The sequence below is a fragment of the Solanum stenotomum genome, chromosome 6 (genome assembly GCF_019186545.1).
Source record: "Solanum stenotomum isolate F172 chromosome 6, ASM1918654v1, whole genome shotgun sequence".
NCBI lineage: Eukaryota > Viridiplantae > Streptophyta > Magnoliopsida > Solanales > Solanaceae > Solanum > Solanum stenotomum.
In genome coordinates, this window is record NC_064287.1 from 55,916,545 (window position 1) to 56,054,558 (window position 138,014).

At 33.6% G+C, this 138,014-nt stretch overlaps 17 protein-coding genes across 19 annotated transcripts; 10 read left to right on the forward strand and 7 right to left on the reverse strand.

Moving 5' to 3' along the window:
* The first annotated feature begins 13,045 nt into the window (after window positions 1–13,045).
* LOC125866821 (50S ribosomal protein L13, chloroplastic-like) lies at window positions 13,046–14,646 on the forward strand. The gene is made up of 4 exons (XM_049547184.1): window positions 13,046–13,316; window positions 13,411–13,596; window positions 13,732–13,902; window positions 14,335–14,646. The coding sequence occupies exons 1-4, from the start codon at window positions 13,101–13,103 to the stop codon at window positions 14,449–14,451; spliced, it is 690 nt and encodes a 229-aa protein (XP_049403141.1). The 5' UTR covers window positions 13,046–13,100; the 3' UTR covers window positions 14,452–14,646.
* Window positions 14,647–14,877: 231 nt separating this feature from the next.
* LOC125866820 (glucose-6-phosphate isomerase, cytosolic 2B) lies at window positions 14,878–27,853 on the reverse strand. The gene is made up of 23 exons (XM_049547183.1): window positions 27,691–27,853; window positions 27,534–27,610; window positions 27,378–27,459; window positions 27,262–27,309; window positions 26,464–26,619; window positions 26,292–26,388; window positions 26,138–26,180; window positions 25,852–25,919; window positions 25,672–25,756; window positions 23,960–24,008; window positions 22,763–22,835; window positions 22,560–22,620; window positions 21,931–21,997; window positions 20,942–20,998; window positions 20,806–20,859; window positions 20,595–20,723; window positions 19,609–19,672; window positions 17,890–17,963; window positions 17,721–17,774; window positions 17,574–17,642; window positions 16,381–16,470; window positions 16,179–16,286; window positions 14,878–15,153 (listed from the first exon to the last, which is right to left on the reverse strand). Exons 1-23 carry the CDS (start codon window positions 27,739–27,741, stop codon window positions 15,103–15,105), a joined length of 1,707 nt encoding a protein of 568 aa, XP_049403140.1. The 5' UTR covers window positions 27,742–27,853; the 3' UTR covers window positions 14,878–15,102.
* Window positions 27,854–31,458: 3,605 nt separating this feature from the next.
* LOC125867726 (protein trichome birefringence-like 41) lies at window positions 31,459–34,006 on the reverse strand. 2 transcript variants are annotated; one of them, XM_049548293.1, is made up of 5 exons: window positions 33,642–34,006; window positions 32,395–32,566; window positions 32,134–32,309; window positions 31,882–32,040; window positions 31,459–31,814 (listed from the first exon to the last, which is right to left on the reverse strand). In XM_049548293.1, exons 1-5 carry the CDS (start codon window positions 33,875–33,877, stop codon window positions 31,520–31,522), a joined length of 1,038 nt encoding a protein of 345 aa, XP_049404250.1. In that variant the 5' UTR covers window positions 33,878–34,006; the 3' UTR covers window positions 31,459–31,519. The 2 variants fall into 2 exon arrangements, with proteins under 2 accessions (XP_049404250.1, XP_049404251.1); XM_049548294.1 differs by having other exon boundaries at window positions 31,674–31,791.
* Window positions 34,007–47,785: 13,779 nt separating this feature from the next.
* Window positions 47,786–58,229, forward strand: LOC125867157 (probable LRR receptor-like serine/threonine-protein kinase At1g53430). Its single transcript, XM_049547586.1, has 25 exons — window positions 47,786–47,888; window positions 47,984–48,130; window positions 50,436–50,613; window positions 51,468–51,539; window positions 51,774–51,842; window positions 51,924–51,995; window positions 52,088–52,159; window positions 52,472–52,543; window positions 52,616–52,687; window positions 52,819–52,890; window positions 53,065–53,136; window positions 53,235–53,303; window positions 53,998–54,066; window positions 54,176–54,241; window positions 54,442–54,501; window positions 54,616–54,663; window positions 54,766–54,815; window positions 55,014–55,381; window positions 55,535–55,730; window positions 55,811–55,954; window positions 56,256–56,374; window positions 56,552–56,762; window positions 56,848–57,085; window positions 57,223–57,373; window positions 57,624–58,229. Exons 2-25 carry the CDS (start codon window positions 48,031–48,033, stop codon window positions 58,044–58,046), a joined length of 3,063 nt encoding a protein of 1,020 aa, XP_049403543.1. The 5' UTR covers window positions 47,786–47,888; window positions 47,984–48,030; the 3' UTR covers window positions 58,047–58,229.
* A 920-nt stretch (window positions 58,230–59,149) lies between these two features.
* On the forward strand, window positions 59,150–61,037 carry LOC125868000 (protein GRAVITROPIC IN THE LIGHT 1-like). Its single transcript, XM_049548594.1, has one exon. It carries the CDS (start codon window positions 59,463–59,465, stop codon window positions 60,699–60,701), a length of 1,239 nt encoding a protein of 412 aa, XP_049404551.1. The 5' UTR covers window positions 59,150–59,462; the 3' UTR covers window positions 60,702–61,037.
* A 3,641-nt stretch (window positions 61,038–64,678) lies between these two features.
* LOC125869241 (putative pentatricopeptide repeat-containing protein At1g53330) lies at window positions 64,679–66,634 on the reverse strand. The gene has a single exon (XM_049549808.1). It carries the CDS (start codon window positions 66,562–66,564, stop codon window positions 65,152–65,154), a length of 1,413 nt encoding a protein of 470 aa, XP_049405765.1. The 5' UTR covers window positions 66,565–66,634; the 3' UTR covers window positions 64,679–65,151.
* A 551-nt stretch (window positions 66,635–67,185) lies between these two features.
* On the forward strand, window positions 67,186–78,746 carry LOC125868244 (anaphase-promoting complex subunit 6). Its single transcript, XM_049548873.1, has 16 exons — window positions 67,186–67,571; window positions 69,680–69,814; window positions 69,920–69,993; window positions 71,030–71,069; window positions 71,367–71,412; window positions 72,340–72,419; window positions 72,681–72,862; window positions 73,026–73,151; window positions 74,571–74,645; window positions 75,328–75,453; window positions 76,769–76,838; window positions 77,021–77,103; window positions 77,383–77,496; window positions 78,156–78,255; window positions 78,351–78,386; window positions 78,484–78,746. Exons 1-16 carry the CDS (start codon window positions 67,326–67,328, stop codon window positions 78,604–78,606), a joined length of 1,656 nt encoding a protein of 551 aa, XP_049404830.1. The 5' UTR covers window positions 67,186–67,325; the 3' UTR covers window positions 78,607–78,746.
* Window positions 78,747–82,242: 3,496 nt separating this feature from the next.
* Window positions 82,243–85,198, forward strand: LOC125867555 (pathogen-related protein). Its single transcript, XM_049548099.1, has 4 exons — window positions 82,243–82,451; window positions 82,728–82,860; window positions 84,226–84,524; window positions 84,990–85,198. Exons 1-4 carry the CDS (start codon window positions 82,293–82,295, stop codon window positions 85,101–85,103), a joined length of 705 nt encoding a protein of 234 aa, XP_049404056.1. The 5' UTR covers window positions 82,243–82,292; the 3' UTR covers window positions 85,104–85,198.
* An 8,917-nt stretch (window positions 85,199–94,115) lies between these two features.
* LOC125868954 (protein DOG1-like 1) lies at window positions 94,116–95,658 on the reverse strand. The gene is made up of 2 exons (XM_049549509.1): window positions 95,203–95,658; window positions 94,116–94,343 (listed from the first exon to the last, which is right to left on the reverse strand). Exons 1-2 carry the CDS (start codon window positions 95,656–95,658, stop codon window positions 94,116–94,118), a joined length of 684 nt encoding a protein of 227 aa, XP_049405466.1.
* A 1,582-nt stretch (window positions 95,659–97,240) lies between these two features.
* LOC125869199 (multiprotein-bridging factor 1b-like) lies at window positions 97,241–99,943 on the reverse strand. Its single transcript, XM_049549762.1, has 4 exons — window positions 99,710–99,943; window positions 98,197–98,280; window positions 97,796–97,878; window positions 97,241–97,664 (listed from the first exon to the last, which is right to left on the reverse strand). Exons 1-4 carry the CDS (start codon window positions 99,840–99,842, stop codon window positions 97,545–97,547), a joined length of 420 nt encoding a protein of 139 aa, XP_049405719.1. The 5' UTR covers window positions 99,843–99,943; the 3' UTR covers window positions 97,241–97,544.
* A 1,943-nt stretch (window positions 99,944–101,886) lies between these two features.
* Window positions 101,887–105,937, reverse strand: LOC125868955 (uncharacterized CRM domain-containing protein At3g25440, chloroplastic-like; the record flags this gene model as incomplete). The annotated part of the gene is made up of 4 exons (XM_049549510.1): window positions 101,887–101,902; window positions 102,358–102,718; window positions 104,241–104,642; window positions 105,569–105,937. Coding segments are annotated over 3 exons (1,131 nt in total), but the record flags the coding sequence as incomplete, so codon positions are not given.
* A 129-nt stretch (window positions 105,938–106,066) lies between these two features.
* Window positions 106,067–108,965, forward strand: LOC125868956 (peptide-N4-(N-acetyl-beta-glucosaminyl)asparagine amidase A-like). The gene is made up of 2 exons (XM_049549511.1): window positions 106,067–106,084; window positions 106,661–108,965. The coding sequence occupies exons 1-2, from the start codon at window positions 106,067–106,069 to the stop codon at window positions 108,605–108,607; spliced, it is 1,965 nt and encodes a 654-aa protein (XP_049405468.1). The 3' UTR covers window positions 108,608–108,965.
* Window positions 108,966–112,204: 3,239 nt separating this feature from the next.
* LOC125867685 (protein LIGHT-DEPENDENT SHORT HYPOCOTYLS 10-like) lies at window positions 112,205–113,337 on the forward strand. Its single transcript, XM_049548248.1, has one exon. The coding sequence runs from the start codon at window positions 112,393–112,395 to the stop codon at window positions 113,008–113,010; it is 618 nt and encodes a 205-aa protein (XP_049404205.1). The 5' UTR covers window positions 112,205–112,392; the 3' UTR covers window positions 113,011–113,337.
* A 5,660-nt stretch (window positions 113,338–118,997) lies between these two features.
* LOC125866682 (phosphoenolpyruvate carboxylase) lies at window positions 118,998–125,328 on the forward strand. Of its 2 annotated transcripts, XM_049546989.1 has the most exons (11): window positions 118,998–119,116; window positions 119,400–119,589; window positions 120,588–120,982; window positions 121,163–121,247; window positions 121,684–121,906; window positions 122,105–122,208; window positions 122,313–122,400; window positions 122,768–122,922; window positions 123,209–124,207; window positions 124,307–124,693; window positions 124,809–125,328. In XM_049546989.1, the coding sequence occupies exons 2-11, from the start codon at window positions 119,422–119,424 to the stop codon at window positions 125,100–125,102; spliced, it is 2,898 nt and encodes a 965-aa protein (XP_049402946.1). In that variant the 5' UTR covers window positions 118,998–119,116; window positions 119,400–119,421; the 3' UTR covers window positions 125,103–125,328. The 2 variants fall into 2 exon arrangements, with proteins under 2 accessions (XP_049402946.1, XP_049402945.1); XM_049546988.1 differs by lacking the exon at window positions 118,998–119,116 and having other exon boundaries at window positions 119,355–119,589.
* A 597-nt stretch (window positions 125,329–125,925) lies between these two features.
* LOC125867722 (anther-specific protein LAT52-like) lies at window positions 125,926–127,232 on the forward strand. The gene is made up of 2 exons (XM_049548290.1): window positions 125,926–126,129; window positions 126,743–127,232. The coding sequence occupies exons 1-2, from the start codon at window positions 125,976–125,978 to the stop codon at window positions 127,072–127,074; spliced, it is 486 nt and encodes a 161-aa protein (XP_049404247.1). The 5' UTR covers window positions 125,926–125,975; the 3' UTR covers window positions 127,075–127,232.
* Window positions 127,233–128,070: 838 nt separating this feature from the next.
* LOC125868014 (multiple organellar RNA editing factor 8, chloroplastic/mitochondrial-like) lies at window positions 128,071–130,260 on the forward strand. Its single transcript, XM_049548607.1, has 4 exons — window positions 128,071–128,466; window positions 128,943–129,040; window positions 129,146–129,211; window positions 129,368–130,260. The coding sequence occupies exons 1-4, from the start codon at window positions 128,108–128,110 to the stop codon at window positions 130,099–130,101; spliced, it is 1,257 nt and encodes a 418-aa protein (XP_049404564.1). The 5' UTR covers window positions 128,071–128,107; the 3' UTR covers window positions 130,102–130,260.
* A 420-nt stretch (window positions 130,261–130,680) lies between these two features.
* LOC125868031 (uncharacterized) lies at window positions 130,681–136,308 on the reverse strand. Its single transcript, XM_049548630.1, has 6 exons — window positions 136,218–136,308; window positions 134,300–134,739; window positions 134,169–134,221; window positions 133,802–133,839; window positions 131,784–132,213; window positions 130,681–131,356 (listed from the first exon to the last, which is right to left on the reverse strand). The coding sequence occupies exons 1-6, from the start codon at window positions 136,241–136,243 to the stop codon at window positions 131,111–131,113; spliced, it is 1,233 nt and encodes a 410-aa protein (XP_049404587.1). The 5' UTR covers window positions 136,244–136,308; the 3' UTR covers window positions 130,681–131,110.
* Window positions 136,309–138,014: the final 1,706 nt, after the last annotated feature.

Consider the following 138,014-nt stretch of genomic DNA (forward strand, 5'->3'; position numbering starts at 1 on the left):
CAAAATTTTACATGGACGTCCGTTAAGACCTTATCTATGGAGCCAGTTGGCTCTCACGGCCAAAATGACTCATTTTCAAGGTCAACCGAGCCCTAAAGTAGGTAAACCCCCCATTTTACTGATTTTCGTGTGCTATAGTCCACAGATTTTTTGGTGAACCAAAATGCCGACCTCATTTTTGCCAAAATTTTACCTGGACGTCCGTTAAGACGTTATTTACGCTGCCAGTTTTCCTTCTCGTCCAAAATGGCCCATTTTCAAGATCAAATGATCACTAGAGTAGGTAAACCCCCCATTTTACCGATTTTGGTGTGCTATAGTCCACAGATTTTTTGGCGATCCAGAATTCCGACTTCATTTTTACCAAAATTATACCTGTACATCTGTTACGACCTTATCTATGGAGCCAGTTGGTCCTCATGACCAAAATGGCCCATTTTCAAGGACAAACGAGCCCTAGAGCAGGTAAACCCACCATTTTGCCGATTTTCGTGTGCTATAGGTCACCATCTTTTTTGGTGATCTAAAATTTCCAACCTCATTTTTTCTAAAATATAACCTGGACGTTTGTTTAGACCTTACCTATGGAGCCAGTTGGGCCTCACGGCCTGAATGGCCTATTTTCAAGGTCAAACGAGCCCTAGAGAAGGTAAACCCCCCATTTTACCTATTTTCGTGTGCTATAGTCCACGGACTGTTCGGTGATCCTGAATTCTGATCTAATTTTTGCTAAAATATATCTGGAGTCTGTTAAGACCTTAACTATGGAACCAGTTGGCCCTCACGGCCAAAATGGCCCATTTTCAAGGTCAAATGAGCCATAGAGCAGGTAAACCCCCGTTTTACCGATTTTCATGTGTTATAGTCCACAGATATTTTGGTGATCCAAAATTCCGACCTCATTTTTGCCAAAATTTTACTTGGACGTCTGTTAAGACGTTAACTATGTGGCCAGTTTGTTCTCACGTCCAAAATAGCCCATTTTCAAGGTCAAATGAACCTAGAGTAGGTAACCCCCGTTTCGCCAATTTTCGTGTGCTATAGTTCACCATCTTTTTTGGTGATCCAGAATTTCAACCTCATTTTTGCCAAAATTTTACCTGGACATCCGTTAAGACCTTACCTATGTAGCTAGTTGGCCCTCACGGCCAGAATGGCCCATTTTCAAGATCAAACGAGCCCTAGAGTAGGTGAACCTCCATTTTACCAATTTTTGTGTACTATAGTCCACAGATTTTTTGGTGATCCAGAATTTCGTCCTCATTTTTAACAAAATTCTACCTAGACGTTTGTTTAGACGTTATCTATGGGGACAGTTTGCCCTCACGTCCAAAATGGCGCAATTTCAAGGCCAAATAATCCCTAGAGCAGGTAAACCCCCCCATTTTACCAATTTTGGTGTGCTTAGTCCACATATTTTTTGGTGATCCGGAATTCTGACCTCATTTTAGCCAAAATTAGACCTGGACGTCTGTTTAGACCTTATCTATGGAGCCAGTTGTCACTCACGACCAAAATGGCCCACTTTTAAGGTCAAACGAGCCCTAGAGTATTTTAACCCCCCAATTTTACCGATTTTCGTGTGCTATAAGTCACCATCTTTTTTGGTGATCCAGAATTCCGACCTCATTTTTGCCAAAATTTTACCTGGACGTCCGTTAAGACTTTACCTATGGAGCCAGTTGGTCCCCACAGCCAGAATGGCCTTTTTTCAAGGTCAAATGAGCCCTAGAGCAGGTAAACCCCCATTTGCCCGATTTTCGTGTGCTATAGTTCACCATCTTTTTTGGTGATCCAGAATTCTGACCTCATTTTTGCCAAAATTTTACCTGGACGTCCGTTAAGACCTTACCTATGAAGCCAGTTGGTCCTCACGGCCAGAATGGCCCATTTTCAAAGTCAAACGAGCCCTACAGTAGGTGAACACCCATTTTACCAATTTTTGTATGTTATAGTCCAAAGATTTTTTGGTGATCTAGAATTTTGAGCTCATTTTTGCCAAAATCGTACCTCGACGTCAGTGAAGACCTTACCTATGGAGCCAGTTGGCCCCCACGGCCAAAATGGCCTATTTTCAAGGTCAAACGACCCCTAGAGAAGGTGAACCCCCATTTTACTAATTTTTGTATGCTATAGTCCACAGATTTTTTGATGATCCGAAATTCCGACCTCATTTATGCTAAAATTATACCTGGAGGTCCGTTAAGACCTTATCTATGGAGCCAGTTGGCCCTCACGACCAAAATGGCCCATTTTCAAGTTCAAACGAGCCCTAGAGCAGGTAAACCCCTAATTTTGCCGATTGTCGTGTGCTATAGTTCACCATCTTTTTGGGTGATCCAGAATTACGACCTCATTTTTGCCAAAATTTAACCTGGACATCGTTAAGACCTTACCTATGGAGCCAGTTGGCCCTCACGGCAATAATGGCCTATTTTCATGGTCAAACGAGCCCTATAGCAGGTAAACCCCCCATTTTACAAATTTTTATGTGCAATAGTCCACAAATTTTTTGGTGATCCGCAATTCCGACCTCATTTTAGCCAAAATTATTGTTGGACGTCTGTTAAGACCTTATCTATGGAGCTAGTTGACCCTCACGACCAAAATGTCCCATTTTCAAGGTCAAACGAGCCCTAGACTAGGTAAACCCCCCATTTTGTCAATTTTCGTGTGCTATAAGTCACTATCTTTTTTGGTGATCCATAATTTCGACCTCATTTTTGCCAAAATTTTACCTGGACGTCCATTAAGACATTATCTATGGAGCCAATTGGCCCTCACGGCCAAAATGGCCCATTTTCAAGGTCATACGAGACCTAAAGGAGGTAAACCCCCCAATATACCGATTTTCGTGTGTGCTATAATCCATACTTTTTCTGGTGATCCAAAATTGTAACCTCATTTTTGCCAAAATTATACCTGGACGTTCGTTGTGACCTTATCTGTGAAGCCAGTTGGCCCTCACGGCCGGAATGGCCCAATTTCAAGCTTAAACGAAACCTAGAGCAGGTAAACCCCCCAATTTAACTATTTTCGTATGCTATAGTCCATGAATTTTTTAGTGATCCAGAAATCCGACCAAATTTTTGCCAAAATTATACCTGGACGTCCGTTAAGACCTTATTTATGGAGCCAGTTGGCCCTCACGACCAAAATGGCACACTTTCGAGGTCAAATGAGCCTTTGAGCCGGTAAACCCCCCCATTTTGCCGATTTTCTTGTGCTATAGTTCACCATATTTTTTGGTGATCCAGAATTCCAACCTCATTTTTGCAAAAATTTTACCTGGACGTCCGTAAAGACATTACCTATGGAGCCAGTTGACCCTCACGGCCAGAATGCACCATTTTCAAGGTCAAACGAGCCCTAGAGTAGGTAAACCCCCATTTTACCGATTTTTGTGTGCTAAGTCCATGGATTTTTTGGTGATCCAGAATTTCGACCTCAATTTTTCCAAGATTTTACATGGACGTCCGTTAAGACCTTATCTATAGAGCCAATTGGCCCTCACGGCTAAAATGGCCCATTTTCAAGGTCCAATGAGTCCTAGAGCACATAAATCCCCATTTGCCTGATTTTCGTGTGCTATAGTTCACCATCTTTTTTGGTGATCCAGAATTCCGACTTCATTTGTTCCAAAATTTTCCCTAGACGTCCGTTATGACCTTATCTATCGAGTCAGTTGGCCCTCACGGCCAAAATGGCCCATTTTCAAAGTCAAACGAGCCCTGGAGCAGGTAAACCCCCCATGTTACCGATTTCAGTGTGCTATATAGTCCACAGATTTTTTGGTGATCCGGAATTCCGACCTCATTTTTACCAAAATTATACATAGACGTCCGTTAAGACCTTATCTATGGAGCCAGTTGGCCCTCACGGCTAAAATGGCCCATTTTCATGGTAAAATGAACCCTAGAGAAGGTAAACCCCTTATTTTACCAATTTTGGTATGCTATAGTCCACGGATTTTTCGGTGATCTAGAATTTCGACCTCATTTTTACCAAAATATTACCTGACCGTCCGTTAAGACCTTACCTATGGAGCCAGATTGCCCTCACGGCCACAATGGCCTATTTTCAAGGTCAAACGAGCCATAGAGATGGTAAACCCCCTATTTTACCAATTTTCGTGTGCTATAGTCCACGGATTTTTTGTTGATCAAGAATTTCGACCTAATTTTTGCTAAAGTTATACCTTGACATCCGTTAAGACCTTATCTATGGAGCCAGTTGGCCCTCACGGTCTAAATGGCCCATTTTCATGGTCAAATGAGCCCTAGAGCAGGCAAACCCCCATTTTACCAATTTTCATATGCTATATTCCACATACTTTTTGGTGATCCAAAATTTAGACCTCATTTTTGCAAAAATTCTACCTGGACATCTGTTAAGACGTTATTTATGGGACCAGTTTGCCCTCACGTCCAAAATGTCCCATTTTCAAGGCCAAATGAGCCCTAGAGCAGGTAAACCCCCCATTTTACCAATTTTTGTGTGCTATAGTCCACGGATTTTTTGGTGATTCGGAATTCCGACCTCATTTTAGCAAAAATTATACCTGGACGTCTGTTAAGACCACATCTATGGACCCAGTTGTCCCTCACGACCAAAATGGCCCATTTTCAAGGTCAAACGAGCCCTAGAGCAGGTAAACCCCCATTTTATCGATTTTCATGTGCTATAGTCCACAAATATTTTGGTGATCCGAAATTCCGACCTCATTTTTGTCAAAATTTTTCTTGGACGTCCGTTAAGACGTTATCTATGGGCCAGTTTGCCCTTACGTCCAAAATGGCCCATTTTCAAGGTCAAACGTGCCCTAAAGTAGGTAAACCCCCATTTTACCAATTTCTTTGGGCTATATTCCATGGATTTTTTGGTGATCCAGAATTCGGACCTAATTTTTGCTAAAATTATACCTCGACATTCGTTAAGACCTTATTTGTGGGGCCAGTTGGCCCTCACGGCCTAAATGGCCCATTTTCAAGGTCAAATAAGCCCTAAAGCCGGTAAACCCCCATTTTACCGATTTTCATGTGCTATATTCCACATATTTTTTGGTGATCCGAAATTTTGACCATATTTTTATAAAAATTCTGCCTGGACGTCTGTTAAGACGTTATCTATGGGGCCAGTTTGCCCTCACGTCCAAAATGTCTCATTTTCAAGGCCAAATGATCCCTAAAGCAGGCAAACCCCCCATTTTACCAATTTTTGTGTGCTATAGTCCACAAATTTTTTGGTGATCCGGAATCCCGACCTCATTTTAGCAAAAATTATACCTGGACGTTTGTTAAGACCTTATCTATGGAGCCAGTGGTCCCTCACGACCAAAATGGCCCATTTTCAAGGTCAAACGAGCCTTAGATCAGGTAAAGCCCCCATTTTGCCGATTTTCATGTGCTATGGGTCACCATCTTTTTTGGTGATAAAGAATTCCGACCTCATTTTTGCCAAAATTATACCTGAACGTCCGTTAAGACCTTACCTATGGAGCCAATTGGCCCTCACTGCCAGAATGGCCTATTTTCAACGTCAAACAAGCCCTAGGGATGGTAAACCCCCCATTTTACCAATTTTCGTGTGCTATAGTCCACAGATTTTTTGGTAATCCGGAATTACGACCTCATTTTTGCTAAAATTATAACTGGACGTCCATTAAGACCTTATCTATGGAGCAAGTTGGCCCTCACGGCCAAAATGGAGCATTTTCAAGGTCAAATGAGCCCTAGAGCAGGTAAACTACCATTTTACCAATTTTCATGTGCTATAGTCCACAGATTTTTTGGTGATCCGAAATTCCAACCTCATTTTTGCTAAAATTTTACTTGGACGTCTGTTAAGACGTTATCAATGGGGCCAGTTTGCTCTCACGTCCAAAATGGCCCACTTTCAAGGTCAAATGAACCCTAGAGTACGTAAACCCCCGTTTCGCCAATTTTCGTGTGCTATAGTTCACCATCTTTTTAGGTGATCCAGAATTTCGACCTCAATTTTGCCAAAATTTTACCTGGACATCCGTTAAGACCTTGCCTATGTAGCTAGTTGGCCATCACGGCCAGAATGATCCATTTTCAACGTCAAACGAGCCCTAGAGTAGGTGAACCCCCATTTTACCAATTTTTGTGTGCTATAGTCCACAGATTTTTTGGTGATCCAGAATTTCGACCTCATTTTTGCCAAAGTTTTTCCTGGACATCCGTTATGACCTTATCTATGGAGCCAGTTGGCTCTCACGGCCAAAATGGCCCATTTTCAAGGTCAAACGAGCCCTTGAGAAGGTGAACCCTTATTTTCCCAATTTTTGTGTGCTATAGTCCACAGATTTTTTGGTGATCCAGAATTTCGACCTCATTTTTGCCAGAATTCTACCTGGACGTTTGTTAAGACGTTATCTATGGGGACAGTTTACCCTCACGTCCAAAATGGCCCATTTTCAAGGCCAAATAATCCCTAGAGCAGGTAAACCCCCATTTTACTGATTTTTGTGTGGTATATTCCACGAATTTTTTGGTGATTCGGAATTCCGACCTCATTTTTGCCAAAATTATACCTGAACGTCCGTTAAGACCTTACCTATGGACCCAGTTGGCCCTCACGGCCAGAATGGCCTATTTTCAAGGTCAAACGAGCCCTAGAGATGGTAAACCCCCCATTTTACCAATTTTCGTGTGCTATAGTCCACGGATTTTTTGGTGATCCAGAATTCCTACCTCATTTATGCCAAAATATTACCTAGCGTCCGTTAAGACCTTATCTATGGGGTCAGTTTGCCCTCACGTCCAAAACGGCCCATTTTCAAGGCCAAATAATCCCTAGAGCAGGTAAACCCCCCATTTTACCGATTTTTGTGTGCTATAGTCGACGGATTTTTTGGTGATCCGGAATTCCGACCCCATTTTTGCCAAAATTTTACCTGGACATCCGTTAAGACCTTACCTATGGAGCCAGTTGGCCCTCACGGCCAGAATGGCCTATTTTCAAGGTCAAACGACCCCTAGAGAAGGTAAACCCTTATTTTACTGATTTTTGTATGCTATAGTCCACGGATTTTTTGGTGATCCGGAATTCCGACCTCATTTATGCTAAAATTATACCTGGACGTCCGTTAAGACCTTATCTATGGAGCCAGTTGGCCCTCACGACCAAAATGGCCCATTTTCAAGGTCAAACGAGCCCTAGAGCAGGTAAACCCCCCATTTTGCCGATTTTCGTGTTCTATAGGTCACCATCTTTTTTGATGATCCAGAATTACGACCTCATTTTTGCCAAAATTTAACCTGGACGTCCGTTAAGACCTTACCTATGGAGCCAGTTGGCCCTCATAGCCATAATGGCCTATTTTCAAGGTCAAACGAGCCCTAGAGAAGTTAAACCCCCCCCCCCCATTTTACCCATTTTTGAGTGCTATAGTCCATAGATTTTTTGGTGATTCTGAATTCCAACCTCATTAATGCCAAAATTTTACCTGGACGTCCGTTAAGACCTTATCTATGGAGCCAGTTGGGCCTTACGACCAAAATGACCCATTTTTAAGGTCAAACGACCCCTAGAGAAGGTAAACCCCCATTTTACTGATTTTTGTATGCTATCGTCCCAAATTTTTTGGTGATCCAGAATTCTGACCTCATTTATGCCAAAATTTTACCTGGACGTCCGTTAAGACCTTATATATGGAGCCAGTTGGCCCTCACGGCCATCAAACGAACCCTAGAGCAGGTAAACCCCCCATTTTACCAATTTTTGTGTGCTATATTCCACAGATTTTTTGGTGATCCGAAATTCCGACCTCATTTTTGCCATAATTATACCTGGACGTCCGTTAAGACCTTATCTAAGGACCCAGTTGCCCCTGACGGCTAAAACGTCCCATTTTCAAGCTCAAACGATCCCCAAAGCAGGTAAACCCCCTCTTTTACCAATTTTCGTAGGCTATAGTTCACCATCAATTTTGGTGAACCAGAATTCCGACCTCATTTTCTCCTAAACTTAACCTGGACGTCCGTTAAGACCTTACCTATGGAGCCAGATGGCCCTCGCGGCCAAAATGGCCCATTTTCAAGGTCAAACGATCCCTAGAGCAGGTGAACCCCCTATTTTACCCATTTTCGTGTGTTATAGTCCACGGATTTTTTGGTGATCTAGAATTTCGGCTTCATTTTTGCCAAAATTTTACCTGGACGTCAGTTAAACCCTTACCTATGGAACCAGTTGGCCCTGACGGCCAAAACGGCCCATTTTCAAGGTCAAACGAGCCAGAGCAGTTAAACCCCCACTTTTACCGATTTTCATATGCTATATTTGACCATCTTTTTTGGTGATTCAGAATTTCGACCTCATTTTTGCCAAAATTTTACCTAGACGTCCGTTCAGACCTTATCTATAGAGCCAGTTGGTCCACACGGCTAAAATGTCGCATTTTTAAGATCAAACGAGCCCTAGAGCAGATAAACCCCCATTTTATTGATTTTCGTGTACTATAATCTGAGAATTTTTTGGTGATCCAAAATTTCGACCTCATTTTTGCCAAAATTTTACCTCGACGTCCATTAAAACCTTATCTATGGAGCCAGTTGGCCCTCACGGCCAAAATGGCCCATTTCCAATATCAAACGAGCCCTAGAGCAGGTAAACCCCCCATTTTAGTGATTTTCCTATGCTACAGTCCACGGATTTTTTGGTGATCCAGAATTTTGACCTCATTTTTGCCAAAATTTTACCTGGACGTACGTTAAGACCTTATCTATAGAGCCAGTTGGTCCTCACGGCCAAAATGTCCCATTTTCATGGTCAAACGAGTCCTAGAGCAGGTAAACCCCCATTTTACCGATTTTCGTGTGTTATTGTCCACAGACTTTTTGGTGATCTGGAATTCCAACCTCATTTTTGCCAAAATTTTACCTGGACATTGGTTAAGACCTTATCTATTGAGCCAGTTGGCCCTAATGGCCAAAACGGTCCATTTTCAAGGTCAAACGAGCCCTAAAGGAGGTAAACCCCCCATTTTGCCGATTTTCATGTGTTATAGTTCACCATCATTTTTGGTGATCCAGAATTCCGACCTCATTTTTACCAAAATTTTACCTAGACGTGCGTTAAGACCTTACCTATAGAGCCAGTTGACCCTCACGGCCAAAATGGCACATTTTCAAGGTCAAACGAGCCCTAGAGCAGGTAAACCCCCCATTATACTAATTTTTGTGTGATATAGTCCACGAATTTTTTGATGATCTGGAATTCCGACCTCTTTTTTGCCAAAATTTTACCTGGAAGTCCGTTTAGACCTTACCTATGGAGCCAGTTCTCCATGAATGCCAAAACGGCCCATTTTAAGGTCAAACGATCTCTAGAGCATGTAAACCCCCGATTTTACTGATTTTCGTGTGCTATAGTCCACAAATTTTTTGGTGATCCTGAATTTCGACCTCCTTTTTGCCAAAATTTTATATGGACGTCTGTTAAGACCTTATCTATGGAGCCAGTAGGCCGTGACGGCCAAAACGGCCCATTTTCAAGGTCAAACGAGCCTAGAGTAGGTAAACCCCATCTTTTACCATTTTCATATGCTATAGTTCACCATCTTTTTTGGTGATTCGAAATTCCAACCTCATTTTTGCCAAAATTTTAGCTGGACGTCCGTTAAGACCTTACTTATGGAGCCAGTTGGCCCTCACAGCCAAAACGGCCCATTTTCAAGGTCAAACGAGCCCTAGAGAATGTAAAACCCCCATTTTGCCAAATTTCGTATGTTATAATTCACCATCATTTTTTATGATCTAGAATTTTGACTTCATTTTTACCAAAATTTTACATGGACGTCCGTTAAGACATTACCTATGGAGCCAGTTGGCCCTCACGGCCAAAATGGCCCATTTTCAAGGTCAAACGAGCCCTAAAGCAGGTAAACCCCCCCTCCCTCATTTTGATGATTTTTGTGTGCTATAGTCAATGGATTTTTGGTGATCTGGAAATTCTGATGTCATTTTTGCCGATTTTCGTGTGCTATAGTTCATCATCTTTTTTGGTAATCCGAAATTCCAACGTCATTTTTGCTAAAAAATTTCATGGACGTCCGTTAAGACGTTAGATATGGAGCCAGTTGGCCCTGACGGCAAAAACAACCCATTTTCAAGGTCAAACGATCCTTGGAGCAGGTAAGCCCCCCATTTTGCCTATTTTCTTGTGCTATAGTCAATGAATTTTTGGTGATTTCAACGTCATTTTGCCGAAATTTTTTATGGATGCCCGTTAAGACCTTAGCTATGGAGCCAGTTTGCCCTGACGGTAAAAATGGTCCATTTTCAAGGTCAAGCGATCCCCGTAGCAGGTAAACCCCCCATTATGCCAATTTTCGTGTGTTATAGTTCGCCATCTTTTTTGGTGATCCGGAATTCCGAGGTCAATTTTGCCGAAATCTTTCATCGACGTCCGTTAAGAACTTAGCTATGGAGCCAGTTGGCACTGACGGCCAAAAAGGCCCATTTTCAACATCAAATAAGCCCCGGAGAAGGTAAACCCTCCATTTTGTCGATTTTCGTGTGCTATAGTCCATGTATTTTTGGTGATCCAAAATTTCGACATTATTTTTGCCAAAAAATTTCATGGACGTTTGTTAAGACCTTGGCTATGGAGCCAGTTGACCCTGACGGCCAAAACAACCCCTTTTCAAGGTCAAATGAGTCTGATGCAGGTAAACCCCCCATTTTACTGATTTTCGTGTGCTATAGTCCATGGTTTTTTGGTGATACATAATTCCAACGTCATTTTTGCCAAAAAATTTCATGGACATCCGTTAAGACCTTAGCTATGGAGCTAGTTGGCCCTAACGGCCAAAACGGCCCATTTTCAAGTGCAAACGATCCCCGGAGCAGGTAAACCCCCCATTTTGCCGATTTTTGTGAACTATTGTCCATGGATTTTCGGTGATCCAAAATACCGACGTCATTTTTGTTGAAATTTTTCATGGACGTCCGTTAAGACCTTAGATATGGAGTCAGTTGGCCCTGACGGCCAAAACGGCCCATTTTCAAGGTTAAACGATCCCCGAAGCAGGTAAACCCCCCATTTTGCCTATTTTCGTGTGCTATAATTCACCATTTTTTTTTGTGATCCAAAATTTCGACGTCATTTTTGCTGAAATTTTTCATGGACGTCCGTTAAGACCTTAGTTTTGGAGCCAGTGGGCCTTGACGGCAAAAAGGGCCCATTTTCAAGGTCAAACGAGCCTCGGAGCAGGTAAACTCCCCATTTTGCTAATTTTGGTGTGCTATAACTCACCATCTTTTTTGATGATCCGGAATTTCGACGTCATTTTCGCCGAAATTTTTCATGGACGTCCATTAAGACCTTAGATGTGGAGCCAGTTGGCTCTGACAGCCAAAACCACCCATTTTCAAGGTCAAACGAGCCCCGGAGCAGGTAAACCCCTATTTTGCCAATTTTCGTGTGCTATATATAGTCCATGGATTTTTTGATGATCCAAAATTTTGACGTCTTTTTTGCCGAAATTTTTCATGGACGTCCGTTAAGACCTTAGCTATTGCACCAGTGTACCCTCACGGCTAAAACAGACTCATTTTCAAGGTCAAACGGGCCTCGAAGCAGGTAAACCCAAATTCAAAAAAAAATCTCTTGAAAAGGACATCCGAGGTTAAAGTTATGACCGTTTGAAGTTTCACCAATTTACAACAACTTTTTCAAGTTTGAATCTCTAATTTGGTGAAACTTCAAACGATCATAACTTTTGCCTCGGATATCCGTTTGACGCAAAAAAAATTGATCATGGGTGTTTTTTCGAGATCTATTCGGTCAACTCCTTAATTTGTTTTGCTTTTTTATCTTATTATATTTTTATTTGTATAGAATAATTGTCACACAAGGTATTTAGGTAATTTTTTGTTCTAATATTATATATAGTGTCACTACAGAAAAAATCGTGAAAAGCGACAAATTATATTCGGTCGCTATTTAACGTGAAAATATTATACTTATTTTCTTCCCAATGCAAAAGATTATTAATAATTGTATTTGCAAATTAGTTATTGCATCAATAACGTAAAATGTTCTTTGATACATGTTTTAAACTATCAACATTTTTGCAACACCTCTTAATATTCTCTCTCAACAGAGCTACTCAGTGAATAAGTATCACAAAAAACCAGGAGTCATTTACATTATGATGATGCTAAGACAAACCAAGCTTCAAGGACTTGTTGCATGCTTTTGTATACACTTCATAGTTTATTGTAGTTTCGAATTTTAAATGTAGCACTTTTTGCAAGTATCATCTCTATTATTTATTAGTGGGGAGTGTAATAGTCTAGATTCGTAGAGTTTTTATCAGAATCACGTTGTTTTGATGTTGCTATTTGGAGACTTAGCTTATTGACAAGTTTGCTTGAAATTATATGCCCCTCTGTAATGTTTTAAATCATTTTCTCCAATAATATGTGGTGGAATTAAAGTTTGAATGACTATGCTACTGAGGATGGATCTATAGTGTTGGTTGCAGGTTGTGAATGAACTCCTAATCTTTTAACTCTTACATTTGCATATGTCAAATCACAATTTACAAGAATTAGGCGATTTTTTCAATTTTTTCGTGTGTCCATGAATATTTTGATGATATGGCTTTTGGATGAATTTTTTGCGAAACCTTTATGGAACCCTCCATAGGGAATTGAGGGATCCATATGGGCGGATAGGATGGGCGGAGGGTCAATGAAAAATTATGTTTTCTATACATGATTAAAATTACAACAATGTTTATGTGTGATACTAGTTGAAGGTTCATGTAAATTTCTATAGGGATTTGTCACAATTGAAAGTAGGCATAGCTAGGTAAGGAATTAGTTCAAGAAACTCTTTAGAAATTGAGATTTACTACTTTTAACTATGAGAAATAGTGTAGATTTGGAATATTTTTTAAATAAATTAAAAAATAGATAGATAATTACAGCTCTATTTTTATTAATATTGTCTGCATTTAAATATACTTTTATTATTATTTATTTGTATAAATAAATAGATATTAGAGTTTGTTCCCCTTATCTACTTAGATAGAGCTTAATAGAGAGAAGAAGATAGAGCTAAGAAGAATGGCTGTTCACTACTGTTGTTCATTAATGTTGACTTGTCCTTCACCAAAATCCTTGTCTAACAAAACCCCATTTCTGGGTTTGTCCATGGTAGCGCCCTCGTCCCTACCCCTTTCCAGGAACAATCGGACAAGTCGAATTGGCTACCAAGACAAAGCTGCGTATATTCCTCTTGACCAGCGATGGATGTTCGAAGAATCTGAAATCGATGGCCCTGTAAACTTCTTCTTTTTTCTGGAATTTTGGGGGAAAAAACATTGTCTTGATTGAATGGAGAATTAAATAACTGAATTCTTGTTTCTTCGTCTAGGACATTTGGAACGAGACATGGTATCCCAAGGCTGCTGACCATGTGAACACTGACAAACCTTGGTATATCATTGATGCCAGTGACAAAATTCTTGGAAGAATGGCATCAACTATAGCCATACATATGAGAGGGAAGAATCTGGCCACATACACTCCAAGTGTTGACATGGGCGCATTTGTCATAGTGGTAACTACTCCGTCTGTTTTTCTCTAACCATCTTTTGTCAATTATAGGTTCCATATCCTCAATACTAGATCTCTTTTATTTGCTAGTCTGCAATTTTATATCTGAGCAATTCTGTTTTTACTTGAACACCAAAAGATTAATGCTGAGAAGGTTGCTGTATCCGGGAAGAAGAGGAGCCAAAAACTTTATAGGAGGCACTCCGGCAGACCAGGTGGGATGACAGTAGAGACTTTTGATCAACTGCAACAGAGAATTCCTGAAAGAATCATTGAGCATGCTGTCCGTGGCATGCTTCCCAAAGGGAGGGTCAGTACGCATGCTTTACTATTCTGTTGTTTCATTCCATATATGAAGATGTTTGGCAATTTACATAAAATTTATTAGGGACTCCATTAATGCATCCATGGAACTTACAATATACTTGTGTGTGTGTCTCTCTCTCTCTGTAGTATTTATCTCTACACACACATATAAACCAAATGATTGTACGCCTGTGCATAAAAGAGTATATATGTATTACCCCTAATCTGTATGGCTATTGTATACACTAGGCAGATGTGAATTATGCAACAGTGTCTTCTGGTAGAAATTGACAAGGTCATTTATTGGATCGTGGTGATTGCACTTGCTTTGCCTTGAATCACTGATTACAATCAGTAGAAAAAAGATAGATTTCATTTCTGCATTTTATACACTCCACTCCACATTCTAAAATGATTCAATTTTCTGTTTATGCAGCTTGGTAGACAACTATTTACACATCTTAAGGTGTATAAAGGTCCTGAACATCCTCATGAGGCACAGAAACCTGTTGAATTGCCCATTAGAGACAAGAGGATACAGAAGCAACGGTGAACTCCAAGTGATTCCAGCTCTCATTTTTGGCTGTTGATACTCCTTTAAGTTGTCTGTTTAACTTCATATTTGAAATTGTACCTGGGCTCCTGCTTTTCTTTTCTTCTGTAGAGGTTTTCCATTACAAATTTATTTGCCTACACCTCATTGATGTCCTTTAGGTTTCAGTTCTAATGAATATTTCTTCACTCCCCTCGTTCCGTGAGGTTTTATAAGTTATTCAATTTGGCATTCTAAGTTCCATGCTGGTGAGAGCTAGCATTTGAATTGTGTTTTTTAGAAAATAAGTAAAGTTTAACATTTGCGATGGAACGTTGAAGATTCAAAAAGAGACTTGAAATTCACTTTCGCACCTGTTTTCAATAGAAAATTATTTTTTTCACAATCAGGCTAATACTTTGTTCACTTTCACAAACTGACACCGACTTGCAAGTTAAAAGACCATTATTTTTACAAATGAAACCACAAATAAATGCTTTGAATTTTATTGATACAACTGCAGCGATATGTTTGCCAAGATGAGTGACCATACAACACCAAAACTTTTATGGAAACTTCAAAACTGATTGATTAAAATTTGTTCATTTTGCTTGGTAGTGAAGTTGAGGCCTCCGTTAAACCGTGGTCATCAAACCCCATTCTTAACATTCCTCATATGTTTGGTAGAAGAGTTGAAGGATCAGAAGGAACATCAGCACTTGCCTGCCAAAAAAAATAAATAAATAACTCCAGTGAACCTCCAATGAATATAGTCTCCAAGTGTTAAGGATGCAATAGCACATCAAAATTGTGAAATGAACTACTTATCATAAAAACGCAATGAACCCTCTGGTGGGTTGTCAAGGCTTAGGCACTAATGGGTCTTTTGGTCCTAGTCCCAGTATAAAATTTAGAATTACATTTATCCCGTGTTTGGTCAGTGTTCTTGGCTGATACGATATAAATCTATCCCATATGTGATGTGGAATTATGATCCCAGGGGGACATCCTTGGTCCATACCAAGCGACCCCTAAGAATAGCGAACTTCTATTCTGAGACTAAGTCTTGCAAGTGATGTGAACCACTATCCAATATGCTTGTACCACCATATTGTTGCTAACTTACATGGAACTCTTGCACTTGCCCCATGGCACCAGAAGCACCACCATATTGTTGCTAACTTACATGGAACTCTTACACTTGCCCCATGGCACCAGAAGCCAGGGAAAATAGAGAGAGTTATGTTTTACAAACTCACGATTAATCAGGGGTCAATGCCCATGAAAGCAGTCTAGAATACATAGAAATAATCTTCTTGGAATTAATGTCCAGAAAAAGATATCTTAAAAATTTACCTTAAGCATAAAAGAGTTAACCAAAAGAGGCCAGAGGAAGTTTTAATGGGAAATCAATGCAGTGTCCCATGAAGGAATTAAATGACTTCAATCTGAAGATTCTTTGGATGAAAATTGTTTTGTGTTGCCTAAGAACTGAAACACGTTAACATGTCTGAATGTTGCCTGTTTAACTTCAAAAATAAAAAAGTTTAACTTTTCTTTTCTTTTCTTTTCCAGATAAGCTTGGAAATGTCAAATCTCATTTTCTAAAGTAGCATATTTCCAAAAGTGAAAGAAGAACTTCCATGCAACAATCTGGGTGATTTGCTAGGAAACCATAAGCAACCTTGTTACCCAGGATTTGAGAACTCAAGTTTTTCCACTTTTGGTCTAACGAAATCATGTCATACCTCGAGATATCTTGTTATCAACGTTTTGGTGCTGAAATTGAAGCCTTCAACTGATTCTCCTTTCTTACGAGATGCATGAAGTTGCTTTCTAACTTGAGTCGCTAGAGACTGCAGAGGACATTAATAAACAAGGTAACTCAGTATTGTATTAGTATCATAGAATGTTCAATTACTCAATTTTAAAGCATTCTCTTAGAAGTACCTTTCCTAGCTCCACACCCCACTGATCAAAAGAATTGATACACCATACAAACCCTTGGACTGCAACTCTGTGCTCGTAGATGGCCAGTAACTGAAAGAAAGGGAAGATGATAGCGTTAAGATGAGATTAGGGATCACAAGAAGAGGCATGAGTCTTTACACGAGGATAATTGTCGCTACTTGCAGCATGCCACAGAAATGAAGACAAAGGTCAAGAAGAAAGATATTATCTTGAGAAAACACCATAATCAAACAGGAATCTCCTTTAATCAAGCATGACAAAGAAATGTCTGAGAAAATATAATGAGCATTCTCTCACCATCCTACAGGCAATACTACTACTTGCAAACACTGTGTCAAGTTCATCAACTGTCAAATTATAATTAAAGGTCGTCTAAAATATAGCTCTTCTCTCACAGGCTAATTTGGTTAGTACTAGTATACCTATTCCACCCTTTTAGCCTCTTCTCCAACTGCAAAGAAATACGGCAGAGATCTCGGGATAAAGGAGATGCATAATTCCAGTATCGGGGATCGTGAGTTAGTTTTCTAACAGAAATGTGGCTCTGACTTTGACTTGAAACAAGCTATCTCTCCCTCTGCATCTTTATTTATATCTATTTCTATAGGAGCAAATTAGAAAGGCTTGTGTCCTAACGTGGGACTTTATACCAGCTAAGGGACATGTACTATCAAGTCATTTATTGACTGTAAAGAAGCACGAGAAGAGATTGGAGGAATGTACATCGACTAGCTTCACATGGAGCTTTTAAAGGGATTAAGATCACTGAGTACAAGATTCAATTGGTCATTGCAAGTAGCAAGTTATTAGCTTTTCAGTTAATTAATTTTATATGGTAATTTCATTGAAGAAATTTATTTGGCAAAGTGTAATATCAATTGACCTAAAAGGAATCACCTCATTGTCTCTTTCAAATGCAGTAAGCTATTCCTTCTCACGCTTTCCCCCTAAGCTCTACTACTCAAAAATAAATAAATGGGCAGCCCATTGCACGAAGCTTGCATTAGTGACAAACAAAATTCATATGAAAATCATTGATGCAGTTCAAGAAAGGTAGCACTAAGTTTCACACGGTCACTTATACAATTGTACAAACTCAACTCATAGGACATACTGTGTCACTCAAAACTCAGAATCACTTGTAAAATACTTTAATGTCCAATATCTCATACCTGTCCGATGTTGTAAGCATTCAATGATGGAAGTAGTATACTTAGAGAAGGTCGATTTCCAGAAAATGTCTGCAAGATATTGGAGGAGTTTAAGAATAGACCTCTAAGTATAGCACAATATCATCAAGTAAGGAATGTACGAAATACCTTATGAGAAACAAGATGCTCAGGAATATTCTCCTTTTGCAACTGCTCTGGTGTCTGCGGAGAAAGTTGATACTGATAATCAATTGAATGAGATATATTTCCTAATTGTAACTATACAGGTATGTGGTGGCCAGTGGGTATATTGTAAAAAAGAGAAAAAGTGTCTCGCCTTCCCATAAGCAAGGGCATCTGGCTGCGCAAAGAAGTTCGACATGAGCTCATCATGGTTATTCACCACTTCATCTGAAAATGAGTTGCCCAAAATTAGATAAAGGGAAGCAAATGGAATAAGCAGCAGACTGTACCTAGGTGTCAATGTTTTATTTTGTCTTCCTCTGTAAAATGGGAATGAGAGACCATGAAATTAGGCTAGAAAAGTAGCTTGTTAGCTACCTTTCGCCTTATAATTGAATACTTTAATTGTGTTTGAGCTAGAATCTAAGCATTACATAATTAATATGTGTGTTTCATTGTGTAGGACTTGTTCTCCAGTAGAACTAATTTGCAGCGAAAACAGATGAAATGAAGCTTCCAAGTCTGAATAGAAGTTCAAGGAAATTAACCAAAGTCAAGCTCATTGGTCGGGAACAAAGTGTGCATGAGAAAAATTGACAAGAAAAAATAAAAGACCCAAAATTACCCTAGCACCGTATGGCACGAGGTGCCAGGGCAATTTTGGATCAGAACTGCAAAAATTATGGTCTTGGGAAATCCCTCTTGGCACCGCATGCCAAGCATTGTGTGGCACGCTGTGCAAGGTCAATTTGGGCTATCTGTTGTTGAAATCAGAGTCTCGGGATTTTACTCTTAGCACGACGTGCTAGGCTAATTTGGGCATGTGTGATCCTGCTTAGGTTCATTAAGGGTATTTTTGTACAAGGTCATTTCTACACAGTATAAATACATGGAAAGCACCACTTGGAAGGACTTTTGACCTACGAAGATGTAGAGGAAGGCTCCTCGCTTGGAGACATGAGGATTCGAAGAGTTCCCATCAATGATCAATTAAATGCAATAGTTTGTATTGAGAAGTTGGTTGTAATGTTTTCTAGGTTTTTATTCTTATTTCCAATGTACTTCTTTTCTACGGAGTAATTTTCTCATAGGACATAGACGGATATGCTTAATGTCACCCATATTGTATCAAGGGAGTGATGTATGAAGATGTTCAACGGTTGTAGCCAGTGTTGTGTATGGCAGCCTTGTCGGCCCAGATTTCCTGTGGTTTTGAGTCTTGAAGTTGTGTGGTTTCAGTCGGTTCGCTCAGTCAAGTGAGCCACCTGGTGCCAATCGCACCTCCCCGGGTTTGGGGTGTGACATCTTCACATCGTATGGTTCGGTTCATATTTAGTAATTCTTCTAAGTAATTGGAAGCACTTATAAATTATTAATCTGAACTGAAGTTAGAAAACATCTGCATGGAGTTTTCCTTGAACAAATCTCATCACCTTGCACAAGTTTGTTATGGTTTCATTATTTTATCTAGTGAAAACTGAGTTAATTCTAAAGAAGAATCTCTGTTAGCAGCGATGATCTAATTAATTATTGAATTCGCAAGATTCAATAATACCAAGAAGCGAACCTTGAATAAGAGTATATCCTTAGAGATTAACCTATCTCGTTGATTGCCCTAGTTCGTCTCATTGTAAATTATCATCCACTGCCCGTTTCACAAATATCTCATGAGTCTTTAACTTGTTTAATTTCCATTGCAATGCTCGTGGTTTATAACCCACCTCAGCTACAAGAATAGTTATTTGTGCCAATCCTTGTGGAAATGATAAACTCTATACTATCTTTCATAACCACAAGGATTACATTTTATATATCGCTCATCAGACCACATGGAAAAGAAGAACAAGAATATAAAAGTAAAAGGAATTGATACCTTTCAGGTAAATAGGTTGCTGACTCTTAACAACACCAATAAAATCACAAGGAATAACACGACCCTGAAAATTCCAGGAAGATGGTGTTCAATATTCAAGTGAGATTTTGTAAAAAACTAAACATACCAAGAGTAGATACATGAGCACTTGTTTTACTAATAACAATCAGAGCAAAAAATAATTCAAGAAAAAAGCATGGCATTCCAAGCAACATTTGATCTGTACCTTTTATGATATCTTAAAAGAGTATAAAGCTGAAATATATAAAGTTAAGGAGACTAATAAAACGAGGTAACATCATCAAATAGAAAATAAATAACTAATTCCACTCAAATAACACCCCTGGAACCCCTTTCTTCTTTCAGCTTGCCTTTTGGGGTGGTTGTTTGAGGGGGAGGTGGTTACTCTTCTTGCAGAGATGGAGATGTAAGTAAGAGTTTTGGACCGTCATCGCTAACCAACCCTAGAACCTCCAAATTGACATCCTTCCAGAGCCACATCCCCAAAAAAAAAAAATGAAGAACCAAAGCACCACCTAATAACAACAAGACTCACAAAATTCCTAAATTAATTCACGTGATATATTACATAGCATGTCGAAACTATAGTTTGTGGGACAGGAAGGCAAATGGAATTTTCTAATAACCTTGTAGGTCTTCTTCAGATTATATCATTAATATGCTCGAAGATTCTTAATTCAAGCAAAAGAGTAATACGCTTTTCTTACAGCCGCTTTTCGCACGAGATATTTTAATGACATAATCCCTACACCTACAACAACAAAATAACAACATAAAGCTTCTACAATTACATTTTAATTAAGTTGAACAGTATATTAAGATAAAAATGTGGTCAACAAACTGTAAGTGTTAATACAATCTTGAACAAGAAGAAGTTGACACATGTTACCTGCCTAAATCAAGTACAGAATGGGTATAATTTCAGGAAAAAAACATGAAGTGTTGAAACTGGAAATTTATGCTACCTGGTGAATTAATTGGTAAAAGCTGTGTTGGCCATTCGTCCCTGGTTCACCAAAGTCAATTTCACCAGTCTGGTAAGGAAGAGGGACACCATCAATAGACACCCCTTTCCCATTACTCTCCATACTGACCTGAATTCAATCAAATTTTTGTAAAGGACGTAAGTATGGCATCTAGAATAACATACAAGCAAGAAAGTTAAGAGTAACATGCCTGTTGAATATGAGGTGCCAACTTCTCCAGTGCTTGAGAATAGGGTAATATTGCCTGAAATATCAAATGTTTAGTAGTATGGTAATGATGAGTCAACCAGACACCCCAGAGGGAAGCAGAATGATAATATACTCACTCTTGCTGGATATCCAAGGAATGAAACATTCCACACACTCAGCAAGCCTAAAAGCACCTGAAACAACGATGTGATATTAAGAATCAAGCAATTGAGTTTAGTGATGTGATATAAGCAAATCAAGCATCTGACTAGAAAAGCAGAATATAAAGTTGCTATTAGCAGATAATGCTTGGGATTGAGGCGTAGAATTTGTTATATTGGCAGAATAATCCAATAACCAAAGGTGCAAGTAATTGCAAAAGAATCTTCAAGAGTTCGATGTATGAAGAGAATGAGGGAAAATAGAAAAATAAAGCTAAATACAATTTATTGCAGAGAAATAAAGAGGCAACAAAGTGTATATATAAAATGTGTAACAGAGCCCGGAGCTAGGAAAGCTTTGATCCTTATGAAACAAACAGGTAACAGAGAAAGAGGCCTAACCACAGAAGGGAAAACTTAAGATTCACTAGCTTGGTAAGAATAATCAGAATGCAAACATGCCAGACGGGACCAGGCTAGAAGACACTGAACCGTCCCAATCATCATAACAGCTGATCATGCAATTAAAGCTACAAACCGTTTGATTGCTCTGGGAAAATTGTATCCGACAACGAATCAAGGGTACAGGCTTGGCTCAATATCTGGGTAGAGATGCAAACTTAATCAACATAGCACCTCATTGGCTAGGAGTAGAATGAAGCTACCAGTCTAAGATATGGAGGAAACACAAGGAGACATGCTATACATCAGTATAAGCACACACGTACATTTGCATCAAACAATCTGACAAAGTATTTATTGTTTGTGAAGTGTGAATTTTCACTTAGCCCCTCAGTTTGGACTTCTGAACTCTCTAAGGCAGAACGCGCCGCTCACCGATGTAATTACATCACAGGGTATACCAAGTGAACATTACAGAAATATTACAGCACTATGCATAAGAGAACAGAACAATTAAGTATAAGAGAGAACATAAACATAAGTTTCTATGAGCTGGGACATACAGGTATATTTTTCTCAAATGGTGCTGAGAGGAAATGCTGATCAACACTCGAAGCTCCCTTCAGAAATCTTAACACGTAGAGAACATGTCAGAAAAAATTATTAAAGCAGTACAAACAGAAGCAAAAGAAAAAAAGGTAGCAAAACGAAACACCTATAACATGCAACATAACAATTAAGGAAGCTCCTACCCTATGACAACCAATTCTTCGGAAGACAAAACCCTGGGGGCTTCAGATATATAGTGTTCTCTTGATGTAGAAAGTTAATCCGCCAAACCAATAAAGTTGGCACCAACATCCTAATAATTAAGCTAAGAGATGGAGACACCAAACTATGCAATAGAAGAAGTACAGCCTGCCATCGCTAAGGGGAAAAAGGTGGCAATTTGTTTCCAGTCTAGCTTTTCACCATAAACTCGAGGTAATGATTATGAAATAAAAAAGACCAGATCTTATGGATAGAACTAATCAGCAGATTTGGTTTATACTTGACCTGTCAATAGATCATGAGAAAAGTACACAATTAAAAAACCTATAACGTTTAGGCGTGTACGGTCAATGTCAAGGGTGCATGAGATATTAAAATAACATGAAGGGTCAATGTGCAAAGGTAGCTGCAAATTACTTACTTCTCAACAATGGAAAATCCATATTGCAGAGAAAGAGGCAATACTCCAACTGCGCTGCAGACTGCAAAAAAGGATTGCAATAAATATATTTGATAAATTTCTTTTTTTTTTTAGTTAAGTAATCCTTTAATATATATTTAGAACACCAAAATTTGATAGCAAAATCTGTGTGCATCTGCCGAGATACTCTTAAAAAGACTTACCACTATATCGACCTCCTACCCAGTCCCAGAAAGCGAATGCATTATTTGGATCGATGCCAAATTGTTCTACGAGCTGTTACAAATTGATACATTTAGTAAAGAATATAGTGGTCTAATATATAATGTATCTTCAGTGATGAAATGTAAGATCTAGTAAAACCAGAAATCTCTAATATCCTTTATTATGAACAACAAAAAATGTACTCTTCAATCCATACAACAGATGAATTCAACAGAATAAAGTTGCCCAGTCGTTCTGCTTATAACAGATGACATGGAAAATTAAAAATAAAAACGGTAAAAGGGATGTGTTGTATACACAATCCAGGTATAATAGTAACACTTGAATATGCATGATCATACTAGCCAAAGCACCACCTAAACAAAATTACACTGTCCTCCCCGGATACAAAGCCCCAACATCCAGGAAGAAGCATATTGTTTAAATTTGTAGGAGGAACAATAGATTAACAATTACTCACTAGATGAGGGAAATTGTAAGACAAACTAGAAGAAGATGCACTATACTTCCTACAAAATGCAACCGATCAAAAAAAAAAAAGACATTCTACAAAATGCACTAATTAGGGGAAAACCTTTTAGGACTATAATTCTAATAGTCATTACTGTTGACCTGGCGATGAAACAGGATCCATTTACATTTCGGGATAAAAATAGAACTAAGCCATTCTCCAGTACTTCATCATGATTTATCTAGAGGAAAATTGGATGTACTCTGATACCCCCTCCAATTGATGGGACTCTTGGAATAGTTAATATTTGTTTGATAGAATTCCACTTCTACAAAACTTTCAGAACTTTCAATAATTCAAAATCATTAGAATATCAAAATTTTGAAGTTGATGGGATGTGATGTGATATTTTCTCTATCAAGCTAACCTTTTGATCATCCCATAAAATTTTCCTTCTACTACTACTAATATAATATATATGTCAAGTTAACATCTAAAACTCTATGTCATGTCAAGGTTGTGCAAGCTGCAAGTCAGAAATCTTGTGATCCTTTGTCTTAAACAAAGATACACTATCAAAATCAAGCTAAACTCAAAGATACAATATCCCACAAAGGCGAAAGAACAAAAACATGTTTGCTAGAAATAATTTGAATAAGTATGATTTTACTGCAAAAAGTGGTTCAAATGACACACAAAAAGATGAGCAAAGGAGATGACTCACCTTAAGATTGGTACTAACTGCAACCATATGCTTTGCAACTGCCAGGGGTCTACAAAAGTAAGAATCCCCAGAAAAGGGAGGTTCGAGTCAAACAAAGATTTGTGACAACAAAACCGACACTAAACATCATAAAGAAACAAGCACCGATCTAACATCATAAATAAATAAATAAGCACTGGTCAATACACTTCAGTGCTCTATCCCCCCTGCCCGAGTTGTTTCCTCTAGTTTCATATCATCAATGAATTCAACAAATTCAGTGCTTCTGCTGCAGGTCCTATTTTCCTCTCTAATGGGTATCTAACCACATTAAAATCTCCCGCCAATACCCAAAGATCAATAAACAGACCCCTAACAGCTCCCATGCCTCTTGCCTCATCCTGCCCCCACCCCTGACCACTTGCCTCCAACTAGGCATATCTAACACTCCTCATCCCCCATAATTGCTCAACCTTATCTTCAATATTTCCTTCTAACTTCGTCTCCTGAAACACAAAATCAGCCTTCCATGTGTGAATGAGACTGCTAATCACTCCTTCCATTTGCTTAACGCTCATGTTTAATCCCCTAACATTCCATGAAATCACTTTTAACGTCATTGATTCATGTTAGTATCTCCCTTCCCCTTGCTTCTACCACCATTGCTTTTGAAATTCATATCAAACATCAGCCCTTTTAATTTATTCATGCCTTTCTTCTCAATTGTGGATTGTTGTGCCTTTTCTGCCTCGTCTGATTGCTTGCCTACTGTTATCAATATTTTTTAAAAGAGGTGACACACACCTTTAAGCAAATACCAAATTGTTTGCTCAGCTTAATTATATTTTGATGCACCCAGAGAGTGGTGTCCATGTCTCTGTCGCTCTACTCCTGAATCTCCAGTGAGTTTAGAGGTTCTATTTCCTCCACACAATCAGCATCTGGCTCAATTATTATCATTGTATGCATGTCCCTCCCCCCACCCCCTCCCCTCCCCTGTTTCCGATAATTTTGCATCATCCACCCTCAATGACCATCACGGCACCCTCATAATTATCTCCATGGTCATCACTTTCTTCACTGTCTATTGTCTCCTTCGAATCCTGATATTGTAGTTCTTCTGCTTGTTGCGACACCAATTTGTCCAATTTAATAGGGCTGCAGTCATCATTCAGAATTACCAGGCTTTCTTTACCAAATTAAGATTTGTCCAGCAACGGAAATGTCAACAAAGAATGGACTAAAGATATATATGTCACTAAAAGGTTAAATTAATGTGCCTTCTAGAAAAAGGTTAAATTAATGTGTGCACCATAACTGATGAACCTGGGTTTCTCTTTGCGTAGCTTGATATCACCTTGACAAATGTTATGGTAAAACTTAGTTTGAAACGATGTGGTAGAAAGCAACATGCCAAAACTGAATTTCTCTTAATATCTTTCGAGATGGAAGAGGCAAGACCTACATTCTCTTTAACCAGGTGGGTGCTGTGGGTTTTGTTAGAACCAGGACAGTAAAGCAGGTTAATCTAACTTCATGCACAATTGATCCAAGGTAACCACCTCAGGCTAGATAGTCAGTTTCAGACAGAGATACAGACTAAGGTCCCATCAGTTGTACTGTCAATACTTCCCATTAATGAGGCACAGAATAAAAATCAATTGTCCAAAAGTATAACATTAAATATTAATAAATTTCTCTATTTGTAGGAAAATAAACACTGTCATACTTACCCTAATGCAGAGGAGATCCATTCCCTCATTGTACGGGCATTTAGCATTGTCTCGGCAGTAGTAAAAGTCTTCGAGACCACCACAACTTCAAGCAAGACAAGAAGAAATTATCAAGGATAAGTCTGATATATTTACATTTCTCTATTTGTAGGAAAATAACATCAATAAATATTCATTCACCTAGAGTTGTTTCAGGATTCAAGCCTGTTATATTTCGGGCTACATCAATGGGATCAACATTTGCGAGACTGCAACCACAAAGAAATGTAAATGTAATTTTTCTAACAATTCAGAATGAGAGCATTTTCTTTGCTCTAAACTAGAAATATTGGAGTTTTTAAAGCGGGACACAACATGTATGGCAATAGATGCAGGGCAGTGAAAAGGTTACTATCAGCCAAATGAGTTTAGAACAAAACTACTTGCTCAAACATAGAATTGGTTTAAATAATCCCTTCACACTTACAATCGCAACTGGCGCCCTCTTGCACACTCACTAGCCTCCGCTTCTGTAATATGCCAGGTTTAAAATTTCAACATTTGGCTAGTTAAAAACTAGACAGCAAAGAAAGCAAAACAAATGAATAGCTTTTGTTTCGATGAGAGGGTCATATACGTACCTGTTTGAAGTGCTGTGTGTACGAACAAAGGGCCTAAGAAACTGCCACCTATACCAACAGCTACAACATCTTTCAGTGTTTTTCCTGTGGCTCCAACCTATCAAGAATTGCCTCTTGATTAGAGACTTAGCAGTATTGCTTAAATGAATATCTCTTTGATGATCGATATTACCCAGGCACCACTGCGAACCCTCTCAGAGAAGTCTCGAATCTTATCAAGTACGTGCCAAACCTCAGGGACAACATTCTTCCCGTCACTATTTATGACAGCATCTCTTGGAGCACGCAGTGCAACATGAAGAACGGATCTGTTTTCTGTGCTGTTTATCTACAAGAAAGATTAAATAATAATGATGGCAAACCACTCACTAGTTGACAGGATAAACATAATAACTAAAAAAAAATCTAAATACTGTAAGAACTAGTAACTTCTCCATTGTTAAGTGAGATTTGAGTTGCTAATATCAGATTAACTAACGATCCTTTGTCAGTGTCCCCTAGTCATTAGAGCACACTGATATTGATGGTCAATATTTGAATTAACAAATTCCTATTATTTGAAGGAGAAAAACTGTTTGTACTTAGTAGACAGGAGACAACAAGTAAATCCTTTAAACAGTTTAGTAACATAGAGGACATGCAAATTTATACTACTAATACAAAGTTCTTAATGATTTTTCTGATGAAAAGTTTGGCTTCTCATAGGACCAAACGTACTGACAAAAAAAAATGCCTTTGTGAGTTAGAAGATATCCTAGTTCCTCAATTATATCTAATATGTTGACAAATTATTCTAGTTCCTCAATTAACATTTAAGATGTTGATGATTCCATTTGGCAACAAGACAAAATAAGCATACTGCATTCCCAAATTCGAGTTTAATCCAGTGTATTGAAGAAGAAAGTTATCTTATCCTACTGAAACTATCATAAACTATTCTTCAATATAAATATGATTGCACTAGGCTTACATGCTCTCCATTGAACATCCGAATGATCTTCTCCTTAACGCGAGCTGCCTGCATCAGAATGCGAGGTTAACTTTCTAAATGAGCTGAAAGTGATTCATATAAGGAAACAAACAAACCTCAGCTAAACTGAAGAGCTTATTCAATGTATCAAGGGTGGCTCTTTGTCTCGAGTAATCGATCAGAATCCCATCAAACTCCCTGCACATTGATTAGGTATAAAATCATCAAAATGTTTCGAAAAATCTAGGAATTAAAGCAAATAAGTATCATACACCATCATTGATTGGCATCGATTATTGTTATTCATCAAATCACGCAAATGAGTTTTGTTAATTTCTTCAACATGAGCCTGCGATACAAGAGAAATTTCACATTAATTACAACATATATAAGAGTAATTCATATTCATAAAATTGTGAAATTGCTTACTCGCAAATCCTTCCAGGACTCAGTATCGCTAATTAAAGCAGACGAAGCCATCTCTGAATAAATTTCACTCTTTCGAGACGAGACGAGACGATTAGGAGAAGAATATGAATTGGAGCTGTGTTGAATTGAACAGATAGATGTACTGATTTAAGGCCAAAAAGGGAAAAAGTATTGGACTCAAAATTAAATAAAAATGTTCCTATTTATATCACTACTAGGTAATATGTTGTCCGTGCTATGCACGGGCACGGGCCTAATAATATAAATGGTATGTTTTGGGGCTAATAACGGAGATTTTGAAGCGATTGTTTGCGTGGATAAAGGAATAAGTTTTTTTATCACAAACTTGTACTTTATTTGACGCTATTCAAGGCACAATAAGACTATCCACATACAATATTTTTGAAATATTTTATGTTGTCAATTATCATGATTTATAGTATTTTTACGATAGATTCACTTAAAGAATGAGTGGAATTTTTTGTATTTTTTTTCAAAACATATTTTATGTTGTCAATTATCATGATTTATAATATTTTTACGCATTTTTTAAATATAAAAAACCAAAAAAAAAATAAGACAAATAAATTAAAATGGACCCAATATATGTTATTTTTGTTGTCTCAATTTATGTCACACAAATAAAATTTGGAAAGTCATCTAAATTTTAATTTTTTAAAAAAAAATTTTAAGTTATTAATTATTGTGATTTATAATATTTTGATGTAACTTTCAAATAACCAACATTACTGGTCACTTTGTCCTAATTTATGTGATATAGATAAAAATACAAAATTAACCCTTTTAAAATGTATTTCAGATATTTTAAGTTGTTAATTATTATTATTTATAATACTTTTTTGATAATTTTAAAATGATATGTGTTATTTTTTCTGTCCTAATATATGTGAGCCTGAAAGAATTCTGAGAGTGAACCTATTTTATTATATAGCTTTTAAATATTTTAAATTGGTAATTATTCTAATTTTTAATGCTTTTTAAGTCATTTGTAAATGATATATGTTGCTTCCTTTGTCCCATTTTATATAGTATAAATAAAATTCCCGAAACCAACTAAATTTTTAATATATTTTTTAAAATATTTTAAATTATTAATTATTGCGATTTATAATATTAAAAAAAAGTACAAAACTTGTATCAGCCTAAAAAATGACCACGATAATTCGAAGCCTACAGAAAGCAATATGGTTGTACGTAATTTTTAAATACTTAATATATATTACTCCACTTGTCTCAATGTATGTAGCATTGATAAAATTTCAAGATTCAATCAAATGTTGTTAATTGTTAACATTTATAATACATTTTACGTAGTTTTCAATAATTTGACATTAAACAATACATATTACTACTTTTGTCTCATTTTATGTGACATTGATAGATTAATTTTAAGAATCAGTCAATTTATTTTTTCTGTTTTTTTAATAAATATTTTAAGTGGTCAAAATCACGATTTATTGTATTTTATACATAATTTTTAACGATAGATTAATTTCAAGAATTAATCGAATTTTTTTATATGTATTTATTTTTGAAATATTTTATGTTGTCAATTATCATGATTTATAGTATTTTTACGCAATTTTTAAATATAAAAAAAAATTAAGACAAATAAATTAAAATGGACGCAATATATGTTATTTTTGTTGTCTCAATTTATGTGACACAAATGAAATTTGAAGAGTCATCCAAATTTGCATTTTAAAAAAAAATGTTCTAAGTTATTAATTATTGTGATTTATAATATTTTTATGTAACTTTCAAATAACTTACATTGCTGGTCACTTTGTCCTAATTTATGTGATATGGATAAACTTACAAAATTAACCCTTTTAAAATGTCTTTCAGATATTTTAAGTTGTTAATTATTATTATTTATAATACTTTTTTGGTAATTTTGAAATGATATATGTTATTTTTTCTGTCCCAATATATGTGACCCGGATAGAATTTTGAGAATGAACCTATTTTATTATATATCCTTTAAATATGAAATATTTTAAGTCATTTGTAAATGATTTATTATATTATATTATTATATATTATATAAACTCCCTTATAGTAGAAAAATAAATATATATTATATAGTAGAAAAATGATTTATTATATTATATATTATATATTATATAGGGAGTTTATGATTGGACATTACAATGTCCCATCATAAACTCCCTCTTATATAATAAGAGAATATATATATGTTATCCTTATTAAAAATAAATATTTCATTATAAAATTAATGTATATATTATATTATTTTTCCTATTTTATTTGAGAGTTATTATTCTCGAAAATATGAAAAGTTAAATGATTAATTGATATTATTGATCAATTTAATTAATCAAAATAAATTAATTTATATTTATTTATTGAAAAACATGACTTCAAGATATCACTAAATAAAGGTAGAGAAAAGGGTCTAATATACCGCTTTCATACCCTCGTTATGAAAGTGGTCCTATTGTTATGCAAATGGTTCACATATACCATTTTTTTCTAACGGAAGCGAAAAAATTAATTTTAATTTATTTTTAAAATAAATATAATCGATATGAGTATATTTGATCCTTATCAGATGTATCTATTTTTTTAATTTATTGTTTCAACGACTAATTTAAATTTATTATTTTGATGGTGAAAAAAAATTATGTTTTGACTAATTTTTTTGTAAAATTTATTATAGATGCACCATTTTTTGTTACAAATACAAAAATTAAATTACAATGTAGCCGAAAAAAATATTTTAAATTATAATATAGCCACAAAAACATAGTTTTAAATTTTTTTCTTTACTTAAAAGAATGAAAGAAACAAATAAGAATAAAAACTCAAATAATGATAATCAAGAAGTCAAAAAATAATATATGTATGAAAAAAAATTAAATTAAAATATACCTTGAACTTTACTAGAAGGATCATATATACATATATGAATTTTTTTTTAAAAATTTAAAATTAATATTTTTTTCACTTCCATTAGATGAACGGTATATGTGAGCTCCTTTTGTAACAGTAGGGGTATATGTGAGTCATTTGTATAAAAGTAAGGATATATATGAGTCACTTTCAAAACGAGAGGTATATCAACTCTAAATGACAAAATTGAGGGGTATATCGGGCTCTTATATAATAAATTTATTTAGTTTCTTAAAAGATGTAAAATCTAAAACTGTGACATATAAATATGAAAAGAGAATGAATTTATTGTCGGTACTAATTGAAATTTTCCCAATAGTAGTAGGTTAGCAATCTTTTACCGATTATTATGTGCATATTTTTGAATTTTTCTTGTTTGCTTAAAAAAAAACAGAATTGATGAAAATATAATTAAAAGTAATTGTTATTACTAATTGAAACTTTCTTAATAGTTTATTACCAATCTCTTATTGATTATTATGTGCATATTTTTGAATTTTTACTATTTGCTAAAAAAAATATATGATTAATGTAATTATAATTAAAAGTAACAAGCAATTAAATTTGTAGTTATTTCTACTTTTTTAAAATTTTCTAATTCACTTCAATTTGAATCAATCATATTTTAATATTGACTTTTGTAAAATTGTTTTTCATTCTTTGAGTGTCTAAAATATATGAGTTTGAAATCCACTAATTTATAAATAAAATTGTTTTATTTAATATTTTATTACTAAACGTGATACACACATGTAAAGCAAAAGTGATTATATTATTGAAGATTAATGAAATAGAAATAAATATTCAATTAAGTCTAATGATCCGTGCAGTACTAGGAAAAGATTGGATCACAAAGATGGAGTCACAGCATATATAAAAATAAGTTTACGAGTTACGTTGTTACTATAAAGTTATATAGTATTTGGTTCCAAATATCAGGAACTCCAGGTAGACACCAGTGACTACAGTCCATTCCAGTTAGGCCATAAATAGAAGGATGTCCATCTTTACGCAATAGGCAAAGATTTGTTACATCAAGCAATGTTACTGGCTTCTCAATTAATGTGTACAATACTTTCTTCAAAACTGTCAGTGCTGGGGGCAACCCTCCTGGATATGTTGAACCACTTATTGGTTGCCTCTGCCCTAAGCAAGTTTTCACCCCTGGTTCATTCCAATTTGTACCACTGTAATTGGGTAAACAAAATTAAATTGTACCAAATAAAGACTACATTGTGAAATATATTAACTTACTTGTAATGAGATGGGGAAATTCCTTGAAAGAAGAGTAAAGTTTTTGCAGGATTAATGTTGGTGTCAATCCACTTAGCCCATGTAAATAAAGCTTTCTCAAAAGCAGCCACACGATCCATGTCTTTATAATATTGACCTCCTATTTCAATGAAATCCCATCTACAAATTAAAATGAATGGAATATAATATGATTACGTTACGTTATATATAGGTTAGGTTGAAAAGTAATATATAGAGAGAGAGCTAACGTACGGTTGAGTGGTTCCTCTGCGGTTCCACCAATGCCAAGTGTTGAAAATGAGCATGTCAATTCCTTTCCACAACTTGCCACCTTCAATTGAGTCTAGTTTTAATACTCTTCCCTTTTCTTCCCTCACAACGTCCACTAAATACACACTTCGATCCAACATCACGTCAACTTCATAATCCTGAAATACAAAATTTTTAACATGAATATACGACAAATGTGTATATATCAAAGGAATTAAAATGATAAAGCAACTAGGTACGTACCAAGAAGGTGAATATAGAGACATCGCCAACTCTGGTTGCGTTGTATTTGGTGTTAGGGAGTGATGTATAAAGAAGGCATACAAGTGATTGCCACTGATTTCGGCTTAAAGAATCTCCCACAAACATGATGCTTTTTCCTTTAAATTTCTCCAACAATGCCCCTCCATCAAATCTGCAGTTGGATTTTGAAATGATTATTTTACAACTGGAAATCTAATAAAAAGATGTGAGAGGGACCTACCTACACCTTGTAAAAGCATGTGTTAAAACACACATCCCTACAGTGTGGCTGGCCCCTTCACATAAAAACATTTTTATTTTTAATTTGTAGTATTTTCTTATTAGCACATGAAGAGGGGGGGACCTATGTTCAGATATATTACTTTTGTGGTAATCTCCAATATAATTGACGACTAAAATATGCCAAGTCTAATTAGATTTTAAACAGATCATGTCTAGATATTGATCTTCATCAAGTGGTCAAGATCTTAATTGGTTTCTTCTTTCTTAAAAAAAATGTTTTTCTTTTGATCGACAACTCTAATATAACATGTTTCAATTCAGCATCTAAACATAATAATTAATGTGTTTATATTAGACACTTTTGACTTGTGTATTCACAAGCGTTCATTACATAAATGTATGTATTATGGTATTATCGAGATACTCCATTGAGAAATCATTATTAAAGCTGCCACTTTAATTTTCTGGGGGGTGGTCACGGATCACCATACTATTATAAGCATTCAAGCTCATTTGTTAGCTTTTTGTAGTGTTAGTAATATCATCTCGTATAAAATAGTACATTGATTTTTTCATGATTTATGTATGTATAAATTTATAACATTGCAAATCAAATATCATATTGATTTTTATGTGAATAATTTATTTCTTAATTAGCTATCAAACATATTCAGTACTACTACTACGTATTTTGGATTTAATACTTGAATAACTCACTTTCAAATCAACTACCAAACAACCTTTATTTCAAGGCTCACGGGCAGTACTCCTTCATCAATCTAACCTCTGGCCTCCATCACTTTCATAAATCATTGCACATTTCAACATAGATTGTAATTAAACAATTTTAGAATTAGAAAGATATTCAAAACCAAGAATCAAATAACATTATTTACAAGTTTCATTTCAAAACTCATACACTAGTAAAAAAAAACACAGAAATTCACAGCACAAGATTATGTTAGCTACGAGCAATTCAGCGACCAGTGAGTTATTAGAGTTACCTTTGTAAGGAGCATCCATGTGGTTGCCATCTATACTTGAGATAATCTTGGTCAGGACGGCCATTCCTTTGACAATTGAATTCATGTTCAATGAATGGACATTGAGTTGAATTGTAAAGAGGATAAGTTTCATCTTCAATCCAACTTCCTTCGAAAAAGTTACAACTCTGCTTTGCATTTGCATTTGAGTGATGAAAAAGTAGCACAATGAAGATAGTAAAGAAATTCCAACCCATGGCTCTGCTCTACTAATCAAAAATGCCTCTTTACTATGAGTGTTGTGTGTGTGTCATATAGAGTTAGATTGTGTTGAGATCTAGAAATAGGGGAAAGATTGTTTACATATCACAACTTTTCTGAAAAGAAAAAAGATGTATGTATTGTACATACATACATACATACTTCCTCCGTCCCATTTTATGTGACACTTTTCGGATTTCGAGATTCAAACAAGTCTATCTTTGACCGTAAATTTTTCATAGATCTTTTAAACATTTTGAATTATCAATTATTGTGAATTATAATACTTTTTACGTAGTTTATAAATATATAAACTTCATTTCAAAAAAATTAAAGATTTCATGCGCAAATTTTCGGTCAAACTTAAACTGTTTGACTCTTGAAATTCGAAAAGTGTCACATAAATTGGGACAGAGGGAGTATGATTTATGAATTACTTAAAAATTGTCAGAAAGAAAAAAAATTCACGTTTCTTCACTTACCATTTATTTATACCACACTAGATGCCGCAAGGGATGAAGGTAGGGGTGGGCATGGGACGGTTATTTGGTACAATTTACATTTAGTCACGGTAATTGATAATTTAAGATATTTTAAAGATATATGAAATAGTTTTTATATATTAAATGAATTTTCTTAAGACAAATACAAAATAATGGCAGACGATGTGCCCCTAAAAACTTAGTAATGTTGACTCAAACTTGTAATTGTATTAAAAAATTGTTTAATATCTATAAATATTTAATTCAAAATCTAATACATAAAATAAGTATAATTCAAGACCCACAAAATAAACATTATGAATCCAATATAAATTATCTGTTTTTTCAGGCATTTAACCAGAATAGTACTAAATACTTACTAACTGTCCACTTGAAGAGGTTACAATTTTACACTCCATTAAATTATATAGTTAATGACTGTGTTTAGGTCGTTTAAAACTTCTTAAATTTGCATTATGTTTCTTCCCAACTGTACAGGTTAATTTGATTGCCATTTGCCAATACTTCTTAACAACACGAACAACTTATTTGGATGGTTGTTACATGTATTCTCTTGTTAGTTAAAATATTGTGATTGTTAAGATTGTTACTTAAGTTTTATTGTATTGTATTGTTAAATTAATTGTTATATAATAGTGAAAAACTGTATTTTATATAACTATTGATTTGGTGTAATCGTTTAGTGTCAGCTAGTTAGACCTTTTCATATTAGACCTATGAGAAAAAAAGATCAGCGAATGAGAAAAATTTCCTAATACTTTTGTTTTTGTTGGGATTTAAACATGCATGAAAGGCCTCATGGTTGTTCACTTTTACTTGTCAACTATTCTAAAAATAGTTTTTCATTTTTACTTGTCACTTTTAACATTTCAAGAAACGACAATTTTTTTTTCATGTTTTACTCTTAGCATTAATTATTTATTCCTCAAATCATTTTTCAAGACCTAATATCAAATATCATTTAATAGGGACATGAGTATAGTAAAATAATCATATTAATCAATGTTTTCTTAATAGATGTGTCAAATTCAAACGTAACAAGCACAAGGGAACGAAAGGAGTATAATGTAGTTTACAAGTATTTAATTTGTTTAACTTATTCATAATTTATGTTTCTTAACATATTTTATTTCAGATTTGAACTAATAAAATTTGGATGGTTCAATATTAACCCCACTCTATTTTTCCACAGACTAAAATTTTGTTGGACTATACTCTCTATTTGCTCTCTTTCTTTTGGCGTGTATAAAATGAGAGCCAAAACTTTCCTTATATAGGTGTACAACATTGACAACTTCACTATCGACTATTTTTTAAATTCATTTTTTTAGTCCCACATTGGATGCACGATATATCCAGAGTGTATACTGTATACACTCAATAAACACTCAGGTACAATCAGTGAGTATAGATTAAGTATACACTTGGGAATAGACTAATATACTCATGTGTAAAACATATATAACTAGTGTATAGTACATACACAATATGTATAACTATATACATTTGAGTATACGTTATATGCTCAGGTTCCCTTCAAACGAGAGTGTTGGATGTCCAAAATGAAAAACAATAAAGCGGTGGTGAAATTAAAAATGTGTTAGGATCAAGTGCTTATCATCATATCAAAGCTATAGCAAAGGAGAAATTTTATTTTTTTAACTAAGTCTATCAAGCAAGCATCGTGTTCGATCATGACTCTAACTTGGGTCACACCAGTCCCTCGTGGGCCTTTCCATAGGCACCCAACACTTGCCTCATGCAACATGTTTGCTTTTGGGAATCAAACACATGACATTGACTCTGATACCACTTGTTAGAATTAAGTGCTTACATCATGACATTGACTCTGATACCACTTGCTAGAATTAAGTGCTTACATCATGTTAGAAGCTATAGCCGATAGCAAATGGACTATTTTATTTCTTAACTAAGTCCATCAATCAAGGATCATGTTTGATCATGACTCAACCCAGGGCACATCAGCCCCTCGTGCACCTTGCCATAGACACAATGTTGGGCTGTTTGCACTACCCAACAAAATGTAAGAGAGTAAAACTGAAAGGCATAATACATAAAGATGACCTTTAACTTGGCATCAATTCATAACTATGACCCTAAACTTTGTCAGTGCACAAGTAGACACTTTAACTATCACAAATTTAAACAATTAAACACTCGTATATCCCAGGCAAAGTGCGTGATAAACAAATACTTCTACGTGGCTGCCAACTAATTAAAATAAATACACGTGGATTTTTCAATTAAAAAACTGAAAATAAAAACAAAATAAATATCAATTAACAACTCTGACCATATGCTTAGAACAGAGAACAACGCTTTCCTCTCTCTTCTCTACAAAACCCTACCCCTAAGTTCCTACATTTCATCCTTCGAATCAAAGGTAAAATTGTTCAAGAAATTGTGAAGAAAAAGAGGAAAATGGCAAAAAGTTGCTGAAGAAATTAGAAAGAAGAGAGTAAAGTGAGATTTTGATTTAAAAAAGGGAAATATATATATATATATATATATGAAAGAGATTCTTTAAGGGTAGAAGTGTCATTTAAGCATTTTTTTTACCGTTGGGGGCCTTTATTTTTAGCACTGACGTGCCTAATTAAGTGTGTTTCACGCACTTTGTCATGTAGGATTAGAGTGTTTAATTGTTAAATTTTTGGATAGTTGAAGTGCCTAATTGTGTACTGGCAAAGTTTAAGGTCATAGTTGTGAATTGATGTCAAGTTAAAAGTCCTCTTTATGTATTATGCCAAATTGAAATGATATCAACTTTCATTGTTCTGAATTTGCCTAGTTTAACACTTGAATTGCATATTCTAAATCAAATTTATTTACTTAGAATGTTAAATGAATGACCTTCAATGAAACAATATTTATTCTATCATTTAAACAAATATTGTAATTTTTTAATGTTAAATTATTATTTTCAATAAATTTAAATATTTATTGCTTGACATGATACATACGTACGCTGAAATAGTAAAAATAAAATTGCTTGAAATTAAATAAAAGTTTAAAATCACACGGTCCTAACTTGTGTTTGACATCAATTCAAGGATAATTAGGAGATTAAATCTGCATATTTTAAATTGAAAGAAAAAATAAAAAGAGTATTACAATTTTTTTACTAGATCACTGTTATTTGTTTGACTATTAAATTCCCAAAATTATATATACAGTCCTATTATTTTCTGTCAATTGTTTATTTTATATTACCTTGTTAATTTTTTATTGCATATATTTGTAATTTATTAACTTCAAAGTTTACCTTGTAAATTTATTTTGCATCACAGATTGTTCTTGACAATAAAACTTGTAATTTAATTTGTATGAAATCTTTATTTGAATTTGTAAATATATCCTATAGCTAACATCCAATTTTTGTTTGAATATTCTAAACTAATCGCATATTCAAGTTCTCTAATAGATTATTTAAAGCTAATATACAGTTTTTTTTATTATTTTGAAAATTAGAATCGAAATAAAGACTAAACACAGAGTTGAAAGTCATGCAAGATTTTTGTGTTATCTCATTCTTAACGTCAAAGAGAAGTTTGATTTGTATTAGCATATTGTTAATTAAAAATTAATAAAACATTTATAGTAGAATAAATATGCCATGATAAAAGTAGTTGACCATGCGAAAAGAGTCGTCGGTCAAAATTACTGTGTACGGAAAAGTTTCATCTCACGCTCATTGGATTTTCAAAAAATAAAATAAAGATAATTTCAATATTCTCTTATTTCTACAATTTTCTAAAAAACGAATCTATAGTAATTTCATAAATGGAATTTGGGAAAAGGGGTATGTGCAGATAGAAAACTATTTTCCAACGATAAAGCATAACAAAATTAGTATGAGAAGAAAACACAATAGTGAAAAAGTCATGTTAAAAATAACGTAGAAAAAGAATAATAATAAGAAAAACAACAACTAATAATAAAATCAGAGACGACTACTATTACTATTGCTGATAATAATAAAAAATAATAATAATAATAATAATAAAAAGGGAAATAAAACAATATTCGATCGACTACCTATTAACTTTCTATTCTAATCATCGACCTCTATATCATTCTATGAAAAAAAAGTGAACTTGATGAATTACATCTTTCTTTTATGAAGTATTTCCTTACCAAATAGGTTTCTTGAAGTTTTGATTTGAGCATCGAATTGGACAGATAATTAAATGGTATAAGTAGATATTAGAACTAAATGATTTTCATAATGTACATTGGAATGACAATGATATGTTGGGACTGTTGGGTTCTGAAGGGGATTAGGGCGTCATGCGGAAGCTTATAATTTGCATATCATATGACTGATAAATCAGATAACAAAAACTTATACTAAAAATCAAAATATTACTATATCAAAACTAATCTAAAGAAAAACATTGAAACTTTAGAGAGAATAAATCTCCCCATAAACAAGACTCTTAAACGACTACATTGTGGATTCTATTATTATGTATTAGAAGAAAACAAACCTATATTTATAGAGTCCTAAAACCTTTCCTTACTAGAAAAGGAGTCCTAAAACCTTTCCTACTAGAAAAAGAGTCCTAAAAGGAGAGAATAAACCAAATATAAAATAATATTATATTTTCCTTTCAAGAAAAATAAAAACATTTATGGTAATGTTTTGTTTTTTCTTTAAGGAAAAATAAACCTTAAATTATGGTAAGAAAATCAGGGCAAAACCCTAACAGGGACTATGTTGCATTGCTATTTGTTTTGTCTATTTTTTTAAAGAGACTTATAGCGAAAAAAATTAAGTCGCATTGCTATTTTCTTTTGTCTTTTTTTAAAGAGTAATATTACAAAAAAGACTAATTAAAGTTGACGTACCCATATATTAATTTAAATTTTATTAACTCTTCGAGTTTTAATTTATTTGTTTTTTTATTAGTTTTAAAAAATATTTATTTTTGACACTTATTTATTTTTAATTCTTCGCTTACATGTTTATAATCACAAGATTAAAAAATATATTGCTATATTCTGCATTTCTCAAGTTTAAGGTCATAAGATTCATTTTTTTTTCTTACTTTGTTAACTTGGTGTCAAGTCAAAAACAGACAAACAAATTACAAAGAGGCGCAACAACATCAACACCAACAATAAATTCAATATAATCCCATTAGTTGAATATATGAAGAATAGAGTATGCAGATCTTATTCTTACTTTTGTGGAGATAGATAGATTATAATTGATAGACCCGTAGGTCAATTTTAAAAAGAAAAAAGAAAGCAATTCGAAGTAGTTTTTCTTTAATCTGAATTTTTAAAAATATCCTGAATTATTAATATCCGAGGCATTAATTTTGATAATTCCTTTGCCAACTGTTTTATTGTTAATGACAGGTTGTGACTTGTGAGGCTGATGGCTCTACTGCCTGCACAATATTCTGCACATTTTTGGATCCTTATTGGAGTGTCATTTAACAATTAATATATAATTATCATTTTTATTTGTCTACTATTTTAAATATATATTTTTATTTTTATTTGTCATTTTTAACGTATTAAGAAAAAATAATTTTTTTTCATATTTTACTTTTAACATTAATTATTTATATTTATTTTCAAATCGTTTTCAGTACCTAATACTAGACAGGAAGAAAAAAAAAGAGAGGTACCCATGCATAAGTCTTGTTGTTTATCCAATTAGCCTTAAATAATACTCACTCTGTTTAAAAAAGACAGACCTCCTTCCATTTTTAGTCTGTTTAAAAAAGAATGATCTCTTTCTTTTTTTTGGTAATATTTTAATTTCAGCTTTCCACGTGGCATGTTTAAGACCACAAGATTAAAGGGCAATTTTGTACATTTGACATAACTTTAATTTAGGACCATAAGATTTAAAAATCTTATTTATTTTCTTAAACTCCGTGTCAAATCAAACTAGACCATTCTTTATGAAACGAGGGAGTATTGTGTAGGCTCCTCCTATATATGTTTTCTAGCTGAATGTTTTTGACCGAGTCTTTCTTCATCTGCATGCATGTATGTGTGCAATTATTTGTTTTTTCAAATTAATTAAGTCTAGACATGTAGGTCTTTAATATCTCAATAAATTACAACTTACATTAATAAAAAATAAAAAAATCTAACAGTTTTCACACATGGAGATTGAACTTTCTTCCTTCCCTCCCAAGTCCCAACCAAATAGGCTATCAATATTCACACAGAAAAAAAAAATAAGTTTCTTGTTATTTACCTTCTTTCCTTGGTATGTTAGGTACTATTGATCTTCATATTATTTCGTTACTGTTATTGTTCTTGTATTTCTTTATTCAAATTATTTGAAAATTTAAATATTTTATTTTAAAACGAGGAGACAAGATATGACACGGTTTGTATACACTCTATTCGCTTTTAAACTCTACTTATGAAATTACATTAAACATGTTATTATTGTCAAAGGATAAAAAGGAAAAAGTTAGAAGAGAAATGATAAATTCAAATACTTGCATATATAATTTGGTCATAATTCATACCTCATAATTCTCTATCACAATTCTTGTGGAGGAAATTGGAGTACAAGATTAACACACTTAATGTTAAGAGAAACAAATATGCAAACTCATGAATTTCCCTAATTTGTTTCCACAACCTTAAAATCATCTTTAGGAAGAATGGAAGATGCACTTTTTCCCCATTAATGTAAACCCTAACCATCAGATTAATATGAAAATGATAAAATCTGCACTTAGGCCACCATTGATGAGCTTTACAGAAGGAAAAGAAGAAACTAATAGAGAGTAATTGTGTTGTGATGATATGATTTTATTTCAATAATGGATCCACTTATATACAGTACATTTACAAAGTTAGTTACTAACTAACTTATCCACCTGTCAACTTCTTATTGGAAACTTAATAACAACTTAACAACCTTCTTAACTAACTAATCTATACACAATTATCAACTAACTATTCCTTTATTTCTACACTCCCTCTCAAGTTGAGAATGGAACATGTTTTTCATTCCTAACTTGACCAATAATGTAGCATGTTGTTGACGACCCAAAGTTTTGGTAAACACATCTGCTGGTTGTTCCTTACTTGCAACGTAGTTAGTTCTTACCAACCCTTCCTGCAATTTTTCCCTTCTAAAATGGCAGTCAATCTCAATGTGTTTTGTTCTTTCATGATACATGGGATTAGCTGCTATTTGTAATGCAGCTTTATTATCATAATATAGATTAATTGGCAACTGCACCTTCACCTGCAACTCTTGTAACAACCCTTTTAACCAAGTCAATTCAGCTACTGTTTGAGCCATACACCTATATTCTGCCTCAACAGAACTTCTAGAGACAGTGTTTTGTTTCTTAGCTTTCCATGAGATGAGAGATGTTCCCAATTTGATACAAAAACCAGAGACAGACTTTCTAGACATAGGACAAAAATCCCAGTCAGAGTCACAATATGCTTCTATTTTCTCATCCCCTTTACTAGACATTAAAAGACCAAACCCAGGTTGACTCTTGATATACTTTACCACATGCAAAGCAGCTTCATAATGAGACTGTTTAGGAGCATGTATAAACTGACTTAAGGACTAAACAACATATGATATATCAAGCCTTGTGATTGTAAGATACAAGAGTTTTTCCACCAATCTCTGATAGACACTTCTGTCCTCCAAAAGAACATCCTCAGATTTTTCAGAGAATTTAAGATCATACTCACTGCTAGTTAGTTTCATGTTCTGCTCCATTGGTGTCCACTTAAGCTTTGAACCACTCAATCCAGTCTCTGAGATCATTTCCAGAGCATACGTCCTTTGTGATAGGAGGATTCCCTCACTTGACCTTACAATTTCAATTCCCAGAAAATACCTCAGTTCTCCTAGGTCCTTCATCTTGAAGTTTTTATGCAGCTCAAGCTTAGCTCTATTGATTTCTTGTAGATCAGACCCTGTGACAAGCAAGTCATCTACATAAACAAGAACCAACACTAGCTTGTTATTAGCTATTTTTGTGAAAAGAGAATAATCATTCTTGCTCTGTGTGAAACCAGAATTTGTTAGAGCTTGTGTCAATTTCAGGTTCCACTGTCTAGAAGCCTGTTTCAGACCATATAAGGATTTGAGTAGCCTGCATACCTTTGACTCCCCCTGGCTACTAAAACCTTGTGGCAAAGCCATGTACACCTCCTCAGAAAGATCACCATTAAGGAATGCATTGTGGACATCCATTTGGAAAATAGGCCAATGCCTAAGGGCAGCCAATGCAATCACAGTCCTAACTGTGGTCATTTTTGCTACAAGGGAGAAAGTATCATGAAAGTCAATGCCTTCCTTCTGAGTATACCCCTTAGCTACTAACCTTGCTTTAAACTTTTCTACAGTCCCATCAGCATGATACTTTACCTTGTAAACCCATCTAGAACCAATAGAAACCTTCCCAGATGGCAAATCCACCACCTCCCAAGTATGATTATGATCTAAAGCCTCAAGTTCAAGCTTCATAGCTTGAATCCACCTAGGATCTTTAACAACTTGGGAATAAAAAGTAGGCTCAGAAATAGAAGAAAATGAGGCAAGAAAAGCCTGAAATGGATAAGAGAAAGATGAGAATATGAAAGATATGATTGAATAGGATAAAGAGAACAAGAATTAGCAGAAGTAGAAGAAGTAGTAGAGGGCAAAGAATGATGAACATAATATGTGAGCCATATAGGAGGCTTAGTAAGTCTATTTGATTTTCTTAAAGGAGCAGGAGATGCATCATCATATGAAGAAACAACAAGTGAGGAGGAAGAAAGATTAGGACAATCAGGATGCTCATCAGGAAGATCTAATGAAGATACATGAGGAGAATCTGGCATAGCAATAGTAGAAGAGTCCTTAGAACCAGGAAGAAACTGTGACTTAGGATGAGAGAAAGGAAACATATTCTCATGAAATGTAACATCTCTACTGGTTATAAACTTTTCTGCAGCAATTTCATATACCCTGTAACCTTTCTGAGCAACAGAATACCCCATAAAGACTCTTGTAATAACCTTGGAAGAAAATTTGTCATGAAAAACAGGAATAGTAGCATAACAAAGACACCCAAAAGTTCTCAAATGAGACAGAATAGGTGGTGTACCATGAAAAACTTCATAAGGTGAAATGCTATTCAGGACAGTACTAGGAAGCCTATTGATAATATAAGTGGCTGTAAGTATACAGTCACCCCAGAACTTGATAGGCATACTAGCCTGAAACCTAATAGCCCTTGCTACTTCTAGGAGATGCCTATGTTTCCTCTCCACAACTCCATTTTGTTGTGGAGTATGAACATAACTACTTTGGTGAATAATCCCTTTGGTCTTTAAGAAATTAGTGGATAAAGTGTTAAAAAACTCAGAACCATTGTCTGATCTCAAGATTTTTACTTTGGTAGAAACCTGGTTCTCAACAAGAAGAATAAAATCTTTAAGCAGCACAAACACATCACTCTTAAGCCTTAGTAAAAAAGTCCAAGTCATTCTTGAAAAATCATCTACAAGAGTAAGAAAATACTTGAATTCATTATAAGTGGGAACCCTGTAAGGTCCCCAAATGTCAGCATGAACAAGATCAAACACAACTGAAGTTTTAGAAATACTAACAGGAAAAGGCAACCTAGTCTGCCTAGCTAAGGGACAAACAGAACAATGACAATAGCCAACATCATCTAGCAATCTAGTTATTACAAGTATCCTTTTCAAAACAGAAATGGGAGCATGGCCTAGCCTTTGATGCCATAAATGTGACACAGAAGCAGATACTGCAGTAGTCATGCATTTGAAAGGAAAATTTTTAGCAGGTGTTGAAGGACTAAGGATGTATAAGCCACCCTCTTGTCTACCAATCCCCTTCACCTTGCCACTTGAGAGGTCCTGAAAGAGACAAAAATCAGGGTAAAAATGTATTGAACTATTAAGCTCTCTTGTATACCTAGCTACAGACAGTAAATTGGTGTTAAACTTAGGTATACACAGAACATTATGAAGAGTTTTAAAGGGCAACAAACTACAGGATCTTGTATGTGTAATCTCAGTGCTCTGACCAGTAGGAAAATGAACACAAGTAGGTTTAGATGAAGGGATTGGATTTATCAGTGAACTCAAAGAAGAAGTCATGTGATTTGAGGCTCCAGAATCAATAATCCAACAGTCTGATTTAGTGGAACCCATACCTGCCATATTGGCTATATCTACTGGTGAATCTTCCTTGTTCTCTCCTTTATTCTTCTTCTTTAAATCTTCCATCATTTGCACAAGCTGCAAGTATTGATCATTATTGAGACCTTGGAAGACAGAACCCATACTACCATTCCTTGAAATATGCTCTTCCTGACTCATCACATTATGTGCTGATGATTGATCATAAGAGGTCTTCCTTCTATTATTGTTAAACTTGAACCCTGGAGGGTATCCAATCAACTTGTAACATGTTTCTCTAGTATGACCCTTTAACTTGCAGTAATCATATTGTAATTCTGTGTTTGAATTCCTTCTAGGTCTCATATTAGAGACATTTGCAACAATCAAGGAGCTGTGAGTCCCTTCTACTGGTGAAATGCCCAAGATTCCATTACTTCCTCTTTGGATCTCTTCTTGAATCATCATAGAATACGCTTGATCCAAAGTAGGAGTAGGTGTCATCATAAGAATTTGACTTCTTTGTGGAGCATAAGTCTCATTTAGGCCCATCAAGAATTTCATAAACTTCTGCTGATGCAAATAAGCTGTGAAATTCTTAGATTTATCACAATCACATGCTGGAAAGGAAATTATAGACTCAAGCTCATCCCACAAATCATTCAACTTGGAGAAGTAAACAGAGATGTTTTGAATCCCTTGATCAATCATACAGATCTCCTTGTAAAGCTGGAAAATCTTGGTTGCATTCACTTTATCAAATCTTTCCTTAAATGCCTTCCAAACCTTATGAGCGCTCTCAGAATATACAATGCCTTTTCTCAATTCTTGAGTCACAGAACTCATGATCCATGACTGTACAATCGCATTACACCTATCCCACTGATGTAACTTGAACTCATCCTCTAGATACGTTTCTCTCTTGCAAGATCCATCAATGAAACCTACTTTATTCTTTACTAGCAGAGACAACAACATCGATCTACTCCATTATGAGTAATTACCAGTTCCTGTCAACAATTGAGGAACAAGAGAGATACCTAGTGTATCTGAATGTTGCATATACAGTGGGTCATTGCGATCCAATTGAGGAATTGTTCTTGGACCTGTTACTCCAGTACCAACAGATTCCAAATTGTCTCCCATTGTTGAAAAAAAAAAAAACTTTGAATCAGATAATCAGTAAGTAAGAACAAGAATTTCAAGGGAGAACAAAAAAGGGGGAAAATCAGGAAATCAAGAAGAGGAAATCAGGAAGACGATGAAGAAGCTCATCAACTATGGAACGCCGCACTGTCACCTAGTGCTCTGATACCATGATAAAATCTGCACTTAGGCCACCATTGATGAGCTTTACAGAAGGAAAAGAAGAAACTGATAGAGAGTAATTATGTTGTGATGATATGATTTTATTTCAATAATGGATCCACTTATATACAGTACATTTACAAAGTTAGTTACTAACTAACTTATCCACCTGTCAACTTCTTATTGGAAACTTAATAACAGCTTAACAACCTTCTTAACTAACTAATCTATACACAATTATCACTAACTATTCCTTTATTTCTACAGAAAAAACATATGATGTATTTATAGACATTATAATATAAATATACAAGATTTATATAAAGGAAAAAATAATGAGTTAGCGGATTAATTAGTACACTTCTTATGTATGGACCCAACTTAATATAACTATTTTCAACCGACTACGATTTATCTATGGATCCAATCTAATACGTAACTATTTTCAACTGACTTTTAAGAATTTTAAAATAAAATTTATATATTTAAAAATTACAATAAGTCAACGAATGATATTAAAAATTGTAAACATTATAAGCAAATTAAAAGATTTGACAAATATAGCAAAGAGAATATCTTTTTTATTTTCCTCTTCTAGAGAGGTTTGGAGATTGGATACATCATTGCTGCAAAGTATCTAAAGAAAATTTATGGATAGTACATATTATTTAATATGCATATGGAGGTCAAAATCAAGGTGCCCCCAACCCCCAAACCACCCACCCTACCAACACAATTTCTTTTACTAATATATTGTTTTTGAGGGAGAAAAGCGTGTTTCCAAAATGTACAACAAGTGAATAGAAAACTAAAATCAAGAGTAAACTAAACCAACTACTCCATGCAGACCTTGATCTATTTGGTTGTCTTTAATTGATAAAAAAAGGGGATGGTTGCACTTTTAGCTCTTCACTTGTTAATAGATTAGTATATTTTTGGTCCTCATAATATTTAGCTATACCATTACTTAGATATGAAATCTAATTTGAAGGAAATAGTACATTTCGATTAACTCTTCATCATTTTTATTTGTTTGAGCGATATATATTTTGATGATATTCATTTTTAGATTAAGAGATCCGACTCACATCGAACCTAATGCATATATCAACTAGTTAAAGATTAAATATGTTTAACAAGAATTTAAAGATATTTGAGGGACTAAATTTTTTAAATTCTCTTGAAAAGATATATATAAATAAAAGAAAGCTTATCAATAAAATATTTAGACTTTGACTTGTAAATAAAAATGTACGCTAGCAATAGTTGAAAGGGTCCGAAAAGGGTCCTTTGTCAGAGAAGTCGACGTCAAAAACATTTTATTTATTTATAGAAAGACCATTTTGTAGAGAAATTGACAAAATGGTGAAAAGTATATTTGACGGTAGATTTAAAATAGTTTCTTAAGAATTAATTGAGTAATTTTAATATTTTAAATAATTAAACGTGAATTTTTTTAATTTCTGTCTAATTTTAATTGAAACTATAAATATTTAAAAAAACTAGAAACACACACACAAAAAATAAACATCAAAATTCGCAATATCAAATGGTATATTAAACATAAACATAGACAAAACATCTATCTCAAAAAGTTACATCAGACTCTTGAAATATATTAAAAATAATACAATAAACTACTTCCTAAATGAGCTTTCGTTTCTATTTTTGTTATTTTAATTAAATTAATTAACAACATAATATACCTAGTGTGATTTCATAAAAAGAATATGGAGATGACAACATGCACTCAACCTTCAGTTGTGCAAGATAAAAAAGTTATTTCCAATATGATTTGATAAATGGGAATCAAAGAGGTCACTTTTAAAGTCAAATGATAATTAAGGAACTATTTTAAAATTACTATAAAAAATAAGGGATCATTTTTGTAATAATTTTCTCCCTAAAAACTCATTCCTAACTCTCTCAATTATTATTATACTATCCAACACTTATCTCCTCCCTTTTCTCCATTCCCGCCTTTCATTTCAAGGGCTTCAACAACAACTTAACTCATTCTTCATTAATGGTTAGTAATATCTACCATCTTTCATATCTTGTTTTTCATTTTCCTGTTTTATAAATTAACTAACAATATTGTTTGGCCCTTTTTATTTTATACAGTATTCGGGATTAACAACTTGAAATTGAATTTCTTCGTCTGAGCAATAATGGATACTACTTGTATCAGATTTTGTGTTTTATTGTTCTTTCTATATTTGCTTTCTACATTGAGATCTGTTGACGCTCAACTTTTGCCAGAAGATGAAGGTAGTTATCATTTCCTCTTCTTTTTACAGTTTCTACTAATTAGTGATTTTTTTCTCTTTCTTCCTCTTTTTATTTCATCCCTTGGTACTATTCGAATTCAATTTTCTTCAAATAAACAATAATTACTGTTAGTTGACTGATCGATATTGATGTGCAATTTTATTTGTGAAATCTGATTTTCTTCTTGGGTTTGCATAGTTTTTCTAATTTTGGCTTTACTTTTTGGGATCTGAAAGGTAAAACTGTTCTTCATATTTTCCTGTTGCAGATTGCTTCGTAGTATCCCTGTCAGCTTTTTTTTTTTTGGTTTCGTCTGCTTTTGCTACTGTTGTGGTCAGCATATTGAGGCGGACACTTGAATTGGTATTGATCTGTATAATTGTGGCGTTTAGATTTACGAATTGACTAATCCAATCATTTTTACATGATGTAAAAACTATGGATTATAATATTGGCTGAAGTTTATATTTGAATTTTGACAAGTGAAACAGGATAAATATAAATAAATGGAGGGGGTAATACTTCTTATCTCAAAAAGTTTTTTTTTTAAGAAAAGTTAAATAAAAAACTACGCTTTCTGTTTTGTAGTAATTGTATTTAATTATATCTTTATATTAAATATTATTTCTTCTTCTATCTTATATTTTTTTTAATGGACTTAAAATAAACTAAAAAATACCTAATAATTATAATTAATTGAACGACTATACGAAATATTAACTTTGTGTATATGTTTGTTTGTGTTCGTTGATTTTTCAACATTACTAAATGGTTAACATCAATATAGTATTACATAAAGTAGTCTTGCGTCATGAAAAGAAATTCCTTTCTAAACTTTTTCTTTCAATTATTGATCTTTATATGTTTGTATGTTCTGTGTGCAATGAAAGTGAATTTATTTTTGACAACTTTCTGTAGGGGTCATTTGGTAGAGTGTATTAATAAAAATAATATTTATATTAGCTTTTTTTATTTGATACATTTTCTTATGTAATGTATAACTATTAATATATTAAGGAGTGAGTTACTAATACAATAAATTTTTATTAATTTTTTAAAAATTAAAGTGATGGCTGCGTTGAATGTCTACTTTGAGAAGCCAATCACATGTTGCATTTTTTTTATTAATTTGTTGTGGACTGCTTTGACTATTCACCAATCAATAAGATGCCAATCACATGCTTCTTTTAGCAAGTTGTTTGCTGATTTTGTTCAATCAGTTAATGCAATTCCCTTTTCTCTCTCCCCTCCAACCAACCAACAAAATTTACTGCTATGAGTACATCTATAAGAAAAAAAAAGGCTTATAAAGGGTGAAAATCATTTACCAACTCCCATCTTAATTTTGGACAATAGGCATTTTTTTTTATACTATTCTAATTGGTGAAGTTATTAATTCCTTTATTTCTTTTTATTTGTCGTAATTTTCTTTTTTGAGAGTGAGATATATCAATTTTGATAAACATTTTAAAGTGTATTTTTTCATCATATTGATATGAGAAAAAATGCAATTTATAATACTTTTCGTTTAATAATTTTTTGAATATTTAAATTTTAATTCAAAAATATTGAATTAATCTAATCTAATTTAACTTTGAAAATGAGTCAATTGACTCTTGAAAAGTAAATCATGACAATTATTTTAGAATGGAGGAAATATTAATAATTAAGATAGGTTTAAAGAGCGATAGAAGTTGTTGTTAATAAGGCTTAAAAGACGTATAACATTAACGTGAGGTAATGCAAATCATTAGAGGTTGTTGTATTCGTGATTGTGTACTCTTTTTATGTGTTTGTGTTGAAATGTGGATCTAGGATATAAGGCAATCCATATGTTATATGTATGTAAAAAATTAAAAATTCAGAAGAAAAATAAAAAACATGTACAGTAACATATACCCCTTCAAATCATGGGTTCAACTATGTTTTATAGGCTTGGATTTTTTAATTTAATAAGTAACAACTACTGATCACCCTATCCTTCACCTTTTATAATACCAATGAGGTCTTAGTGCTTACCATTTCTAATTTTCTTAAATTTAGTTTTTGAAAATGATCTCTAGATGAAATTAGAAGAAAAAGAAGTGAAACTTCACACTTATTGTCTAATCAAGTTTTATATATGAAATTTGTCCATTGCTAAATTTTGTGTTTTCTTAAGAGTGGAAGATTGATGGATTGGGAAGTTTTATATAGCTCAAGTATCACAGTATGCAAGAGTTTGATTTGCTCTTGGAGACTAACAACAGTTTATTCTATCTGGATATTGTAAAGATTGTGAATTAATTTAACTTTGATGTGACAGTACAAGTTCTGGAAACAATATCATCGACACTTGGGAACAGATATTGGAATGTTAGCCGATCCTCTTGCTCACAGAGTAGTGGTTTTAACATGACGGATCCTACTTATGATAAAATTATCAGCAACATAACATGTGATTGTTCATTCAATAGCAGCTCAGTTTGCCATGTTGTAACAATGTAAGCTCTGCTTTGATCTTTAAAACGTCACAATTTACTCAATGTTTTATAGCTAAACAAATGCTATGATATATTATTAACTACTATAAACTTCAAAAGTTTTGTAGCTATACCGTATATTAATTATGATCACTTCCTTTATTTCTTAAATTGCATACACATTTAAACTTTACCACATGAATTAATTAGAATGGAGGGAGTAATCATGAATAGGTTCTTAGTGCATCACTGATTACCCTATGACTGTCATAATCCCCAAGTCTATGCCCAAAGCTATCACCACCATAGCCTAAGAAGTGCAAACTTTAGACTTCACATGTAACGTAGATCTCTAATTAGTATTCTACCTGGGGAGCCATCCTGAGTGAATGCTATATATCCAGAGTTCCGTCTCTCTTCCCTCGTGCTATCGCCAAATTACCCTTGGCAATCCTCCATGAATCTGCATTAGAAGTGACAACACAACCAATATCTGATAATTAACTAACATAAACTAAATTTCGTGCTAGTTTTTAGTACATGTCGAACTTTCTTCAGTTTTAGCTTTCCACGTTCATTAAACTATTTTTTATCACTTTATCATGGTTAATTAGTACACATTTTTATTTCATTAAATCACTTAACTATGATAAGTTATTAATTTGATATAAATACCTGGTGCGTGTAAGTATTTACATGTAAAGAGAGTCCAAGAACAATGCCCTCTTGTGATTTATATTCCATTGAGTCTTAGATCTTCAAAATGATTGCATAGTTTAAGCCCTCTTACATTTTTTTTATTTTCTAACTGATCTCCTTTACCAATAGGTGTTAAGAAATTCTTTTGATTTCTTCTGCATTTTTTGTTGATACAGCCAATTGAAGGGTCTTAATATGACGGGAATTCTGCCTCCAGAATTTGCAAATCTTACTCATCTGCGAGAATTGTGAGTATAAGTTAATAGAGACATCCATAGGATTTCTCTCCTTTCTGTTACAGAAACTTGTATGAGTTTTATTCAATTTTTTCTTATAAAGTCATAACAGTAACAAGTTATTGTTTGTTGCTTTATATGAAACAAAGTCTATTGAATTGTGTAAACCATATCCTTAAAAAGTGAAAGTTTAATGTGGATCATAATATGCAAAACTGGAGGCTCAATCATTTTTTTCATTTCCAGAGATCTGTCTCGTAATTACTTAAATGGATCAATTCCCTCAAGTTACGGCCAGCTTCGCCTCACTATTTTGTAAGTTCTTTTCTGTTTAATCTTTTAAAAGATTTCCAGTAAAGAGGTTTTTTTTTTTTTTTTTCAAACTCATATGTATAGGTCACTCTTGGGTAACCGTATCAGTGGGCCGATTCCCGAGGAGTTAGGTGACATTTCCACACTGGAAGAACTGTAAGTTGAAGATATTGCATACTTCCTTTAACTTTCTGAATACTTTTGGTGTATCTAATTGGATGTCACATTGATGAATTGGATATTTTCAGAAATTTGGAAAATAATCTACTTGAAGGACCTCTTCCTCCAAACCTTGGTAGTTTGAGCCGCCTGAGAGAACTGTAAGACATAGTAACCATATATTCAACGTCTACTATTTACTTATTGTTACTTCTGTTCCAAATATTTGGCACTTTTCGCTTCCCTATAGTCAAACTAAATGCATTTTCTCACCATTTTGATTTGAAAAGAACTGTAACATATAGTTGTATAGTTTCTGGAGATTTTTAACATAAAGAAAGAGTTAATCGAGTCTAATTTAGCTCCAAAAGTTGGTCAAATTGTATCAAACATAAGCAAAAAAGTGCCAATCAAATCAGGACGAGTTGTGTGATTTTTCCGTTATCATGGTTAATTGATGGATCATTTTGCAGGTTTCTTTCTGCCAATAATCTCAATGGAACTATACCTGAGAACTTCAGCAATCTTAAGAACATGACAGACTTGTAAGCAAGAAAATGTTAGAAGTAACATTTGACTTTTGTGCTTCATTCTCTTAACTCTTCGTCTGTTTGCAGTAGGATAGATGGGAATAGCATATCTGGAACCATACCAGATTATATTGGCAACTGGACCAAAATGGATAGATTGTAAGTATGCATCTGATAGTTGTAAACATTGATGCAATTTTCTTCTCCTTGAAGGATTCTAAACTTTAAAAAGCAAAAACAAAGTAGCATACATAGTTTGTAATTGCAATTATCATGAAACTTTTTTGCAGAGACATTCAGGGAACGTCAATGGAGGGACCAATTCCTGCTACATTATCCCAGTTGGAAAATATGACCGAGTTGTAAGTACACACTTCTCTCGTGTTACCTGCTTTTAAAGTCAAATAACTGTTAATTCACTTTCAAGTTCCCCTTTCTTCTATTATAATAGAAAGAATAAATTAAAAGAGAAAATCTCTTGAGAAATGAAAATTGAAGGCTATAGCAGAGGTTCTCATGTGCATTTTTGTTTTCAGGAGAATATCTGATTTGAGAGGAGAACAAATGCAATTCCCAAATCTTCAAGGCTTGACAAATATGAGAAGGCTGTGAGTAGTATATGCTTGTAGTTGGAAATTTAGCTATTACATCTATTCATCATAATGTCGTATGCTCATGGTTCTTTAATTTGATTGTAATGATGCAGGACTTTGAGAAATTGCTCAATTTTCGGTCCTATTCCGAGATATGTAGGTGCCATGCCTTTGAAACTTTTGTAAGTTTGTCATCTTTTTATTGTTTTAATCATTCTTCTTTTATTGGAAACTTTTTTTCCAGCAAATTCTGTGTTTTGGCTCTTCTATATTTTATTTTATCAAGAGTACTAGAACATAGAAGTCTCGGTGAGATGTATTCAGAGATGGCATAGCTATTGCATTGGAATATAAATATTCTTGTGCTGACTACCTTTTCTTCAGAAGTTGGAGCTTATAAGATATTTGTTTTACTATTCTATCTAATTGTGAATAGGACTGTCAAGTGTAATATTAGACTTAGAGGTTGTTATACCTGATTTATTGATTTATCTAGTCACAACAAATAAGATGCTTTCTATATTAATAATAAGAAGGATTCAATTGAAAATGTGAAGTCCCATTTAAGGTAATAGCAACAATTTAGCAACTGGTGCTAACGAAAGTTTGAGTTAACAGGATGCAGTTTTTCTAGTTTGTCATCTCTTCTTTCTGCAACAAAGTATATATATTCATCGAAATTCGTAAAATTTTAACTCAAGCCTGGAATCACCCTTCATTGTATAGAAGGAAATTCTTCTACATACCATTGCATTCCTCGTAGTTGCATGATGGAGCAAAGATTTTTACTTATTGTCTGGATACCAAAGTGGTTTGCTTTGCTGTCTGCTTTGATGCTAATCCTGCCTACTTCTGATAAGAGTTATTCATATTCAGGGACCTGAGCAACAACATGCTGAATGGTACAATCCCAGGTGAATTTGAGCAGTTGGATTTTGATAACATGTAGGTACCTTGCAGTGAAACCTTTACAAGTTGAAGCATAAATCTTGTACATTCTTTTCTCAAAGTGTTCGTTCGGTTATAACAAGCAAAAGTTTTATCTGCGATGTAGGTTTCTTGGTAACAATGCATTAAGCGGAGCAATTCCCAGCTGGATGTTTAGTAAAAGAGAGAACATGTTGGTATTTGCTCAATTTGTTCCGATTTCCTCGTCTGAGTAGTAAAATTTGGTTATTATCACAGTTAGCTCCCGAACAAAAATGCCACACTTCAAAGTTTAACAGTTTTTCCCCCGAAACTTTTTGTTTGCTGCAAGGATGCATTTACAAGAATTTGGTGTCTTCTAAGTGCATGACAGCTATAATCTTTTTTATGCAGGGATATATCATACAACAATTTCACACAAATATCTACTTCAGTATGCGATTCCTCTACCTTGTGAGCATTGTTCCTCTTCATTTGGAACCTACATTCATATACTATTTCTTTTTTTTATAAGTGAAAATTTTGGTCCTTTAACTACATTACTTACAAACCTTCCCTCTTTAACAGAAACTTAGCTGCCAGCTATTCAAATACAATAAACACGCTCAACAACTCGTAAGTCCTCCTAAATGTTGTCTTATGCATCAACTGCTAGTTTGTTTGATGCTTTCTGTCTATTGTCTATAATTATGTGGATTAATCTATTTGAAATTGCAGGGATGCCTGGTGTTCTATGAAACCCCTCATTTGTCCCACAGAAACGAAATGTAAGAGTTACAGCCTATAAACCTTTTTTTAATACTCGGAAATTCTTAACTTGACCCTTGAGAGGGCCTGAAGTAGCAGTTTGTCAAAGGACCTCAGTGGTGGCAGCCTGTGCACTTTTAAGTACAAAAGCATAGCCTTGGAGTTGAGAGATAATTTCACAACTCTTCCTCATGTTATGCTCTTTATGTCAATTGCAGATACTTCGCTATTCATAAACTGTGGAGGACCTAGAACTTCATTTGAGGGAAATGATTATGAGGGGGACACGACCGATAGAGGTCCATCATATTTTTCTTCGCCCTCCGACAGATGGGCTTTCAGCAGTTCAGGAGTGTACGTGGGTCTTCAAGCAGCCAGTTATGTTGCAACAAATACATTTTCACTGAATGTGTCCGGTCCTGACTTTTACAATACAGCACGCCTTGCCCCTAATTCTCTCAAATATTATGGGCTTTGCCTACAAGGAGGTAGCTACAGTGTGCGCCTTCACTTTGCTGAAATAATGTTTTCTAATGACTCAACATATAGCAGCCTTGGAAGGCGGATATTTGATGTAGCAATACAAGTAAGTTTGAGGCCTAACTTCTTTTGTAAATAAGGAGTATGTAATCTAAAATGTTGATTTATTTAGTTCTGATATGATTGGCAACTTTCTGATTTAATATTGAAGGTACCAATTTGTTGGAGATAATGTGGTATATTTTGATTTCTTACACAGGGGAGAGTAGTTTTGAGGGATTTCAACATTATGGAGGAAGCTAATGGTGTTGGAAAAGTCATTACCAAGGACTTTGCTGATGTTACTGTTAGTAGCACTCTGGAGATTCACTTGTATTGGACCGGGAAGGGGACTAACGCTATTCCAGACAGAGGTGTATATGGACCACTGATTTCAGCTATCACAGTGACACCAAGTCCGTATATCTCTGCCTATAGACTTTACACTTATCTTCCCACAATATTATCTTAATAAAATCCCATTTTCTTCTTGCAGACTTTGATGTTGATACAGGCAGCGGGTTACCTGTCGGAGCTGTTATTGGCATTGTACTCGCTTCAATTGTGGTGGTTCTGCTAGTTTTATTTGCTCTGTGGAAGAAAGGCATTTTTGGAGGGAAAAATAATCAAGAAGAATTAGGTAATACATACTTAAAAAGAATTTTTTCACTCTTTCCATTTGATAAAATGGGGATGCTTCAGTTGTGATAAATAGAATTATTTACTAGATTTCTAGCTGCGACAGACAAATAATTATCTCCCCGTAATTGACCAGCATTGAGATGATTGTTCTGTTGGTGGATCGACATCATGACATATCATAGATAGTTAAACTGTCTTCGTCATACAGATGTTCATTCTTTTAAAAATTGTTGTTCATCATACAGACGTTTTAGAAGATCTATATATACTGACGTTTGCAATATTCTTCTCATTTACAGAACTCAGAGCCCTTGATTTACAAACTGGTCATTTTAGACTTAGACAAATTAAAGCTGCTACAAATAACTTCGATCCTGCCAACAAAATTGGTGAAGGAGGGTTTGGACCAGTTTACAAGGTATCAATTCTCTATCCATACTGATTTTGCACAAGGACAGCGGGTCTTTGGTGATATTTCCTTCTGGTTATCCTCGATGCCACGTTTATAGGAAAATAGAGTAGTAATAGTTGAAGTAACCCATATCCTTCTTCTGTCTGTAATATGATCGTTGTGAATTAATCTTGCTATCTGTAGGGAGTACTCGCCGATGGTGCCATCATAGCTGTTAAGCAGCTGTCTTCCAAGTCGAAGCAAGGAAATCGTGAATTTGTCAATGAGATAGGCATGATTTCAGCTCTACAACACCCAAACCTTGTCAAGCTTTACGGTTGTTGCATAGAAGGGAACCAGTTATTAGTGATATACGAATACATGGAAAATAACTGTCTTGCTCGAGCTCTCTTTGGTAATGCTTTGCAACAACATTTTAAGAATCATTAATTAGGCAGTGATAGTTTATGCTTTACATTCCTCTAATTCTCGTTTCTCAGGCCGTGACGACCAGAGGTTGAACATAGACTGGGCAACCAGAAAAAGGATATGCTCAGGAATAGCAAAAGGGTTAGCTTACCTTCATGAAGAATCAAGGTTGAAAATCGTACACCGAGATATAAAGTGTACCAATGTGCTTCTTGATAAGGATCTGAACGCTAAGATTTCAGATTTTGGATTGGCTAAATTAGATGAAGAAGAGAATACTCATATTAGCACCCGAATTGCTGGAACAGTGTATGCCTTCTTATCATAACTGTCACTGTACTATCATGTGATGAGAGAGTTACAGTTCTGTGCGTTTAAATTTGTTCATCATCAACATTACTATCGTTACTTTGAAGTATCTTACGTTTTGTTTTCTTTTTTTGAAGAGGTTATATGGCTCCGGAGTATGCAATGAGAGGCTACTTGACAGATAAAGCTGATGTTTATAGCTTTGGAGTTGTTTTATTAGAGATTGTCAGTGGGAAAAGCAACACAAACTACAGGCCAAAAGAGGAATTTGTTTACCTTCTTGACTGGGTAAACTATCTTTTTACTGTACTGGCATTCCCAAATACTAATATCTGCAACATCATATCTTTAGTTTAAGACCACAAGACAAACAAATTGAAACGAAGGGAGTATTTGCTTTGATACCTCCAAAGAAAATATTAGAATCAGAGTTGTTTCATTAGTTCTGTTCACATTGTTAAGGCTTTTTTAGTTTTTCTTTTCTCCAATTTCATCCTGATACGTGGATGTCAATGTTTGTTTTCTCTTTGTCATGCAGGCTTACGTCCTACAAGAACAGGGAAATCTGTTAGAACTAGTGGATCCACGTCTCGGTACCAATTACTCCAAAAAAGAGGCAATGCGGATGATAAATATTTCTCTTTTGTGCACAAATCCCTCTCCTACTCTCCGACCATCCATGTCTTCAGTAGTGAGTATGCTCGAAGGAAAACTCCCCGTGCAAGCACCAATAATCAAGCGCACTACATCAGATGATGAAATGAGATTTAAATCGTTTGAGAAACTTTCACATGACAGTCAAACAACACAAGTATCAACATACTCTCAGGACAGTCAAGGACAAAGTATGAATGCACCTTGGAGTGATTCCTCAGTCTCAGTGTCTGTCCCTGGTAAAGATGGAAATGTTACTTCCACAAGTAGGCTTCTTCCAGATCTTTATAATGTAAACTTGGATTGATTCATTTAACAACTACATTTTGATTTCCATCATGTAATTATCTAACTCTATCTTCACACAGGTCCCAGATAATTTCTTTTTGTGTATACTCCAATTTGTTCAATTGTGGTCCATGATGTTTTTGTAAAATGTATGTTACAATTCTTATTAATTAGTTCAATTGAAATATAATTTACTTAATAATTATGTATCAATTATTTTTATAATATCAGGTTTAAATCTATATTTAGAAAAAAAAAAAGATTTCTCTTATGTTGTTGGGTACCTGTATTGGAGTCCGACTAATCTAGATTTATGCCTCATAGGGCTCCATTTAGAGAGAATAGCTCCTTACCAAGGATTATTTTCATACCCATAACTCAAACGAGACCTTTGATTGGTTTAATCTATATTTATTGGACACTATATTTTTAAAAATTAATATGTAACTTGAATACCAAATTACAAATAAAATTTAGTCATATTTCTTTTAGACATATATTTGTCGAATATTAATGTTATGTTTTTGTTGAATATTAACTTTGTAATTTTATTTGTGCAACTAAATTATACATTTGTAATTATGTTATGAAAAACAAACATATTGTTGTAATTACCAGCTATACAGTTACTATTCTGATAGTAATTACACCAAATCCAGTTATGGGATGACTTTTCATTAATCTCCTCATGGAAATCATCTTTCATGTTATTAAAAATGTTTGTGGTGAAAATCACACACACCTTACAATTCTATGCTTTTGGATATGAGTATAGTTAATAATAAGAGTAAATTAGGACGGAAGGAGTAATATATTTTCAACAGTCATCAAATGTTAGGTAGTATTTGGTTTTAATTAGTCTGGCTTTTTGCACAATACTTGGACTTTTCGAAATTGGCAAGAAACTACTACTATATATTTTCATTAAAAATTAAATAGTAAGTACTATTCTTATGTTAGACAATGTGTCTTTCGTCAAATCTTACCTTTCTCAATATTATATATATATATATATATATATTTAGTTAGTAGGAAATTTCTTAATTCATAAGTCATATTTAATATAAGATACAAAGAATTTGTGATTTGTTATTGTTATTTCAAAGGTTGTGTATTGACCCATTGGTTTTTAGTTGAGATACTCTTTAACTTTCTTCTGTTTTTCTAAAGCATCAAAACGGCTGGTTATTATTGATTAATACGTCTTTTATAGTAATACTACCTGCTATTATTGTCTGATTTGAAATCCGTTGAATTCAGACCATAAAGCATAGTTTTTTCTTCCTGTTAGCTCTACAACCACATTTCCGACCTCTTGTTTGGAATCAATTTTCTTTTATAAGTTCTCTGTAAAATATTCGTTTCTTTTACTGCCTTTTTAGGCACTACTACAACCGGAAATTAAAAAGGATCATATTTGCTCCAGCACTCATAGATGGATCGACATGCTGTGACACCGACGAGTAAGAGCAAATTGGCTCGCGCTTTTGCTAATGTTTTGCATATTCAAGGAAGAAATCGAAGGCCAAAATCTCTCAATAATGAAGATCAAAAAGTAAAGAATTACATACAAAATGAAGAAGCTTTACTAGGCCAGCTATTCGCGAACATTTCAGCTATTAAAGCTGCATATGCCCTGTTGCAATACGCTCAATCGCCATATGATCCTGATTTTATTCTATCTGCTGATGAAATGATCGTGTCCGAGCTGAAATCTTTGTCTGAATTAAAACAATGCTACTTGAAGGATCAATTTGATGATCGTTCCCCAGAGATCACTCGTGTTATAGCAGAAATTAAGGAGCAAAAGAACATTTTAACAACATACGAAATCATGGGAAATAAGTTGGATTCTCAGCTTAAACTCAAAGACTCTGAAATTATATTTCTCAGAGAGAAATTGGATGAAGCTAATAAAGAGAACAAATTGCTTGAAATGAAGTTGAGTTTAATTGACAACTTTCATTTGTCTAAATTAAGTATCAACAATTTTACTCTCTTCTTTCGAAAAACAATTAAATCGATTTGGAGTTTTGTTTCATTGTTCTGTAAAGAGATGGAATATGCAGAATGGGATTTAGATGCTGCAGCTTCATCTATTCAACCTGATGCAATTTTCTCAAAACCAAATGACAAATATTACGCGTTTGAATCATTTGTTTGTCAGGAGATGTTTGATGATTTCAATGATCCGTCCATGACAAAACAACCAGATATATTTTTCAATAGATTCATGGAATTGAGATCTGTTATACCAGCAGATTACTTAGCCAGGAAGCCAAAATCAACATTTGCGAGATTTTGTGGTGCAAAGTACTTGAAACTCATCAATCCCAAATTGGAAAAATCCCTTTTTGGGAATTTGGATCATAGGAATTTACTGATGAATTCTAATGAGTACCCAAAGACACATTTCTTTTACACATTCTGTGAAATGGCAAAGCATATTTGGTTACTTCATTGTCTTGCCTTTTCTTTAAGCCCTGAAGCTTCTGTATTTCAAGTGAGGAAAGGTTGTAGATATTCAGACGTTTACATGGAAAGTGTGAACGGAGAAGAACCATTCTTAATGTCCAACGGATCATCAGAAACTGAACTTCGTGTGGGATTCACAGTGATTCCAGGGTTCAGGGTTGGTAAAAGTGTTGTTCAGTGTCAAGTATATCTCTGTTGATGAATTTTATTTTAGATATACAAAACATATACACTCATATCTATATAATATGTACATTTAAATGGACAATAATATTTATCCATTATTTTTTTGAAAAGTCTAGAGCCGGTGAACTTGGAATAATTAGCGTGGACCTTACTATATTTATTTGTGTATACATCTCAAAGATTTTTTGCATATATTTATATACATATTTTAAATCTAAAATCTTAATTGTTCTGAATGTATACCTCGTAAACTTCAGAAAAAATCTTGTATATGTATACCTTGAAAATGATTATATAATTAACTTGACACCCTGAACACTAATAGCCTTTAGAGGGTACTCATTTAGCAACTAGTGTGTATTAAAATCTTGAATCCGCCTCTGTGATTGGTCAATTGCCAATACCAGGGCTAGGAACCGACTCCATATTGTGATCAACATTAAAATGCTTGACGTTAACAAGCTGCGCGTGGCCTTTATTACTAGGAGAAGAAGGCGGAACATCGCCTTTTTGAAGGGAATTCATTAGTATACTAGCATCAATATGAGAAGGAACAATCTTCTTCTCCTCCATATTCTTCAACAACTTTGTTCTTGCTTCAAAGCTAGGAGCATAAGAAATTACTAGTAGAAGAAGGGAAATAATTATTATGTTGCAATGAGACATTAGTTGGGAGGAAAATTTGAAACACAACTAATGGAATATTGAAGGTTAATGGAGAGGAATTTTCTATATTAGTAATTGTTTTACTTATGTTTGTACTTGTAATTTGTGTCTATATATGGAATTGCCTCGTCTGATTAGTTGGGTAGGTATGAATGAACTAACCAAGCAGCCCGCTTTTGTTGTTTTTGGCACTACATTCACTTAACTTGACTCATGATTAGTGGCGGAGCTAGAAGGTTAGGTACGGGTTCAGCTGAATCCAGTAACGTCTTTTATTCAAATAGTATATTTGTATTAAGAAGTTTATTAAATATGTATATATATTAAGTTTAGAACCCAATTAACAACATTTGAAATCGTCGTTATAAATTTAGAATCTATAAAATTAAAATTGTAGCTTTGCCTTTGATAATTGATAGTAGAGAGAGGGTCCAGGAAATATACATCTGCAGTGACTTCTAGTGTGCACGCAACGTCCAGGTGCAGTTTGGGCCTTTTTGGTGGATGTAGCTTTACTGAATTTCCATGCACTAATACACAATAACAACATACCTAACGTAATCCTATAAAGTTGAGTATGAGGAAGACAGAGTGTATATAGACCTTATATCTACCTAAGAGATATGAACACAAGTAGAAGAAATAAGAAATAGTAACAAAAATATGAAATAGTAGCAGAACAATAACTACAACAAGAATAATTTTGAATCGAATCTCTTTAAAATAATACAATAATCAAAATAATATAAGAAACCGGACATAATAACAAAAATTAAAGGACAATAAACTACAAAAAGTATATGACAAGTCAATTATATGATGAGAGTGCTAGTTGACATTCTTTCAAGGAAACTCAATACTGTTGATTCTGCCTTAATCAATTAAATATACACCTTAATTTCTAACATCTGGATCAGTTAGGTACTAAATTAACTGAACACTCAACTCAGATAATATGACTTTTTATTTTCTTAATACCATCGGATGAACACTCTGGCAATCCTCTAGATCCTTATATGGATATTCATATGTATTTTTCTGGATTAAAAATACACCGAAACTCATATTTACCCCATTAAAATACAAGTAATCCAACTCATAAATATATAATAGTTGAGCTGATTTATAAATATGAACTGAAATTGTCAGTTCTAGTACTCTAGGATGGAGGGAGAGTGCCCGTTGTGGGTTCAGTTGCACCTTATAGCTTTGATTTCAAAACTATATACTTTAAATTTTGATTTTGCCTCTGATAATACTCCTAATGTTCGAGTCAAGTGAATACGACAATTGAATGATCAGAGTTAGTTTAAAGTCAATGTTATCAATGGAAAACAAATGTGTATACAATTAAGTCGATCGAGTTCAAATTTGAAAGACCTTTCTTTATTTTCAGACCAATAACAAGGAAGAGTGAATTCAGAAAAAAGAAACTACCTTTGTAAAATTACATGTAAACTTGTATTATAAACATTAATTAATTGGGGCAATTTGATAAAAATAATAATTTAACACACTGGCTATAATAAACTAAACTATACTAATCGTGTAACAAATTAAAGTTTTACAGTGTCATTGTATATAACTTAAATCTTTTAATGAAACCCCCAAAATGTGGCAAGTTAGACTAAAACCCTTATGTAATCTTTCTATACATTGATAAACTATTAGTTATACATACAAATTACATTATTTCAATGAGCCTATATCTAGGAATAAGGATATGATTTCAAAATTGTGGGATATATATATATGGGGTACATAATGCTAATTGCCAATCCCAGGGCTTGGAACTGATTGATCAACATTGACACCACCAAACTCATGTTGTTGCCCTGCATGAACAACCTTGGCATGACCTTTTTTACTTGGGGAAGAAGACAGGATGACGGTGCCTTTATTCAACAACCTTCTTGCTTCGAAATTCGATGGATAACAGACCAGCAGGATAATTAAAGTAACGAAAATTATCATATTGCGACGAGCCATTTAGCAATACAATGAGAGAAATTGGGAGGAAAATGGACACTTTGTTGAATGAATGAAAGTAGAGGAATTTATAGGAAGAGAAGAATAGTACAAGTGTCAAAGTTAGTTGACATGATAAAAGGATTTTTTAATCGTTTTTCATATGCCTAAGTTAGAAATAATGCCTCGTGGAACTTGGGTAGGTATGGATGAACTAAGCTGCCGGCTTTTCTTCTTGTTTTTTATAACGTCGGCAAGTTCAAATCAGGTCCGAAACGGGTTCCGTGTGTTATAGTCTATAGATTTTGAGTGATATCTAGGTTGTGGACAAAGAAAGGTTTTTCGCAATGTGATTATTGCAGATATCCCCACTACAAAGAAACATGTAACGATTCAATTAATAGTACTACAGTAGAAAATTACAAATGTCATATATTATCTAGAGTGACTTGTTGTGTGCACGCAAACATCGTGCTTCATTTTGGCTTTTTAGTGATAATCAACTTTATCTTTTCCACTATTAGAGGCTAAAATAATTTGAGTTCATGCTGCTTTGACAGAGATTGACTCTGACTGATTACCAACAAAGTACATTCATCAAGAGGAAGTAGAAATTTACCTAATTTACATTTGAACTTACACATTAATAGTTAAAATACTGTTTTGATATGCACTTGAGTCGGGGGTCTTTTGAAAATAGTCTCTCTACCTCCACGAGGTGATAATAAGGTCTATGCACATTCAATCCTCCCTAGATCCAACTTAGTCAAATTTCACTGAATATGTTGTTGTTGAGGTGTTTGGTCAAACTTTTAGAGAAAAACTAAGTTGTTTTGAACAGTACAATTTGGAAGAGAAGACAAATGAAAAGGGACAGAAGTAGGCAAAGGTCGAGTTATAATAACCAAACAAAGTCAATAACGTACTAATAGTCTAATACTTACATGCACAGTGTAAATTCGGCATTAATAAGCACCTCCCCTAATAAGTCAAGATAATATTCACAAATTGCCATTTTTTAGTTCCTACATCAATAACATATTCATTGTGATCATACAGGTGGGATATGGGTTGAGTGTACTCATTTCTATATTGTATGAGGTAGAAGGTTGTTTCCGACAAACCCTCGGCTAAAGAAAAGCGTTTTAAAAACTAAAGAGTGTAATCAATTGAAGTCACTCTGTTCCCATCTCATTGCATCTTTGCTTCACAAGAATCAGAGTTACAGCTTTCACAACATTTGGCATTACTGATTTATACTCTGAGTAATTCGCCTACAAATTGAATCAAAACGTAAAAGAGTTACAAGAACCTTAATCTAGAACATCTGGACCAAGTTTTATTGTCCTTCCTGTGCAACAACAGCACAAAGGGGACAAAATTATGTATACCACAGTTGGTAACAGATCACAAATAATGAACTTTACATTGCATAGGGCAACATGGTTAAGACGGATAGAGACCAGAAAAGCTTATTTAACAGAGACCATTACAGCATTCTCTATCGAGATATGGGCTAAAAATATAGAAACAAGAACCGCAGCCTGTGAGAGTACATTCTAAAAATACCTTACAGACATGATACAAATTTATGGAGAGAAGGAAGGCAGACAACATGTTTATGAGAGAAAAAAGAAGCTTAAGCATTGTTATAAGTCAGAGATGTTTGGACCCTGAGTACCTTAGGGGTGTCACTCATAGATCAGCAAATCCGCACATTTGAAGTCCTGTCAAGGATTTTTTCTGCAAGAAATCCGTGATTTGAACCAGACTGACCAATGAACTTGGGAGTTAAGTATGTGAGCACATCTAGAAGGTGTGTTTAACCATTACAAGGAGAATTTGTTTACTCCATCCTTCGTTAGCATTCCCACAAGAGCAGATGCACTAGACAAGTTATCTTGTTGGCACATCATGGAAATGACCGTTTCCCACACTTCTTTACTAATACAATTTACAGAGGCCATGTTATCCAGAGCTCTCAGTAATGATTCTCTATCTCCTTCTTGAATTAGCCCGTCGAATAACTTACACAAACTTGTATCACGAGGAATATATCCTTTGAAAACCATCTCATGTAAAATAACTGCAGCTTCCTTAAACTGCTTCGCTTTACAGAGCCCGTCAAGATATATCCTATAACTAACCACATCGGGTTTACACCTTCGTCTTGGCATATCATCCAAGAGTTCACTAGCTTCTCTTAATTTCCCGTCATCACAAAGGCCCCGAATTATCACATTGCAACTAATTACATCAGGTTTACACCCCTTCCCTTCCATCTCATCCAGAACCTTAAATGCAGAATCAAAGTCTTTCGCCTGACAATAACCATGCATTAATGCATTGAAAGTAACTGTATCACATTTGCATCCATTCTTTTCCATCTCCATCAACAAACCATAAACTTCATCCCTTCGACCAACCTTAAAATACGCACTAATCAAAGTAGAATACACAGCTGAATCCAATTCCACTTTCTTTCTCAACATCTCCTCCTCCATCTTAACTGCCGCATCCAAATCATCAACCTTACAAAGTCCTTTAATCAACGCAACATACACGAAAGCATTAGGCTTCAACTTAAAATCTCTCTCCATAATCTTTTTCATCCTAAACGCCTCGTCTAACTCTCGATTCATGCAAAGCCCATTAATCAACGTCCCGAAAGTCACCACATTTGGCTGAATTCCTCTCTTACGCATTTCATCAAACACCTCCCGTGCACTATCCAAATCACCACACAAACAACTCGCATTCATCAGTATATTAAACGTACAAACATCTGGGGTTGCGTAATTTTCAAAGTTGTTTAACATTTCACGAATCTTGCCGTATTCTTTACAAGCTAAAAGTGCATTTAACAAGCTATTGACAGATTTTATACTTCTATAGCAGCGAAAAGAGGGTATTTCATTATACATATGAAGAGCCTTTTCAGGTAAATGTGCTCTTCCATAGAAAGAGATAACATTGCAGAAAACAACTTCGTTGAGAGAAACTCGAGTGTCGTGTCTTAATTTATCGATGATTTTTTCCATTTCTTGAAAGAGTTTGGCTCTGCCGAGCTTGCAGATGATGAGATCATAGCAGAGTGGAGAATAACGAAAGGGTTTAGTAGTTTTGTTGCTTCCATGGCTGGGATTAGGATTAAGGAAGAGCTGAAGGGCGATTTTAGCATCTTTTTGCTGGCGAAGCAGAGAGGAGAGACTGAAAGATGATACCTTTTTCACTTTCTCCATTTTCGTATTCCCAAACTGTTGGAAGCTCGGTTTGTGCTCAAATGAACCAATTCGCCTTGCATATATGCCACAATCTTCTATTACGAGTAGATTGAGTGTCGAGTCGACTTTGTTAGTGAATACTTTTATCTCTATATGGTGTGAAACTTGTTTATATGAATTTAAATTTAGTTGAGCTCGTTATAAGCATCGGATAACTTTTTTGTAGGTTTACTTTTTATATTTCTAATCCTATTAGCGAAAATTATGATTCCGTCATTGAATTTGCATAAATATGATTTTTAAAAAAGAATAGATGTAATAGATTAAGTACATTAATTTGCTTCAACTATACCTTATTGATTAGCCGATTAAACAACCACTAACGAAATATTAAATCTATATCGAATTAACGGATATTTCATTAGTTTGGTTAGCAAATCAATATATATAAATAGATACTAACATTAGTTTGCTTCATCAATACCTTAGTCCTTATTAATTAACGGATAAAATAACAACTAATAAAACGTTAAATTTATATCGAACCAACAAATATCTTATTAGATAGATTAATGAATTAGACTATATTTATCGAACAAATAGGTTGATACAATTGCCTTTGAATGTTAGCGTATGTTTTTCAAAAACCCGTCTAAAACCCGCCTCCATTTTTTTCACAAACAATAACCTCCCGCTCTTCTTCTGCCCAAATCTGATTCCCATAACTCTCAATTTTGAATTCAAACTTGAACAATCAAAGAGAAATTTGTGTACAAACAATGAGGGAAGAAGAAATTGAGAGGCTAAGAGGTGTGGTGAGGGATTGTGTGAGTAAACATTTGTATTCATCAGCTATCTTCTTTGCTGATAAAGTAGCTGCAATTACTTCTGACCCAGCTGATATATACATGCAAGCACAAGCTTTGTATCTTGGTCGACACTATCGCCGGGCTTTTCACCTTCTTAATGCTTCTCAAATCGTCCTTCGTGACCTCCGCTTCCGATACCTCGCCGCCAAGTGCCTTGTATGCCCTTTTTACTATACAAATAATTGAATACTTGATTGTTTATCTGTTCCAAGCTAATTCGGATCATGTCGAGGTCTAATTGCCTCCATTTTGTTCCAAGATTGTGTCTTTTTGCACTTTTATAAATAAGGTTATCTGGGATCTTCATGTTTATGTGTTAATTGAATAAAAGGCTGCTTATGCATTGTAATTTTATGTTAAGTGGTGATTAACAAAAGCAGGTTTAGGCTCTAGTAGCAAAATGGGGCAAAAACTACCCAAAGAACTGTTTTTTGGTACTTGTTTATATGGTGTTATTGGGGATTCAACATGTTTAGTGGTGCTCCTTAGCTGTTAATTGAGTTATACAGGCTACTTGTTGTGCTTTAACTTTAGAAGTGGTGATTCAGCAAAGTAGGTTCAGCCTCTAGTATGGTTGTGCTTTAGTTATCACTAATAAATGGGACACAAACACTACACAAAGAATTGTATTTTAAGCTGTTATCGAGTAGTGTGTTGGACCCTATTATGTAAAACTTCATATGTTTCTAGATGCTTGGAACTTGATTCAGGTGTTAAATTTCAGGGGTTGACATCATTTGCCAGATGCTTGTTAATACATTTAAGATGATTCGATCATATATCAATGAGGCTGCTCGAAAATGTGAAGGCTTGATAAAACCCTGTGTTTTTTTCTTTTGCATAAACTACTTTTTCCCATCCCAAGTAATGTTTTGGACTTTCACCCCCTATCTATATTATATCCACAAACCTCTTTCTTCTTTCTGTGCACCAAGTGTTGATTGAGGAGATGAAAGAAGCACACCGTGGAATCAAACCAGTCTTTTTCCTTATATGGTGAAAGTTGAGAGTGAAAATCTACACTTGATAAAAAAATCTACACTTGAAAGCATACACTTGTTAGAGGTGATCCCCACCTCCCCTTTTCACCTAATCCATTATTTCACAGCTTCGCCACTCTATCTAGGATCGAGCTAGCACGCTCTTGAAACCCTGTAAATTTGCTTTTATTCAGTGAGAATATAAAGAAAACTAGCAATTCTAATAAAAAAGATAAACTGAACAATTGGATCAGATTCTGGTTCTATTCTTCTTTGTTTGTCTTCCCTAACTTGAAGTGTTACAGTTGCAACACTGCAGAACACTAAAAGATTTAACTCAACAACATAGTACGTGATAGTATTTCCAGCCTGACAATACCCACTAACCTTCTACTGTCATCGAATGCCTGCTTGATGCATTCATAAGCCATGAAACTACGTGCAAACAGGTTTAGTGCTTCACCTTGCTTGGGCGGTGCTTCAGAGGTGTGTGTCTCTGAGTCCAACTGTCTTAAAGAGAGGGCTAAACAATAAATATTTCACCTAATTGTAAAAATGATTTATATAATTGTTATTTGTGTTTATAGTTATTATTCTTGAACTACTACATATTTGATTTTTTTGTTAATTAGGCTGCCTACATTGGGCAAGGTGCTACCATTTGAATGTAGGTTGCCGTCTTTCTCTTTCAGTTATCAACATGTCACGCCCCTAAGTATGATTATGGTTAGGTTTAAATCTGTAGTATCTATCCCATAAACTAGGGTCTTATTATGAATCAATCACTCAACGAAGCCTCAATCCCTAAATAATTGGGATTAACTATAAATGGTAGTTGGATCCAGGGGCGGTGCCAACTTAGTAGAAGGGGGTTCATCCGAACCCCCTTCGGTGGAAAATTATATTATTTATACATGGTTAAAATATTTTTTTATGTTCCATTCTCAAATTTTTTTTATTTTTTTTTTTATGTATATATAGTAGATGTCGAACCCCCTTCGGCTGCTTCATGTGTCTATTTCTACAAATTTTGAACCCCTTACTGAAAATTCTGGTTCCGCCTTTGGTTGGATCCATATTTTGTTTTCTTCTATATATGTGTATCTCAAGACTAATTAGGGATTCTCCAAAATAAGAGGTCATCATAATCTTGCACTTATCCCTACACTAACATACAAGTAATTTTCTATTTGTTAAGACTAAACATTAGGCTTAACAAATTGGACCCTATTATGTTCTAAAATAGTTTGCTTAAATTTCCTCTTATAATTTCTGTATTTTTAGGAAGAACTCAAGGAGTGGGATCAATGTCTTCTAATGCTGGGTGATGCTAAAGTGGATGAACATGGAAATATTACTGATACAAGAGAGTGCAACAGCATGTACTTAGACAAGGATGGTGAAGATCGTGAAATAAATGTAAGTTTTTCCATTCTCCCTGACCTAGTGAGGATTTCCCGCGGAATCTGTTATGAGTCCCTACATTTCCACAGAATCAAAATGCTCTATGTAAATCTTTGACAGATTTTATCAGCAATATGCTTTTTGAGGGGCAAGGCATATGAAGCGTTGGAGAATCGTGCACAGGCTCGACTATGGTTAGTGATAGTTTGGATATAAGACACTATGTTCATAGACATAATTTTGGATTACAGATTTGGTCTTAACAACCTTTGTACCTCCACAAGGTAGGGGTAACGCCTACACACACTCTACCCTCCCCAGATCCCACTTGTGTGATTTCACTAGGTATGTTGTTGTTGTAGATTTGGTCTGAATATCTTGTGCGACATGGGAGAGATTGCTCGGTGCTATAGTTTTCTGTTTGGCTGGTAATCATGTTTTCAGACTAGTTATGAGGGAGAAGAAATGATAGAAAGTATAGGAAGTGAGGCAAAATGACTTTCCACATTTAATTCGAACATAGTACATCTTAGCAAATCAAATAAGCAAGGAATGAAGAAGTTTAACAGTGTTATTTGGGTTCCTTGAGATAAAAGTGGTAAATACTCTTAACCACTTTTATCTCATCTTTTTTCTTCTCAAAAAGTGATAAAAGTGGGTTAGAGTATATAAATTCCTTACATCTGATTTCTGGTAGTTTTTAAACTCAAAAGAATAATAACATTCAGAAAGAGCTAATTATTTTAATAATTGGTGTCGAAGTAATTAACTTTTGACTATAGCCTATCATACGGATGAACCTTTTGTTTACTGACCCCAATCCTCATCCTTTCCCTCGTTTTGTCTCTTTCATTTGTTGTTTGTTAATACAATGAAGAAATTATTGGTTCCCCTTAATATAACTGTAGGAACAAATTATCCTCATCTTTTTTCTTGTGTTCAGCATCTCTGATCATCAGCAATCTCATCTTCTTACCTCTCATTCCTTGCTTTTTTGTGCATAAATTAGGTTAGAAAATGAATTTTGAAGATCCTATGTGATAAAGAGATGTATTCAGTCTCAAGTTAACTGTATTGCAAGAGATATCGTTGAATCTGATGTTAAGGAATTACAGCTCCATCATGTGCTGAGCTGTCTTTCCTTACTTCTTAATATTGGTCTAGCGGTTAAATATTCAGTTATATTATTGGAAGGAGCTGACTTGTTATAACTCCATGACACTTCCTTAGGTATAAAGCTGCTATCAAGGCTGATCCTTTGTGTTATGAGGTATGTAAGTTTTGCTTTTCTAGTCATTCTTCTGTAATTGATGGAAGTCTTTATCTAGGGGTTGGTTAGTATGTCTCTTGGTTTCTTGTTTAGCTTTTTTCTCCTCCTTTGGTATGGCTAAGAAATTAATCTTGGCAATTACTGTATTAGAGGCCAGATTTATATGGTAAAACTCTGGAAGATACTTGGTTATCTTATATTCATGTTTTTCCTAATCGTAGAAGCATCATAGGTCCTTCATGCTTTCAATTCCATGACAGTTATGAAATTTATCTATGCTCATTTTCTCATTTTCAGGCATTGGAATGTCTGATAGAGAATCACATGCTCACTTGTGATGAAGGTGAGAACCTTTGCTGGTCAAAGTGGATCTTCTTGGAACTATGAAATAGTACAAGCTAGTTTATAGAATCAAAATGTCTTAAAACAATGCAAGTACTTTTGGAGACCGAGTTGATTGTACTACAAAAATCCTTGGTGTGTGTTTTTATAAGTAATGAACATTCTCTTTCTTTTAGCCAAACATTCTATTATTGTTCACTGTTCAGTGCTGTTAAAGGCCCATAATATGCTCAAACTCTGAAACTGTGCAGGGGCAGTTGGCTGCTTGTGTTGCTTAGGCAGTATCTATGTAGGCACCAAGACTAAGGGATCCTCTTCACCGCCTATAAGCTCGATCTTGTTGGGAGTGGAACTAAACAATATATTTAACTGGAGAATACTCGTAAACCCCCCTGGCAAAGTGGTATATTAATTGATAAAGAAATGTTATATAAAGATGTGAGTCATTAGAAATATAAAGTTAGAATTTTAGTAGGGAAGTAGCCACTAAGCCTAAATTAGAAAACTAAACCCCCTCTTAGCATTAGAATCAGAAATTTTAAATAGTTTTTGGAACAATTGATATGTTAAATATGCAAATCAAAAAATTGATATGTTAAATATGCACTTAACTGTAGCTTCTCAAATTCCTTTGTCCTATGAGTATTACTCGTGTTATAGTTATTTTTCAGATCACATTTATATTTTTCATTTGTTTCCTTTTTCACCTTTATTTACCAAGGCCTGCTCTTTAATTGTGTTTTGCACTTAAAATCTTGATGAATTTTGGCATTTTTCCTGCTTTTGCCTTTTATAATGCTATTTATTGTTGATACTATTATTGAAAACTGCTAAAGAAAAATAGTTGATAGTATTATTGTGTTAATGTTATCTTTGTTAAAGGAATTATTATGAGAAATTGACCAATCCAGTTGCTAGTGAATTTCAGAGAGAACCCTGCTCTCATGTTTGCAATTTGGTCCTGAAGATGGGTGGCTCTCTTCATTCTATTCTTGTTTGATAAAGAAGGTAATCACTTCTTATAAGGCTACATTGTATTCCATATGATCTTCTTTATGGATCATAAACACTTAACTTTTAAGTTTCACTCAATTGAAAAATAGTATTGAATTTGGTACTTTATGTTGATAAATAGACAGAAGCTGTACTCGAATTTTTACAGAAATGTTGAAATGTTTTATCATTCGCGTAGATCAAGTTTAATTTTATGTTTTGCGTATCCATTTACTCCTCAATGGAATAATTTTTTTCTTTTCCCGTGCTTCTCAGTATGATAAAGAAAATGTGGTGGAAGCTAAATTTAGAGAGCTGGAACAGAGTGGACCTAATACAAAGCTGTCGGACAAATCTGTTTTGTGTACGCTTAAATCCAACACTGATCTTTTGGCCTGCAAAGCTGAGTACTATCATCAATGCGGTGAATATCAGAAATGCTTTGAACTAACATCTGAGTAAGTTGGTAACCCACCAGAAAGGAAATTATGTCTTTTTATGCTTTTGCTTGATCTTATTGTATACTGAGCACATGTATTTTGGTACCTACTTTACATCACTACTTGAACTTTGGCAACTGTTTCCTTTTCCTCTTATACTTTGGTACATGATAAAATACAGATTGCTTGAAAAGGATCCGTTCCACCTCAAGTGTACCCTGGTGCACTTAGCAGCAGCAATGGAGTTGGGACATTCCAATGAGCTGTATCTTATGGCTTGCAATTTAGTGAAGGATTATCCTCAAAAGTGAGTGGGCAGGGCTTGAGTTTTGAAAAATATATTGCTGCATATGCGTTATTCGTTCACAAGGCATAACTATTGCATGAAGATTTTCGTTTCTGAATAAACCTAAAGTATGCAAAATTCTTATTAATCAAGAAAAATGTGATTCTACTCATAGCCTTTTGCTGGGAGTTGAGTTCTTTTCAAGGTCAATAGAGTTAAGAGTGATTATTCATGCAAAAATCTCTTTTCTTGTTGACATTTAACTTATATGTTACCCTGATCATTCATTTCGATAGACATGGCAACAAACAAGACTACAAGAGAGAGGGTGGGGGATCCAGTTGGGATTTCAAACAAATTTTGCTATTCTGATATGTCAATCAAGTGATAATTTTCTAAGTTCACAACCAATCTAATATCACTTGTTCTTTTCATGTAACATATTAAACAATATTATTCAAAAGAATGGTAAAAGAAAAAGATAACATAGTTTAGGAATAGAAACAGGAAAACCAAATAATGACAGCATGATATACCCTGGTTCAAAAACTTGCCTATTCTAGTACTCATTCCCAACTTTAGTATCTATTCCAGTAGATGTGGAAACAGCAAACCCAACCTTTTCATAGGGAGCACTCTTTCTTTATTACGACTTTGCCTAGAGAAATACACCAATTAAGTGCTAATACTTCACCCAAATGATTTACATTTTGAAAAGTATCTTCTGCTTAAGCATTGATGGGAATAGGTTTACTTGCCATTAAAGAGTGGATTTTACAATAATTTGGTGCTAACTTTGTCAGAGATAGTTGTGTAAGGACTAATGCAAATCTTTAAAATGATAATAACTGCATATATTGTTTTATTTTACAGCAAAAGGTATACCAAACTGAGATCATCTATTTTCCAGTATGCCATTATTAACAAGTCAATTTGTGGAATCAAGAGAAAATCTAGAAAAAATAATTTGAAAGATTAGCAAACTATTCAAAATTAAGCATGCCGTGAATTGAAAAATGGACTCAAGTTTTGACTTTCATGTCAACCATTTTTCGGTCTTCTTTTTAGAAGGTGGTTTTCAAGCTAGCTTGCATATAGGTCTATATTCCACGGGATACTGCTCTCTTCCACAGGCAAAACTACCGGTGTCAGTTGAGTAGATAACTAGCAGAGAGGAATCTCCATAGGTAGGTGTCAGTTTAGTAGATAACAATTCAAAGTCTTAAATGTATGCGATGTGGCATTGAATTTATGTTTTGCATCATTTTAAAAGAATAAACTCTAGCCTATTGGTGGATAAATTAGCATAAGGTGGACTTGGAGAGATGGTGCTTCAATTTGTTTGGATTGATGATAAGTTTTATTCCTTTTCTATGTCCATTATTTGTGGTGAAAACTACTATTATATGATTGCCTCACTAGACCATGTTGTTTATTCAGGGCTCTGTCATGGTTTGCAGTTGGTTGCTACTACTATTGTATCAAGAAATATGACCAAGCACGCCGCTATTTTAGGTAAAAATATTTATGTCATCATGTCATGAAGAAGAGGGTTTGTAATTCTATCCATCTTTCTCTCTCGTGGAACTTCTTTGTTTCACGACAATATTTCTGGCCAAACATTCTCTTCAAGGTTTGGAATATGGAATTTGGTTTTCTGCCCCTCTTTGTCTTATGCAACACTATTGGTACATGTGACTATAGTTCTAGTCTTTTGTATCCTGTACCATCTGGGTAGTTTTCCTTTTTCTTTAGTAGCATATTACCTTGTCAAAAAAAAAAGTTTATGTAAGAATCTGAGTGGTCGGTAGTGATATTAAAAGTAAATTTCTACCAAAAGTTCGACTGGATCATATGAAATTCTTCTAAGATTTTTGTGATCTCTGATTTCCCATGTCAAATAAAATGTATCCTTTGGGTGGTGATTTTCTTCTTTACTGCTCCGTCACTGAAGTGAAGACTGGTCCTTCCATTGAAGATATTAAATGATATGATTTCCTGAATGAATTACTCTTATCAATTTACTTACCTGATAAAATGGATAATCTTAGCAATCGTGTAAGTGCTTAAGCTTTGAGAGCTAAGTGCTATCTCATATTTCTGGTTCTTTGGATATTCTAATGTAGCTTACAAATAATTCATCCACATTCAGTTGTTGAGGGTCTTATTTTGTATTCTGATTTTTTATATATGGCAGTAAGGCAACAAGCTTAGATGGAACATTTGCTTCAGCTTGGATAGGATATGGAAATGCTTATGCAGCTCAAGAAGAAGGAGACCAGGCAATGTCAGCTTACCGCACTGCTGCTAGATTATTTCCTGGGTAAATCCTATTTTTGCTTGATAATTTTGTCTTCTCCTAGCTGTGACAGACCTAGTATTTTCAAATTTTCTGATACACTAGAACTTTTATTTGTGCTAATTCTTTCATCCATACTAAGTTGAACGAAAAAGGGCCAAAAATTCCTCTAACCTATTGAATTTGTCTAAATCATACCCTCCTCCCCCCTACTGGACCAACAATGCCCTCAACATTATTTTTGGCCTAAAAATGCCCCTAAAACTAATGGTTGACTAGTCGTCTAGATGAGGTTTATTACAAGCCACATGGCAGTGTAGGATGTCAGACAATAGTGTGGTGGGCTCACTTCCGGAAAATCTAGAACACTGTCTCAAATGAAGATCCGTGATGTTCCTTGGTAGTAGCACTAGTAGAGGAATCTGCTCAGAGCTGTAAGTGATTTGGTGAGCCACAAGGGCCTAATAATATCATCGACCTGCTCCTTCGTCTTACCCCGTGGAATAAATCTTCAAAAACAGTATGCATGTTGCAAACAAGGTATTGCACATTATATCATAACCATAGCAGGTATAAAATATCAATAGCCATCAAGCATGAAATGAAGCACATTTGCACTGACCCTCTTGAATAGGATCACTAGAACGTATAGTGGGACCTATGCAGATAGGACTAATAGACCAATATATGGGTCTTCACAACCCTCAGTCGCTACACTGAACCATCCTATGTAATAAGACTTCTAGGCCAAAAAACAGACCTTTGTTGTGCCGGCCAAATCCATGTGACCACGGGGAATAGCTGACTAAAGTCAACTCTCTTATTAGCCCTTCCTGATTGCGGTGTTCATGTATTTGTTACCTCCGGATTCCACAGTTATGCGATCATAGAGAATAAATGTCCCCTTGACCGGTCAAATCTTCATCGTGATCACCGTACCCCTTCACAATCATGGCTCACACCAGATCTGGTCACCAGATTTCAGCCACTGGCAAGCTGCAAATTTGTCTGATACCACCCTGAGCCCTGCGGGTCTCAACCTGAACTATGTCAACAGGTCCCAAAACACAATACCAACCAATTACAAAGTCTCAAAATATGAATTGGGACTCAAATAATCAACAAGAAGGATTGAGTTCTTAAATGAATTGAACTCAACTCAACTCAACTCCGAAAAAAGAAGGAACAAACACAAAAGAAAGGCGGATTTTTTGTAATGGAGATAACTTTTGTACTTTGGCCCACTAGAGTAACTTCCTATCTTGCAGTCCCTCTTATAACTTACTAAGGGTGTATATTTTCCTTGACAGGTTGAATCCTTAATTTTTCTTTTTTCCAGGTACCATTTGCCTACTTTGTACATTGGAATGGAATATATGCGTACTCACAGCTTTAAACTGGCTGAGCAGGTGATTATACATTGTCTGTGGTTTCCTATGTTCAACTCTTGGTTATGCTTAGGTTGTGAGAAAAAATATTCTCTTCTCTGAGTCTGCACAAGTGCGTGCTCGTGCTGGTTGTTCACCCTGAAATCTATTGACAATTGTCTGGAGTTCCCCCAAATAATAGCGCTGATAATGTTTCCCTTCAGTTTTTTATGCAGGCAAAGTCAATATGCCCCTCAGATCCACTTGTATATAATGAACTTGGAGTTGTTGCTTATCATATGAAGGAGTAAGGGTCTTTACTCTTGTGAATTTACGACATTTATGATTTAGTTGCGTAACATTTCTCTCATTTATCCTCTAGAAGTGATAAAACATGTATTTTCTGTGTTAATCTCAAACAGTTTACATTTTGAAAATTATGGATATATTGTTCTGAAGTCTAGTTCAACCTACTATACTTGAGTATCTTTCCCCTTAGTACGAAAAATTCTGTTGATCTCTCTCTTGTTATATTCTTATCCGTTGTACCAAAACTTTATTTATTTTTCTCTTCGAACTCTTTCAGGTATAAGAAAGCAGTGCGGTGGTTTGAGAAAACATTGTCTCACATTCCATCTTCCTTAAGTGAGATGTGGGAATCAACAGTAATCAATCTTGCTCATGCCCTCAGAAAATTAAAGTAAGTGACTTGTGCTAATATTAGTTTTGTAACGTACAAGTTGTAGTTTGTAGCCATTTGTTTTCCTTCTCATTAGATCCAAAAAATAACATCAATAACGAGGTTACATGTCCTCAGGCTTTGCTATAATAGTATTCTTCGATGAGGTTCATATTTCAAGAAGTTCTTTAAATATTAAGAAGATTTATCACATATTTGTTTCGGTTAATGTGCTAATGAGTTTACCAGCCGGAGAAAGCTGAACAGCTTTACCAGCTGTGTGGTTAGTACTTTCTTTTCTTTGAAAAAAAACATGCAATGGAGTTAATATACGGAAGATGCTTTGAATCACTTAGTCCTTAGGTTATTGATTATATGGCCAATGGTCGTTCTTTAGGGAATTAATATTAGGGACATCAAATTTGCCCAGAGGCAAATGGAGCCTTTATTTAATTGGTTCAGCTTAACCCAATATTTTGATACCTAACATTGATAGATATATGCAATAAATAAAATTTTAATGCATATTACCCTTTGAACCCATAATTTCAAAAGTAGAATGAGTTACGTGTTAAGCACTTTAAAGGCTAAACCCAACAATTTAAATCTCGGATTCACCTTTGAAGGTAAGTTTGTAAACATTTTAGCTGTAGGTAATATTAAGCAAAACTTTCTTTCAGGAGGTACAATGAGGCAATCGCATATTATGAGAGAGCCCTTGCATTGTCTACAAGAAGTCTAAGTACTTACGCTGGTCTTGCATACACTTATCATCTCCAGGTAATAAATCTCAGAAAAAAAGAAATTTCTCTGATTGTATATGATGTCCGAAGTTACAAACTTGGCTCTGATATGTTGTTGTTGCAATTGTGCAGAATAATTACACAGCAGCTATTACATACTATCACAAGGTGAGTTTCCAATTCAAAATGTGTAAATACGCTATTTGGTCTGATAGTGTTTTGCACAAATCAATATTGAGACTGTTGTTCCATTTCCGGGAAACAGGCGTTGTGGTTCAAACCGGATGATCAATTCTGCACAGAAATGTTAACTTTAGCTCTTGTTGATGAAAGCCGCCATGGAATTGACCCAATAGTTAAATCTCGTTCTGGTGGTCTATTTATGTAATGTAGAGAATTCTCTGGTAATGTTATTTATATGTGATGATTTCTCCAAAAGTTTAGGAAAACAGTGTACAAGATTTACTTTTATCTTGTTGTATCATAGACTAGTAGGAGCAGGTGTTGATAAATTTGTATCTACATATAAAGTTTATAACTAGATTCTCCTTTTCTATTCATTATAAGGTGTATGCACCAGGAGTTGTCTCAAACCATACAATGCTAGCGTTTGGCCATAGATTTCCAAATATTCTTGGCAAATAAAATTTGGGTGAAATTTTACCATGTGTTTGGTCATAGTATTTGGGAAATATATTTCACTTTTTTAGAAAAATATGATTTAGACCCATAAGTTTTAAAAACTATCAAAACTAATCATAAGTTTGTATTACAAGTCAATTGGATCATCGTTGCAACAAATAACAAGTAGTGTTCATGACACTGGAGCAATATGATAGTTTGGAGTGAGTGCAACAAGCATCATTTCATACATCGTGAAGTAAACAAAGCACATGACTTTGTTATCGTGAGCCGATTGGTCATCATTTTCATCAACAACTATATCATCACTTTCATAGTCACTGAATATTTCATCACTGCTTTGGTGTTCACATAAAATATTATGTAATACAACGCAAACAACTATTATAGAGGGTGTTTTTGTAAAAGATAAAAGTTTGGTGTAAAATTTCAATTTTTAATAGATCCAAATAATGAGATTTGGCCCAAATACTAGAAAAAACTAGTATTTGGGAATTTGGGATATTTGCCAAATAATGACAAATTATATGGACAAACATTATTTGCCAAATTTCCCCCCAAGTATTACTTGGGAAATCTATGGCCAAACGGGCCCAATGTCTTCTTTAGCAGGCATAGTCAAGGTCTTTCATTGTCATGCTTACATGACAAACTGTATGTTTAATTTGATAATTTATAATCATATAAATATCTTGAATTTATTTTTGTTCATATTAAATAATGTTATCACATAAATTGAGACAGGAAAAAGTAATTTTTTTTGCTGATGCTGAGTTGATAGAGATGTGAAAGCTTTTCTTCATTTACTCCCAACCTGTCATAATTCATATGAATGCATTTATCGTAGGCCTTTTTTTAATGTATGTTAGGTACCCTTTTACTTTTATGTAATTATTGACAATTTTAAGATTTCTTAAATGTTGCAATAAAAGTTTGATGACAAGTGAGACGTGCAAACACCAAGCAACCAACTACTCCAATTTGACCCCATCATTAATTGTATTTACTTTTCATTTAACCCTACTCCATACATTAAACCAACCAAATGGTTCTCTTTTATGCTTTCTGTTAACTTTTAATTGTCATGTTACGCTTTTTAATAGTTAATTTGACTAATTTTCAAAGTTAGCATTAATTCGATATTTTAAACAAAAAAAGTAGATATTCAAAAACTATATAAAAAGTATCATAATTTACAATTTTTTACATATTAATATGATAAAAAATATATCGTAAAATACTAATCAAAGTGTTTAACGTTTGACTCTAAAAAAGGAAACCATGATAATTAAAAATAGATGGAGATAGTATTGATTTTCTAGTCAAAGATTATTATTTTATACCACAAAAATAATGAATTTTCAATCGTTGAAAAATATTTGTAAAAGTAATAAGATTTTATTTAATAATTTACAAGATATTAGTAATTAATTTGTTTTTCATTTTGCTCATAATATTAAATGTTTTTGCAAGTATAAATATTGTAAAGTTCGTCAATTGCTTATTTGATATCTACTACTTATATATAACCACACACGTGAAGGTCAACATGCCTGCTTCACCTGTGTGGTTCCACACTTACATATACATTTGAGAAAAAAAAAAATTCTCCGTTTTAATTTGTTTGTCTTATTTTAAATTTTTTTGTATATGTTTAAAAAATACATAAAAATGCTATAAATCATGATAATTGATAACTTAAAATATTTTTTAAAAAAACATTTGAAAAATTGATTGCTGATAAAAAATTCTATTGATTCATAAAATTAATTGATTTGTGTCACATAAAATGGGACAAAAGAGATAACATGTATTATTTAATTTGGAAACTACATAAAAAGTATTGTTAATCTCAAATCTCAATTATTAACAACATAATGACTCTTGAAATTCTATTTGTGATACATATATTGGGACAAGGAAAGTAATATATATTATTTAAAAATTACATAAAAACTATAAATTACAATAATTAATAATTTAAAATATTTAAAAATTATATTAGAATTTAACTTACTCTCTAAATTTTATCTATCACATAAAATAAGAAAAAAAAAAGTAACAGATATTGAGTCCGTGCTAGCATAGGCACCGAGAAAAATAAGCTACCGCCTCTTCGTCAACAGGGCTGTTATTTGAAATTAATATTCAATCTGGGGTTACTTTTGTCAATTCATCCTTTTGTAAGACATGTGTACCTTTTTGAATAAGACAGGCACAACCCCTTCTTTGCTTTTAATGTACTATGTCTATTAAACTTGTGGGCCCTGCTTGTATGTAACTTGGATTACTATTATTGTGCAATTTGATTAAATTAAAAATTCTATCAGTGTCACAGCATTGAAATAGATGAAATAACATATCTTATTTCATAAAAAAACTTAAAAAGTATTATAAATTATAATAATTATCTACTAAAAATATATAAAAAATATCAAAATTTGTTAACTCTCAAAATTCTATCGATGCCATATAAATTGAGATAGAAGGAATAACATATATTATTTAAAAAATATATTAAAAGTTCTATAAATTAAAATAATTAATAACTTAAAATATTTACAAATCATAAAAAAAATGACTTTCAAAATTTAATTTATATCACATAAATTGAGACAAAATAAATACTTCATATGTCCAACAATAGTTATTGACTTGACACAATCTTTAATAAACAATAAATAATAAGAGTAATATTACTATGTTATCCTTTGACTTTATTAAATTTAATACTTTGAGAAATGTGTTAGATGATAAAATAGACACAAAAGGTAAATTATCTCTTAAATTTTTAAATTGAATAATATTATTGAACAACTATTTTTAGTATAGTAGACAATTATTATTGGATAGAAAAAGTAATATATATTGGGCCCGTGTTGACATTGGCTTCATTATCTAGTCTAGTTAATAGATAAGACACATGAATATAATGTATTAAAAAAATTTATGTTTAGAGATGTATTTTACTTAAAAGTTCAACAAAAATTTGAAGTCCTATGAGGAAATGAAATTTCTTCTAAAAATGAAAATTTTTGAAGATCAATTTTTGAAAATCTAATCAAATTTCATGATCACGCATATATAAATTATTAAACTCTGTTTGAAAATCTATGGTCAAAGCTTAAGATTATTTGTCATATACTTCCTCCCCTGCTTCATCCGTCCATCTTACTTGTTCAGATTTGATTTTGACACATCATATAAGAATAAAATAAAAATAATAATTTTACTATTTCACGCCTATTAATTACAACTAAATATTTTTACTAAAAAACTTCATTAATACTTTCATGTACATTAATTAGTTAAGATAATTATCAATCTACAATTTCATCTATAAAAAGGCATAGCCACCACACAAAGTGGAATTCACAAAATCAATAAATTTTTAGAGAGAAAAAGTATTAAAAACTTAGAAGTAGTTGAAATATGGCTGATGAGAAGGAAACAATTAAAATTGTAAGAGATAAGTATAGGCAATTTCTTCATGAAGATCAAGCTGCTGCTGCAGGAACCATCCAGTGGAGACATGGTGATCCTCCAAGTTATGAAAGTGTTAATAAGCTCTTTGAACAAGGAAGGACCAAGGTTTGTATACGTCTTAATTTACGTGATACTTTTTAGATTTCGAAAGTCAAATGAATATTTAGATGTCTTATTATTATTATTTTGAATTGTTAAGTATTATTTTGAATTGTTAAGTATTGTGATTTAGACTATTTTACCTCTTGTGTCAAATAATCCTTACCTCTTAAAATTCAAACAATACTACATAATTAAAGTAGTACTAATATTTATTATCCTTCTTGTAAATAATAAATAAAATACAATTTGTTTTGTTTGGTTTTATGATTTTGAAATCAGGTTTGGCCAGAAGGATCTCTTGAAGAAACAGTACAAAATGCTATAAAATCATGGGAAATGGAATTTTCACACAAGACTCGCATAAAAGACTTTAGGACAATTAATCCTGAAAAATTCAAGCTCTTTGTAAATGGTAAGGTTTACAAAATATTCAGCAAGAAAATAAAAAATGCTTACGAATTTAAATTATTCAATTTTTTTTTTATAAAAAGTTATTTCAAATCTCAATTCATCAAGTATAATAGAGTATATTTTTTCTTTTGTTGTACCCACTTATTTTCTCTTGATAAAAATTCAACTATCCAAAACTCGTATATATCTTAAAATCATTAAAATATTCATTTAAAAATCACTTCGAAAGTGATTGATAGTACTTGAAGACTATTGCAATATGTATCTATTTTTGTTGACAATTAAGTACTTCTTTTGGTTAAGTTTATTAATCGTGGTTATTAAAAATAACTGATTTTAAATAGTTGATATTTCAAAAACTTAAGATATAAATAACTAATTAAAACAATAATTTTCATCTTTGGTTATGCTTAATTATTGTCTAGAGAGATTGATGTGAATGAAAAAAAATGAATAGTAAAAAATAATCAAAAAATAAGAAAATGAATGAAAGGAATAAAGATAAGAGTTATGAGCAAAAAGAGAAAAAATAAATATAAATAATTTAGCAATATTATCCTTTTAGTTAATATTTCTTTTAGCAAACGGAAAAAAATATGACAAATAAAATGAATAGAAAGAATTAGCAAGTAAAACTTACCCTTAAAAGAAAATTCTCCGCTTGGTTATATCAATCAATATTTTTTTATACTAATTTATTTAAATTTATAACTGGGGATAATTTTAAATTATACAATTATATTGAATTGAATATTATAATTATTTCTTCATCAAAAGAGTGTATGATACAATTTTTTTTCTAAATGAAATGTCTTCACATCACCACATATATCTTTCTTTAATCATACCATTATAAACCCCACCCCAATCCTCTATTATCATAGACTTCATTTTCATCATCCCCACACTCTTACCCACTATCATCATGCTCTATAGTAGCAAGGTAGATATTATATATATAAGGGAAAACTGACAAATATACCGTTGATTGTAAATAGTATGCACATATTCTTCTTCATGTCTTTGGGATATTGGTGCCCCAGCCGTCCAAAAATTAGAACATATATGTCCTTCACTCTAACAGAAGATTAAATAGGGACATGTGTGGCGCAATCTTATCCATCGATCCGATATTTAATAAATGTCGAATCGGTGGATAAGATTATGACACATGTATGCCTCTTAGTATAAATGACATATATGCTCTAGTTTTTGAATGACAGGGACACCAATGTCTCAAAAGTATGACAAATGGTATCTCTATAGTATTTTGTTTACATATTAAACACCAATAAGTTATTAATTTTTTTACAAAAATATTTTTCTTAGTTTATATCGATTTCACTTTATTTTGACGATGGGACAGGAAGAGATGGATTGTCAGCAGAAGAAACACTAAAAGTGGGAAGCTACAATGCGCTATTGAAGAGTTCAATGCCAGATGAATTCAAATATTACAAAGCAGATGAAGAAACCTTTGAATCATCTCATAATGCTTTTAGATCAGCTTTTCCAAGAGGATTTGCTTGGGAAGTGATCAATGTATATACAGGGCCACCAGTTGTTACATACAAATTTAGGCATTGGGGTTTCTTTGAAGGTCCATTTAAAGGACATGCCCCTACTGGCCAGATGGTCCAATTCTATGGCCTTGGTATATTGAAGGTCTCTCTATCCCTCTTATATATTATTTTATTTGGAGAAAAAGATCGTAAATGGTATGCGGATACCTTTCGTCATGCTTTTGAGACATTTGTATCTATGCCGTTCAAAAACTAGAGTGTATATATGTCTTTCACTCTAACGGAAGATTAAATAGGGACACGTGACGCAATCTTATCCTTCGATTCGATATTTAATAACGGAAGATTAAATAGGGATCTGTGGATTTTTCATGTACTAGATGTCTGTGTCTATTGAGATGTGTATGCCATCAACAAACTTTTACTTTCAAACCGAAAAAATCAAACAAAATCAAACCAAATTGATGATTATTTTTTTATTTGGTTTAAAAAATTTAAAAACCGACAAAATTGATCTTGAACATTTGACTCTCACTTTTCTATATATATATATATAGATATATATAAAAGTTATGAATTTAACTAAGTTGTTTCTAAATGTTGACAGGTTGATGAATCACTAAGAGCAGAGGATGTAGAGGTATACTATGATCCAACAGAACTTTTTGGTGAACTACTCAAAGGACCAACAATTTCTGAATCTAATGTTGAGCACCATTAGGCATTGCTCATACAACTACAAATAATTATTATGTCAAACTTTGGTATTGTTCAAATAGTCATGTTTTAATAATTTTATGAAGCTTTTCATGTTTTAATAGGCATAAGAGTTTGTTTGGATTAACTTATTTTAAGTGTTAAAAATTAAAATAATTTTTAATATTTGGGTAAATTAAAAGGTGTTTTAAAAAGACGCACCATGATGGTAGATAGAAAAGAGTGAATTCAGTTTTGAAGATCTTGTGCTTATGTTTAACTCTAGGCTCCAATTCTTTCTGGACAAACTCAAATCCAAATGGTCCGGACCGTCCAAGGTAGTACTTGGTGAGCCTTCCTCATTTAGGGACTCCATTAATTTTGGTTACTAGACTTTCCTTCATGTTGTCTTTGGTTTTGAGGTAGCTGGGTGTAATGTTCCGACATATTGATGTTTTCAATTGAACTAGTAGAGGCTTATTTTAGATAGTAGAAATGTAGTTTCATGAATTTTCTAAACTCTATTATTCAGTTATGTATTTCATTTACCGTTTAGTTTCTTTATGTTATGCTTTGATATGTATGCCAAGGATTAGCTTGGAATCACTCGTGGTTTCAAATACTATATCTCGACTGGAATATAGGCTCGAATTGTAACAAACTCTGTCCATATATACCACAACTAATTATGTCTAATTCAATTCATCTCTTCATGTTACTCAAGATTATTGTACTAAAATAATGGTCCTATTTTAATAAATGTATGCAACTCTTTTTTGGGTTTTTTTTTACTTTTTGTTATGAATCTAGCTCCAGAGTTGGGCTTAGAATCAGCTCAAGAAGAGTTTGGGCCTGCATTGCAATCAACTAAAGGAGATATTGGACCTATTTTTTTAGATGTTTCTTGGCTCATTTTACTGGGCATCTCCAATTCATAACAATCACATTTACACTAAAATAATATTAACATTACTTTAGCATAAATCGACTTCAATCCACTATGTCAAATTTTATACTGAAAAATATATTTTTTAATATTATATCATTTTTTATTTTACTTATATTCTCAAAAGTATATAATACAAATATTAATAAAATTTCGTGTGATATTGTTCACACACTAAATGAGTATAAAATAATATTGGGTTAAAGTTCAAAAATATTAAATTTTACACCAAAATAAAATTTGATATAAGTAGTGTTGAATTGGAGATGGCTCAAGTGTCTTTCACAGAACTACACTGTTTATGGCTTAAGCTTTTAAAGAGGTTATTTGGTTGGAAATTAGTTATTTCAAAATTAATTATTTTAAAATAAATTATTTCATCAAAATATGAAATAAGATATGAATAATGAAATAAATAATTTTATAACTGTCTAATATCTTTAACTAAATAAAAAATTTATAAAATAAATTTATATTTTATCCTTAAGATTATTATGTACTTTATACGTCACACTAACAATATGATGAAAAATCATATGGTATTTGAATTGCGATTTAAATAATAATTCATGTTGTGGCTTTTAGTAGCCCACGATTCACTTATATTTTCCACATGTATTTGCCATAACAAAATCACATATAGCTTTTCGAATTTAGAACTTTTGATAAATAAATTTTAAAAAATAAAAATATATTACATAAAATTTGTCTTGAAACTATAAAGGTGAATTCAAATATCTAAACCACTAAATTAAGGTGAATTTGGAGCAAGATACGTGAATTGCTTATCTCTTAACGCAGAAAATCATCGAAGCTATCATTAAGGAATGTGGTGTAGTTATAGAGTTATTCTTTTCTGAATTTAAATTGAGTATGAAAAAATTTTTAATATTTTTTTTTTCTTTTGAATGAAATTTTACTTTTTAAATACAAATATCGAATATTAAATAAAAAGTCGGATGATAATTTTTTTTTAAAAGGCCGTAAAAGCCAAAAGAAAATATTGCAACAGCGCTCTTTCGTCAATAGCGGCTTCCAATCAAGAAAGACACACTTTTTTATGCCAAAAAAAATAAATACTGTTTCACAGAATTTGTCAGATAATAAATTGGGTATTTGTTAATGTAGTAAATAAATACTAATAAGGTGAGCAGATTGAATTGTGTACATTATAACACAACAATAATTGTTTTCTTTTTTATGTTAAAAAAATAAGTAAAAATAAAAATTAATTTTTAAAATATCAGACATTATTTGTTGATTTCAAATGTAAATTTGGATATTATCAAGGTATAAGAGTTTCCATCCTTTTAAATTTTAATTATTTCTTTTTCAATATAAATTTGTGATTTTTTGTTGATTTTTGTGATGTTTTACGCAAAATTAATTCAAGTCTGCTTGTGATGCCTATTCAGTACGTGTGATGTATCGATACTATTCTATCTACACCTTTATTGGTGTAGGTTTGTTTCAGACTATTTGAAGTGTGAGATGATGGTTACTCAACATTAACATCCACCTTCTTCGTTTTCAAGTAAAAGCTATGTCGATATTATATTATGTATTTTCTATTTACACTCAANTGTAACAAACCCAATAACAAGATCACTCAATTCAAATTCAAACAACCAACAAGTCTATTTCATTAAATCGTAATTGAAATTACGAAGGAATTTAAGAACTAACTAGAAATGGAAGAACACAAGTACAAGAAAGGGGTGAGAAGAAGAACCCATAGAAAGGGGATGAGAGGACTTAGATATTTTCTCAACAATTTGCCATCCCCTTCTTCTAACTTCTGGTCCTTTTTAACAAAGTGTAAATGGGCTTGGATCCCAAATAATCCTTTGTGAAAGCCTGGCCCGATTGCTTTTACTCGGCCCAATATCTATTTGTGTGATTATCCTTGTTGGTATCCCTATTGGGCTCGGGCTGATTCATAACATTACTCAACATTAACATCTACCTTCTTCGTTTTCAAGTAAAAGCTATGTCGATATTGTATTATGTATTTTCTATTTACACTCAATTAAAACTCTTGTACATATCTACACTAAGTCCTTAAAAGTCGAGAAAGATTTATACAGATAAATAAGTTTTCTTATGCTTTAATTTGTTTTATCAAATTTAACTCCAATAATTTCTTGAAATTTTCTTTTAAAGTTAGAATGAACGATAAGAATTCACCTATCTAGTAAGATTGAGATAAATATTCGCATGATCTCGTAAATTAACTTGTAACATATACAATCTTACTAAATAAACAACAACGAACTTTAATATTTTTAATTTCGATAGGATAATGGATACCCCTTTGTGGCTTTGTTATTTGTTACTTCCTCCATAGGGAAACCTTTAGAGTCCACTTGTCAAGCACAAGAAATTTGTCATAATGCAGTATGCATGTGCTTTTCACCATCTCCGTTTGTGCCGAAATAAAGAAGACTACAATCGTGGAGGAACGGTAAGTATTTCTTTATTTTTGATTAAGGTTAAAAAGTTTTTAGTTCGAGTTCTTTTGAGTATAAAGTCATATGTGCTGAAGAGTATTTTATCTTCTAATATGAGATTTTTTTATTCAAATTTGAATTAATCAAATTCGATATAAATTTTTTTTAATTTTATGAATTTAATTTTCAGGTGTTTCAACGGATATTGTGGTAGTAGTTGATTTTAAAATGAGTTATGAATCTATTAAGTATTATATAAGTAATGTCATATTTGATGGTTAAATAAGATTTAAGTTGTTCGTATATAAAATTAAGATGAATAATTAACTTGGAAAACTCTTGTACTTTATTTTATTTGTCTATTTATCCCTCTTACTCAATATTACATTGACTAAATTTATAAATTTATTAAAACATAATATATTGAACTCCTCTGATTATTAACTAAGAATATACGTTTGCAGTAGCTAATCGAACTAAATATTTCATATAATCATATCGAAAGAAGAGAGTACAATTTATGATTAAAAAAAATCATTAAAGGGATCCTGATTATCATTAAATCCTTACATTTTTCATGGTATATTTTTTTCGAAAAAGTTTAGGTCACTTCCACTTTTTCATGTAAATAAAGACATTTTATCATACGTTATAAAATCTTTCAAGTTCCAAACAATATCTGCAAGACGCCACTTCTCAAGAATCATGCACATAATACGCTCTTAGTTTTCTTTTTTGGATTCGAGAGATTTATTGCATCACATATAATTTATGGGTAGCTGTATAAAATTTATTTCTTGAAATGTTCGTTATCAATAATATATAATTTCAAAAATAATAGATTCTTTAATTTAGCTGTAATAACATGGACGATATAAAATAAGGAGCACTCTTCTCTTTCATGAAGACTAAACATGAATTATGAATAAAATTAACGTTAAAAAATAAACAAACTATTAACGTTCAATAGGGTAGATTATTCACAAATCACAACAAATGTTGGAGTTTTTTTTAATTTGCTCTTTGGAATCCATAGCTGGGGAAATGGGAATCAATCAACGAGCAAAGGGATAATTATACACGATGTCATTTATGGCTAGAACAGATTAGCAATGTATAGTTGCTCCAATATATAATGAGAATAATTATGAAATAACTTATTTCTAAATAATAAATAAAATACCTAAAATGATAAATATACCTCTTTTACATGTTCAAAAACAAATAATATATTCTTAACAAGTTTATAATGCATATAGTATTATTTTTAGTAAAACAAATTAAACATTCAGTAAGAAATAATAGTATAACAAAATCAAACATTTACTAAGAAATATTATCAAAATAACTAATTTCAAAACAATTAATCTCAACATTAACAAATTAATGTAGGGTATTAATTGCCCTGAGTTTCTTACCATAAATATGTTTTCCTTTTATAAAAATGTTTAGGATTGACTGGTCATTTTCTTGTAGAAAAAAGTTTAGGACTCTATAAATAGAGATTGTTCCTTCTAACTTAATCAGCATTAATGCAGTTCTAAGGGTTTTGAGAGTTTTGGTTAGGGGTAATTTGTAGGACACAAGTGATACGTTATCAATTGTGTGAACCTCCTTGTATTCCGAGTGAATTGGTTGAGGACAGTTAATTCTAGATCTCCATATTTTGTACGGTCATATTTATATATATAGTGGATTGTTCATGTCCTTTGTTGATATGGGTCGGTTGACCGAACTACGTTAAATCTTTGTATCTTATGGTATATTTCTCGTTTGTCTTCTTACTCGTGGTCTAACAAGATTGTTTTGCTTGCTTCCACCTAACTTGGTCCTAACAATTAATGTTGGTCTTTATACATTTTAATATTAAAATTAAAATATTAAGTACTTATATCAGTGGGTATAAGTTGATAAGAATGTGGTCATTATTTTGGTGTAACTCTTGTAACCACTCATTATTCTACTTCATTATATACCTTGTAACTTATAAAACCTTTGGGCTATTCATTTACACAATTTACTATCCATTATCTTTCTATTTATTGTAGGAAGAATTTCTCACCTATAAATAGTGTGATCTTACTTTGTACTGGGAGAAAGAGAAGTTTATATTGAGGTTAGTGTAGTGAATTAAAGAGCTAGAGAGTTGAAGCTAAGAAAAATATTCTAAGTTTTCAACTATATTCACTATACAAAAGAGAATATTTAGATGTTGAAGGTCTTCTTATGTGGAGTTTTGGACTCTTCAACTAATTCAGAGTTGCTTGAGTTGTTCGACGTTGTTTGATTGTTATATCCTGAAGGGGACAAGTCAAGAGTGATACTGCTGGATTGATGTAGATTATGTGACAGTAAATCTTCTTAAAGAGAGCGAGATATCCACGTGCCTCAACCTAAAGATTTATTTATACATTTTTGTTTATTTTATTTCAACTGAAATGTATTATATTTATGATATAATACGACTACAATTAATACATTACAACTTATCTTCAAACTAAACTAGTGCAAAGTTACACTATGACTTCACACTTAAGTAGTTCATTGTTGGTTTGACAAGTATTGCAAAAACATGCATACAATACTTATCTTAAACGACACATGTCGTGATTATCAACAATCCACCTGTAAAATCTTTCGAATTTCTCTTATTATATAAGTGGCAATTAGTTAGGTATAAGCGGACACCGTTGACATGTCTGCTAAGGAGAATTACAGTTAAGTTTGAGGGTAGTTTGGTTATTTAGGTGATATTTCATGCAGATGGTGGTTGTACTTGGTGCTATTGAAGTTGAATGTACATATCATTTGAACAAAAAAACTATTATTAAATATTAGCGGAATGACCTGATAGATTTCTGTATTTAACTCCGTTTGTTAATTGAACTCACATATTCATCACTTTACCAACTAGACCGTATTTCCAGAATATCTTTTGCCCATGACTTTTCAGTTTATTTCATGATTTGATCTCATACATTTTTGTAAATACATCCAACTTTAAGGACCTTAAAAATTCCCCAAAAAGGCTATGATGTCATTTCATATGGGAATGTGCTGTGGGGCCGATAGCTCTTCCTAACAATTTCTTCCATCTAATCATTCTCAATTAATACTTAGGCTCGTTTGGTTTGAATTCAAGTTATGGTGAATAAATTATAATGGGATTAGTTATGATAGGATAAGTCATGATAAAATTATTTTTATTGAGTATTTGATTTGTTGTATTTAAAATAATAAATTTTAAAAACAATTTATTTGTTTACAAAAATGTCCTTCATGTATGTAAAAAGTGATGTAACAAAAATGTTGAAATAAACATTTTTGTCATTTACTTATTTTATCCCGGGATAAGTTATCCCGGGATTACTATACCGCCCAATGAGAGAGATAACTTATCTCGATACTAATTATTAATCTCGAAATAAGTTATTTCGAATTTGTCAACCAAACAAATTAAGTGATACTATAATTTAACCTCAAGACTATTTGGTATTATCCCTCACACCAAACGACCCCTTAGGTTACATTTAGGAATGAACTTTCCATTAGTTATCTAAATTATATATTCTTGTGAACATAAAAAAAAATAAATTAACTTTTTATTGGTATTAGTTAAGCATCATTAAATTTAATGTCACTGTAAACTTTATTAATCTCGGAATAAGTTATTTCGAATTTGTCAACCAAACAAATTAAGTGATACTATAATTTAACCTACTAATTATTAATCTCGGAATAAGTTATTTCGAATTTGTCAACCAAATAAATTAAGTGATACTATAATTTAACCTCAAGACTATTTGGTATTATCCCTCACACCAAACGACCCCTTAGGTTACATTTAGGATGAACTTTCCATTAGTTATCTAAATTATATATTCTTATGAACATAAAAAAAAAATTTAACTTTTTATTGGTATTAGTTAAGCATCATTAAATTTAATGTCACTGTAAATTTTAATGACATTTACAAAAAATATTAATTATCATTATAATACATATTTAATAAAAATTAAACTATTCTTGTTAATTAATTATTATTAAAGATGTGGATATTTTAGGAGACCCACACCAATTTATTTTTGTCATACAAACACATATCTATACCGCTTACAAAATTGTCTCCAGAGTGAGAAAAAATCAGTGCGCCATACAAATTTCCACAATGTTATCGGAAATTTAATAAACATAATGAAATATTTTTATGTGCAATCAAAATTTAAATTGTTCTAATTTTTAAAATGAGTTATATATGATATATTTAAACAATATTTAAAATTAGATAAACATATTAAAATAGAAAAAATTCTATTATATTCATAAAATTTTAAAGACTTAAATTAATTTTTTTTTTTTTTATCAAGACCTCAAAATAATTAAGCTCATACTTAAGGGACAACTTGTTAAGAGACCAACTACATAGGAATTAATAGCGTAGATATTATTGTAAGAATTAAATTCTAATTTAAAAATTAATGTTGCATAAATTAGTAATGCATTAATACTTAAATTTTCGCATAACTTCCCCGATTTACAAAAAAAGCAACCAAATATTGCATCAATCAACAACGATTTTTATATATGTCCTTCAATTTTAAAAAATAAAGGACAATATCCATTCATATAAGATTTTTTAGAAAAAAGAGTGATTTATTACTACATAAATATGTATAATTCATTTTAAATTAAAAAAAATAAAATTATTATTTAATTAAAATTATCAAAATTAATAATATTTATCAGATATTCATTTTAAATGTTTACTAGCACATAAATATATGTATATATAAAATTCAAATTTAAAATTTGATTCAACATCAATCAAAAAATTAACTTTTAAATAAATGTTGATCTCATGCAGGCTCTTCGTCGTCAACAACAACAACATACCCAGTGAAATCCCACTATGTGGAGTCTGGGGAGGGTAGAGTGTACGCAGACCTTGCCACTACCTCGTGGAGGTAGAGAGGCTGTTTCCGAAAGACCCTCAGCTCAAGTACACCAAAACCAAGTTAAAGGCGAGAAAAACAGTGCATACAACATACCATCCAATAAGAAAGATAGTAAATAATCAACAGAGGAGACGGAAGCCTCAATAGAACAATGAGAGGAGTGAAACGCCGTAAACAACATAAGGCTATAGGTACCACAGACAAGAACTGCAAGTGCAAGGCTACGACCACTACACACGCTAGCAACCCATACCCTCGCAAGAAAGGACAGCACGCTAGCCCTACTAACCTTCAACCTTAATACGCGACCTCCACTCCTTCCTATCTAGTAATAAAAGACATGCAGGTTAAACCGACTCTGCCAAATATTTCCATCTAACTAATTTAAAAACATAATCATGGTAAAACTTGTGTGTATGACGATTTGATTTTCTACAAAAACATCGCACCACTTCTATAACCTTAACATAATTTATCCCCTTAATTATTTATAATGTTACAAACAACAAAAAAGATAGCTATATAAATACGTTATTAACCATAAAAACTACTAAGATAAAAATCATGATCGTGGAAAGACTATGAAAATGTGAAGAGTTAACTAAACAACAATACTATATATACTACCATTATTAAAAGTTCAAGGTAAACTACAATCTAAAATAAAATTTTAAATTAATTAGACTTTAACGCAGATGATCTTTGATCCGTTGATTGTCGTGATTGATTCCCCAGCTACGAATCCCAAAAAGCAAGTAAGTTGCGGCAATCAAAAACAGGAGGGCTTGTTGTGGTGTTAAGAGGTGCACCAATTTGTGGATAGTGTTGACCCTCACTTCATCTGCTCTCTCCAATATTTCTACAAGCATTTCCATCTTTTTCTCTACCTTTTCAATTACTTCATTTGCACCATCCTTACAACTCAAAAAAATAATATATATATAGTTAAAAAAATATATCTATATAAAAAGGTTATCTCACTAAAACTAATAAAATATCAAGATATATAGTTGAACATCCTTTTTAGTTACTCGTGATGTCTATTATTATTCGACTACTAATATTGATTAGACATAATAATTCTTAAACTGCATAATATCCGTTCTTTGAATAATAATAATAAATTTCATATATTGAAAAATAACTATAATCGATGATAAAGAATATTGGAAATCAAATAATAGAATATTTCTTCAACTTTTTCAAGTAAAGAAATAAAAAAATTGACATCTACATATTTTTAGTAAAGGACAAATAATTATTACTCCACATTTTTTCTTTAAGAAACATATAAATAAAGTGTCTTACCTAATTTATTCCAATTGCAGAAATATAAGATACCTCTATATTTCATAGTACTCATGCATTTCATATTAAGTTGTATTTTTTATTGGATCATATTCTTAAGAAATTTATTCATTCTAAAAAAGAAAAAAATAATCCCTACTAACTTTATCCTGATATTTATTTAATATATATATACATACATACATATATATATATATATATATATAGTTCTTTTATTAAATAAAATCCACTCATCTAAATAGAAATAATAAAATTTATAAAAATTGTTATCGAAACAAGGGAGTATGTATAAGTTAAATATCAACCGTACTCAGGTAAATTAACTATTTTTCTATCGAAACTCTTACAATATAGTAACTATATATATACTAATCATAGCATTTCTTGACATTTTTTTGAATCATCTTACTAAAATTTCATCGCTATCACAAAGTCATAAATAAATAAATAAGTTGAAGTGTTTACCTGCCAATCGGAGAGTTCTTCGGTGATGGTATTTTCTTGTCGAATAGTTTCACACTGAAGTTCACTAAATCGAGTGAGCTGATTTGGAGACAAGTCCGCAAGATCATCATTACGAAATCCATTGAGAATATTAGTTATGTGAGATTCTAAATGAATTCCGCATTCAGTATATATAATATGAAAAGCAATAGTAGGTCTCCAGCCAGCAATCCAATACAAGGATCTCTCAAGAGAATTAGACCATGGTGCACTAAAAATATAAAGTATGTCATTTTTGGCTGCTAATGACTTAACTCGATAATATTCATTAATATGTGAAGTAACTTTTTGGATTAATAATTTTGTGTTTTGTTCATCTTGATTTGTAGTACAAGATTTTGGTGCTTTGGTCATTTGTTGTACTAATTCACGAAGATGTTCATGCCATTCTTCATGGAATTTTTGAAAACTTGTCATTTTTACCTTTTTGTTTGGATAAGATTTAATTTTTGAGTGGGTTGATTTATAGGCCTTGAGAAGTGGAGATTGTACACATTTTTTTTTTTTTGTGGAACTAGGAAGATTTATTACGTCTGATAAAATTAAATGTATTTTCATGACGAAAGAAGTGACCTAACGTTTTCATGAAAATATCTTGTCAATTTGTTTTTTTTCTTTTGTCATCTTCCTCTCATCGTTGCTCAACTTCACCCCTTCCCCCTATTTTTACAACATGTTCATTAAAAAAAATAATTAATACTAATATAAGTATTTTATTAAATTATTTCTTATTAATCATGTCTCGAAAAATAATTTAGAAAATAAGTATTTAATGTTACTATAACAAAAATAATTTTTAGCGGCAATAAATATAAACATTAATAAAGGGTGTTAAAATATTTACTGACATTAGTTAAGTATCATTAGAACCAATGCCGCTAAAGGCTTTAGGGACATATAGAAAGAGTGCTAATTGCCGTTAATTAAATGTTGCTAATTTTCATTTTTGATGTAGTGTGTTGAGGGTAAAACATGGAAAAAATTATTGTTTTTTCCTGATATGTTAAAAGTGACAAGTAAAAATCAAAATTTATTTTAAGAGTTAGTGACAAATAAAAATGAACGGAAGGAGTACTATTTATTAAATAGTATTTCAGTCTATCTCTTTTTAAGTCTTATCTATTTATATAGTTTATAGTGCTGATAGAAGCCTTTTTTCTTCTTAAAACCACCGCTTGAACAACAAGATATAATTATTATTACGTACTCCATTTTAAAGTTCTAAAATTATGATTCAATTTTAAATTTTAACTTTGTCTCTCCTTAATAATGAGATTTGAGCTTTTTGTTAGGATCCAAATAATTAGACATAGTTAAATCTCATTAAAATTTTATGTTATTTATTTTGTTTGTGATTATTGTTAAATAATCAACGATATTTCCGTAACACTTTCCAATGTGACTTAATGGTGAAAAATTGCTTTGTATTTAAGTAGATGAACTCATCATACGACAGCCAAAAGATAATATCAAAGGAAAATATCAATGAACAAATCCGCAGTTCCTACACAAAATATCCATATGATAAATAATGGACCGCAAAGCGAAACTAAGATTTTAATTTTACGGTATTAGGATTTTAATATACAAATACTATTTTATTAAAATCTATTGAATTTGACTTGAATCAAGATGCAGACTACTAGTTCCATTTCTAAGAAAATTATTATTTTTCATTTAGTAGAAGAATTAATAAAAATAATTATATAGCCAAGAGAAAAACGATTTATTAGCAATAATAATGAAGATCGATATCTTAAAGTAGCAACTTATTATTTGCACTAATGTCTTCATAAATCCTCCAATTCAATGTGTGTGATTTCTAGCACTTTTTAGTGGTCTAAAATGAATGAATGTTTCAAATTTTAAAAATGTTTTAATTAAAAAAAAAAAGATAAAAAGTTTAGCCTAGTCTTTAACGAGTATTTCAACTATAATCACATGCTGCTAACATTCGCTATCTCTAATTTTAAGGAAAGTTTGGGAATACTTCAAAAGGTAATATTGACAGAAAATTGTTGAATGGCGTCACAAAATGGAAGTATCCTCCATTTTTAAAAACAAGACATCCCTACAAAGAAATTAGGAATCACAATCCATAAACTAATTAATACACATAGCAAGAGCAAGCACATCCATTTTCGACACTCGGTTTAACCACGAAAGTAACATCCAGACACAAGAACCACCACCATACTGGTTAAAGCAAACGTTCAAAAGAAAATGGCTCATGTACATGACCACTTTTAGGACCCCAAAAGATAGTGAGGGCCAAAAGGTTCACTTTCCCCCATTCTTGCAGTTTATTTCTTTCCACGAAGTTTCGCACCAAGAGCTCTCTCCAGCTTAGAAATTATCTGTTGGTTTGGAATTGCCTTTCCAGACTCATACTCCTGAATGATCTGTGGTTTTTCGTTTATCAACTGCACAACAAAGGGATTGCCAAAATTATGTTGATACAATGAATTAAGCCTCTCTCTTGAATCTATCTATATATAGATGATTGCTTTATTTGAAAAAAAAAGGGGGGACAAGAGCAGGGAGAAAGAGATACTTGGGCAAGTTGAGACTGAGTAAGCTTCTTATCCTGTCGAGCTTGCATAATGGCTTTCTTCAGTTCAGTAGGTACCTTTTGATCTGAGAACAAAAACAAGAAGTAACACCCGACGTCATCACCAAAAGATAAAATGTCTGGGTTTTTTCCAGTGGCAAATCAATTGGCATTTGCCTGAAGGAGAAACCTTTAAAAGGTGTCTGCTTGTCAAGTCAGGATGTAAGCATGACTTGGACTCACAGAGAGGAAAAGAGCTCTTCTTTTTTTGATAATCGAGAAATTCCTAGAGCTAGTGGCGCATGGTTCGAATTGCGTGGATAAATAGGTCAGAGTAAAGAAAAGCTCTCTAACCACGTTGTTTTATAGAAGTGTTTCTAGTTATAATATCAACTCAAACTTACGTGACAGATTCTCAGTATCTTCATCTAGCTTTCTCGTGTTCAAAGTTGTACTACTAGAGGCAGCCTTGTTTGACCCAGCAGTAGCTGCATCAGAAAATAGATTTCATGAGCGCAAAACATTTTTCTCATTTTTACAACTAAAGGATCGATGTCAACCAATAATGAAGTTTTGCACCGTCTAGCAATTGGCAAAAACATAGAACATATAGAGAGATATCATTCTACATAAAAGTAGGTGCGTTCCAACATTAACGAGTCATTTCCTTCCCGACCCTGACTGCCCTCAACATGCAATGACAAAGCGACGTGCATATCTCTCAGGACCTAGCAGTTTCCACTTTCCACTTACCAATATCAAAATTCAGATTACTAATCTCTCTTGGCAAACAAAGTAGAAAAGAAAAATGCACATAAAAGAAACTTGGAGCCTCCCTTTCCTAATGTTAAAATAGAGAAGAAAAAAGAAGGGAGAATTTGGCTTAATTGGTAGAAGACAATATACAATATGCTCCTTATATAGGATTTTAGGCTACTAACAGCGAATCTGGACCACACGAAGAAGATAAGTTATAAATAAGAAAATCTACCATCACATTGAAATTTCTATTTGCCACAAAACCAAAACCAGGAAGAGTAAGTTTTGCTATTAACCTAAACACAGAGAATGAATCTAGTCTAGACAATATTAACTTCTTTAATTAAGTAAATATAAGTATGCTCTCTAAAGGTTTAAGCTTTATGAGATATAAACTCACTTGCCCCAAATGTATAGTTTAGAGCTGAAAATCTGGAGTAACAGCCTTGGAACCTTGGTCCAAATCCCATTAGAGGCAACAGTCGTTTGTATCTTCGTAAAAGCAAAATAAAAACCGTACAGACACTCATTGCAGACCATTGTAGTATAATACTATACATGACTGCCATAATTGAAACATAACCAGGCCTCATACATAACCAACCCCTTAAACTTTCTAGGATATTCCACTTAGACATTTGAACTAAGTCATGTTCCAAATAGACATTTCCGATTCAAATTTTATTTTTTTGAGTGTGTTCTCATTCGTCTATTAGATATAGCTAAGCTAACCACATAAAATATGTCACTTCCTTGATTATACGCATCTATAAAACCAGACATTTTCTACTTGAGGTTGATGCATATCATTAAAAATGATATGTTTAACTATCTAATAGACGATTGAGAACACGAGCAAAAAAAAAATTCAAATCTTTCTGAATCAAAAGTGTTTTATTAGGAGTTAAGTTATTCAATTGGAGCATGACTTAGCTATATGTAAACAGGAAACCATAAATAAAGAGGTGTACGTCGAAATTGGCCGTCAACCTGACCGGAAAAATAAAAATTAAAAATGAAAATAAAAGCCCTAGTTCATACCAAGCAAAAACGAACGGGAATGAAAAAAGGAGCAGGATACAGTATAACTCATCGGAAAAAAGGTAGTTAGAAAATCAATAAGGCTAAGATGAAAAAAAGGAGCAGGATACTGTATACCTTTTCTGACAGTTTCGATTTCGGCACCGGCGCGACGAGCGGCGTTGACTGCTTTCTCATCTTTCCGTGCGGCGGCGGTCGGCGCTTTCTTACGAATCACCACCGGCTCCCAATCTTGTGATAATCCAGCCATCTTTTTTTCTTTGAAAAATATCTCCTTATCACTGCTTTACTGATTGCAGATTGCAATATTCCCGTGAAGAAGAAAGAAATAAGGCTAATTTAGAGAAAAATTACCAAAATAGTCCTTAGGGTTGACAAATATAGAGTTTAGATTAATCCGTTTGGTTCGATTTTGAAAATTATCAATTCTACTTATTAATTATCGATTTGTAGATATGTTAAATAATTATAGAATTAAAGTATCGATTTAACTAGTTATTGATTCAATTATCAAGTTAACGTTAAGACTTTATAGGAAATTTTTAATAAGAATCACTTGTGTAATTGAAGAAGGTGTAAGGTTCTCTAGATAAATATTGATTCATTAAATTTTTTTCACGTTAGAGACGAGACTTTGTAGGAATTGTATCATGTCAATTTTCATAGTAATTTTCTTGTGTATTCATCCTGAAAGCGAGAGCTCGAGATGGTGGGAAAGGAAAATCATAGAATGCTCCATCCCAACTAACAAGAGTAGGAAGATTCCAGCTCTGAATCTTGTGCTTGACGGTGATCATTTCTGAATGAGTGTTTGAATTAGCTTATTTTAAGTGATTTTTAGCTTTTAAAGCTTTTTTTTTAGTTTTAGATTGGCTTTTGACTTCTTTTTTTGTGTGTTTGGATAACACAAAAAAGTTGGTGGTCCCAAGTAAAAAAGTACCAAAAAAAGTCAAAACTAAGAAGAAAAGTGAGTCATATAAACTGAGACAGAAGGAATATTGAATTTTGAATCCTAGCAGGCAACATCTGAAAATAGAAATCTTCACATAGGAAATATGATCTCACTTTGGAATAATTAGCTTGTGATTTATTGGCAATAGTATCCTCTGCTGAGAGTTGAGGTAAAAGTTTGGTACCCAACCAAATAAAGTTCAAAATTACATCCTTTGAACTTTCAACGTGTCTCAAGAAACCAACAATTTTAATAAAGGTATAAAGGTATTCAAGGTTTAACTTGTTTTTTGCATGCTCTGATCTTTACTATCCACTTTTTTTTTCGCGCACTTCAATTATTTCATCAAGTACCTTGTATGTCTCAGCTCCTAGAGTCACAGGCACCAGTAAACACTGCCAACCAAGACTTAGATGAATAAGAAGAGATCACTTGGCTGTTTTTTATGATCCACCTTGACATAATTTCTTTACAGGCGTCTCATTTGTCAAATAAGATTACGCTATTTTTCTGCAAAATAGGGTGAGGAAAGATTAAAAATAACTAATATCAACCAAGACATTCAGGGTCCAAGCAGCAACTAATAGTTCAAGATCTACCAAGCTGAAAGACAACAAATATAGTTTAACCACATGATATCTAGAGAAGAGATCGAAAATTTTGATTTGATCGGTTAAGTGAAGTTGCTTCAGAACTCAAAAGGTGCTTACCAGCTTCACATACAGATAAAAACTGAGGTGTTGCTTAATTCTGATGAGGTTGGTTTACTATTTACCAAAGCATAAACATGTATGCCATATTCAAAGAATCAAGTAACAAGCAAAAGGGCAAAAAGGTTTCGCAGTGCAATTACAAGGTATATAGTGAACTCTTACAAGAGTAAAACAAGAGAGAATTAGAATCCTAAGATAGAAAGTTCAAGCAGACAACATTAGTATATATGTCTAAACCGTAACATAATTGCCTTCTCATATTTAGAAGCAAGATAGTGTTGATCAAGAATATAAGGTACAGAATCTCCAAAAGTACTATGCTGGAAATCAAGCTACATAAGGGCTCAAATTTGTCAAAAAGCATATATCAAGTTAGCTAGCTTGGGATTCTCCAAACAAAGTAATCAGACATAAAATGACTTCGCGCATGCATGGGATAAAACAAAGGTGGGAAAAAAACAAAATGAAACACATTGCAGAACCAGTTCCATATTGGACCCGGTGTCAGCAAAAGGTAAGGTGCAAATGTGTATATATATATATATATATATATATATATATATATATATATATATGCAACAATTACTTACCAGGAAAATATCTGACCCTTCTCTTCAACCAACTTGAATGCCATTTATTGTAGTTCTGCCGGAGTGAAGCATGTGTCATTGAAATCAAATCTGTAACCAAGACTTGCCCACAAAGATTTTGTAGAAGCTTTAAAGAAGTCCTTCAACCATCAATCGAAGATATAAAAAGTAAAATTCTACAGTCAAGTTACAAATATCAACACTCAACCAATCAATCAGGTTAGCTTGTTGCCAACACAAGGGGAGGAACCCCAAGATAATCTCATCAGTAATCATTCTTGTTGGAGTCTAGTGCCCATACAACCAAACCAATTGAAAAGGTAATTAGCTCATGAAATTGGGTCAACAAATTAAAGATCAAGTTCTAGTTTTTGTGCCAATTTCAGGATAACCAAACAGAGGATTTAGAAATAAAAAAGCCTATTCTATTCCGATCCCTCAATTATCAGATCAAGAATTAAAACCGCATTATTTCAGGTCTCAATCTTCAAGTATTTCCCCGTATGCTACATCAGTAATTACTAGTTTCCTCCTCCCCAGAATCCAAGTCATGACTACTTGATTCGTCAGTATCCTCAAATTCAAATTCGCTTAAAGATTGTTTGTCATCAGAACAATAATCATCAATATGAGGTAACTCGAGATCCGAGGAAATAGATTCGCCTGCTGTATAGTTCTCCTCTCCTATTTCGTCATTTCGTTTTTCACTTGTGCTTCTTAAATCATCAAGGATGGAGGAGTAAGCACTCCGATTATTTGGGTCATCGTATAGGGCAACGTGTCTATAGTAGAGTGCAAGTTCCTTCTCAGCAATGGCAATGAAATGTCTCACAGACTCTAGCGATTGCTCATATTTGGATTTTTCCAACGCCTGAAGAAAGAGAATTGACTAGTAATTTATACCATGGTTGATGCAAAAATAGATAAAACAAAGATATAGGTAAACATGACAGAATCAAACAGCATTACAGGTCAAATCCGTAAGTGTAGTGAACTGATTCCAAAAAATGTAGCATGAAACATGTGAGAACCAGAGTACGAGACTACTAAAGCCTAAAGGTCTGTCAGGGAAAAAATGGTAGGTTAAATATCCAAAGGCCATTTGCAAAAAGAAGATCGTTACTATGTTTTGTTGATACAAAGTGACAGACGACTTTGTTATCTCTCCAAGTGAAATAAACGACATTTTGGTATACATTCCTAAGAATGATGTAAAGCTGACAACATTTAGTTTCAGTTTTGAACTAAACAACCATCAATGGATTAAAGTAGTGCAAACAAATTGCAAAAACCAACCGATCTTTTCGTATAATTTTATGACAAATGAAGCAGTAAAGAAGGTCGATGGAAAAAGATGAAATTGCAAACTGCAATGGGGTATATATGGTGCAATGAAGGGTCTTGTTCTTTTGTGAGGTAGAGCGAATAACGCAAGTCACAAAAGGGTAGTAGAGTGTTTTTTTTTTTGAGATAACCCTGGAGTCCAGGCCGGCTTTCGCGCACCTCAACTAATTCCACCTTCCACCTCCCACCAGCAACAAGTATCAGATAACTCTGTCCACCAAGACTAGGGCAGATGAGATGAAATCACCTAGTGTTTTTGTCTATACTGGGATTTGAACTTGAGACCTCATGGTTCTCAACCCACTTCATTGACCACTAGGCACTAGGCCACACTCTTGGGTACTTAGGGGAGTGGTTGTTGAGGTGGATTTCAAATGATCTACTCCAATTATCAACTCAGCCACATCTATAAGCCAAATCAACAACACAAATCACAAAAGGGTAGGAGAGTGGTTGTTAGTTCCTCCATGTTGGAAATGAAAATGATGAAGTGTGTATCATGGGTGGAGAAGGTAGTTCCTCCTTATATGATATGAAATGATGAGCTTTTGTTTATGATAAGTTGCTTAAATTGATTTATGAGATACCTAGTTGAGCATGCCTTGATGTGATCTTGATGTTGTATGACAATGCTTTTGAGAGAAATTGTATGGTGAGCCTATACCCTAATAATTAACTTAACTACATCTATGAGCCAGGTCGACAATATGTTGTGTTACATGGATTCGGCTACAAATAGGGATAAGATGTGCATATTTATATGGGTACATGCAGTTTTTGATAATATTAGGAATAAAATTATCCACACAAGTACACACACCTATGTCATACATGTTTGGCATAAGTCAATAGAGAAATGAAGGACCCACGCAAATAGACTAAGTAGCACGTCAACCGCAGAAGAATGATTTTGGAAGTTGGTGGCAATGATTAGAAGTTTATGGTAGAAGGTCTATACACATTGAGACTTTAGAAAGTGAAGTTTGCATGAATGCATGACGAGAAGCAATTACTTGGTTATTATAGAAAATTAGCTCTAACAAACTTACCCTCTTCTTTGACAGTGTATCAATAGGATACATAATTTCAGGCTGCACATATTCCCTTCCTCGGTAAAAAACGATGGTATCATTTGCAATTATCTGAATCGGGATGCCACCACTCAGTCTTGCAATTTCATCAACATATTCTTGAATTTGACCAGGTTTGCAGGGTTTGCATATGACTTTGACAGTTTCATGCCTTTTCCAATGTAGATGCATATTAAGAATAACACCTCCAAAAACTCCCCTTTTGCCAATTGGCACATAATTAGACTTTTTTTGTGCCATCTTTTTAATATAGAATCGTTCTTCACCAGTGAGAAAGTGCGGCTTAACCTCAGGACCTTGAACTTTGGAAACTTCATATCGCTTTAGTCTCTCAATTAGCATGGCTTCTTTGACTTTTGCCTGACCCAAAGCCAACACATGTCAGCTTTTGTTAAAATAAAAAATTACATTAGGTTTTGTATAGCAGAAAATGGAAAATGCAAATAAACAAATCTTAGCTTCTATAAACATAAATATAGGGTGACCACACTGAATTCTTCACACCCCTAAACCAGGAAATGGTTAAGATAGCTACAAAACATTAACTACGAAATAGCATCAATGTCTCAGTGAGACAGTAACCACACAAACAGGACTTGTTGTAACTTGGTTGCAGCAGATGACACACAAATTGAAAGTAATTCGAAAGCATAAAGGCTCTTTTCTTTCTCCAGTCTCCAGTATTTCCAAGACAGAAATCATAGACAAAATGGACCTTTTTTGCAATAACTACTAAGATTAAGCTCCAACAACCACAGCCAAGAAGAGAAGGAAAAAGACAAAGGCAGGATCAATAATGCTTCTCCAATCTCACTCTGATTTCCAAGTACCAAATGAGAGACTGTAATATAAAAGGTTCCTCAATAAATTTAACAATAACAACAGAAAACACATGAATATGTCTTATTTGTCATTTTCATCCAGCTTCCTTCTAACTTCTTGTCAACCAAATTGAAGAAAACAGGTTGAAGATCACTCCCAAGTGCTTCAATTCAGTTCATCTTAATATTATTGCAGATTAATAAGCTAATATAATGACAACAATCATACAGGTTCAGACGGAACGGGATGGCTATTGATAAATGATACAGTCGAGACCAAATAATTCGGGATTGAGCCATAGTTTCAGTAGCTGCGGTGGTACTTGTAAAAACAAGAATTACGCATCAATCTCAAACAAGTTGGGAGCAGCTATATGAATCCTCAGTAGTAGCAGTAGCATTATTGGCCAAAAAAAAAAACAATCATGGGCTCCTAAAAGTGAAAAAGAAAAATCTTTATCTCACATTTTCAATCTTCTGTTTGATTCTTTCTTCAGCAGTGTCAAACTTCTGCTTCTTCTTCTTCCCCTGAACACCAAGTCTTCTGGGATCTCTCTTGTTGGCAGCTTTTCTCTTCTTCTTCTCCCTCTTCCTTTGCAGCTTCAGCTTCTTCTTTGTCTTCCATTTCTCCGTCTTTGGTGCCTCCACTTCATGTTCCTCAAACTTTAGTTTCCCATCTCTTGTTATCACAAAATCCACTCTTCCATGACTAAAGTTCCTTGATTCCCAACAGGGGTTTTGTGGGATTAACCTATTCTTAAGCACTAACGTTGAAAAGTGTAAAAAGCTTTCTGGATTTCCAAGAATTGGTCTGAATATGGAGACAACAGTGTGAGATAATCAAAACTAAATTGGACATACTTAAGTGCCTGTTCGCACGCGACATAAATTAGATTGATTTAAAATTGAAGTTTTTTTTGTACATGCAATTAGATTGCATAAGTTGTATTTTTTCTCATAAACATGAAAAATCCACAAACTGTAAGAACTATCAATATTTTCCCAAATCCTATACAAGCTTACCAAATGATCAAATCATAATACACTAACTAAATATCAAAATATCCAAAGGCACCACATTGATATATCATATATATATATATAAAGATCCACCAGTCAACAATAGTAATAACTATCTCTTTGCGCCAAGCATGAATCTTTTTTTGCAAAATTTAAAATATTATGTTTATTTCGATTGTTATTTAAATTTTATTATATCATTTAAATCTATAACTTATATAACCGTGAAAAGATTTGTGTTGTGTAATGAATGATTTGGTACGAGACATCATATCTATGTCGACTTCGTAAGTATCACCCTTAATTAATTGATTTTGTTACCTTAATATCTTCTTTTCATTTTATTTTTATGTATTATTTAATAATTATATTTTATATTTTTTCATAAAAGCTCTACTCAATATTTATCATTCAAATAATAAATATATGACATTATATAATGATCGAAAACAATATAATTTATGTATTCATTTAAAGTTTAAATAATAAAATATAATACGAAACAATATGTATTAGAACAAACAAATTGTAACTTAGGAAAAAAGCATACCAAACTTTCATCTACACTACATTGACCACTCAATCACAACATACCATCACAAACCAAAACCATTAATGGCATTCTTCTTCCCCTCTTTCCTCTTCTTGATTTTTTTCTTACTCCAACAACCACTCTTTTCCACAGCAACTCTACATGGTAGCTCTCTCTTTAAATCACAGCTCATTACCCAGCTAGACTCTTCTTCCAAGAACAATAATGCCACCCCAACAACCTATTTTGAAGTAACCAAATCTATAGATCTCCCCAAAACCAATCCTTGTTCATACTTAGTCCTTCAACAGGACTTTGGTTACACATATGGAAAACCCCCTTTTCTTGCAAACTACACACCCCCATTTAATTGCCCATCTCAGAAATTTTCCAAGATTGTGTTGGAATGGAAAGCAACTTGTAAAGGGAGGCAATTTGATAGAATTTTTGGGGTTTGGCTTAGTGGGGTTGAGATTTTCAGAAGCTGCACTGCTGAACCAAGGACTAATGGGATTGTTTGGACTGTCAAGAAGGATATTACAAGGTATTACTCTTTGCTTATGATGAAAAATCAAATTCTTGCTGTTTATATGGGGAATTTAGTTGATAGTACCTATACTGGAATATACCATGTGGAACTTTTTATTCATTTTTATCCTGCTGAAGAAATGTATAGTGATTATAAGCGAAATTTGGATTATTCGTATGAGGCATTTGATTCTAGGGCTGATTTGATCTTACCTATTTCGAGAAATATGCCGTTGAATGATGGATTGTGGTTTGAGGTTGAGAATTCAACAGATGTTCAGTCAAAAGAGTTTGAAATTCCACAAAATGCTTATAGGGCTGTACTGGAAATTTATGTTTCATTTCATGAGAATGATGAGTTTTGGTATGGTAATCCACCGAATGATTATATTCGTGCAAATAACCTTACTGATACATCAGGGAATGGAGCTTTTAGGGAAGTAGTAGTTAGCGTGGATGATGTGGTGGTTGGTGCAGTTTGGCCGTTCACGGTGATCTATACCGGGGGTGTCAATCCTCTCTTGTGGAGACCTATCAGTGGGATCGGATCGTTTGATCTTCCATCGTATGATATTGAAATTACGCCATTTTTAGGGAAGATTTTAGATGGAAATACGCATAAGATTTCATTCAGTGTCACGAATGCTCTTAATGTGTGGTACATTGATGCAAATTTGCATCTTTGGTTGGATGAGAAGAGTATAAAGACAGAAGGGAAGTTATTGAAGTATAGTAGTCTGCCTCTTTCGTTTTCTCTTATGACAAATTTTACAGGCATTGATGGATCTTTTGTCACAAATGCTAGTAGATCAATCACATTGACAGGATGGGTAAAGTCATCCTATGGGAACATCACTACTAAGTCAGCTCTAGGTTTAAGTTATAGTAACTATATGGTGGAGGGAAACGGAGGAAATTTGCAAAATGTGGATCAGATTATTTATTTCAATGAAACTGTTGATGTCGTGATGCCATCTTCGTCTGTCCAGTCTCTTGAGTCCTTTAAAAAGTTTCTGCTTCTCTTGCATTCTGACAATGTAGACAAAGGAGACGAAAGCTATGCCTCAATCTCAAATGTTACGCTGGGATTTGATGATAAGAGGGTAAAGACGTCCAAGAACGGATCATCAGCCAGCTCTACTGAAAACATGCAAAAAGCACAGGGCCATATTCTTGTAAAGGGCCAGATAGTAGTCAGCGGGGTTGGGAGTACCCAACAGGTCTACAAATATAAGGACAATTCATTCTGCTACTCCAGGAACATAAGCAGCTCAAATTACACAATACACTATGATAAAGTTAGCGATAGTTGCCCCAGAAGCACTTTGTCTCATTTGCCTTTCAGCTTTGGCAAATTTCGGTCTGTTCCTGCTCGAAGGGTCTCTTTGGCATCTCATCTTGGTGATGTTAAAGATGGTGTCTGACATTGCTCCAATTCATTGTCTTCCACTGCTTCAACATAGCAATTCCTCTATGTGAACAGCTGTCAAAGAAGTTTACTGTCACGGTCTTCCAATTATGATTGAAAGGCAATACTTCTGCATTGCCTCTTCTGTTTCTTGGGTTTGTTCAGGTTTTCACTTTGTGCAATAAGAGACGAGTTTTGAACAATAGCACCACCATGGCATTTGTGTTGCTCGGTATTCCAAGAGTAAACTTCACTGAAATTGCCACCAGTGGTTTTCCCTGGGAGAATTATACTTAAAGTGATATTACATGGATCACCTTTGTTGTACTAACAAATAACTGTCTGAAATTTTATTTGCCTATATTTGTTCCTTTTTTCTCTCTTGAACATGAAAAGTACGTCATGAAAAAACTTGCAATTGTTTTTTTTCCACCCTTCTGCCAGTTCAATGGATTAAATCCTCCTTCCTCATGGAGACAACAACGACAAAATACCCAGGGATATCCCACTAAGTGGGGTTTGGGAGGGTGAGTGTACGCAGACCTACCTCGAGGAGGTAGAGAGGTTGTTTCCGAAAGACCATTGGCTCAAGTGTATCGAACCCAAGTAAAAGAATAACAAAATAATGAAGAAAGCATAACCATCAATAAGAAAAACAGTGTAAAGTCTAAAAGAAAGAAACAATAACAACAACAAAATAGTGTGGTAATTGAAACATAGTACACGACATAAGGCAAGAACTACAAGGGTATGGTTAGCACTACGACAGGCACTAACAAGCCTAAACCTACGCACGGCAATACACCACTTCACCCCTACTAACTTTCTACCCTAATATGCGACCTCCACTTCTTCCTATCTAGAGTCATGTCTTTGGTAATATAAAGTTGTGTCATGTCTTGTCTAATCACCTCTCCCCAATACTTCTTTGGCCTACCTCTACCCCTCCGGTTACCCCCTACAACCAACCGCTCGCACCTCCTCATTGGTGTGTCAATGCACTTTCTTTACACATGCCCAAACCATCTCAGTCTCGCTTCCCTCATCTTGTCCGCCACCAGAGACCACTTCCACCTTCTCCCGAAAACCTCATTCCATATCTTGTCTCTCCTAGTATGCCCACACATCCATCTCAACATCTTCATCTCCACGACATGCATCTTCTGAACATTTCTATATACATTTGTTCCTAGGGAATTCATGTTTAGCTTTTAATGATTTGGACATTTCTCTTGAACATTCACGATTTGGCATCTGAGAAAGGTATGTATGTTTTTCTTCCTATCAGTCAAAGAGAAACACTCTGATCTACATGCAGTAATGCTAAAGTTTCAAACTTTATTTTTATTTCTTCTTGCTCTTTCTATTTTGGAGGGATTGTGAGGGTGCGTAAGATGTTATCTACATTTTTGTCTAGCTTCACAGTTAATTCTGTTAAAAAAGGAAAATGAAAGCAGAAAAAAAATGAATTGGTATTGGAAACTTACAAGATTTTGTAGTTTGGAAAGAGATGGTAAAATATATATGAATCATGAATTCTTCAAAGTAGGAAATCATGAGTTTATTGCAGAACAAGACCCCGGCCCCTCACGAGTGAGCTGTTTTTTCTCTATAGACTTTGATGTCATATTCTATGCAAGTGGTTCATATTTTCTTTCGGGGAATTGTTAGGTAGAGAGGTGAATAGTAGAAATTTACTAGAAATCTCACTTATGCTTATTTTTCATTTATACATGAAATTTTCCATTTTGAAACCTTATTCATCAATCACAAACTAGTTGGGGATCTGGAATCTTGCATATCGAGGCTAGAAGTGAAACTTCAGGCAAGATCTGTGTACTATTTAACAATTTTTATTAGCAACTGTTGAATGTAAAAGGTTGTATAGTTTAGGAAGCTACAACGATTGTACATTCTCATATACTGGCAAGTCCTTGAAATTTGCACTCAAGGGTGTGGCCTAATGGTCAATGAAGTGATTGAGAACCCTGAGATCTCAGGAATGTAGAGCCTGCTAGCTATAGCTTAGATGAGATTAAAAGGTTTGTGACATCGAGTTTTGAATCATGCACCACTAGCTAGTACCTGGGGATTTCTTGGTTATCCGAAAAACAAGAAAGCCATAACAACACTATTTTTACTAACATATATATACTTCCACCGTTTCAATTTATTTATCTTACTTTCATTTTTAGTCTTTTTTTATTTGACAACTCTTTAATTACAACATCTAATGACATATAACAAGTACTACAAAGTCCAAAATAAAGGAAGATAGAAGAGATCCTCTATAGCTACAAATTTGCCAACAACAACAAAAATAGTACAAATCTATTAGTAATAGAGAAAAGGATAATATTATCACTGAGCATTACTAGCAGTAGCTAGCAGTGTTGGTTAATGGTTATGTATTATTAAGATTAACAAATATTATGTTTAGTATCACACACATAACGTAGGCTAAAAGGCAACTGTCGTTTATTCTTCAAGTTGAAGTTGATTAAGCAGTTATTACTTACACATATATTTATATCTATGACGTTTAGATTCTTTAAAAATATTTAGATATGTATTGAATTCTCGAAAAATTATTTATCAGATGCGATATCAAAAGTGAGAAGTTCATTGCAATTTAGTTGTATGTTATTTCATGAAAAATATTTTCATTCATACCAAACACACCCTAAATCTTTTGTTAATCCACTATGTTTAGATATCTTTAACCAATATCCTCTTTTCCTTAATATTTTATTTACTTATTTCAATTTGGTTGTTTACAATTTCCATTATCTTAGGAACCCCAACATCACATATGTTTTCTTTTGTAATTACTTTGTATTAGTCAGCAAATTATATTCTTAAGCTAGTCTTTACAGCTCAGCATCAAGCTCAAATTACTGAAAAGTACAATTAAGACAAATTTCTTTGTTAACTTAATTATGCACTAAATTATTTCTTTTTAATTTATGGAAATCATATCATGGTAGGGCCATTTCATTTCTACATATACATACAAGTAGCTAGTAATAAACTGTACATGTTTATCACCATTTAACATATTTTCCAGCTCTAGCTACCCCTACCAAGGCTAAATTAAAGTGCTGATTTTGCTAATATCTTGATAATGATTGCTTTAATGATGCTAGCCAGCACAATTATCAAGATACTAATAATATTTAATTTTATTAAAAATTAAAATAAATAATCCTGAAACCTTAACTTCTATACAATGATTATTGTAGAAATTTTGTCACACCCTATCTTGCTCCTTAGTAAAAAAATTCTGACTCCGCTACTGTCTATAACAATCAAGTTTGTTTTGATTGGATTATTGAAACTCCTATTATATTATATTATATTATATTATATTATATTATATGTTCTCTATAATAATATTTTTTACGAATAGTTAAAAATTATTATCCAGACAAATGATATCGTTATAGAGTGATTTTGACTCTATAGTGTAAAAAAAAAGTTAGGGAGTAAGTAGAAATAAGTTAAATCATCATAGTGGTAATAGGACAATTAAAGGAAGAAAACAAGAAGGAATAAGAAAAAGAAGAGCTAATATACTTTCCTTGGACCCATAACCATGTCTCCTTGATACCCCATGATTTGATTTCCATCTTTCTCATCTACAATTCTACTCACTATTTCTTCTTTCTTCCATAATAATCAACAATATTTAATTAAATCTTAAGCTTGAAATGATCATAACTTACTCTCTATAATTTCTTTACCAAGCATACTGATTTTTTAATTGTCAACCTAGGTTGCACAATTTAATATTTTGATACTATGATGTCAAATGATCAAATAATAATCGGAGGAGGAGGAGGAGGAGAAGAAGAAGGATCATTATCAAGATCATCAACCACTATACTTATAGCACCATCTGACAATCATCATCATCAGCTACCACCAACACCAGTACCGCCTCAACTGAGTCGATATGAGTCTCAGAAACGTCGTGATTGGAACACTTTTGGACAATACTTGAAAAATCAAAGGCCATCAGTTCCTTTATCCCAGTGTAACTATAACCACGTGCTAGAATTTCTCCGATACCTAGATCAATTTGGAAAAACTAAGGTACATTTACATGGTTGCCCTTTTTTCGGGCAACCAGAGCCTCCAGGGCCTTGTACTTGTCCTCTTAGACAAGCATGGGGAAGTCTTGATGCACTTATTGGTAGGCTTAGAGCTGCCTATGAAGAAAATGGTGGCCTACCGGAGAATAATCCATTTGCGAGTGGATCTATACGCGTTTATCTTAGAGAGGTAAGAGATTTTCAAGCTAAAGCAAGAGGAATTTCTTATAAGAAGAAGAAGAAGAAGAGGAAAATGCAAAACAAACCTACTTCTAGTAATGCTCATGAGCCAACTACAACTACCTTTCAATTCCAATCTTCTTGAATATCTATTTGGCTTATATGAAGGAACAAAGCAAAGGTAAAAAATTGCTATGTTTTTCAATAATAAGAGGATTATTTGCTTTGTTTTTCTCCATATATATGTCATAGTTTTCTGATATCAGAGGCGGAGTCAGAATTTTTTAGTTTATGAATTCTGGACCACAATCATTTCAGTTTACTTACATATATAAGATTTGAGCCAAAATTACTGAGTTCTATTGAATCTGTAATGTATACCATGGAGGTTAACTTCATGTTGTGAACATGTTGAATGTTTATAGTTCAAGTTCAACATGGATTATGAATTAAAAGAATTTTCTTTATGCTACATGGTTTGGATCTGATCCATCTTTAGTCATTTTGGATGAGGAAATCCCTAGAAACATGAATGATTTTCATGATTAATGAGCTTGGATTTAGACTAAACACACCAGGTTTGACATAATTCATAACATCGAATCTATTGACTCTGAATTCTGAATTCAAAACCCTAAACTTCTTCCAAGTTTTGCGTGAAAAAATGGATTTTTAATTTTAAAACATTCATAACTATCTACTATGGTTAATCATAATTCTCTATTTCTTCTCTCTATCAACTCTCCAAACAGTTATATGGTCTGTTTGATTTTTTTTACTTTTAAAAATAAAAACTTAAACTTATAATCATAAATATATCTAATGTTGTGTGGTTATACATTTTTTGAAACTTCTGATCTTAAAAATATCATAAAATTTGTATGATTTAAAAAAAAACTTGTCATTTAAAAAAATATAAAATTAAATGCATCATTCTTTTTGAACGGTAGTAATTAATAAGGAAATAGTGTTGAACAAAGTGGAGCAAATGGTGTATTTTTTTGTTTTCTTTCTTTATAGGGATCTTGTAGCTAAGATTAAAATGTAATCTTTGCTTGCTTTTGTCTAATCTCTATCTCTTTTGAGATTCTGCACGATTTTGTGCCTACCATGGGTTCCATTAAGTATAATTACTGTGATTAATGGATATATAAAAACATGCATAATAAGTAGTATCTAATTAAAAATAATAATCTGTCTTTTGGTGTATTTATATGATAGATTTTGAGGACTTCAGATCTCTTGCTTATTAAATAAATAGAAAAATATGATTTTTTTCAGATTATTCATATGTAAAAATGAAAACCACTTATAGAAAGAATATAAAATTAAAAATATTATAAATGACCTATAAAATCAATCTCTCGTAGATATTTTACTGCTTTTTTCTCCTAGGGGCCATGTAAATGCCATTTTTCAATGGTAATCCGTTTCTTAAGTTTGATTCTAGCATGCATAAATTAACGAAAATTTTGATTTTGTCACTATATCATGTAGTATAATATGCCACATGAGATATGGGGTGAGAAGTGGGGGTTCGGGGGTGGGATGACCAAGGGGTCGGGTGAGGGTTGGAGGTATTGGATAAATAGGAAGGAGATAATGAGAATGGAATATATATTACTTTCAGAACTTATTTTTTCTATTTCCTTTAGGGAAGTTGGAAAATCTTAATATAGTTCGGTTTGTTGGGTACCTACAATTTTACCTTATTGATAAGGGTTCAATTCTTATTCATTTCTCATTTCTAAGGAATTTTTTTTCCTAGAAAAAATATTTTCCAAAATATTTTAACCAACTATAAAAAATATTTTCCTTCATACCAAACAACTCTTAGCTTAATGTGTGTTTTGTCGTCTAATTATCGTTAATTATCCTTCCTAAACAGCTTTGCTAATGCAATGGGAATAACTTCCTTAGCTTGAATATTGAGCATCTTCTTGCACAGATCATTATCTTATTCTGTTAAAATATATGTGTTTGGTACAGAGTAATTTTTTCGTAGATCCTGTTAACTAACAGCTTAGTAATAAGGGAAGGGATCGTGGAAATGCTTTCCATGCTAGAGTTGTGGGTCTGAATCCCACTATCTACAAAATATTTCTCTTTTCTTAAAAATAAAAATAAAAAATTAGAACTTCTAAACACCTAATCTTGACTCTGCCTCTACTTTCATCTCCATAGTATTATATATTTATTTACTCCATTTAATCTTAGCATTATTGCACCCAATTGTCCTATATACAAATGTTTCTTAGAGTCCTCTTTTTTTACTTTTTCTAGTTCTAGCTATCTATTGTATCATTCTCACAAGATTAACATAACCATGAGTCCGTGACCAGTCCTTTTTATTTCTCTCTTTTAGTAAAAGAAAGAAGTATTAAATTAATAAACGTAATAAATAAAATATTCTAGTCAAATTATCCTCCACTTAATACTTTTTAAAGAAGTCAGAAAAAAATTATGACAAGTAATTAGGAACGGAGTAAATTAAATAGCACTCTCACAAGATTAACATAACCATGAGTCCGTGACCATTGCTTTTTTTTCTTTTAGAAAAGCCAAGTCGTTTGGTCGAAATGTAAAGGTTAGGCAGACCCCTACATATTTTAATTTATAAAACTAATTGAAAGTATAATAAATTACAAAGCTATATATGTTTCATCATTTACTGGTCCTAAATTTATTATGATATTAGAGTCAAATTCAATTCTAGTTTATTTGATGTTGTACCTTTGTATTTTACTATTCGAAGTTTTGAGCGTCCAAGGAGTATAAAGTTTTCCACATTTAATTTTATTAGAATAAGTATTATTAATTAGAATCCTTTATAAAATCTTAAACAATATATTTGACCGTCTTTCAACTCTCAGTGGTTGATCAATAAGTAGTTGATGGTCTTCACGGCAATAATCTCCATATCAATCCTAAGGATTTACCATCCTTATGAAAAATGAATATAAATGATAAGAATTTAGGTAATTTGAGCACATAAACTTTTTGGTAAAATTTCGCTAAGAAGAGTGACCAAGAGCGCGATTGTGATTGCAATCTAGTTAACTACTTCCACAAACATCCAGTCTGATAGGTTTTATTATCTTAAATACTTTTTTAATTAAAATTTTTTAAAAATAAAAAAGAAATGTAACTTTAAAAAAATAACTATAACTATTGACCACCACCTTATTTATTGAAATGACATTACTTAATAATTTCCAATCAACTTATATAATAGAGAGTGATTTAACCATTTATTTTCTTCTACCATATAATTTTGCATTGAGAAGTATCAAAAAAGTAGAAACACCATATCTAAGAATAATAAAAATCTATTTATAGAGAGGCCCTACTGCTTTTCAACTTATATAGAATATAATCTTTTCATTGATAGGGAATTAGGTTGACTTAGAATAGTATCTCCATTTATTTTTTTAAGGTAGAAGATTTAGAAGCTTAAAAAGTACTATTTGTAAATGACAAATTGAAAAAAAAAAAAAAAACCTCTTGTGATTTCACCAAAACAAATAATTTCTCCATTTCAATTTATCTATTTTGCTAGTTTATATTATAAATTTGGTAACTCTTTTATTTTGATATTCTATCTAATATATTTAAGATTATAAAATTAAAAAATATATTTTAAAATATTAAGCATATTTTTAATTTCCGACCCCAAAATAAACATAAAATTTTCTTTTGATAAAATGCAATGGTGGGGATGGGTAACACTCATCATTTATACGAATCATAGTCACCCTTTTTGTTTTATTCTGCAAATAAAAAAATGATTGTACTATATAGATTTTTTTGCTACCTTGAGTCAAATCAAGGTAAAATTACCTAGTAATTTTAACTTTTCAAAAAGCAATGGTATAAAAACGTCAATTAGCATCCAGCTTCATTGAAATGTTTAAAAAAATAATAATAAATCAAAATTGCGGGCTTAAAAATTTAACAAAAGTATTACTGTATTTTATTTTCAAGTACAATGAATACTACAATTATTAAGTATAACGAGTATTATTATTATATTTTATTTTCAAGTTAAAATAAAGTATTCTTTTCAAGTACTACGTACTTAGATTGTTTTTGAGTTTGATTGATTTGTATTTTAAATAAAGGACATTATAGTTTGGTCTTGATTCTAAATTTGATAATAAATTTAAGGGCATTATATACATACCACCATTCATCCATCAAAAAATTTGTACACTAGTTCGCCTTTCTCCAAATACAGTGTATCTTGATCTTTTCTAATATTTATAATCTTTAATTACAACCCTAAGCAAGTGACATTGAAATATATAATGTCTTATAAGTCTAATAAATATTGATATTTATGGAGAAATTCGAGTCATCCGATCCATAAAATGTTATTAATTTGTTACTGTAAATGATGAGGTCTCCACATGGTGGCATTACTATTTAGTATTTACTGATTATATTTACAATAACCAAGTATCCTCTTCATAATTTTTCTCGTTAAGTCCGATAATTTAAACTAGAAATAAAGATGAAAGGAATAAAACACTTTACTTAACGATACGCATAAACCCTCCGATAGGCCCCTGCCCCCCTTTTAACGTTCTATTGGGCTGTCAGTTTTCTTACTTCCAACTCCACAATTGACTATGTTATTACTTGTTTGGTCTATCAAGTCCATAATGAAGTTCATATCAAGTCCATTTTGCTATACTATTCTTAGGATAATAATTTTTTACTTACTTACTAAACACTAAAAAATTACTCTAAGGTCGTAATATTTTGTACCACCAACATAATAAGAGAGATTGTGTCGATCCATACTATGTTATGTGCCTCAAATGATTTAGACTTATGAAATGAATCAAGCATGGAAGATTTGACACAGGTTTACATATGCCAAAGGATGGACACCCGAGGTCATAATGTATATCACATGTGTATATTATATACATATATCATTGTTCATCACATATTCTCAAGAATATGCATGATATACACAGATATAACGAAAGATATACAGAAATATGTTAGAAGGGTGTACACTACCTCTAAAAACAATTTTCTCTATGCACAACCACCACAAAATCATCATAATTACTGTCATCACTACCAAAAATATGTAGAATTAATTATGAAATTTATCATTAAATTGTCCATAACTAATTTAATTTTTTAATAATTTAATATTAAATAGTGTTAGCGGTGAAATCTATTATTTAGCTTCAAAATTCATCGTCCGTCGGTAAATCCTATTTTTTCCTTTGTGTATTCCATGGTAACAATACAAAATACCAATTAAATCCTAGCAAAAAAATAAAGAGGGAAGGAAAAAAAAAAACTACCCTGCTACTTCATATGACAGAGAGTATATATTATATTATCTTCTTGTCAAATCATTTTTGTTTTATTTATATAATAATAAAACAAAATATATAAAAAAATAAAGTCATTAGTATTATATTAGAAAGTAATGGGGGTTAGTTGTAGTGGGAAAAATCAGACCTCTATGGTTTAGACAGTTGCAAGATTCTTACACATTCTTTTTAAAAAAAAATTAAATTAGGTTTAATATCTATTTTTTTTAATTATGATATTATATTCAGACACATCTCAATTAATTGTTGTCAAATTTTAGCTCCCATCTTATATTGTTTGTCCATGTGCAATGGTGTTGATTCTCCTATATCGTTGTGAAATGATCTTAGATAATCCTTTCTTATTAACTAACTTTGAGGCTAAGTATAGTAATAGTTTGGTTAGTCACAAAACATAACAATAATTTACTTTTAAAATATTATGACACAGTATATCAATTTGCTTTGTATCTATTATAACAAATACAAGGTGAATTGTTATATTATATTGATTTGGCTCCTCTCTATTTTTCTTTTCTTCATTTTTTTCAAGTTCTTATTTAGATGAAGGATACATGTCATAGTTTAAAATTAATGATTGAGATTCAATTTATTTAAGCAAAATTCTAATCATGAATAAAGTAATTAATTAGTTATTTTCATATAGTTATAATTAGTAATTAATAATAATACAGTACAATACAACTCAACGAATAGCAATCATCCAAACCAGCAACAATCACATAAAATTTGAATTACAAGAAAATAAATTGCAAATATAGTACTATATGGTTGTAAATTCAAGAAAGAGAAAAGCTCTATAATTTCCTATATATAGCTATACCTTATTGAGTGTCCGAAGTAAAGACTTTCTTTTCTCATTCTTTTGTATTCTGACATACCAAAATTCAGGTACTGAACATTATTTATGTTCTCCAATTTGCCATACTCAAAATTTCAATCTCTTGGTTTTTTTTTTTTTTTGCTAACAAATAAATCAACAAGAATATAAAACTTAGTAGAGAGTTGCCAACTGGGGTTTTTGTTTGTTTTGAATTGCCAGAACAAGAGAGAAAAAAAAGTGGTCCCTTTTTTGTACTTTTCTTGGGGTCATGATCAGATATTGTGGTCACTGTAATTTGTAAAAAAAAACAAAAAAATTTGATGATTTTTATGTTTATGTCTATTGCTGCAGAGTGTTGACTGTTGAGTGAGAAATGACTACTAGGAATTTGGAGAAACTTGCATCAATTGATGCACAGTTGAGGCAATTGGTGCCTGCTAAAGTTTCTGAAGATGATAAACTTGTTGAGTATGATGCTTTGCTTTTGGATAGGTTTCTTGATATTCTTCAAGATTTACATGGGGAGGATCTCAAAGAAACAGTATGCATTTTTCCCAATTTATATTTGCTGTTAATGTAACCTATGAATGATTAGACAATTGTAAATTATCTACCTAAGTTGTAGTCTTTGATGTTGTGTACCCTTTGATCAAGTTCTGTGATTTTTGTCTTTTGGTTACTAAGGGGTTGTTGTTTTTGTCTTCCACTTTTAATCTGATTTATTTCTTGAAGTTGAAGATTGGATTTTTATGTCACTTGTAAAAAAGGGGAATAAAAAGATTGGATTTTTATGTCTGTTCTGACTGAGTTGACTAGAAACACTTGAATTGGTTACTAAGGGGTATTGTATTGCCTTCCACTTTTAATCTGGGTTATAGCTTGAAGCTAAAGATTGAATTTTTATGTCACTTATACAAAAGAAGGGAATAAAAAGATTGGATTTTTATGTCTGTTCTGACTGAGTTGACTTCAAACACTTGAATTGGTTACTAAAGGGTGTTGTTTTTGTCTTCCACTTTTAATCTGGTCTATTTCTTGAAGTAAAAAGTTTGAATTTTTATGTCACTTACAAAAAAAGGAACAAAAAGATTGGATTTTTATGTCTGTTCTGACTGAGTGAACTACAAACATTTGATTCTGAGGTGTGTGTAATACTTAGAGATGGTATCGATATAATGGTATTCATATGCTTCAGTATAGTTTGACTGTGTTAGTGGATGAAATCCCCATGTGTATGTTGACTTGAGATCCTAAACTTGTGTTGACCAAGTAGTCTTGTTTTTTCAGAATGTTTTGTTGTGTTTTCTTTAGTATTTTGCCAGATTTCTTCACTTCTGTTATTTCTTTTTCGATCTTATTTTCCTTAAGCTGATGGTATATCAGAATCAGTCTCTCTACCTCTCAAGGTAGGGGTAAGGTCTTGGTACACTCTACCCTCCCCAGACCCTACTTGTGGATTACATCGTGTATGTTGTTGTTGTTGTAATTGCAAAAGACTGGTCAACATTAAAGTCTTTGATTTCTTCAATCTCACATTAGGTCCAAGATTGTTATGAGCTTTCTGCCGAGTATGAAGCCAAGCATGATCCGAAGAAGCTGGAGGAACTTGGCAATGTGTTGACAAGTTTGGACCCAGGGGATTCAATTGTTATTGCTAAAGCTTTCTCTCACATGCTTAACTTGGCCAATTTGGCTGAGGAGGTTCAGATTGCCTACCGTAGGCGCCAAAAATTGAAGAAAAAGGGAGATTTTGGGGATGAGAGCAATGCAACAACTGAGTCAGATATTGAAGAAACTTTCAAGAAATTGGTGGGGGACTTGAAGAAGTCACCTCAAGAAGTTTTTGATGCTATCAAGAATCAGACTGTGGATCTGGTCCTAACAGCTCATCCCACTCAATCTGTACGAAGATCGTTGCTTCAAAAGCATGGAAGGTTTGGTCTTTAATCACCATGTTTATTGTCTTCAGCAGTTAGAGTTGTCTCCTTGGCTTGTCATTTTATGCTAGTTTATTCTTCGATTTTCCCTAATAAATATAAATGGAAATGCTCTTTCCGGACCAAATTTCGTGCTTTCTTCAGTTGTTTACTAGATTGTTCAAACTAAATTTTCAGGATCCGTGACTGCTTGGCTCAGTTGTATGCTAAAGACATTACCCCTGATGATAAACAAGAACTTGATGAGGCTTTACAGAGGGAGGTAACTATCAACGTTTAGTTACTTGAAGCATGTGTTTTTCCTTGTATGAAATTCTATTATTAGTACCTTCAATTCTGATGTCTTTCAGACTCTACTAATGGATATTTTGGTGCTTCAATATCATATAGATATGTCTTGATCTGTCGGGCCTTATATTATCAATGGACTTACTTTTTTCATCCCTCTCATGAAGATTGGAGAAGCAAAAATTATCTCATAAGTTACCCATTTAATATTTGCCTCTTCATTCATTTGAATTGTATTTTACCCTGTAAAAAGTGGAGCTAGTTATATGATTGCTCTAAAATTGGAATATGAAGCAATAATAGCAATCTTCGAACTCAAATATGTGTCGCATTCTGTGGATCATGGTTTATTGGTATGATGCACCCATTATTCTTTTTTGACAAATATCTGCTACTTACTTCCTCTGTAGATCCAAGCTGCGTTCCGAACTGATGAGATCCGAAGAACTCCTCCTACTCCACAAGATGAAATGAGAGCTGGAATGAGCTATTTCCATGAAACAATTTGGAAGGGTGTACCAAAGTTTCTGCGCCGTGTTGATACAGCTCTTAAAAACATAGGGATTAATGAACGAGTTCCTTATAATGCTCCTCTTATTCAATTCTCCTCTTGGATGGGCGGTGACCGTGATGGTATGATTCCTTTACTGTAGAGAATGTTTGCAGTTACTTTAGCTAAAAGCTGAGAAAACAAAATAGGAATTCGGATTACATAGTTTTGAAGGGGTGGAGGAAAGCAAAATACTCCTTCTGCTTGAACGTGGATTACTTAGTTACTACATGCAGTAGATAATCCTTATTTATCTGTCAACTCTCTGCTACCAAATACAGGTAATCCAAGAGTGACTCCTGAGGTCACAAGAGATGTTTGCTTATTGGCCAGAATGATGGCAGCTAACTTGTACTATTCGCAAATAGAGGACCTTATGTTTGAGGTATCCAACAATTAAATGTTTTTGAGACTTTTGTCTTGGTTCAATTAGTGAAAAAATCGCACTATCTACACTGTGATCTTTTTCTAAATTGTACGATCATTCAGTTATCTATGTGGCGCTGCAATGAAGAGCTTCGTGTGCGAGCAGATGATCTCCAAAGGTCTTCAAGGAGAGATGAAAAACACTACATAGGTAACTAATTGAATATTGCTATTGAGGTTGATCCATGAAATTGAATCAAAAAAGAGTTTTCTAGTTGCATATAACCTTGATAGGACTTTTAAATGCTTGTTTGAAGTATGATTCAAATTCTCCTTTCAAGTGAGCCAAGGGTGTCTTTCATCATTGCCGATGGGGAAAAAAGGGTGAGCAAAGGGTGTTATTATTTATGATTTTAAAGATCGAGAAAAAGAGGTCATTCTAGCATCTGGTATGCTGATTAGAAATTGCATTAGAGGCTCTCTCTATTCTCTTGGAAAGATGTTCCTTTCTTCCAAAAAAATCTTTGGACAGAGAAATCGCATAATCTGTGATCTTTCAACATTTTCTTCTCATGCAGAATTTTGGAAGCAAGTTCCTCCAAATGAACCCTATCGTGTAATTCTTGGTGATGTGAGAGATAAGTTGTATCAGACACGCGAGCGTGCTCGCCAACTGTTAGGCCATGGATACTCTGAAATTCCAGAGGAAGCAACTTATACTAATATTGAGCAGGTTCATAATACTATACTTCTGTCTTTTCCTGTGACTGCTTTGTATATGTGGACCCTTCTAAATTAAGCAGTGAACATTCACTTGTACTCTTGAAAGCTTAACTAGTCTTACTAAACAACTTGACATGTTATTCATCGAAAAAATGAACTAGAAAAACATGAGTAAGTGTGTCTCTTTCTTGTTGAATAACAGCATAAGCATTTGCATGGTTGTTCAACCAGACCAAAACATATAAATATCTGCGTTGCATGTCATATAACACTAATATGGTCATCATTTTATGTAGTTCTTGGAGCCTCTTGAGCTCTGCTACAGATCTCTTTGTGCTTGTGGTGATCTCTCCATTGCGGATGGTAGCCTTCTGGATTTCCTGAGACAAGTTTCTACGTTTGGACTTTCACTTGTGAGACTTGACATAAGACAAGAGTCGGACCGCCATACTGATGTGCTTGATGCTATTACGCAACATTTGGAAATTGGTTCATATCGAGACTGGTCTGAAGAACGTAGACAAGAGTGGCTTCTGTCTGAACTCAGTGGCAAGAGACCTTTATTTGGACCTGATCTTCCAAAAACTGAAGAAATTGCTGATGTTTTGGATACATTCCATGTCATAGCCGAACTCCCAGCAGACTGCTTCGGGGCATACATCATCTCAATGGCCACTGCACCATCTGATGTTCTTGCAGTTGAGCTTCTACAGCGTGAATGCCGAGTGAGGCAACCTTTACGAGTTGTTCCACTTTTTGAGAAGTTGGCTGATCTGGATGCTGCTCCTGCAGCCGTTGCACGTCTTTTCTCAATTGAGTGGTACAGAAACCGGATTAATGGCAAGCAAGAAGTGATGATTGGATACTCCGACTCTGGCAAGGATGCAGGTCGGCTATCAGCAGCCTGGCAGTTGTATAAGGCTCAAGAGGAGCTTATACAAGTTGCCAAGGAGTTTGACGTGAAGCTAACCATGTTCCACGGTAGAGGTGGTACAGTGGGAAGAGGAGGTGGCCCCGCCCATCTTGCCATATTGTCTCAACCACCCGAAACAATTCACGGATCTCTCCGTGTTACAGTTCAGGGTGAGGTTATTGAACAGTCTTTTGGGGAAGAACACTTGTGTTTTAGGACACTCCAGCGTTTTACTGCTGCTACACTTGAACATGGGATGCATCCACCAGTCTCTCCAAAACCAGAATGGCGTGCACTTATGGACGAAATTGCAGTTGTTGCTACAGAAAAGTATCGATCAATAGTTTTTAAGGAACCCCGATTTGTTGAGTATTTCCGCCTGGTAAGTATGCTAGCAATGAACTCAGTTATTAATTGTAGATGCTGTCACAAATATTGCCTTGAGTTGTAATAAGCTATTTTTCATTGATCATGTTTGCAGGCCACACCCGAGTTAGAGTATGGTCGAATGAACATTGGCAGCCGTCCATCAAAGCGTAAACCCAGCGGAGGCATAGAATCACTTAGAGCTATTCCGTGGATCTTTGCTTGGACTCAAACTAGATTCCATCTTCCAGTCTGGCTCGGCTTTGGAGCAGCATTTAAGTATGCCATTGAAAAGGATATCAAGAACCTTCGCATGCTGCAGGAAATGTACAATGCATGGCCTTTCTTCAGGGTAACTATTGATTTGGTTGAGATGGTGTTCGCCAAAGGAGACCCAGGCATTGCTGCATTGTTCGACAAGCTTCTGGTGTCCGAAGATTTGTGGTCTTTCGGTGAACTTTTGAGGTCAAAGTATGAGGAGACAAAGAGCCTCCTCCTGCAGGTAATGTGACGTATACTTCTAAAAAGGATCAGTTGAACACTTATTGTGCTCGATTGCTTCACAAACTGGTTCCAAGTTAGTACATCTAAACATAATTTTCCCTTTTTTAAAATAGATTGCTGGACACAAGGATCTTCTGGAGAGTGATCCATACTTAAAACAACGACTCAGGTTGCGTGACTCCTACATCACAACATTGAACGTGTGTCAAGCCTACACCCTAAAGCGTATTCGTGACCCAGACTACAGTGTCACACCAAGGCCTCACATTTCCAAGGAATACATGGAAGCAAAACCAGCTACAGAACTTGTGAACCTGAACCCGACTAGCGAATATGCACCTGGCTTGGAGGACACACTCATCTTAACCATGAAAGGTATTGCTGCTGGAATGCAGAATACTGGTTAGTCGTCACCTGGAATATGGAAGATGTTAGTCGTCAAAGACGTTGACGACTAACATCATGATTTCATTGTTGGCGAATAGGGACCATCATTGAGCAAACTTGCACAAACAGTGAACTAGAATCTTATGTCCCTATTGTAATTGTAGTAACTCTTGAACACTAAGAATCCGTTTGGTTTGATGTGTTATTAGATGAAATATTGATGGTATAAAATTTGGTATTTGCTTTGTCCAGTGTCTCCTTTGTAATTTCAGACTTGCATAGGCATAATGTTAATACATTAGTGTATTATACTCTTTTGTTTCAATTTGTTTGTCATATTTTGACTTGGTACAGAGTTTAGGGAAGTAAAGAAGACTTTTGAATCTTGCGGTCTCAAACTAAATTTATGTCAAATGTATGTTTTTTTAATCTTGTGGTTTTAAAAATGTCACATGGAAAGTTGAAATTTAAAATATCAAAAAAGGAAAAAGACATTCTTTACCTAACAGACCAAAAAGAAAAGTAAGACAAACAAATTGAAATGAACACCCCTAATTTATATTTATATAATATAACTTAAAAAATCTAAACTTTGAAATGAAAATTATAAATTACTTCACAAATAAATGACCTCAAAATATTATGTCCCTTTAAATAATTTTGTTCTCTCAACCAAATAAAATTAGTTATAAAACAAAGAACAAGTCAATTAACTCCCTAACCTTGTATTAAATATAAGATCATCCTTAAACTACTCCACAACAATCTCTCTACCATTGTTCCTCTAAAAAAAATTATCCCTATAAATAGTTGAATGTATCATTTATATTCAAATTGTGACACACACAAGAGAAGAAAGAAAAACCAAAAAAAATAAAAAATACAAAGAAAAAATGGCAAAGGCTATCTTGGTCCTTTCTGCACTCTGCAGCATATTGGCCTTTGCCAACTTTGCTCAATCCCATGAAGTCTTCAAAGTTGAAGGCACTGTCTATTGTGACACTTGCCGTGTGCAATTTCAGACCAAAATTAGTGAGAACATTGAAGGTATGAAATTTTGTCACATCAATGTTGTAAATATATACGGTCAAATCTCTTTATAACATTATTATTTGTCTGAGTAGTTTTTGACTGTTATAGCGAGATACAGTAACATGATATGATATAGTCAGTTCCAGAAAGAAAAATAAAACTTGATTAACGTTATAATGATATGTTGTTATGGAGGATTGTTGCTATAAGAAAATTGTCATGCATGTTTGATAAAATGTATTTTATGTCTGTTCAGTATTATAGGGTGTACAATCAATACATAGCAAACACATCGAATAAGTAATACAAGAGATATTAATGCATGGATAAGCATGGTTAAAGACACAATTGTTCTTAAGAAATAATATTAGCATAACTAATCTTAATATTACTAGTCCCAACATAACTAATACATAGTATTCTTATACACTCTATCAAACAACTCGTATATATATATATGAAGAAGACAAAATATGTGTATATACTATGGAATATAGAAGGGAAGGCACCTAGATGGATCATCACACCATGACACTTACTTACTATGCCAACTCACTAGACTGACTAATGTTGTTATAGAGAAGTTTGACTGACTGACTGACGAGATACATTTGTATGATATATATAGGTGCAAAAGTGCAGTTGACATGCAGAGACATGGAGACAGAAAAGGTGACATATACAACAGAAGCATTGACAGACAAGGATGGGAAATACACAATAGAAGCAAGAGGTGACCATGAGAAAGAACTTTGTGATGTAGGTGTTATCCATAGCCCAAGAGAAGATTGCAAGGAACCTGCAATTGGTTTTGAGAACACAAGAGTTGTGTGCAGTAACAATGTTGGTATGCATAATCCAACACGCTACGCGAATCCACTCTTCTTCATGAAGAAAGAGTCTTTGCCTGGTTGCAAGGATGTTCTTGATGAGTTGGGTTTATTCCCACTTGAATTTTAAATTATCAAGTTTTTAGACAAAACACATTATTACTAGCTTTTTGCCCTTTTTGTTGATTTGGTGAATCAAATAATAATTGTTGCTTCTCCTCCTTGTATGTGTAACTCACCATGCATGAACAACAAAGTTCAATAATTGGTAATGAATAAGGAATTTTCATAACTAGCTTATGCTTTAATTTTGATATGCTCTTCATTTATTAAATCTTTCTTTGTATTTTTTTCAAGAAAAACAAAGTATTATTAGAAAAGCAATGTCATATTTATCAGACAACATTAACTCCCAATCAACACAAACGATTACAATGGTAATCTAATAGTAAATTAATTTGTAAATGGATATAAATTTTATCCATTTTGATGTTGAAAAAAAACAAGTTGTCTTTATTATTTAGTATTTAAATTGTTAAAGAGAGAAGTATTGAAAATATCTCTAAACTTGATACAAATTATTAGTTTTATTCCTGAGCTATTGACAGCCTTAAAAACAACTTTTTATTTAACTAATTGAATCTAAATACACTCTCAATCTTGCAATATTAGTGGAATACACATCTAAATTCTCACAAGGTTTAGGGGTCTTTTCAACACTTCTCTCAGTTTTTATTAAGAACTCCATGCTCCTACAAGAGTTTGAGACCACTTGTTATTTCATGTGCCATATCAGAAGTGTATCGGGGTGTATCTAAGTTTAGTTAGTCAAGCAGATGCGTGTTTTTATGGCTGACAATAGTTTGAGAACGAAAATAGTAATTTGCGCTAAGTTCAGAGGTATTTTCAGTACTTCTCTCGTTATTAAATAAATACAAGATGTTAATATCCAAATGAGCATTTGAAATATTATGTTTATTGCCTATCTTATTATTTAGATGTGTATTCTAATTCGGATTCGATTCGATGGAGGATGCATTTCACACATTTTGAAACTTGAAGGGACCAAACCAAACATTTTGAGAGGCGGTATTTTCATGGCATTTTGCTATTAAAACCCGATAAACCCTCATAGAGCTAACTAGGGTTTTGTAGAAACGAAAATGGCGTCTCGTTCTTTACTCAATGCATTCAAACGCTCCTGCAACTCACTTTCTCTCTCTACAACTCCGAGCACGTCCTCTCTCCACCGTCTGCGGTCACTTTCTGCCGTTGCGGCCAACCTACGAAATGTCTCTCCGGCACCGACGCCGTTTTCTCGAGGTTTTGCCACTCGTCAAACGTCGTCCTCACTCAATGATCCGAATCCTAACTGGTCCAATCGACCTCCAAAGGAAACGATTTTGCTCGACGGCTGTGATTTTGAGCACTGGCTTGTTGTGATGGAGAAGCCTGAAGGTGATCCCACCAGAGATGAAATTATTGATAGCTACATCAAAACACTTGCTACGATTGTTGGAAGGTTTGTCTCATTTCTCTGCATTTTTAGCTTCTTCTCGTGTTTCAGCTTCATTTTAGTAAAACCTAATTATAATTGCTTACTGTTTTATGACTTTTGGTGATATGATGTAATTGTCTTAGCTCTTGATAAATGATTAATGTTGAGGGTAGAACATGTGGAAAAATATGTTTTTTATCTTGATATGCTAAAAGTGATGAGTGAAAATGTATTTTCAGTATAGTGGACTAGAAAACATGAACAGAGGGAGTGTAAGTTTGTTCAAGGAAAAACGAACTTCCTGTGTGGTGTGCCTGTACTTTTATATGGAAATGTATGCCTTGTGTGAACCAATATATACTTCTTTTGCCGTAAAACGAAGTTGTTAGCTTGTGTGGATGAGGAGCACAAAGACTGTACGAGTGCTTGGCATGATATATACCTGAACGAAGGATTAGTTTATTTTTATAGGTGGCTTATGTTAATAGTTAATCTTGCAGTGAGGAGGAAGCACGGATGAAGATTTATTCCGTCTCAACTAGACATTACTTTGCTTTTGGTGCCCTTGTATCTGAAGAGCTTTCTTATAAACTAAAAGGTAATGCAGTAGTTATACCCCTCCCTTTTTTCTTCTTTGGTGATTCACGATGGTGAGTAAATTGGTGGAAAGCCTAATCACTTGTTTGTTTCCATTCATGTCCAGAGCTGCCTAAGGTTCGTTGGGTGCTTCCTGATTCTTATCTCGATGTCAGAAATAAAGATTATGGAGGTAAGCAGTTCCATGTTTTGCAGCCCTATGAGGTTGCTGTGTCAGCACTAGTTTAGCATTTATGGGCTATCTTATCTTGGATTATAAACTAGTCATGTGTCAGCTAATACGTGGTGCATCAGCTAATCTTATGACTTTTTGTAATGCATGTTGCAGGGGAACCTTTTATCAATGGACAGGCTGTACCATATGATCCGAAATACCACGAGGAATGGGTGAGAAACAATGCTCGTGCTAATGAGAGAAACAGACGCAATGACCGACCTCGTAATTTTGATAGATCCAGAAACTTTGAAAGAAGAAGAGAGATGCAGAATCAACCCAGTCAGAACCCTGGATCCAACATGGCAGCAGGGGGGCCTCCCAACATGAGGAATGCACCACCTCCCAACATGGGCGGCATGCAGCAACCTAACATGGGCGGGATGCACCAGCAGCAAGGCATGGGAGGGCCATCCCATACAGGCGGGATGCACCAGCAGCAAGGCTATGGAGGGCCACCACCTCATGCAGGCGGGATGCAGCAGCCGGACATGAGAGGACCACCCATGCAGCAGCAAGGCTATGGAGGGCCACCACCTCATGCAGGCGGGATGCAGCAGCCTAGCATGGGAGGGCAACCCCGTGGAGGTGGGATGCAGCAGCCGAATATGCCACCCAACATGGGAGGTGTGCCACCAAACATGGGTGGAGTGCCTCCCAATAACTACGGAGTGCCAAACAACGCACCTAGTTTCCAATACAATGGCGGTGGACCGAACAATGGAGGCACGCCTTACCAAACAGGTCCAGGGCCAAACCAGAGCTATGCTCCTAATACATCTGATGGGAACTCCTATCAGAATCCAAACATGCCTGGAAGAGATATGTCCAATCCTAATTACCGATGAGCAGCTGTAGATACGTGTTTAGTTGTCAATGCTAGATGGTTTATCTTCACGAAGTGATGTCTTATGGTGTTTTGATAGCACGTTGTCCTCATAATAGTTGGAAGTACGAATATTACATGTTGAGTTATGCAGTGCCAAAAATTATTGGAATTTCCTCTTGTTTTTTTCAGTGTCATCATCATATTATAAGTTTTTTGGATTCCTAATAGGATTATTTTTTTTGCCTGCAAGGGCATCTATACTTTAGCTTGAATTGCAATAAATTCATGCAGTGAAAGTGTCACCCTCTATAGTTGGTAGGTATGGCAAATGGGCTGTTTGAGCAGAAGTTGGTTGGTTCAAGATGGATCTAAAGTTTGCAGAACCAGTGCTACACATTATATTTTCGAAAGAGGAGTAGGAATATTATATTTTCAATTACTAACTAGGCAAACAATTTCTGGAACTACTTCAAATGATGTTAGATTGCAATAGACTATCATTTCTTAGGGAGGCACAACTAATGCTGGCAAATCTGTGAGCAGTTTAGGGTAACAGGTTCTTTCTTCATCAATGATCATCATGTCGCATATTCTCATGTCAAATACAAGTCAATCTTCCCTCTTTAGGCATCATCGAGCAACAATATTTTTCATATGGGCAGGTTGATAAACAACGAAAAACTGTTGAATGTAACACTGAAAATGAACTAGTTTCAGCTTGAACTAATTCATCAGCAAATGCGACTAGGTACAGAGATGGTTGGCGATCCATTTTTTTGCATAACATGAATATCACAAGCCGCTTTTCCTTTTCCCATTTCTCTTTCTACAGGTAGCTTATGGTATTCCTGAAATTGAAAATTCTAACATGTGTCCTCTCCATCATATGAGTGATAGACATTACATTGAGCTTCAGATCCCCAGAATGGCCAAGGGCACAAAGCTCCCAAAGAAGACGGAGGCAAAGTTGTCCAGACATTTTCATATGCCAATGCAAGTAGCTAATGATTGGAGAAAATACTTCTCTGTCATTTTGTTTCCACTGAGGAGAATTTAGCCTCTGCAGATACTTCAATAGATTGAGAGTCGGAGGATGCAATACTAAAGGCTTTTCCATTCACATCCCCTGTTCTCTTCTTGGCAGCACGAATCTGATCTGCAAGTGAAACTGTTTTTTGTACTTGAGGTGTCTTTATGAATGATACATCGAGTTTTTCCCAAGCTCGACGATGTTCTCTACAAACATGGCTAAGTGTGGACTTTTTCTTCTGAATCTGTAAGCACACGGGATGTCGCATCAGTTATAAAACAAAAATGAAGGCACCAAAATGACAACTTTTTAATCACAGAAGAACTGTGAACATACAGGATATGGCATCACTTATAAAACACAAATAATGCACTAAAATGACAACTTTTTAGCCGCATCCACATCAGGAATTCATTTTGGAATATTTTCTAGTTCGGTGCTAACTTGTACAGCAGTTGTGTTTCCTTTTTCCAGAGGGAATTGAGCAAAAAGTTGAAATTTTGATGTTGGAGAGACTATAATATGCGACTTCATTTTAGCAGCCACATCAATTTCTTGGAATGGCCAAAGCAATAGAAATTGATTTATGGGATCATCTAGGTGAGAGTATACCAAATACAACCCATGCTTATTATACTCAGTGTTCAAGCAAGGTTTTGTTGAGTTCTGACCTTCACTAATTTCGCCTTGAGTTTCAATTCTTCAGCAACAGCTAACTCTTCTTTCTCTTGCGTTGACCGTTTTCTTGGTCTCTTCGTTTTTCCTTCAACTTTTTGCTTTTCTTCTCGTTCTTTTCTCCTTTGAGCAAGTCTCTGCATCCTTTCCATCTTTCTCTGTGCTGCTCTCTCAGCTCGTATGCGTGTGATTTCTTTTGCCTTGGCCTTTTCTGCAGCCAACTGAAGTCGTTCGAGAGCTATCTCTCTTTTGATCTTGTCGTAGCTGTCCCATTCTAATTCTTCTTGGTCGCTCCCACCTACCTTAGCAGCATTTGCAATGCTTTCAGCCCATGACTGAAAAAATTTCTCCCTTGACCTTTTCCATTTTAATCGTTCACCCCAGAGCTTTCTGAGAGATGCGCGTATTCGTAACTTGGTCTGATTGCTGCAAAAGAGAGTTATTATGAACTTCCAGATTTAAATGGAAAAGGTCTTTTTGCAAGTTATTCTTTGTGATGAACTATTCATGCTGCAGTTAGAGTGATATATTGTATATATTAGCTAACTTGAGGTCGCTTTTAGAAATACACAAATTTTAAATTCTAAATTTGCTTCCGCTGAAGTTGTAGTACTTTATATTTTGGTTATAAGTCATATTTGAGAGATGGCATCCAAGAAAAAAGTTGACAACTTCTTATTTGGATTTTCAAATAAAATATAATTAGTATCAAGCTAGGGTAAACATTTTCAAAGTTGCAATAAATTTGTGATCACAAAGGTTAGCACCGAAGGTCAAGACACCACACACTAGTATGCATCCTCTACTGAATAACTTCTAAAATTTCAAACCAGTGATTAAAGTTCCTAAAACAAATTTAAAAAGGGAGCAGAACTATTGTTTGGATTGATTTTAGACGTCACCACACAACCTATGCATAGGATGAACATGAAATCATGAAAGTAAATATCTAATGCTCACAAACTTAGCAGTTTATATGCGGCTTAGCAGGAGCAGGTTTTCCTTGCTGGTCAATTATGACTGGTTGTACGCACAGTTTGAAACAGGGTACAGGTCTGCTGAAAATTTGCCTCTTGACTTAGAGGGAGCTTTTAAAGCTCTTATATCTTGATATTCCTCTTTGCAAAATCATGTGGACAACATTTCAGCCTGATTTGTTCCTTGTGACCCCTCTTTCCTTTGGAAGATAACTTAAGGGGGGAATGATTTTGTTGATACATTCTAGTAAATTAGCGTAACAATGAGGAAACTATTTTTTTTTTTTTATAACCTGAATTTTGACAGATGGGTTAGTATGATTTCTTCAGATTGCGACATTGAACCACTGTTCAGTTATTCTGGGCAGAAATGACACAAAGAGGAGGTACTCCATCCAAAAAAAAAAAAGACAATAAGAGGAGGTTACAAAGCTCTGTAACCAGCTGAAATCGCTTAAATAGATATCTCATCAGCAAGGAAAATGATTGTGGCTAGCCAGAAGCACATACAGAAGCAAGAAGAACTGGGAGCTAGCAGTTGGAACTTTAAGCAAAATATTTTTGCTTAACATAGCGCTTTCTCTGTTATCTCTCTATGCCAAGGGCATTCCCTTCTCTATGATGTAGTACTTTCTTCTCAACAGTATCTTTAGCTTGAACTTAGACAGATCGAGAGAGAATCAGTCTACCAAAAAGCTGACACGTACCACAGACATATACAAACACATATTCCTGTTGACTTAAGTTAGGTGTCCCCTGCTCGGCTGTAACAGTTCCTCAAGATTGTCCCAAATCCTAAAATTCAAGTTCTCATACAACCAAGCTAACTCTTGCACTTAACAAAGCTAGTGAATGTTAGTTAGAACATGATGTCATACTTTGGGCCTGAACTCTCATTACACATATCAAAATCCTAAGCTTTACAGAGCACTCGTAGACGTAGCAGACGTGAATATCTTATCAACACGTAATGAAGTATAGCTGTTAAGTGCATACAACTTCCAAATATAATATAATAAAGACGAGAGGGAAAATACCTAAGAGAGCGTGGACATTCAGACATCTTTCGTCTTACCTGAAATAAGATAAAATATATTTTAGGAGAAAGAGAATGATATATATGTACCAGAGTGGTCAGTACATTATCATGCTACATTTGTAAGTTCCTATTTGTCAGAAGGAATGCTTTGAGGGAAAATAAAGGAAAAAGAGCAGTGGATTGTGGTCTTTCATGTGCAAGTCAAAACTTCAAAGCAGAACCAAAAGTATAAACAGTTTGGACATTTTAAAAAATTGTGAACTAAATAAACTTTCTTTATCTAACAACAGCACATGCTTCATATCTATTTTGAAAGTAAACACAACATGAAGGACTTCGTACAATTGATTCTTACATGACTTCACCTTGGGATCACTCAAAGCTTCTTTGGTTCTCTGTCTGATCTTTTCACGAGTCTCTGCAAGGTACTGCAAATAGTTAAACTACACAGATATATGTCGTATAATTAACATATCACCGTCCATATAAAGGCTACCTGGACTATGTTTTCTGCCTTTGTTCCATGGCACTTTTCCTCTGTTTGCTAATCCAATCTTTCTTCTTCTGTCTACTTCCTTTTCCTTACCATCCTTAATGTTAAAACCCTTGTCTGTGTTGGAATAGTCCTCTTCTTGAAAGTCATCAGTTAAAACTTGCCCCTTGGACACATTAGCACTTCGTTTTCTTGCATTACATCTCATTAACTGCAACATCTCTGCCGAGCCATTTCTGGCATACAGCAGTTTATATGAGTCTTCTCCTTCGGATGAAACAGCAAAGCCTGATGATAGGGAATATTTCTGAACCATAGATACATGACAGATTAACTTTAATATGCTCAGCCTACTTCGTGTACACTCAGCCGCACAGACTGAAGTTCGGGAGAGAAAAGTGCTATGTGTGGTATTGATAGGAAGGTGAGAAGGAGATAACTTCCTGAGGAATAAGCAAATATACAGATCAGAGCTACTTCCATTTGATAAATAACACTAATTAGAATACAGGCAACCCAAAGTCAAGCCTCCTAGTGTGCAGCCAAAAGCAATACATCCAATGCTCATTTCTTGCTAAACAACAGTTTTATTCCATCAAGGCAAAATCACAATGCTCTTAGTACAAATTGTTATGCCAGAGGTTTGTTCGATGTTTACCGCAAAAAGCTATGCTACACGTGAATTGTCTTACCTTTTTGCGCGAAAAGTAGAATAGAATACCAAACCAGAAACTGAGTAATCAGTTGAACGATAATCGCTAAAACTAAAGAAGACCTTAACATTTAGAGTAAAACTTAAGTAGAACTCAAGTGAACAGTCAGGATGTGATTCATAATGGTTTTGACTTCCAAGACAACCAAAGAAAGTAAAAAGAAGAGAAGGAGAGAGAGGAGAAACAATGAGACTACAAAAGTTGGCTCAGAACTTCAGATACAGAAACTAAAGCAAAAAGTGATAACTGCAAAAATGACGACATTGTATTACAAACTCAAACAACAACAACAACATACCCCGTGTATCCGACAAGTGGAGTCTGGGGGATAATGTGTGTGCAGACCTTACCCTTACCTTGGAAGGTAGAGAGGTTGTTTCCGATAGACCCTCGGCTCAACGAAAAAACATATTTTGTAATTTGTATTACAAGTCTCATTGGAAAATATTACTGCCAACTAGTGGAAAAATTCTTCTATGCTAAAATAATTTACCAAGTGCATGTCTACCTCAGTTCTTAAACAGGAATTGTGGTAGCGTTCATTTCCAAATTCTTAACAGAGCTCGACTTTATGAACTTCATTTAAAGTAGTACTAAAAACTTGGGAGCTCACCCCTGGAATTTCTCACCAGAAGGACAAAGTACAAGTCACCCATATCATCAAAAAGATAGCTTGGCAAATATCAACAATCATCTTAACCCAAATCACCACCCCATACACCCAATGTCATCCATATCCCTTAACAATCAGTTTCAGAGTGGTCAAGGAATTTCCTATACATTTCATAAATAGGGCTAAGCTGCCTCAGTGTGGTCACATTGCTCAAATTTTGTGAACTCTAACACTTCTCAGTGACTGACAACTGCTAGTTTCGGCTCAAATCTTGTGTTTATGTTTAAAAACACTCAATATGTACAAATAGTTAATCAAGAACCCAATAAGCTTCTTTTTTTAGAACTCACAACCCATAAACTCAAAACCATAGCTCCGCCTCTATATAAGAAGCTCAATAAATTCATACAACAACAACAACTAGATTAGAAATTTGACTTCACATCTAGCAAAAACAAACAGAAACATCCAAGGCCACTTCTTTAAAAGAAAAAAAGAAAACAGAAAGCTTAAGTCTTTGTTCGAATTAAGGAAATGGGGTTTCTGAATTGCAATCAAATTTTCCACAAATTCAATTTCAAGAGTGAGAGCTTACATGGAGAAGAAGATTGAGAGACGCATCAACCATACGTTTCAGATAACTGCTTCTCTTTATTAGAGTATTTTGTTTCCCACAATTATGTAATTTTGCCTAGGTATAAATGAATGAAACCAATTAACATTATTCACTTTTTTTCGGAATATTATTTCACTTCATTTGAAAAATAATATTTGATCATAAAAATTTCAAATACGACTTGAAGTTCAATTTCTAAGTTGGAAAAAATTAAAAACCTTGTTTTTACTTCTTTTTTTAAAAAAATTGTTTTGTTTTTACAATAATTTTAAATTTTTATTTTCATAAAATAACCTCATTTAAAATTGATTTTGAAATACAATAAATATTTTTTAAGAAATAAATAATTCTAATGCCCAAACATGTTCTAAATGCTGTAAATAACAAACTTCAACGAAGGTACATGAAATTCAAAAGTGGGGTCTGAGTAGAGTAGAATATAAGCACATCTTATCATGACTTCGTAAAGGTAGAGTGACTATTTCTGAAAGACTCTTGGCTCAAGTGCCGCAAATCTACGTACAAAGAAGTATGAGACACTGAAACAAATATAACATGTAACAATGAAACATTGTAAGGTCTACCAGAATAGAACAAAAACAACAACAACATAATGCGAACACAATCAACAACATATTAGGATAGATAATCGGAAACAATAATAAACAATAAAACTAGTTAATGACAAAACACTAATAAGTAATAATAAATATAAAAGAACAAGAGCTACAGTAATATAACAAGTACAATATTTCACACTATACTACATGTCAACCTTTTACCCTAATACGCGTCATCCACATCTTCTTATCTAAGATTATATTATCGATATCTGAAGTTATCATATTCTGTCTTATTACCTTTCTGTAATATTTCTTCAGCCTACTTTTGTCTATCCTCATAACCATCCAAAAATTGACAAGAGAGGGTTTCAAAAATAAATACCTTCCATTTTCAACTCAAAGACTATAGATTCGAGTTAAAGCAAAAAGAATGAAAACCACTTGGATGAATAGCCCCTAATGTTGCATTTTTTTGAGATCGGGACCTTTTATCATGATTTTTGCTCGCTGCATACCTTGATCCACTATCATACAGATAACAGTTACTGATGTAATTTGAGCAACAAACATTGTTCCTCTTCTGTACTTTTGAATTTAGAAGTATCAAGCGGATCATAAAGTTACTTGACCTCATTTATTGAAGCTTTCTTGAATATGAATAATTTTCTTTGACATTCTATGTACACCTTTATGTGAACCATTATATCCATTTCAACACAAACTAATTATTAATGTATCTTTTACTATATTTTATCATCCTAGAAATATGAATCGAAATACATGAATATATCATCTTAAATATCTTTGGATTCAGAAGACATCGGGGGATTAAGAAACTATTCGACCTCATTCATTTGTTACTTGTTACTGTACTGTAATAATGATATTATTGAAGCTTGCTTGAACATGAATATCTTTCTTTGACATTTTATGTACATATTTACGTGAATCATTATATCAATTTCAAACACAAACTAATTATTGATATAGTTTTTACTGTATTTATCATTTCAAAAATATAATTTGAGATACATGAATATATCTTCTTAAATATCTTTGAATTCAGAAGTATCAAACAGAGGATTAAAAACCTACTCGACTTCATACATCTGTAAGTATGATGATGTTATTGAAACTTACTTGAATATGAATAACGTTAAACATTCTATATATATTTTTATGCGAATCAATACGTCCTTTTCTAACATGAACT

Bases quoted from the DNA above. Each gene is read 5' to 3' on its own strand.
- LOC125867726 (XM_049548293.1), bottom strand. From the start codon at position 33,877: ATGGGTTGGAATTTCTTTACTATCTTCATTGTGCTACTTTTTCATCAC. The intron at 32,567-33,641 runs GTAACTCTAATA...ATCCAACTGCAG, and splicing joins CATGGATGCTCCTTACAAAG to ATTTGATGGAGGGGCATTGT. The intron at 32,310-32,394 runs GTACGTACCTAG...TTTGTATTTCAG, and splicing joins TCTCTATATTCACCTTCTTG to GATTATGAAGTTGACGTGAT.
- LOC125867555 (XM_049548099.1), top strand. From the start codon at position 82,293: ATGGCTGATGAGAAGGAAACAATTAAAATTGTAAGAGATAAGTATAGG. The intron at 82,452-82,727 runs GTTTGTATACGT...TTTTGAAATCAG, and splicing joins TTGAACAAGGAAGGACCAAG to GTTTGGCCAGAAGGATCTCT. The intron at 84,525-84,989 runs GTCTCTCTATCC...AAATGTTGACAG, and splicing joins ATGGCCTTGGTATATTGAAG to GTTGATGAATCACTAAGAGC.
- LOC125866682 (XM_049546989.1), top strand. From the start codon at position 119,422: ATGACTACTAGGAATTTGGAGAAACTTGCATCAATTGATGCACAGTTG. The intron at 122,209-122,312 runs GTATCCAACAAT...ACGATCATTCAG, and splicing joins TAGAGGACCTTATGTTTGAG to TTATCTATGTGGCGCTGCAA. The intron at 124,208-124,306 runs GTAAGTATGCTA...TCATGTTTGCAG, and splicing joins TTGTTGAGTATTTCCGCCTG to GCCACACCCGAGTTAGAGTA.
- LOC125869199 (XM_049549762.1), bottom strand. From the start codon at position 99,842: ATGGCTGGATTATCACAAGATTGGGAGCCGGTGGTGATTCGTAAGAAA. The intron at 98,281-99,709 runs GTATACAGTATC...TTTCTGATGCAG, and splicing joins AATCGAAACTGTCAGAAAAG to CTACTGCTGGGTCAAACAAG. The intron at 97,665-97,795 runs GTATCTCTTTCT...TTTGTTGTGCAG, and splicing joins CTCAGTCTCAACTTGCCCAA to TTGATAAACGAAAAACCACA.
- LOC125868000 (XM_049548594.1), top strand. From the start codon at position 59,463: ATGGATCGACATGCTGTGACACCGACGAGTAAGAGCAAATTGGCTCGC.
- LOC125867722 (XM_049548290.1), top strand. From the start codon at position 125,976: ATGGCAAAGGCTATCTTGGTCCTTTCTGCACTCTGCAGCATATTGGCC. The intron at 126,130-126,742 runs GTATGAAATTTT...TGATATATATAG, and splicing joins AATTAGTGAGAACATTGAAG to GTGCAAAAGTGCAGTTGACA.
- LOC125868031 (XM_049548630.1), bottom strand. From the start codon at position 136,243: ATGCGTCTCTCAATCTTCTTCTCCAT. The intron at 134,740-136,217 runs GTAAGCTCTCAC...CTTATTCCTCAG, and splicing joins CTCTCAATCTTCTTCTCCAT to GAAGTTATCTCCTTCTCACC. The intron at 134,222-134,299 runs GTAGCCTTTATA...AGTACCTTGCAG, and splicing joins AGGCAGAAAACATAGTCCAG to AGACTCGTGAAAAGATCAGA.
- LOC125866821 (XM_049547184.1), top strand. From the start codon at position 13,101: ATGGCTGTTCACTACTGTTGTTCATTAATGTTGACTTGTCCTTCACCA. The intron at 13,597-13,731 runs GTAACTACTCCG...GAACACCAAAAG, and splicing joins TGGGCGCATTTGTCATAGTG to ATTAATGCTGAGAAGGTTGC. The intron at 13,903-14,334 runs GTCAGTACGCAT...CTGTTTATGCAG, and splicing joins GCATGCTTCCCAAAGGGAGG to CTTGGTAGACAACTATTTAC.
- LOC125868954 (XM_049549509.1), bottom strand. From the start codon at position 95,658: ATGACAAGTTTTCAAAAATTCCATGAAGAATGGCATGAACATCTTCGT. The intron at 94,344-95,202 runs GTAAACACTTCA...TTGAGTTGTAAG, and splicing joins AAGAACTCTCCGATTGGCAG to GATGGTGCAAATGAAGTAAT.
- LOC125868014 (XM_049548607.1), top strand. From the start codon at position 128,108: ATGGCGTCTCGTTCTTTACTCAATGCATTCAAACGCTCCTGCAACTCA. The intron at 128,467-128,942 runs GTTTGTCTCATT...TTAATCTTGCAG, and splicing joins CTTGCTACGATTGTTGGAAG to TGAGGAGGAAGCACGGATGA. The intron at 129,041-129,145 runs GTAATGCAGTAG...ATTCATGTCCAG, and splicing joins GCTTTCTTATAAACTAAAAG to AGCTGCCTAAGGTTCGTTGG.
- LOC125868244 (XM_049548873.1), top strand. From the start codon at position 67,326: ATGAGGGAAGAAGAAATTGAGAGGCTAAGAGGTGTGGTGAGGGATTGT. The intron at 69,815-69,919 runs GTAAGTTTTTCC...AATCTTTGACAG, and splicing joins GTGAAGATCGTGAAATAAAT to ATTTTATCAGCAATATGCTT. The intron at 72,863-73,025 runs GTAAGTTGGTAA...GATAAAATACAG, and splicing joins TGCTTTGAACTAACATCTGA to ATTGCTTGAAAAGGATCCGT.
- LOC125867157 (XM_049547586.1), top strand. From the start codon at position 48,031: ATGGATACTACTTGTATCAGATTTTGTGTTTTATTGTTCTTTCTATAT. The intron at 52,688-52,818 runs GTAAGTATGCAT...ACTTTTTTGCAG, and splicing joins TGGACCAAAATGGATAGATT to AGACATTCAGGGAACGTCAA. The intron at 56,375-56,551 runs GTATCAATTCTC...TGCTATCTGTAG, and splicing joins GGTTTGGACCAGTTTACAAG to GGAGTACTCGCCGATGGTGC.
- LOC125867685 (XM_049548248.1), top strand. From the start codon at position 112,393: ATGATGTCAAATGATCAAATAATAATCGGAGGAGGAGGAGGAGGAGAA.
- LOC125869241 (XM_049549808.1), bottom strand. From the start codon at position 66,564: ATGGAGAAAGTGAAAAAGGTATCATCTTTCAGTCTCTCCTCTCTGCTT.
- LOC125866820 (XM_049547183.1), bottom strand. From the start codon at position 27,741: ATGGCTTCGTCTGCTTTAATTAGCGATACTGAGTCCTGGAAGGATTTG. The intron at 22,621-22,762 runs GTAAGTCTTTTT...CCTTTTTTGCAG, and splicing joins GGTAGGAGGTCGATATAGTG to TCTGCAGCGCAGTTGGAGTA. The intron at 16,471-17,573 runs GTATGAGATATT...CCTTTCTTTCAG, and splicing joins ATGCTTACAACATCGGACAG to TTACTGGCCATCTACGAGCA.